The 117,936-nt window shown below is 42.6% G+C and overlaps 12 protein-coding genes across 15 annotated transcripts; 8 read left to right on the top strand and 4 right to left on the bottom strand.

Annotated features, from left to right (window-relative positions):
* Window positions 1–4,038: 4,038 nt before the first annotated feature.
* Window positions 4,039–4,782, bottom strand: LOC308135765 (transcription factor Sox-14-like; the record flags this gene model as incomplete). The annotated part of the gene is made up of 1 exon (XM_080503871.1): window positions 4,039–4,782. One exon carries the CDS (start codon window positions 4,780–4,782, stop codon window positions 4,039–4,041), a length of 744 nt encoding a protein of 247 aa, XP_080359997.1.
* A 7,704-nt stretch (window positions 4,783–12,486) lies between these two features.
* Window positions 12,487–20,486, top strand: septin2 (septin 2). 3 transcript variants are annotated; one of them, XM_080503766.1, is made up of 13 exons: window positions 12,487–12,590; window positions 13,760–13,799; window positions 14,438–14,552; window positions 15,802–15,888; window positions 15,975–16,098; window positions 16,272–16,406; window positions 16,552–16,669; window positions 16,990–17,091; window positions 17,256–17,401; window positions 17,518–17,601; window positions 18,650–18,710; window positions 19,062–19,159; window positions 19,331–20,486. In XM_080503766.1, exons 2-12 carry the CDS (start codon window positions 13,776–13,778, stop codon window positions 19,146–19,148), a joined length of 1,083 nt encoding a protein of 360 aa, XP_080359892.1. In that variant the 5' UTR covers window positions 12,487–12,590; window positions 13,760–13,775; the 3' UTR covers window positions 19,149–19,159; window positions 19,331–20,486. The 3 variants fall into 3 exon arrangements, with proteins under 3 accessions (XP_080359892.1, XP_080359890.1, XP_080359891.1); XM_080503764.1 differs by having other exon boundaries at window positions 18,647–18,710; XM_080503765.1 differs by having other exon boundaries at window positions 12,496–12,510; window positions 18,647–18,710.
* A 578-nt stretch (window positions 20,487–21,064) lies between these two features.
* Window positions 21,065–26,624, bottom strand: stk25b (serine/threonine kinase 25b). Its single transcript, XM_080504122.1, has 11 exons — window positions 26,229–26,624; window positions 25,332–25,562; window positions 25,117–25,173; window positions 24,861–24,969; window positions 23,570–23,727; window positions 23,241–23,426; window positions 22,828–22,973; window positions 22,510–22,615; window positions 22,334–22,405; window positions 21,486–21,622; window positions 21,065–21,396 (listed from the first exon to the last, which is right to left on the bottom strand). Exons 1-11 carry the CDS (start codon window positions 26,256–26,258, stop codon window positions 21,357–21,359), a joined length of 1,272 nt encoding a protein of 423 aa, XP_080360248.1. The 5' UTR covers window positions 26,259–26,624; the 3' UTR covers window positions 21,065–21,356.
* Window positions 26,625–28,248: 1,624 nt separating this feature from the next.
* On the top strand, window positions 28,249–34,998 carry mffb (mitochondrial fission factor b). The gene is made up of 7 exons (XM_080503976.1): window positions 28,249–28,382; window positions 29,595–29,816; window positions 29,962–30,140; window positions 31,520–31,611; window positions 31,737–31,907; window positions 33,298–33,373; window positions 33,491–34,998. The coding sequence occupies exons 2-7, from the start codon at window positions 29,600–29,602 to the stop codon at window positions 33,620–33,622; spliced, it is 867 nt and encodes a 288-aa protein (XP_080360102.1). The 5' UTR covers window positions 28,249–28,382; window positions 29,595–29,599; the 3' UTR covers window positions 33,623–34,998.
* Window positions 34,999–35,120: 122 nt separating this feature from the next.
* Window positions 35,121–40,547, top strand: LOC308135346 (putative flap endonuclease 1 homolog). The gene is made up of 11 exons (XM_080503273.1): window positions 35,121–35,364; window positions 36,145–36,211; window positions 36,419–36,521; window positions 36,890–36,944; window positions 37,053–37,114; window positions 37,190–37,326; window positions 38,063–38,123; window positions 38,746–38,877; window positions 38,970–39,118; window positions 39,214–39,358; window positions 39,591–40,547. Exons 1-11 carry the CDS (start codon window positions 35,283–35,285, stop codon window positions 39,645–39,647), a joined length of 1,050 nt encoding a protein of 349 aa, XP_080359399.1. The 5' UTR covers window positions 35,121–35,282; the 3' UTR covers window positions 39,648–40,547.
* A 926-nt stretch (window positions 40,548–41,473) lies between these two features.
* Window positions 41,474–48,405, top strand: agfg1b (ArfGAP with FG repeats 1b). Of its 2 annotated transcripts, XM_080504027.1 has the most exons (12): window positions 41,474–41,675; window positions 44,226–44,319; window positions 44,561–44,676; window positions 45,170–45,308; window positions 45,401–45,557; window positions 45,684–45,791; window positions 46,096–46,237; window positions 46,382–46,461; window positions 46,561–46,653; window positions 46,824–46,982; window positions 47,491–47,573; window positions 47,747–48,405. In XM_080504027.1, exons 1-12 carry the CDS (start codon window positions 41,509–41,511, stop codon window positions 47,807–47,809), a joined length of 1,401 nt encoding a protein of 466 aa, XP_080360153.1. In that variant the 5' UTR covers window positions 41,474–41,508; the 3' UTR covers window positions 47,810–48,405. The 2 variants fall into 2 exon arrangements, with proteins under 2 accessions (XP_080360153.1, XP_080360152.1); XM_080504026.1 differs by lacking the exon at window positions 47,491–47,573.
* A 1,256-nt stretch (window positions 48,406–49,661) lies between these two features.
* Window positions 49,662–52,281, top strand: fbxo36b (F-box protein 36b; the record flags this gene model as incomplete). The annotated part of the gene is made up of 4 exons (XM_080503051.1): window positions 49,662–49,757; window positions 51,345–51,453; window positions 51,700–51,872; window positions 52,081–52,281. The coding sequence occupies 4 exons, from the start codon at window positions 49,662–49,664 to the stop codon at window positions 52,279–52,281; spliced, it is 579 nt and encodes a 192-aa protein (XP_080359177.1).
* Window positions 52,282–57,138: 4,857 nt separating this feature from the next.
* Window positions 57,139–62,093, top strand: grk7a (G protein-coupled receptor kinase 7a; the record flags this gene model as incomplete). Its single annotated transcript, XM_080503773.1, has 4 exons — window positions 57,139–57,735; window positions 58,682–59,137; window positions 61,231–61,511; window positions 61,754–62,093. 4 exons carry the CDS (start codon window positions 57,139–57,141, stop codon window positions 62,091–62,093), a joined length of 1,674 nt encoding a protein of 557 aa, XP_080359899.1.
* Window positions 62,094–65,906: 3,813 nt separating this feature from the next.
* Window positions 65,907–70,952, bottom strand: atp1b3a (ATPase Na+/K+ transporting subunit beta 3a). Its single transcript, XM_080503856.1, has 7 exons — window positions 70,782–70,952; window positions 69,335–69,463; window positions 68,932–69,030; window positions 68,576–68,769; window positions 68,277–68,327; window positions 67,621–67,707; window positions 65,907–67,536 (listed from the first exon to the last, which is right to left on the bottom strand). Exons 1-7 carry the CDS (start codon window positions 70,894–70,896, stop codon window positions 67,369–67,371), a joined length of 843 nt encoding a protein of 280 aa, XP_080359982.1. The 5' UTR covers window positions 70,897–70,952; the 3' UTR covers window positions 65,907–67,368.
* A 2,800-nt stretch (window positions 70,953–73,752) lies between these two features.
* gk5 (glycerol kinase 5) lies at window positions 73,753–83,929 on the bottom strand. Its single transcript, XM_080503803.1, has 17 exons — window positions 83,832–83,929; window positions 83,272–83,524; window positions 83,042–83,135; window positions 81,470–81,545; window positions 81,258–81,351; window positions 81,033–81,164; window positions 80,534–80,609; window positions 80,238–80,299; window positions 80,059–80,132; window positions 79,523–79,583; window positions 79,035–79,161; window positions 78,851–78,955; window positions 78,210–78,304; window positions 77,383–77,486; window positions 76,990–77,049; window positions 76,530–76,663; window positions 73,753–75,830 (listed from the first exon to the last, which is right to left on the bottom strand). The coding sequence occupies exons 2-17, from the start codon at window positions 83,395–83,397 to the stop codon at window positions 75,658–75,660; spliced, it is 1,593 nt and encodes a 530-aa protein (XP_080359929.1). The 5' UTR covers window positions 83,398–83,524; window positions 83,832–83,929; the 3' UTR covers window positions 73,753–75,657.
* A 17-nt stretch (window positions 83,930–83,946) lies between these two features.
* On the top strand, window positions 83,947–90,791 carry LOC308135708 (uncharacterized protein). The gene is made up of 20 exons (XM_080503801.1): window positions 83,947–84,039; window positions 84,352–84,409; window positions 84,930–84,998; window positions 85,225–85,371; window positions 85,459–85,575; window positions 85,652–85,789; window positions 86,229–86,352; window positions 86,469–86,626; window positions 86,757–86,883; window positions 86,991–87,142; window positions 87,261–87,390; window positions 87,497–87,627; window positions 87,716–87,842; window positions 87,925–88,115; window positions 88,882–88,953; window positions 89,443–89,481; window positions 89,597–89,720; window positions 89,821–89,978; window positions 90,059–90,103; window positions 90,503–90,791. The coding sequence occupies exons 1-20, from the start codon at window positions 84,037–84,039 to the stop codon at window positions 90,562–90,564; spliced, it is 2,172 nt and encodes a 723-aa protein (XP_080359927.1). The 5' UTR covers window positions 83,947–84,036; the 3' UTR covers window positions 90,565–90,791.
* Window positions 90,792–92,138: 1,347 nt separating this feature from the next.
* Window positions 92,139–112,380, top strand: LOC308135318 (polyamine-transporting ATPase 13A3-like). The gene is made up of 34 exons (XM_080503231.1): window positions 92,139–92,331; window positions 95,144–95,261; window positions 95,603–95,672; window positions 97,124–97,297; window positions 97,396–97,566; window positions 97,728–97,798; window positions 97,969–98,052; window positions 98,406–98,475; window positions 98,569–98,703; window positions 98,882–98,954; window positions 99,061–99,192; window positions 100,640–100,807; window positions 100,923–101,080; window positions 101,158–101,346; window positions 102,355–102,416; window positions 102,813–102,963; window positions 103,095–103,217; window positions 103,324–103,341; window positions 103,498–103,648; window positions 103,775–103,895; window positions 104,306–104,430; window positions 104,523–104,686; window positions 105,358–105,456; window positions 105,595–105,674; window positions 105,781–105,823; window positions 106,251–106,360; window positions 106,808–106,904; window positions 107,503–107,575; window positions 107,697–107,874; window positions 108,632–108,813; window positions 109,711–109,799; window positions 109,920–110,000; window positions 110,198–110,296; window positions 110,798–112,380. The coding sequence occupies exons 2-34, from the start codon at window positions 95,236–95,238 to the stop codon at window positions 110,978–110,980; spliced, it is 3,750 nt and encodes a 1,249-aa protein (XP_080359357.1). The 5' UTR covers window positions 92,139–92,331; window positions 95,144–95,235; the 3' UTR covers window positions 110,981–112,380.
* The last annotated feature ends 5,556 nt before the right edge of the window (window positions 112,381–117,936 follow it).

Below are 117,936 nucleotides of genomic sequence, written 5' to 3'. Positions count from 1 at the left end.
GTTACTATGACACATGTGACGAGGTGGGATACATCAGGAAGTGGGAAGTCTAAGGTTCTTACAAAACACCCTTTTTTCTTTTTTATACCCCCCCCCCCCCCCCCCCCCCCGCCGACTCTCCAAAAGCCTGGGTGTTTGTGGATACATGTTATGGTATAAGGACAAACGTTTCATTCTTTGAGGAGCAGAGTCAGCAGTGGCACCGTCTGTGAGCATTGTTTGGACGGGGAAAGTGTCTTGGCGTTCCTGTGATCGTCACTTGGCACGTGACTTCTACTCAAACGGTATTTGCCGAATAAGCAGGCGCCTTGAGTTAATGGCAGTGGCGTCGTTCAGTGGGATAATGAGCTCTGCCGCCCTGTGGGAAATGCTCGCAAACATTTCAGGGTGTTGATTTTTACCTCCGAATCCCGAACAATCGCTGTCGGATTGAGGTGTGAGCAGGAAGTGCTGGAGAGATAAGAGGACCTGACATCTTTTTTTTTTTTTTTTTTAATGATTTAAAGGATGTAAAGCTGATGTCTGGGTAAATTTAGTGGACTCATAACTTCCTGACATCTGTACAGACCTCAGTATTGTTAATCGCTTTATCTACTTCCAATACAATGTGAAAAAATTATCTATATTTTGTTTTACCTCCAATTTTTTTTTCTTCATTGACCCTAATATGCTTCCGTAAGAAGCCAAATGTTACAAGTCATCAGTAAATAAATGAAGACGCCTTTGTTTTTTTCCAGTCAATAGGGCTTTATTTCCAAGCAAAAACATAAAATGATTCACTAAGGCTCAAGTCAAACTTGCACAATAGTGAGGTTCTTCCCAAACGCTTTCAAACCAATATGACCTGTATTAGAAAACCTAACATGTATTCTTATAATATATCCTGTTGGACAATATGAGACATAACTGATGACTGTGATCAGCTTAAAAAAAAAAAAATATATATATAGAATTTTTTGGGCACAACTTAAAATCTGATGAAACGAGACACAGCAGCAGCTCGTGATTGAACCGAGGTTTCAGCCACACATAATTCTGTCTCTCTTTCAAAATGAAATACGCTGTGATGTCAGGATGTGAATTCACTGTAGACATTCACCTTTAATATGAGGGGATTTACATCCCAGTCAGGAGAGAGGTGTAAATAAAACACTTCATAATGCAGGGAATTGTGTCAAAGCGTAGATATTTTCATTATATCATTATAATATATCTATTATTATTAGATTTATCCTAAATGGAAGTATGCTGAAAAAAAAAAAACAGACACAAGGAGAACATGAAAACTCCCCAGAGAAAGGCCTCCAAGCCCGGGAATCAAACCAGGGACTCTCCCACTGTGAGGCCAGACCATCAACCGTCACTAGGTGTGTGAATCATCATGTGTTTTCTATCATTTGTAGCTTTACGTAAAGGACAGCATCGCATATAAAGATAAAATGTAAGTGAATTAACCTCATTTATGTAAATTCTTACGTTCCATGTCAGAGCTCAGTCCTCCTCGATGCCAAAACATAGAATTTTGAAAAGTAATCTATTACCTTTGAGGAGACCCACCGTGGTTTTTCGTCCCTCGCCATTTCTCTGGCAGATCCCATGTGACCCGGGCGTCTCGTGGGATGTGGGATGTGAAAATACATACACATCACTCATATCGTACATGGGAACTCTTCCCTTCTTCACCTCCACATGCACAGACCGGACCTCAGTGATTTATTTTACATCACAGGGACATTTACATCTGCTAAGCGCAGATGTGAAAATGATATTTATCATATTTCCTAAATACCACACTGAATAATGCTTGGAACATGATAAAAGATGGACAAAAGCCCATTTAGACTATTTCTAAACATCCAATAGAGAAATATGTGTAATTTTTCATTGATTTTTCTCTTTAAAACAGTTGTTATGAATCATCCTTTTATACCACATCGGGCTTAAAATAATTCATTTAAACATATGTTGTCCTATAAAAGACGGATAATATTCACATACCAAAGTCGGAGCCTGTTTTGAAATGACCAGATTTCTTGCCATTGAAACTTCAGCAGCACGATCACTAAACTCGGAGGGTTTAATCCCTATTTATGTCGCTTTGATATAAACACATCCATTTCCAAAGTTCCTCGTCATGAGACGACCCAATCTAACTCCTCATCGTGTAAAACGTACGTTTAGGAGAGAGACTGGGTGGAGTCTGACATGTTTAAAATGGTGAAATCAGCTTTTCGTGTTTAACAGGACATTTCATGAATGTGCACCATGAAAGTGACATACGTGTATAGAGACTTTCCAAAGGCTCCTCACACACGTTATTTCATGCCTTATGCACTTTAAACAACTCAAGTTCATTGATTTTTTAACTTTTTTTTTTTACCACAACCAGTTAGTTTCTCTTGAATCTTCACCAGAAATTAAACTTTCATTGTTACTTGTTATTGAAAACGAATATTTTAAGATGGAACTCATTTAAATGTCTTTTTATTTTTGGAAATTGCAAAACCCAGAGTGTTTATTCACTAAATTCTCCTTAAAAAGCCCCAAATACAATGGAAACATGTTTAACGTCGCTTTGTAAGAAGTGAAAACTTCAGCTTTGATCCAAACAGTGAATAACATCTTAGATTCTTTGAGGATTGAAAGTGTCATCTTATTTAAGTACCCCGGGATGCTGCAGAGTGATCGACACTGTAAATCCAGAGGATGTCGCCTTTACAGTCCCCCCATAGACCTTCTGGAGGTGCAGAGAGGTCACCACCATCCCTTCTGGTGAGTGTTGCCAAAACAGAAAAAAAAAAGAACATCAGCCATTTACCACTGTGTAAGATGTGCAAATATATATAAAAAAGGTACATTACCACAGAAAAACAATCACAAATAAAAAACACCTAAGGTGTAGTACAGTCCAGAAGCGTTGCTGCTTTCCTGCGTTGTCAACCTAAACAATGCCAGTTGGGTGGTCAGAGTTCACAGGTTCAGACTGTTCAACAGGGGATTTTACGGCGACTGAAGCTTTTGTGTTTTCAGTGTGCAGTGAAAAACGTGAAAAAAACATAGTATCTCTGATGACCTCTTAGTATTTTACTTTTTGCATGTTCACTTTCTCAACAACTGCATAAGTATCTATTTTTGCTCTAATCGTCCACCGATACTTCACTGTTGTTTAAACCGTAAAACTCTGTTTTGTGCCAAAACATGACAAGACTTTAGACACTTATTCCAGTCGTCTTCCTCACTGGCTGTGATGCTCCTGTACTGTGTCAACAGCTTGTTTAAAGTAAGTATTCTCAGCTCATCAGGAAAATGGAGACATAATATTCTGGAGTTAGCTGATGTTTAACATAAAAAAAGATATTTATATCATCTTTACACACCTGAATAAGTTCACATTTTAGACAGCACCTGAACTTTTGCAAATATTTGTTTGAAAAAATGCATCCTCTCACAGACCAAACATGGGAAAAATAATACTTCTGGTAACATTTATTATTTCCACATTAATATATATATATAAAAAAAGAAGAAACAAGGCCACCGACGCACTGTAACATATATGTACAAGAATAAACAGGTCAGAATAAAATACTCGAATTTGAAAATTGCAGTTTACATTGTTTTGAACAACCTGTACATTTAAACTGTGAACAAAAGTCTTATTTTTTTAAACAGCCTAAAGGGTGCATTCATACAACCAACTAAATATACACTGGCAACTCACACCATTTTTTTTTTTTAATTATTAAGTTTATTGTTCTTGCAAACGAGTATCAAAATAACATCTTTGGATTAATCAACCAATTGTTGAACAATTACACCGGTAAACGGGATCTTGGTGTGTTTTTAAAGTAATTTGTTGCATTTATCAAGTGGGGGGAATGTTGTATTATTAGAAGCGAGCGGTTCTGCTGCTTATATTTGTCAACGGTAAACGACGTGACGGTAAAGTTTTTGTCTCTGCCTTTTGAATTACGCGTGGAGAGTCTGTGCGTAAACTTTGTCCACCCCGCGGAATGCGCCTCGAAAGTACCCAGACGGTCACACCGTGGATCCGGGGGAGGAGTAGGAGTCCAGGTCGGTCTTGGTCACCCCCCCGGGGAACAGGATATAGGCCACCTGAGGCTGTAAACCGGCCGCGGACCAGGCGCTACAGTTACACGGCACCAAGTAGCCCGGGCTGGAGGCTGACGGGTGGGCGTGGGTGTGCTGTCCCGGCCCGGGGCAACCAAGACCCCCAAACCCCCCAGTCTGGTACCCGAAGGTGTGCGCGCCGTACGGCGGCGCGCCCGCGGTCAACGCGTGCGGCTGCATCTCCGCCAGCCGCTGGACAGCTCCGGTGCTGAACTGCGCCACCGGCTCCAGGAGCGAGAACGAGGAAGAGGAGGAAGAGGAGGAGGAGGGAGCGAGCAGAGCTCTGGCTTTATCCCCGGGGACGAGGAAGGAGTCAATGGAGAATCCCTTCAAGTGGTCCGCCGCGTCCCCGAGGAACGACGGCAGCGGGAAGACGAAGCGGTCCCTCTTCAGGAGACTCTTGGCTTTGCGCCGGGGTCTGTACTTGTAGTCCGGGTGCTCCTTCATGTGCTGAGCCCGCAGCCGCTTGGCCTCGTCGATGTACGGACGCTTCTCGGAGTCCGGGAGCATCTTCCACTCCGCGCCGAGCCGCTTGCTGATTTCAGAGTTGTGCATTTTGGGGTTTTCCCGGGCCATTTTCCTCCTCTGTCCTCTGGACCAAACCATGAAGGCGTTCATGGGTCTCTTGATGTGATCTAAAGGTTTTGCCATTTTAAGAGCTGAATCATTAATGGGGGGAAAAAAAACAAACAAAACTCGTCAATTACACTTTAAAAACAAGTTATCCCTCTTTAAAAGGCATGCTCCTCTCGTGCGTAAAAGAGAAAAGGGGGGGAAAAAAACCTTTCTCCTTTTTGTTTTTTTTTTCACTTAGAAGATACCAGGATCCAAAATAGACTGAAACATCTGCACAAAGTGGCACTGAAAAGTACAAAAAGCCAAAGCTCCGGTGCATGAATGGGAGTCACAAGTCGGAAGCTTGTTATGGATGATGCTGGGCATGTCATCCACTCATCAGCACGCCGCTGTCACGGCGGGCCAGGCCAATGGGAACGAAAGAGCGCTGTAATCCCCACACACACACACACACACACACACACACACACACACACACACACACACACACACACACACACACACACACACACACACACACACACACACACACACACACACAAAAGTGACTGGAGGCCTTCCACATGTGTGAGGAACACCCCCTCTTCTTTCTCTCCAGCAGCGTTTAGTCTCACCGAATCTCCACTGAGACAAGTGCAGGCATGCGGGCAGGAAGCAAACAGAGGAAAAAGTAAACCCAAATACAAGCAGGACAATCGAAATTTAAATGTTTTTTTTGTTTTTGTTTTTTTATCAAAGTTGGGGACCTTTCCTGAACTAAAGCTGCCCATGACTATATGCATTGCGAATAGAGAGTTCAATCCAGGGAGATGAACTCGCTCTTCATTATTTTAAAGCTCTCTTTATTAGACAGAATGGTTTTAAAGTAAACGTTTAATATTCTGATGATGGCCCACAAAGACATTTGAATGGGATTTACTTCATACTTCTGGACTGAGAGAATATTTGTATGGGCAGTGTCTAAAGGGGCTTTTAAATCTAGGTATTTAGTTAAAAAAACAAAAAAACAAACTCTAAATTGATGTGTAGATGTTTGTGTGATAATTATATTTACTTCATTTGGCTGCTCAAACATATAGATCAAGTCAAACTGAGAGGACGAGACTCCAGGTCACAACTTCAGTCCTTGGGTTTTGCACTTTCAAAACAAATATGTCGTCAAACCATAATCATTAAATCACATTCCTGCGATGTGACGTTGGCTTATTACACTGTATATCTATATGTGTGCAAGTGGTTCACCTTTGCCTTCCTCCTCCTCCGCAGAATCAATATTAATCACAGTCATGCTTCACAGGCCGAGTGACTACATTGATTGCAACAGTTTTTTCAAAAATTACCACCGCTTATCTGATCAAATTCCTGCTTCGGCGGCCCTGTCTGTTATTGAAATGACATTGATGAGAAGTGAATGGTAACTTTTCCCAGCGTGAGTTTTTCCTTTTCAAGTTTTGAGAGGTCACCATTAAAAGGCGTAAACAGAGTGTAAAAAAACCAAAAACCCCACCATATATAGTTTGAAAACACCTGTTCAAAATCATTGTGAGCAAGAAGAAGAAAAAAAAAGGGACTTCTGGCATTCAAATAAAAAGGACTACTTGGCAGGAGAGTCGAGGAGGGTGGAGGTGCAGTGTGAGCTCTGTGGATGGGGGGGGGGGGGTGTCTCACTCTTTCCACAGTTTTAAAAACACCTCCTCTCTTGGGAAAATTCACTCAGGAAGTTAATTTTGTGAGGACTTTCATTCGGTCTTTGCAAGTGTCTACGTTGGAAGCTTCCAGGTCCTCCGCAAAAAAAACAACAACAAAAAAAACAACAAAACTGCTCCTGCTCAAGGGATTATTTCTATAAACAGAGGAGTGGTGGTGTTTGGCTGCAGACGGACCTGCAGCGGTGAGTTGAAGCTCGGGGGGGGGGGGGGGTGTTTCAGGTTCAGGTTGGAAAAAGATAAAGTCAGATATCATCCCAGCAGCACAGAGTGTGGCCTTTATTTCATTTACCTCCCAGAATGAAAGGCACAGCGGGCCGCCTCAGAGGCCAAATAAACGGGACATAAAAGATCCAGTGGCGCGCGGGTCGTCGTCGGCGGAGACGATAAGACGTTTCCGGGGAGTGTTTTTTTTTTTTTTTTTTTTTTTCCTTCGTGGTGCTCCGTCACAGCGGACGGAGGGCCGGAGGGATAAAGGTTTATTGGCGGCGGGGTTCAGACGGCGGCTTGGTGGATGTTGCCGTTATCTGCTACGCTGTGGGTCCAGGCCGGCCCTGCACACAGGAGGCACCTGCTGCCACCGCCGAGGCAATTACTGCCTCCGCGGAGGGGCCCGTGTTTTAGAGAGTTTTCCGCAGGAGGAGGAAATGTGAGGCAGACGACATGAAGGGAGGAAACAACATTTATTTATCCTGCACAAAGCTTCCAGTTGTTTTAGTTGAGGGGGGGGGGGGGGGGGGGGGGGGGCATGTGTTGGTGTTTTGTGTACTTGTCAGTGTTTGGAGTTACTTCTAAGAAAGGGCAGCATTTCAACTCTGAGGAGATGGGGTGGTGGGTTGGGGGGGGGGGGGGGGGGTTAGAAATGGGTAATAAGAAAAACTGCCAGCAGCACAAAATAGCTCTGGTAATCCGGTTATCCCCCCCCTCAGGCTCTAAAGATACTGGTCCTCTCCTTAGGAGTCTATCTTTTCTTCTTATGTCAAAACTGTCCTCTATGCACTCAGGTGGATTAGGGAGTCACACTGTAGAAAGAAATTGACAGGTACAGAAAGACCTGGGGGTGAAAAGGAAATGAAAGACGACACAGAGAGGCGGGCCAGGCACTCCAGGCCGGGGAGCGTGCCAACATCTGACAAGGAAGGGGATCTATCAAGTCGACTAAACGTTGGACGGAAAGAAAAGGACACTGTTTGCCAATTGATCGTACTGACGAACCCAACGCTTATTGGCAGAACTTGATTGCGGATCCTCATCCCCGTGAAAGCCTGACGGCGCTCCTCGTCAGACTCTTCTGGAGTGTCCAAAAGTAAAACTCAATTAGCATATTTAACATTTGACTTTGTTCAGAAAAATACCATTTTAAGCAGTGAAGTCAACACTGCAGATCCTTTGCCGGGTCTCCATCATTCAACCGTTGAATGAAAAAGGGTCTAATTTGGAGAATGAGTCATTGTCTCTCAGCTCTGCCAAATATGTTCTTCATATTCATTGGTAAGCAGATATTTCTGAACTGGGACAACTCTGATCATTTAACAAGTCGCTGTCCTCGTTTGACAGTGACCAATGTCAACTGGTTTGTGTCTCCTTGTGCCTTTAAAATGGTCACTTTTTGTCATTTGAAGTCACATCTGGCCATCTCCTTCACGTTGCTTTGTCTACGGCCACATCCGGATTCAATATTGATTTTTTTTTCTGACATTTCTTTTCTTTTTCTTTTCCATTATAAAGCCCAGTTTTCACATTTTATTGTCTTGATTTGGATGCTTTGTATACATTTCTAACATGAATATTTTTGTGATCAGACTGAAGCCTTTCATCACCTGGGCCTGCGGGTTATGAAGTTAAGCTCATCATATGTTTTAGTGAGAAATCAAAGAAACTATGAGAAAGGGTCACAAACGACTTTCTGGAAAATAAATTCTTCTTGGTCAAAGTCCTTCATCACTGTGTCGATTTCTTCAACGCGCTCAGCTAAGATCCAAAAAATAGTTCAGATTTGTGAATCAAAACAGTCAAGTCTTTCTGTCTGATTTCTTCATTTTAGAATATCTACAAGATAAGAGAGAATTGATGCAATATTGACAAAAACAAACCAAAATACAAGCGTACAAGCAGACCGTGATGAGACTCGATCTCTTTCACATTTTATGGAAATCGGACGTTTTTGTAAACGTTGGCCAGGTTCTTGTGTGTGAACCCACGATTATGTCTCTGTGCGAGGATGCATAAAGTTCAGATGCACAAACCGACTTCAAATTTTGTCCCTTCAGCTGCAAATAAATTCCTTGAAATCCCCCCCCAAAAAAAACATTTAAGGCGAACCAGAGCTTCTGACACTTCTGAGCGGTCCATTAGGAAACATTTCAGGGGGAAAATCCCCAAGATTTTCTCTGCTCTGGGAAGGATTTCACTAAATCTTGTGCTTATTCTCATGATACTTAGGAAAAGTAAAGCGGGTTTTAATAGCTTTCGCCCTGACACATTGATGGTGGAATATGCTTTGCTGTGTGGCTGATAGCTTCAATCCAAGGCTGTGTGTCTGCTCGGCTCTGCCCGCCAGAACACTTCGGCAAGGCCCCGTCTAAACTAAATTAATACACTCCCTCCGACATCTGAGGATAAACCTGGGGGCCACATTACGGCGGCAGCCCCTATCAGTCAGCTTGTAATACAACCGAGTCAGCAGTCAATGAGATACATTTGCAAAACCAGGCATTTGTCAGCTACTCAGTGCCACAGAGGCAAGAGATTTAAAATGTCCTGCATTAAATTAAGTGCCGCTTGAGAAGTGAAAGGTGCCGGCTAAGCAGGCAGACGCTTACTTTAAGTGACACTCTGGTTAACGGGGGTGATGAGAGTGTAGTGTGATGGTGGGAGGAGAGGAGGAGTGTTTCTTTCTCATTTGGCTTTCGCTGAACTTGACGCTCTTGAAGAAAGCCTGCGTGAAGGTCAGAATATGGCGGTTGTCTGTAAATGCTCAATTAGTTTTTCTAAAACCACAATATTTTCACAGTTGTTCTTTTTTTTGGAAATACTCAGGATCTTAAAGTTTGACCCGTGTCGTGGATTATCATGGCTCCATTCAATCTGATCGTCACGTTATGATATACAAATAGAAATGACCTATTTTAAGTCCTCACTTTAAAATGTGTTTCAAACCTGTAATCTTAAACCATCAGTGACATTCCTGGATATCAGGGTGACGTCGTGTTGCTGTTACACTGAAGAGCAGTGTGAACTTGGAATGTGATGTAATGTGGTGATGCTGAATATCCTGACAATAATAAATGATGAATTCTCTCATGGAGTTCCTCAAATCTCCTTTGTATCAAATTCCTTCAGATAATTGAATTCACCCTGATTCCATCCGCTGCCCAGCTGAACACTCTTCTGTGAACAGAACATGATGGAAAACATTGTTGGTTCTTAATGCTCATCTATGTCGCTGGCTTCTTTTCTACGACAAAGTGGATTACAGCGTCCCGTGTAAAACACAGGAATTACCACAGTCCCACTTTCATTTTGGGTATAACGAAAACCCTTGTAACACGTGTTATCAGGAACGGGGCACTTAAAATGTATAGAGAGTCACGTGTCTGGTGGTATGAAGCCACACTACCAATGACGGCACATGGCACCACTAAGAGGCTTATGAAAATAATGGAAATAGTGTAGCTCCTGTGGCGATGATATGGCTGGCTGTGACAGGAAAGGGGGAAGAAGCTGGTATTTACCGAGCTACATCTTGGACTCGGTTTAAGGAAAGCAGTGGCTGTCCAGAGTCAGAGAGGAGGCAGGGGGGGCAGAGATGCTGTCACCTCTGATAAGCTCCCACAGGGTGAAGACAAAAGGTATCAAATAGTCCTGGTTTGGTGGGCTAAATGACTGAAACATACTGCAAAGTAATTACAGCCATGTACTGTATTAATACAGCACAAATGGGGAGGGGGGAGGGAGAGGGGTTCCACAAGCTATTTTAAAACAAGATCAGATAATGAATTTCCTCTTTTACAGCTGATGCAGTCAAAGGAGGAAATGAAACAAGCCTGCAAACCACAGAGCTGCAACGCATGCACCAATTTTAATAACAAACTGAGAACATCTGAGCCACCAGTGTGTAGCGCTTGACACATTCTTGCAAGGCGACGGTGTCATTGCAAGACAAAGAGACAACTTATAAAAGCTCAACTGTGCTCCCAGCGGCGTCCACAAGAGGTCAGTATGTGACAAACCCTTTTCCTTTTTTTGTTTTTTGTTCACACAGTAAGCGTAAAGCAGTCAAGCAGTCACTATTTTAATTGTACTGTTTTCAAAATATTTGCTGTTAATTTAAGGTCTTTAAATTGAAAGCAAAAAAATAGATTGACATAAAAATATGAGGGCTCGTCCGGGATTTGAACCCGGGACCTCTCGCACCCAAAGCGAGAATCATACCCCTAGACCAACGAGCCACAGCCGTAAACCCACGCAGTAGGTTATTTATAGATACACCAGAATCCGGTTTCAGAATCCGGCATGGACATCTTTTCAAAGCGTCTTCCAAGGAACGAAACAACCACTGCTGGAGTCAGAGATAAGGATTTGGTTGAGAAGTTAGTTAAGAAGTAATTCCATATTCATGTAAAGCTTTTAAACATGACTCGCAAAATGGCTAAACAAACAACACCTACAAAATTTAGAAGCTTAAGGTCCAGCATCACGTTTCACCTGGAGCTACGACATCCGGTACACATATGTAACACCCCAAGCCGCACAAAAAGGTCAACAGATTCAAATCCAAAAAAACCCAACAGGAAATCGACTATTTTTAAAAATATGGAAGATTTTGGCTAATTTGTGCCCAAACGGACACAGTTTCAAGAGTAAATTCGTCCTGGAGGTAATTCCAGTTGACCTCAAATGTGTTTCTGTGGATGGAAAAGGGATTAGTGAGGGACTGGTTCTCAAAATCTCTTACAAAGGTCTGAGAGCATGGCCACAGCCACGCCACAAATTTTGACGGTTCACCGTAAAACAGGAAATGCGGTGTAAAAGGCCTTATCATGACCTGATCGGCCTCAAATTTGACACATTGCGTGTGATTCCGGTCCTCAACCATATGATGACTCTCACTGGCAGTGTAATTTGATAGCATGATGCTCGCCATGGAACAGGAAGTGCAATGAAAATAGCCTGAACACGGTCAGAATGGCCTCAAACTTGATGCATTGCGTCAGAGTTTTGTCCTCATCACAGTCACATCACAATGATGACAATCAGCCGTGGCGCCACCTGTTGGAAACAGGAAGTGGAGTGTAAATTACCTGAATATGCTCCGTTCTGCCTAAAACTTCGCAACGTTGAGTCAAAATCCGGTCCTCATCACACGACTTTTAGTCGTTGTTCCATTTGAGGGTGTGGACGTGGCCACGCCACAAACTTTAATATTCGCCATTAAACAGGAAGTGAACTTTAAATACTCTCAACGTGGTCCAATCCGACTCAACCTTTCGACATTGTATTGGAGTCCACATCTGATCACAGGCATGTGACTATAACAACCATTGGGTATAGAGCTACCTGCTGGAATCAGGGAGTGGGCTGTACATGTCCAGATTTAGCTCAAATTTTACATGTTGCATGAGAGTCCACATCTGATCACAGCCATTTTGGGGATTATTGCGTTACCTTATTGAACACTCATCGTCTTGAACCCGGAAATGTAGTATGAATAATATTATGTGCACTTTGTAGGTTAGGGTTAGGGTTAGGTGGCACGATTGAGGGATCTTTGCGCAAATAACAGATCCAATATAGATCCCCCCATGCATTATTATCATTATTATTATTATTATTATTATTCATATTTGACCATCGTAGCAGTGATTTTTACCTGTGATAGTCAAGAACAAACTTCAGCTCAAATTTTCCCAATTTTACAGTGAAGTATTTTGGAATGTCGTATTACTGTCTTTCCATGCAGTTTATTTAAAAAAAAGAAAGGCGCTATAATGCTCCAAGGCCTGTGAGTGCGCGCGCGCGTGCGTGCGTGCGCGAGATCTCCCCCGGTGCATTGTGGTCTGTCTGTCTTGCTGCACCGGAATCTGAAGAATTTGAGGTGTCCGTCCGCCAACTCTTCTGTTCATCTTCACATCCTCTCTCTCTCTCTCTCTTTCTCTCCGTGGACAAACCCGTACGGTAACGCGTCTTCCCGTTACTTCATTCACCAGGCTGTTGTCTTTATTTCAGCGGGCTTTGTTGTTATTGCGGGCGCCCGTTAGCCGTTTACCGTCCCGCAGGCGAAGCTACTCGGCTAGTTAAGAGGCGGTAACGCCGCCGAGATTTGCTAGTTTGCCGAGCCGCCGCTGTTAGCCTGGGGGAAACAAAACGGTGTGTTTTTGCACAGCTTTTTCGTGAAAATGGCGACAGAAGCGGCGGAGGTTAAATAACAAGCGGTTGGAGGTTTTGAGAGGTGGCTCGCGCTGTTCGTCGGTTAGCGGACGAACACCTCGCGATAATCTGCAGAGGTCGGTGGAGCTACTTAAAACTGCTCTAAATTAGCTCGTTAACTAACTTCAACACGTGTTTTTTTTTTTTTAAATCAGGACAGCCGGGAAACAGTCAGGTGTTTTTGTTTAAAGTACCATATACATAAAGATGCGGAGTGGTTTTCAGTCGGTGGGTGTGTTCAGGCTCTGTTCGAACACTCAACGTGGGCCTCCAATATGCCAAAAATACAGAAAAACGATCCCCTCAACTCCTCAGTTTAGTTTATTCTGTCTTTCAATGGATCGTGATTGCGTTTTGTCATCCCACATTATAGTTTTGAGCACAACGAGTACAACAGTTCTGATTGTAACGACATTCTCCAAAATGTATCTCTGTACTTTTGGTTTAAACATCTATACAGACGCCTGTATGACCTCCTCTTGATAGACTTTAATTTAGATTCACTTAAGTCTCCTCTCAAAAGTGTTTGGGCCACACCTCCCACATCCAAACCCTCTAATTTAGTGTTTGCTTGAAAAGCACCCTGTGTCACAAGGAAGTAAACAAATATGATCCACATCATAGAGACGCTGAGATTAACATCACAAGCCTATCCTAATCTCCTTTCCTCAAGTCGTAGTGTTATAGTGGGACACAGCTGAAATGCAGTCACTGAAGCAGGAAGCGCTTTTTTTTTTTTTTTTTTTTTTTTGTGGCGAGGACTCTCACAAGCCTTTGAGAGCACAAACCAGACTTCCTGTCTCTCACGTTGAGGCCTGTAACTGCAACGACATGAATTACAGGCCAGAACCGGAGTATAAATGAATGTGCTGCACTGTTTTGATATTTGCATTTCACTGATGATCTTATCTTTTCAGGTTGAACAAGAAAGAAATGTCTCAGGCGGACAAAATGAAGGTAAGACGGTTAAAAGATACCCGATCGGTACTAATATGGCATGTTGCTGTTCCAGATTCCTGCCTGTGCTGTTTGGATCTGTCCTCACTGCTGCATTACTGTAATAAGATGGTTTCACCTTGAAACGTTATCTTGTTTTGGTGCTGCTTCAGTTAATTCCACCAATATTGTGTGGCTGTTGAATTTAATTCAATTATCACTGCGCTGCTCATTATCCACCTCAATCATGCTTATCACACCAGACAGCGAATTTAGGCTTTATTTCTTCTTCTCCGGCAAACAACGTCAAGAATGTGCCGTTTCTTTGTCCAACACGGCCACCAGCTTGTAAACTACATTGCTCTGACTTGTCTTGTGTTGGAAAAGGATCGTAAACTCTTGAACTGATGCGAGTTTTTGCAAACAGATGGCCGTAACCTGCCTAAATACCCTCTTCGTTCCCAAACAGATGTCTCCCTCCCGTCGTAGCACTTGTAACTGGTTTTGACGTCCTTGCTGTAAAGACATAACTTCTACACTCTTCTAATCTCAGATGTGGTTTAAAACTTTTGTACCTAGTGTTGTTTAACTAAATCTAATCAAAGACGTGTTTCTCAGAGGTAATGACTCCTGTCCTTGTCTGTTTGATTGTCTTACAGCAGGGGCAGTTTACCAACCCCGAGACCCCGGGGTACGTTGGGTTTGCCAACTTGCCTAACCAGGTTCATCGCAAGTCTGTCAAAAAAGGGTTTGAGTTCACTCTCATGGTTGTAGGTAAGTGGCCTTTTGTCTACGGGGAATGTTTAGTTTGGGAAGCGATGCTGATAATCACTGATAATCACGTCTGTGAGTCTCAACATTTTGCGGAGTGTATTGAGACTTTTGTGGCGACGTCGTGCCTGAGTGGCTGAACATATTTTTTTCTGCTTGTCGGGATAACCGCTATATGTCGTCGTCGTACTGGCTTCTGCGTACGGAGCATGCGATGGCCGATTCGTCTTAAGCGTCATTTCCCTTCTTTAATGTGACTTCTGTGACTGTGCGAACCTTTTGTGCTGCTCGCGGAGGAGGGGGGAGGGTAGAAACTCCCCCGAAAACACTGCTCATCCTTCTGCTTTAAAATAAACCGGAGAGGAATGTTGCTCGCGAGCCTCGAGGGACCGATTCACACGGAGGCCTACTGGTTTCTCTCCTGGAGGAGAATTCATCGGGAGCTGATTTAACCCGCCGCTCGACCCCCGCTTGACCGTAATCTTGTTTTCCTTGGCTGAGAAAAAAAATCAAGTTAGAAAAAAGATTCAATCGCTATACCTCTCATTGAAAGCACGAGCTCATTTTATAGTATTTCTCTTGTTAAGACGCATCCAGAATTTGAGTTTAACGTTGTGTTGACTTTTAGTGGGAGTGCTCTGTTGGTCCGGCTCCTTGGTGGAAGTTAGAACAATGCCGCTCTCGGCTTGTGAAAATTCCACGACAGTAATGCTTGGAGTGCACTTGGCGCAGCAATGCAACACTGCGGAAGTTCTGTCATGTAATATGTCATGAATAGCATGTAGTAGCTTGCAGAACAATGGTGCGTTTGTCTTTTATATTCCTCTGTGGATTTAAGATCCTTTGTGCTTTTAAAGTTTTGTTGTTGTTTTTTTCCAGAGACATACAAATACGTTTCTTCGGAGTATTTGCATTTTTCCTTGCCTTCAATTTGGTATAAATTCATCCTCAAGCGGCAGATTGACTGGACAGCTTGTGTCCACCGTCTCCAGGAATGTATAATCAGTCACCTGATGGTTGTGATAGTCGACATCGGGTTTTTGTATCAGCTCGACATGTACTTCAGTCTGCAGTGAGGCCCGGCGAGCAGCACTGTGAGGAGTTCTTTGTTCCGTTTTGTTTGAACAGCCTGTAACCTGACTGGTCCTTAAGAGAGTTTGACTAATTATAGCCTTTTCTCAGTTAGAGCTGATCTTGTGTTGAGTTTCTCTGCATCATCATGATGATGATCATTATCCTCTGTAATTTGAAGGTGAGTCCGGACTTGGGAAATCTACCTTGATCAACAGCCTCTTCCTCACTGACCTTTACCCTGAGAGAGTAATCCCTGGAGCCGCAGGTAATCTACACACACAAGCCTCTTTTTTTTTTTTTTTTTTTAATTATCTACATATTATTTATGCCTTTGATGCTTTCCTCCAACAGAAAAGATAGAAAGGACCGTTCAGATTGAAGCGTCGACGGTAGAAATTGAGGAGCGTGGCGTTAAGCTCCGCCTCACGGTGGTCGACACGCCAGGATACGGAGACGCCATCAACAGTCAAGACTGGTACAACGTCCTTCGAGAAACGAGATCTTTTTAGACTCAAACTGCCTGATTTGTTGTGACCACGCACGGTAACACAACGGGGATTAGAACAGCGAGATAACGGGGGGAGGGAGTATCCAGTGTCCACCTGAGCTTTGAGAGAAGTGCCTGTTTGACTTTACTCTTTCCTCCAGTTTCAGCACCATCATCAGTTACATCGACGACCAGTTTGAGCGCTACCTCCACGATGAGAGCGGGCTGAACCGGAGACACATTGTTGACAATAGAGTTCACTGCTGCTTCTATTTCATCTCCCCACTGGGCCACGGGTAACGTTCTGCCTCGTGCTTTTTTCTTTTCTTTTCTTTTTTTTTTTTAACATAAAAACCACAAAGGTCTTTTTATATTCTACTAAACATTATCGAACACACCCTCGTAACACGAATCGTTTTGTCTACTTCCTGTCCCAACCAGCCTGAAACCTCTGGATGTTCAGTTCATGAAGGCCATTCACAATAAGGTCAACGTGGTTCCTGTCATCGCCAAGGCCGACACGCTCACCCTCAGGGAGAGGGAGAGGCTCAAGCGCAGGGTGAGGCCAACAGATCTACCCATTGTTCAGAGATTTCTCTCTCTCTCTTTTTTTTTTTTTTCTTTCTTTTCCCCCCAGTCATGAGCAGTATTTATAGCATCTGATGTTTGCTGCGGTGGCCAGTCTTCTCACAGCTGATTTCTCATTGCATTTTATAAAACGGCTTCACAAAAACGACACGTTTAATACTATGAAGTCTCAGTTTCATTTACAGAAGATGTAAGTTTGAACTCGATTGATGTTTCTCGGGAAGCGGCTGCGAGGTTGCTCGTCGTCCTCCTACTTAACAGACACTCACCAATGTTTGCTCTTCCTTTTAGATTCTCGATGAGATCGATGAGCACGGTATCAAGATTTATCACCTTCCCGACGCTGAGTCCGATGAAGATGAAGACTTCAAGGAGCAGACCAGAATCCTGAAGGTAACATGTCTGTTCTCCACTAATGAATTCGCACCTGAATTATTGTTGCACTCCAAAAGAAAAACTGAACATGGTGGGGGTTTTTTTGTTAGTTTTTTTATTGTGGAGATATTAAGAGTGATGATTATTTAAAAAAAAAAAAAAAAAACACCTCTCTTGTCCAGGCGAGCATCCCGTTTGCAGTCGTGGGCTCCAACCAGCAGATCGAAGCCAAAGGGAAGAAGGTGCGGGGCCGTCTGTATCCCTGGGGAGTGGTGGAGGTGGAGAACCCAGAGCACAACGATTTCCTCAAGCTGCGCACCATGCTGATGTGAGTGACGGATACGGAGAGCGAAAACACAACCTGCTGCTCTTAAAAAAAAAAATAAAAGAGTGGTTCGTCAAGTGGTTTTCGCTCATGCCTCCGACTTCTCTCCAACCTCACAGAACCCACATGCAGGACCTTCAGGAAGTCACCCAGGACCTGCACTACGAGAACTTCCGCTCGGACCGCCTCAAGCGGGGTGGCAGGTTGTCATCCCATGGTTACGTTCTGCCTCTGTCTCCTGCGTACGTACTTGTCTGTCAGCTTGCTTTTTCCCGCACCTCCCCCACCTCTCAAGCAGCAGCAGCCCCGTGATTAGAAATAAACAAGTCGTCATGTACATGAAGCATGTACACACACGCACACACACATGGCTGAGCTCAGCTGGAGCGTCCAGACGGCTTTATGTGGCGCGTTGGTTAAAGTCCAGCTACAGCCTTTCGCTTATTTTTAGTTATTTAGTTATTTAATGAAACGTGGAAGTAGAATCCGTTCTGTAGTCGAGTCACTCCCGACTTGTCATTTTCGCATATTAAACCGCCTCAACGTGGAGGTGCGGCAGTAAAGCTATTTTCATGTCGTGGGGTGTAGTTTGTTGTTGTTTTGACATGATCAGTTCAGCAATGCGTAGTTTACAGTCCGTACAGGTTGCAAACAAAGATGACTGCGTGTGTCTTTAACCCAGTGTGGGTATACCATCATTTAACCCCTTCATGTAGACCAAAGAGACTCTTAGACTGTCCCTCTAAAGCCAGCCCGGGACACGGGAGTGGTTTTACTGTCCTCACAGTGCCTCGCCATCAGCCCAGTGGTGGCGGTCTGGTTCTGATTTGTCCCATCCCATGAGTGGAGGTACCGTTTCAGTATTTTTTGTTTTTTTTGTTCTCCAATACGGGGTGGGAGGTCGTGCTGTTCCCCTGACTCCTGCACTCACTGCCTTTTTCTCTGGACTCTTCCTTGCTTTCATCTCTGTAGGTCAATGTTGTAGAGTTCCACTCTTCTCTGAACTAACCCCACTGAACCCAATTCTTTCACTCTCTCGGTGTGGCTTTCGCTGTTCGCTTAACGCTGCTTTAAAACTCTGGACGCGCAAGGCCGACGTGATCGTCGCCGCTTCATTAATATGTCTCACGAGTTAACAAACTTTTTGAAACGTTTGACTGTTTGGCACATGTTCTGCAGAAAAACAAATAGATATTTTTTTTAGCATCACGGTATCATGAAAAGTAAAGTTGAGCCGTGTGATTACAGCAGGAAGGGGCCGGAGCCAGAGGAAATGGACAAGGATATAATCCTGCAGGAGAAGGAGGCTGAGGTGAGATGCGTCGGACACTATCTTACGATTCCTCATTTACCTTTCATTTCTTTTTTATTGAAATGGATTAAAAAATACACAGCTTTGTTTCTGTATGCAAAAGTAAATGAATAACTTTATTTTCTCCGTGGAGAACCTTCAAATGTACATGAACTAAAAGCTGAAAGGAAACTAGTCTTTATGGTTGTTGTTGTTTTCTTTTTTAATGGGAGCAGCTGTTTCCAGTGGAGCATTTCTAATGCACACAGTTATTCTCAATAGTCGGCTTAACCAAGTGATCTCATAGACTCTAAACATAGCGGCCATGCATTCCACTATTCAAATCTCACTGATATCACTGTGTCGGTACAGTTGAGGCGAATGCAGGAGATGATCGCCAAGATGCAGGCCCAGATGCAGAAGCAAGGAGACGGAGAGGTGGACGGCCAACACGTGTGAACGAACGTACGGTCAGTGCAACTGTTCTGGGACTCGGGTTACTTTGTACCGGTCGCCCTACTTTGTTGTGCTGCATCTTTTTTAGAATGAATACAACTGAAGTCGCGCTCCATTTTAGTTCCACGTCATCACGTGTGGATCATCGTCTTCTCTCTCTCTCTCTCTCTCTCTCTCTCCTGCAGGTATTTGAGCCGCTGCTCGAGTTCGACCAGAGGAAGATGAGGAAAGTGCAAAAGCTGTCTGGTTATTGGCTCTGTCTGCTCACCACTAGCTTCGCCCCGGGTCCACATGGGATCTGGAGCCGTTTTGTTTTGTTTTTTTTGTTTAATACATACAGCAAAGTATATTCAAACAGTGTTACGATCATTTATTTACACTTCTTTTTTCTTTTTATCATGTTATTTGTATGAAACCGGCACAATCTGTTCAATTGAAGTCATGTGACACCGTCTTTTTAAAACAGTGGCATTTATTCTTACTGGGATTTTTCTGTTACCCTTCTTTCACATCTTTGATTTATTAATTCTGTGAACCAAAGTATGGCTTCTTCTGTTCTTTTGACATTTTGCGATTGAAGGATTCCGACGGGAGAGCCGACGATGGCAAAACTAGTAGCATAAATACCTAAAGCCTGTTATATTCCTTTTACACAGAGATGCCATTAATATTTCTCTGAACGGAGCGCTCAGAGCTGATCATGACCACACAAGCTTACTATCGAATAGTTTTTTTTCTTTCCCTACTTGGTGTTCTGCTCATATGCATGTCGCTCTCACCTTTTTGGGAGAAAAAAAACAAATGAAGGTGAATATTTTGCAGTGTCCAGGCCAGCCTCGTCTTTTTTAGCCCGTGTATATTCGTGCCGTTTTCACATCCGTGTCGCCACGTACAGCTGCCTTCGAGTGTGAATAGAAGAAAAGAAAGATTAAACTGTGACCTTTGACCTCTTCCAGTCTTCCTGTATGCCCAGTAAATGAAGGACTTGACTAATGAGGCGCGACGCCTCTTTGGTCCTCTCAATTAACCGAACACGTTCACTCCCCGTGTCCTCTCCTCTCTGTAGCGTGACGTCATGTGAGCGGAGCGGTGACGGTTTGGTGTGTTTTTCGTCGGTGCAGTGTGACGTAAGAGGCGCAGACTTGTACTTGTCCCAACCGCTGGCTACTTTGTGGTTTCCCCCCCGTGGCCATAAAAGAGCGTTAGGCGAGGTCGATGTGGCCAACATTCTCCTCACCAGCCAAGATGAGAGTTCTTCACATTCCTCTTTGTGCTGTTTCTACCCAACATTAAAGAACCAAATGTTATTAATGCATATATTGTAATAAAAGTTTTATTAAACTACAATGATCTCATTTGGTTTGTGTTCATCTCGGGGGGGCTGGTGTCAAATTACAAGCACTTCAAGAGAGCATAGACAATACATGTGGTTTCAAAAGAAAAGGGAGCTCCAAATTTTTTTTGTTGCACAATCAAGAAAAAGCTGAATTTGAGCATCTCATGTTCACTTCAGTTTCAATGTCATTAATATTGTCAACTTCCTGGTTAGATGTACAAATATGAACAAGTTAAGCCTCATGCTCTATTTCTGTGAGTTTCTTTATCCAAAACCCTGACTTTTATATTTAATACAAAGCCAAAATGAAATCACATCCACCTATTAAGACATGCATGCGGTTTGCGTGTTCTCCCCATGCATTGCAAGGGATTCCTCTCCGGTTTCCTCCCACAGTCCATAAAAGTTGTTGAAGGCTGAATGTTGACAGTAAGTATGGCCATAGGTGTGTGGAGTTTATCCGTTTGAATCCGGTGATGGTCCGGTGGCTTGTTCAGCATGAGGAAATATAAACACAAATCAATACACTTGAAGGCACCCAGACATTTTCCATAGACTTTATTATAGTTGTTTTCATCTCACTCTAACAGGTATACACAACGCTCTACATGTCATGGCTTTATTGTCTTAAATACTCTCCGATCTTTAAAGAAAAAACTGTAAAAATATTTAATTATAACTAGTTAAAAGATCTCTTCGGGGACAGCACTAAGAGGGGCACGACGGTATGAAGGGGCTGGAGGAGGAGGAGGAGGAGGGCGGGTTTGTTCATCTGTGGTCCTTGTCTGAGGAGCTGGGTGGGTCCGTGAGACAGGGAAAAAAAAAAAAAAAAAAGGACGACAGGGGACGGGATCAAGTTAAATCCAGCTGGGGTTTCACCGTGAAGACGGGGTGGTGTTACCGTTTAGAGAAAACCTGAAAGAAGGATGCGACAGACAGCAGGTTGGCCGAGTGTTGGACGAGAGCAGGTTCATTTGTTTGACGTGTCAGGGTGGTGCGATCACCTGCACACTCTCTCCATCATGTGCGTGACGAGGCGGTCGGAGATGCCTGGACACGACTCCTCGGCCAGGTTGAAGGCGTTTTCCAGCTCCTCGATCGCTCCCACGCCGCCGCCACTCGCCCGCCGCTTCTCCTTCAGCTGGTGGTGAAAGAGGAATCAAACCAGGGGAAGCGTGAAGCAACAGCGGCAACTTTGATGGGACATTTGCATTCGTCATTTTGATCATAAACCGATAAATTGAATCTATATTTGTTGTCATTTGCAGCGGGTTATCTGTTGGGTTTTGTTTCTCTCTCTATTCTCTGAATTCATGCCTCATTGATTCATGTAGTTTATATAGTATAGTCTATAATTGCTTCACTCCGAGCTACTTGCATTCAGTGAAAAGCCAGAAGACACCTTGGTGAGACGAGAAGTCCATCACAGTATATAGATTCATTTATGAAACTATCTATTTACAAAACAAGTAAAACCTATAACATCAGGTTAAACATAAGTCCAGATAAACATATCTGTACTTTTTTTTTTTTTTAAGATGCATTGTTTGTATTGACATAGTGAGTTGTAGTGCTATATTCAGATTGTTTAAAAAAAAAAAAAATGTAAAAAAAGTGTTTGGCCTACATGGGACTCTCGTGAGAACTGACCTACATATGAAAGACGGCGATGTCAAAGCTGTCTCCTGCAACATCTCGACAGACACAATCATAAAGGCCAACAAAGTCCAAATATTATAGCTTTGTTTACCAGATGATTCAAGTCTGCAGGTTTATAACCAGGCAGCAGACGTGTGTAAAGAAAGGCTAAATGAAGAGTGAGAGCAATGAAATACTAGTGTCGGAGACTCACCTCTCTGAAGATGGGCGTGACCAAAGCAGACAAACACTGAGACTTGGGTTGCCTTTTTACAGAGTCTCCCGTCTGTAAAGGAAGAAGAAGAAGAAAAAAAAAAAACCGTTTTCCAGAAGAGTAAAACCAAAAGATTTGACACGCTGACACTGTTGCATGCACGGAGCGAGTGTCACCTCGGAATCTGTGTGTGTGTAGCCCTTCTGTAATTTATGTATCGTGGTGGGTCTGACTGTGGGGAAGGTCCACATGGGGCACGTGTCCACGTCACCGTCAGCATCCCTGAAGGGGCAACGACGACAACAACAACGAAGTGAATTGGTAAAAAAGAATTCAAGAAAAAAAAGTTGTACCAGAAAGAAAACCCTGTTTCCGTGAGACAATAATTTAATCAGGTTGTCATTTCTACGAGATGTCTGGAAACCTGTGCAAATGAATAATAAAAACAAAAAACAAATGAAAATGAACCAAATCAAGGCGTTTCGGAGACTAACATATCTGAGTCATCAGAGCTGGACTCCTCTCCGTGTCCCTCCGACTTCCAGCGGCGGTAGCGATCGATCAGCTCCGTCAGATACGCCGTCTTCTTGGTGTAGCGCGTGATGAACTTGTGCTTGAGCAGCTCTTTGGCTGTCGGCCTCTGAAGCGGCGAGGGAGAACGGAAAAAAAATCGACAATCGGTTTGTGGTCTCAGACTTAGAGGTGAGAGAAGGGCAGTGGGTTTGTCAATAAATAATGAAGGGGAAAAACAAACGAATTATTATGAGAAGTGAACAAGCTAATCCAACCCCGAAACATTTGGTTGGATAAGTGCTCACATTTCACACTTCCGACTCTGCACGTGTGATTTAGATTTAGATTCTGCTACAATTCTTGCAGGAGGACGCTGTGACGGAGCTTTACTCACAAAACGAGGATCTTTATTAAGGCAGGCCTCCACAAACTCTTTAAAAGGTTTGCTGTACGAGCCTTCCAATGTCGGTGGGGTGTTTTTTGGAATAAGGAAGAGGACTCTCATTGGGTGGAGATCAGAGTTTGGGGGCTCCCCTTTGGCCAACTCTATGGCGGTGATTCCCAGGGACCAGATATCAGCCTGAGAGGGAGAAGAAAATATGTGGGAAATGAAGTTCACCTTTTATAGAGACAGACCTTTTTGTTGCCGTTGCTTCGGTAAAGAACCAAACTTTGAATCTGCTGCTAAGAAACATCGAAAAACACAAACATGTCTGGTCTCACCTTGAAGTCGTAGGCCGACTGCTTGATGACTTCTGGAGCCATCCAGAATGGCGTGCCGACAAATGTGTTTCTCTTAATCTGTGTGTCCGTCAGCTGTCCCGCCACCCCGAAATCTGCCAGCTTCACATCGCCCTGCTCTGACAAGAGCACATTGGCAGCTGGAAGGAGGAGAAGGAGAAGGAGGAGGTGGAGGAGGAGGAGAAGAAGATTTTCATGTGTGATCCACTTCTATTTGTGGGATAATAATAACCTGGAATTCATTGCAAGAGACAACGTCAACACGTAGGATACGGTCTGTGAGCGAGTCCACAGTCCGGTGCACTCAGTTACTTAGTGATCATATAGAGAAAAACAAGCCGACTCCTTGACTTTATAGCTCAAAAGGCTTTAAAACGCTGAAGACGCTCTATGGCAGGAAAAGCCAGAACTGGAGCATGAGAGCAAAGGCAACTGGAGTTAAAAAAAAAAAAAAAAGAAAAAGCAGCAGGTGATTCAGAAGATCTGCTGGGAAGACGAGGCTGAAGACACATTGGATAGTAAGCTGGATGTAAAGGTGTACGGGCCACGCCTGTATCCGCGTCCTGTTACCGGTATTTAAACACGACACATCGCAGGATGTATGCAGCCGATAACACACACAGCTTGAGAAAAAAAACAAACAAAAAAAAAACGAGCAGCATGTAGTTGAAGCTAATGCTAATTATTTAGAAATTACGCTGCGATCGTCGAGCTTTGTTCTCGAATTGGCAGTGATGTGTTTCATTGATCGCAGCGATAAAGTTTTCTTTGACATTGTTTTTACACTTTTATCATTGTAAGTATCATTATCGTTACATACGAGCACAGATCAGCTGTTTTGAGGGACCTCTGACCTGGACAACTGAGAAAATCAATCGACACCATCATCATTGTTTATAGCAGGAACGGCGGGAATATGTCAAAGTACATCAAATCAACATTGCCATGATGATGTGAGACTTCGCGCTCCCACATGGTGTCAATAAACAACATACACGGCTTGTTAGCGTGTCGCGGTGATAGTCTGCACAGCATCTGGTCTCTTTCATCATATTTGCGCCAAATTCAAAACACCACGCTACGGCTAAATAGTCTGAAAGTACAAGTATGCTCCTGTCTGAGTTTGTGTCAGAAAAACACATACGAGGTGATAAATGGTTTGATATAAGCTGCTTAGCCATAAAACAATCACTTGAAAAGCTAAAAAATGTGATCATGTCACATGGAGTAGCTCTCCGCTGTGTCATCAATGCTTTACGAAAGTGTTGATTACCTTTTATATCTCTGTGAATCTTCCTTTCAGAGTGCAGATATTCCAGCCCCTTCAGTATTTCCCTCAGTATAGTCGCAATGTAGGTCTCTTCTAGAGGCCCGGGGCGGAGCTGAAATGAGAAGAGTTCAGAGAAATATAGACAGGGAAATTAAGGAGACGCAAAGAGTATGTCAGTTTGCCTTCTTCATTGTAAACAAACGTCACGATAAAATATTTTTAAACTGTGTAAGCCGCGTAAAAATAGAAATCTTCTTACCAGATCGAGAGCAGATCCTCCGCCTAAATACTCCATGATAATCCAAAGCTTGGTCCCCTGAAGGCAAAAAATGTACTTGATGAAAGACAAATTAAAGCCCGACCGGCCTATAGAGCACTGCATTATGTGTTTGTGTCCTCAAGCGTGTGCGTGTTGGAAAGTGGAGTTGGGCAGTGTGTGTGTCGTACGCATGATATTTGTGGTTAATATCTCACCTTCAGGTATGATCCATAATACTTTGTGACGAAAGGACTGTCACATTGGCTCAACACTGTGATCTCCTGTTGAATATCTTCTATCTCGTCCTCGGCCTCCTCCAGGTCTATGATCTTAATCGCAACCACCTCTTTGGTGCGGTTGTTGATTCCTTTATAGACCTCACCAAAGGAACCTTTTCCAATCCGCTCCTGCTTGGTGAAGTACTCTTCAGGATCCAACCTGGTATTCTGGTTCAGCACCAACAAAGAGAAACACAGTAGCTGTAGCCGTGTAATTACTATGGCAGCACTAATAGTTTGCTTTGAATGTTTGGGCGGGTGTCTCTCGCTGTGTATGTGAACATCACAAAAGCTATGTGCTGATGACAAATCTGAGTTTCAAGGAAACGGATGCAGGGTTAATGAGACCTGGTAAGAATATTAGTTATAGGCTTTTTTTTTTTTTTTTGAATACGTCAACATACCAGATATAGGAAAATATGACGGATGATTAACCTTTCTTATCTGCCTCAGTGTTGATCTATTTTAGTCCCAGACCTAAATGACCTGAACAGTTTGTACGATGTAAATAGGACACGTCAAGCCCACTGCTTCTATTGACAAGAAAGGAAAAATGCATTGAAAGGAAAAGACACAATAAAACATTCTGTATGTCCATGTGGCGTCCATCTCCCTTCCAACGTGTAGCTGTACGATTCGGGAACATTTACCGATTGTTATCAAAACGTACTGAAGAAGATCTACCAAATAAGAAGAGACATAGATGAAACCATCTTTTGTCTATGTGGCTTCACCGCTGCCACTGACGGCTCAGACCACCACCCACCTATTCATAGAAAGCCTGACAGTCACGCTGGTGGGGGGCTCTCTCAGACGAAAAGAGGATTTGTGTACCTGGTTCTGCATGTCTCGAAGGTGTGCCATCCCCCCGGTGGATCGGACGGGACCGGGACAGCCACAGCACCGTCTCTTCCCGAAAGTTGTCAGACGATCCTCCGGGTTTCTCCCTCCCCTCGTAGCTGTCTAGGAAGCTAGCTAGGTGGCTAGCCAGCCAGATAAACACCCAGTCTGCGGCTGCTTTTAACGGGCTGTCACTCCGCGCAAACTGTTTTCGGCCTCCAAGTCCACCGGAGGACCGAACAGCCCGGCGACACGACCGGCTACAGGCCCGCGGGCTCCATGTGTGTCGGAGGTTGTAGGCAGGAAGGGGGAAAAATGCTCTCCCGGCGAATTAATATTTAATTCATTTCAAGGAGCGCTTAGCCTGTTGTTCATTTGAAGCTTGAGGGGGACAAAATAATGGCCCAGACCGACGGCGCATGCGCAGTGTACACCTAGTCGCTGAACCCGGTGGAATTCTGGGAATTGTATGCCTCATTCTGTCGCTTCACGATCTACATTCTTTTGAATAAAATAAAGCCTCACAATGGGAATAGTGGTGTAAAATTTTGGAAACTAAACACGCATAGCTATTTATGAGACACGCATGTACATAAAGTTCTCACTTGTTTTGTATTTTTGTTATTATCAACAATGATTACGCAATAATATTGAAAGGTCTCATGAAAACCCAATCGTATTCTATATTTACCACAAAAAGCACAAACACCCGAATCATTATCGAGTTCATGTGGAAGTGTAGCATTCAGTGCCTTTCTAATCCAATGTTTCTCAAAAATCAAGAAGAAGAAGAGGCACCTCATCAGATCGAAGGAGGTCAGCGTCATTTTTGTCTGACTTTATCTGCTAACAAATCAGCATATTTCAGAATTTTTCTGTGCTCTTATTACTTTTGTGTAGACGTGTGAAGGATTGTGAAATAGTCTAACCTCACAGTGGGGACGTCCCTGCTGCATTTTCAGGTTTTGTAACCTTTTTTTGTGTGGAGTTGGCAAGATCTATGCATGCATAGTTTGTCAAGTTTCCTCCTATTGTTCAAAGACGTGTACTAGATGATTCTTTGTCTCTAAAATGATCATAGGGGTTAGTAAGAGTGTGTGATTGTCTGTGCTGGCCTCTAATGGACTGGCAGCCTGTTTGTTGTGTATCCTGCCTTTCACCCACGGTCGGCTGGGGTCGAGGGCGCGACATTGGTCACACAGATCGAGTGATAGTGGCAAGAGTGTATGAATTAGAGTAAAGTGATGAAAGCATTTCTTAAAAAATAAAGTTATCAATCTATTTCTATAATTTGAGCCTGATCCTTGTGGGACAACTGGATTATGGTGTATACATTATAAATTGAGGAATCTTAGAAATCATAACAAATAATTCTTATAGTATAGCGAAGACCTACATACATCACCTTGTAGTTTAACCACAGACACTCCGGAGAAGTGAAGGACTCATTCGAAAAGCCCACAAACCAATCTGCACTGGCCCCAACACTTGTTATGTACCTTGTTGATGATGAAACCTGCAAGTTTCATGTTGCACTAGATATCAATATTTACATGATGAATACTTTTGAGCATGTAGATTCTTGCAAGTATGTGTAATTCTCTCTCTCTCTCTCTCTCTCTCTCTCTCTCTCTCTCACACACACACACACACGCACACACGCACACACACCCCCCCCCCACACACACACACACACACACACACACACACACACACACAGACACACACACACAGCGCGAGAGAGCGTGATAGATAGATAGATAGATAGATAGATAGATAGATAGATAGATAGATAGATAGATAGATAGATAGATAGATAGATAGATAGATAGATAGATATGATAATACAAATACTAATTGATTTTCTTTTTATATAACAGGCTGCTGTCGAGGGTGTGTACGCTCGTTTTATAACCCAGCAGCCACCTGCAGAGGCGGTTCGCGGATTTGTCGGTCTGCCTCTTAAGCTCCGCCCCAGCGGCCCCAACGGGCGGCTGTCGACGACTCCCCTCTCCCCGCTCGTACTGTGACTGGAGGCGGCGTGACTGTCGGTGCTGGCCGTTGTTGTCGGTCCCGGTTCAGGCTTTCTTTATCTCCGAACGAACAGCGCGTCATGTCATTCTAAACCTCGCTACTACACCCGTGACGGTAAGTGTCGCTTCAGCCCCGCTCAGCCTGTCTGTTTCTGCACATAACGAGGTGTAGCAGCGCTAAGCTAACGCGCTGCATGCAGATAACATCAAAGCGCGTGTCCGAGGTACACTAACACGAGCTGTGCACGAGCTCACTAACACACGGGCAGACATGGCGTCTTACATGGTTTTATTCAGTGACATTGAAGTGGTGTGTTAGCAACAGCTACACCTCATGTCAATGTTATGTAATGCCATGCAGGATAAGGCGAAGTGATATTGTGAATGCATTATTTATTATTAGCCTTTTCTCGTGCACGCGTCATGATGGTTCCTGTACCTGCCTTCTTCTTCTTCTTCTTTTTTTATACCCGTCCATGTTTCAGGCTGTGCTTTTTGCTGAGCGAGTTAACGAGGATCAAATGTAAATACAATATCCACCAGTACTGGGGGGATCATACATGCATGATTTTTGGAGCCGTTGCTCAGACAGATAATGGGGCACTCCCCACCTTATTTACCTAAAAACATCTTTACTTAATGTGGCACATCATGTCACTAAAACAAAACAATTCAAACATGTTAATTTGAACTGTTGATGCGATGTGTTTTGTACCAGTTGAGGGTGTAACTGCATCTACAATGCAAGGATACGAAACTGAAAAGGAACGTTTGATAGTAATAACCCCTGACTGATGCAGTGAATACGTTGCAGCCGATGTGTTTTTCAATCTCTCCCTAAAAGTAAATTCACATGTGAATTTGCTCTACTAATACTCAGTAAAACCTGAAAATGGTTCACTTTTCTTTTTTTTTAGTTCAATTTTTCTGTTTTTGTAGCTCAAAGCTTCATGCTGTAACATCATCTGGTCCAATGTGATAGTGCATTTGCGAAAGGTTTCTAATCAGTCACGTGAAGCAGTGAAAAATTGGCAGCGTTTTGAAAAAGTTACCTTTGTCTTTGTCCACGTAGGATTTTTCTGGAACAGCTGACAAGTGGTTTTAATGAATCCTGTGCCTCAAAAATCAGTCTGTAATCTTCTCAAATTTGATGCATTTGCATATTCTCGGAAAAGTAAATGATCGCTGTGCCTCTTTGAGATTTCCATTGAATTCTCAAATGCAGCACCACGACATACACGTACAGTTTCACCCTTTGTCTGTGAAGTCTTTTTGTGTCGTATTTATACGTTGTGTTCCGCTTCTGTCGGTTTTGATGCGCTTGCAGGCTGGATGAGTGGGCCAACGTTCGCCTCCCCTCCTGCAGAGGTGGCCGAGATAAACCGCATTCATTATGAGCTGGAATACACCGAGGGCATAAGCCAGCGCATGCGAATCCCCGAGACCCTCAAAGTGGCCCCGGAGAGAGACCAAGCCGCCATGCCACTGCAGGACCCCCTGCTTCGTCACACAACTCTGATGCACGTTCCTGAGCGGATCGTGGTTGCAGGTGAGGACAACATGGATGCTTGTCGGGGGGTCACATTTTCATGTTTAAGGCTTCACAAATCATCCCAAATTCAAAAAAAAAAAAGAAAAAAAGTTTGTGTGTCCTTTGTTCCCATTGTTGATTTCTTCCTCATATTTGTGTGCAGGTGAAGACGGGGACCCTCGCTTCACTCGTCCCAGAGACCTGGATTTAATCCAGTCCATTCCTCCCGTGGATCTCCTGGCCATGAAGGCCCCTCCACGGGTTCTCACCCTCACAGAGCAGCCCCTGGACTCCCTGGAAACGGAACAAACTGCCGACTCGCAAAGCAATCCCAGTCAAACGGTAGGTGAATTCAAGGGCTTGCTTCTTTTCTTTTCTGTTCTTCTTTTTTTTTATTGTAATTCTCCGACAGTTGGTGACCTGAGCTGCAAGGATTCTCGTAAATCCTTTAAACACTCCAGGCCAATGCTCCATGGGTATCGCGTTGCCTTGTGCTCCCTTCCTCTCTATTAAAGCTAATAAGTAAATGTACTTCTCAGTTCTTTACACTTTCGTGGACAATAGAGTTACGCAGTGGCTCATGCTTGCCTCACAATCGAATTCCTCTGTTCAGATATTGAAGTGGCTCCACTAGAGTTACAGGGATGAAGGCAGTATTTAGTTATATAAGCTGAGAACACCTCTTATTTTACACACAAAACGTTCTCCATCTTTATAGTTTACTGTGCAGTGTGCTACACAATGCTATCTTTGTACTGTACGTTTACTGTCTTTGTCCTAATTTTCTATTCCTCAATAGCATCTTATTCTGTATTTTACTTGATTTTATTGTCTTCAAGATCGGAGGAATCTTTCTTTCATGTTTGCATGATGACAATGACAATGGATCTGAATCTTAAGTGGTAATTTCAAGGTGAAACTTTTTTTCTTGGACTGTGGCTGCTGTAAGTCCATGGACAAGCGCTCAAATTATACAACTATTGAAGCTTTGTTTACAGATGTAAAATCCTAAATATCTAGAATGCTATTTTGACTTTTTATTGTTAAATTTAGATTTTTTTTGGGGGGGTGAAAACATTGATTTGTTATTGAACTTGTTGGAACGTATTAATCTGTGGGATTATAATCAACCTATTTAGGAACATTTAAGTATAACTCTCAACATTTTATTCCCTTTAAATTAGGTTCCAATAATATTTGTTGAAAATCGAAGATACTGACAGTGTCTGATGTTACACGAACAATCATAGTCATCGGAGTTTTGCTGATTCGATTAAAGTATTTGTTTCTGACCACGTCAGTGTTTCATGTAAATGGTACGACACATCACTTCCTGCCGTAGGGATCATACATTATGTAACGTTGCCATATGGTGCTTTACATGTGCAGTTTTGAGGAAAAAATGGCAGATGCAAAAGACGGCGCTGCTCTTAAGCACATTCCTGTCTGTTCTAATCACATCTGAACAAGGAGAATGTGTCTTTGGTGTCGCAGTTTTAATTGATTAGTCCAGCAGACAGACAGAAGGAATTCAGTCAGATTGACGTAAAATTGACGACATAATCTGGGGGTCATCACTGTCGACTTGTTTTTTATCTGGTTGGGAAAACTTCCAGTGACCGACTGATCTAATTCTAATGTGCCGTCAACTAACGGTGTGATAACCTTGAACATGTAAGTCATGTAGTCCTTTTTGTTTTGTTTTTGTCTCTTAATGACAGGGCAACTTTAACGTTCGGTCCCGGAGGGAACGCAGCGCCAGCGAGCACATTGCTGGACGTCACAGCAGTCAAATGACCAGAAGTGAAATAAGGTAAAACACTGCTTCATCTTCTTTTTTTTGATGATTTCACTCTTGTTAATGGCAAAACAAAACCCAAATGATTCCCTTTGCTAATAATTCCCCCCCCCCCCCCCCCCCCGCCATCTTTCCTCCAGTGTGAGTCCCTCCCCCTCTGTGCCTCCCGTCCGCCTGTGTCCCCCCCTCTGCTCCCCCGAGGACGCCAACATCAACCTGTACACAGCCGCTGGCTTCCTGTCTTACATCCAGGCCACGACTCGCCGCGCGTACCAGCAGGTCCTGGAAATGCTGGATGACAGCCACCGCAGGTGAATTGACTTGAGTTTGCGTGTGAATTCTCAAAAGTTCACAAATTCCTGTGTACTATGAAATTCCATCCTGGCAGTGTTGTCCATGAACCGGTAATAGATGCTATCAAAAAATCCGTGACGAGAATACGACTTGAAAATAGGAAAAGCCTAATGTTTGTGTTAATCTGTGAATTAAAAAAAAAACCCAAAACAGACCAGGACACTGTTTCATTCAGTTTCTGTGCCGATGACACCCAAATGAGTTTTTCTACCTCTCTGGGCTCAACAGTTCAACATGAACAAATAGAGGTTCACTTCGGGGATTTCACAAATCTCAACTCCTTTCACAATGAAAAGAGATTAAAGAAGTTTGCGCAGTGTATCGTTGACCTGTTTCATCATGACATAGTGAACACTGTAAAATATCCAAAGTACAAATCATATTAAAGCTGCGAGCAGGCTTGAACAGGAACTCGCTATTTGTGGGACTGAGACTGTCCATGTGTGGCAACGTGGTGAGAGTCTGATCAGAGCATGTACAGGTTATGTAGAACCAACTTTGTGTTTCCAGCAGGTGGCGCTATGGGCGACGTGAAGTGGTCCAGTGACTAATAGTCCACATAAGGCTGTGATGAAGGCCAGATTGCTTCTACAAATCAAAAACATAGGTTGCATTCATTAAGCGTCAAAGGTACAATTGAGACATAAAAATTTTTGCTCTTGTTGCCATTTTTAGGGATTTTCTTTTCCTATTTTCTCAATTTAGATATTTTGTGCATCTTTACTATTTTAGCCGCTTTTGCTATAACTATTTATCGCCACTGCATTTCCTCATGGTTAAAGCAGTTTTAGCTTCTTTTTCTTCTTTTTTCCTTTTTCCTGAAATCTATGTATTATCAATTTTTATTATTTTAGTTTAACCATTTTTACTGTATTTTTTGTTTTTTGGTAGTTTGAGCTATTTTATGCTCTTTTTGGCAATTCTAGCTTTAGCAGTTTTACTTTGTTAGCCAAGATCAAACTTTTTTTCTTCTTCTTCTGTGTGGTATGTCAATAACATACAGATGTAAGCAAATTCTTTACTTACAAATCCTTCTCTGAAAATGTCAGGGGGAGTGACTCCCGGGGGGCTGAAGAGCCATATGGGGCTCTAGAGCTGCAGCTTGTGGACCCCAGGTCTTCCTGTGCTTAACTGGGCAGGCGAACCACTGATACTGAACTGATTATAAGTGGGAATGTGCAACTAATTTGTCGGTTTCTTTGTTGGATGAGTGTCCTTTTACCTTTCACCTGAAGTCAACTGGAATAAGCTCAAGCATCCATGAAACTTTGAACGCACAAAAAGTACGATTTATTATCTGTTCCGGACGTCTCCCAAATGTGACTGAAGGTGGATTTACTTGCGCAGGACACATCTGGACCTGTCGCTGGATATGAGCATTGACGAGTGTGGATTAGTAGACGCCTCCTCACTGCGACGACAGGTAACGTGTTCATGTTCCACATTCAATAATACTTCTGGCCCCCATAGACACGCCCGTGTCGCGTGTTTACACGTTTACCTTTCGAAGCTGGACATTCACTCGCGTGTTGATTTTCAGATTGTGAAGCTGAACCGTCGCCTGCAGCTGCTGGAGGAAGAAAACAAAGAACGTGCCAAGCGAGAGATGCTCCTGTATTCTGCTACTGTGGCGTTCTGGCTGGTCAACACCTGGATCTGGTTTCGGCGCTAAATCGGACCACGACCGTGTTTCCCAAAACACTCGAACCTGAAGCGAGTCCTTGTTAAAAGGTGTAACCATGAATTATTTGGTTTTTTTTGACAAAACAAAGCATTTTGTTAAATATTTAGTCACAACCCTCCACTTTGTTTTTTCAAATTCAATGACGACACCCAGTTGAAGAATTTCATACTTAAGCTTGAGAGAAAACTTGTGACCACAGCTGCAGGTTAAGCCTGTATTATTATTTTCTTAAGAAAAATCTTGTGGGCTTCTCTCTGCTAAAAACCTTGCTGTTGCAGTTGTGGACAGATTGGGACAGTTCCTTTTTTATTAAAAATGATTTGTAATTTTCACACTCTGCAATGCCGGAGCTTGGCATGGATTAGACAGCTGAAAATTAATTATGTGGTTTGTTTTGTTACGTTAACAAGCTTATTGGATCAAAATAAGCCACAATATCGATCAAATATTTAGTTTGAATCGGTGTTAGAGGCCTGAGTTGTTTCTCTCTTTCAACTTTTCACAATATTGTCAATGCATTGCCTGGGTGGCTAAAACTATTAGCACTGACTCATAATGTTGGCATTTTGGTCAAAGAACTGGATACTACGCTACTGGTTACATCTTTTCAGTCTGAACAATTCTGATGTTACTGATGCTTTCCTTTATTGGTCGGGAATAGCTAAATGAAAAAGTTAATCTGATATTTAGGCGAACGAGATTCGTCTTCAGTGACTTATGTTTTGGGAATGCAGACCAAAGTAGGAGCGGTTTGGATGGGACCAAATCTCTGACGTGACGTACGTATGTCTGTTTGAAGTCGAGGCTCATCGGTCTGGTCAGAAACTATCGTTCTTAAGTGTCAAACTGAGAAAACTATAAATGCCATAACTTTGTCCCCTGGATGCTTTGTGTGCTCTCCTTTTACCCTAAACATTTGTTTCTTGAACTGGATTAACATGTGAAAACATTTTGTCCTTTATGGTATTTTTTTTTTTTTTTTTTGTACCTCTTGGAAGGGTCCATTGTTACGGGATTCTCCTCAAGGCATAATGACATGGTCACACAATTGTCCGGATAGGAAAGGTTATTTATTTGTGAAATGATGCCGTTTTATCCTGCTGTTCATACTCAAGAACTACCTACCAGATTACAAAGCATGGACTACACGTTTTCATACATCTTACTCTAAAGGCTTCAAGCCAATGTGTGTAATAGACGAAAAACCCCGTGTCATTATTTTTGAATAATGAATAATGCGTATGTATATCATGCAGTGGCTGTTTTCTGTTTGCCAGTGTACCGACGCGATCACTTAAAGCTGGAGTTTTAAGTCACTTTGTAATATATGAGTTCACCCATTGTAAATAAGTTTTGCTGTAATAAACTGCTCATTTCTCCGGAGCGCTTTGCTTTTTTTGTGCGCGTTGCTGACCCCTGCTGGTCAGTCGGGTCATCTGCACAGAGAGGATGCTTCCTGCTGGGCGGAGGTTAAGAATGGTGTGACTTTATTAAAATCCACTTCGTAGATTTCGGGTGTATTAGTTAAACGAAGAAACACAACTTATTGGGTGACCGTCAGCCACATATCACGTTTGCCTCGTCCTGCCCTGGACGTATACAAGGCAGAGAAGCAGCAGTTCAGGGAGGAGGGGGGGGTGGAGACACGATGGGGGTCACTAAACTGGCTGAATTGATCCGATCGGACGCCCCCGGAGCCGTTCAGCACAGAGACATCAGTGACTACGCAGGTAACTCACCTTGTCAACAAGTTTCACCCTCGACCCGTTTCTCTCGTCGTCACAATGAGCCGCTAACGTTAGCGTGGCTAAATGCTAAGCTACACATCAGCCCACATTTATAAGGGAATACAGATTTTATTATCCAGGACTGAGTGAATAAACCACTGAAGCAGTGATCACTTCATGGTGTTTGCTCCATGGTGACTTGTGGCATTTCTTTTGTGGGACTTTTAAACTTCCTGCTTTTGTGTCTTTCACTTTTGTTTAAAGAGCCTTGAGATTTTAGAGTAACAACATGAAGTGTAACAGGTTCCCACTGGAAACACAAGTACAGTCACGTGGTGGCATGTGAAGCATAGATGGATATAAAGGATGAAGATTTAATAACATCACAGTTTAAGGTGCAAAAACAAAGAGTGAAAGCTGACCCCTGAAATGATGCTTGATTCAAATAAGTGATATGTTGTAATATGTTTCCCTGAAGAAATGTGCAGTATTGTGGTTGTTTTATGTTTGCATCTTGTTGTAGACATCGTAAGACATCTGGCCTGTAGAAGTCAAAAAGAGCACCCATCCATCCATCCATGGGTAAAAGCAGGGTGCACCTTCGATCACACTGCAAACACAGAGATCATGGACACCCCAAAGCTCTGCCGAGTGTATTAACCACAGATTGCCTGAACATAATTGTCAGAGAAGTCGTTGATCATTTTGGAACCGTTGGTCAAACCCTCGCCACGACACCTCGCTCCTTTTGTTTGTGATGCTGCCACTGTTACGTCTCTACAGAAAAAACAATCGCACTGGACACCTCCATCGTCATGAACCAGTTCCGGGCTGCGGCGCCGCCTATGAGGTAAAAGACCCCTGGTGAACCACGTCTGTCTTGCTACGAACTTACATTTTTCCTCTTCTATGACTGAACAATGTTTTATTGTTTGACGCAAGAAGTCATGTCACATCTCGTGTACTAACCTACAAATGGTAAACTAATAAAAAAAGATTGATAATAGTGCGTCAGTGTCGCCATGAGCAATAAGGGCCTGTTTTTTTTTTCCTCCAGCCTCCTGATGGGATTCTTCTACCGCACGCTCACCTTCCTGGAACACGGCATAAAGCCAGTGTTTGTAATTGATGGAAGCCCCCCCGTGGAGAAGATGGCTGTCGTAAGAGGCCCTTTGTGACTGTTTCATCCTCTTCAAGCGGCAGCCTGCAGCTATGTAGCAGCTCCTCAGCCTCTCAGTTTGCTTCTTATCGCTTTCAGATAATTATCATGGAGTTATGTGTATTTAATATAATTTGCTGCATTGAAGAAAGGTTATTGCATTGAAGAAGGTTATTCAAAATAACCCCTGTTAATATATTACCGTGCGAGATGACAAAATAGACTCTTCGTAAAGAAATGTTTCATTATTTCATTGCCAAAAATATGTTACATTTGACTATTTTGCCGTTTTTATCAACACAAAGTAGCAAATAAACGGTTAAAACGCAAGCAATTGAGCTAATCGAAGCACCTTTTCTGTCTCTGCAGCTTGAGAGGCGAGCTGAGGTGGCCGGCTGGACGTCCCCCAACCGGACTGGTGCAGGTACACTCACAGTTTTAGTATTGAGTTGATTTCAGGTTCATTATACTCCACAGCTCATATTGTCTTTGGTTTCAAACTGAATCTGAGTGTTCCTTGTCTTCATTGCAGCATCATCCCAGATGAAGAGTTGCCTTCAGCTCCTGAGTCACATGGGTGTTCCCGTAATCCAGGTCCATCCTTGAATATTTCTATACGACTGTTTGACTTCTTGATTTCGATGATTGTCTTTGATTTCTGTCCAACAGGCTCCAGGGGACGCTGAGGCGCTGTGCGCCCGGCTTGTGAAGGACGGGACCGTGGACGCAGTGGCGTCGGAGGACATGGACACGCTGCCGTTTGGCGCCAATGTTCTTCTTCGTGGGCTCAATGCCAGTAGAGACAGGTGAGATCTGTGCACTTTCAGTCATTTTCAGACCATTGTTGCACTTTGTTCCATTTATATCTGTTAAAAAACGGGAATATTATTGTATGTAATTTTTTTTTTTTAACTCGTAACATTCAAAGAAAAAGTTACAAATTTCAATTGGAAACATCATGACAATAAATACCTGATCTTGTGAATTAAGACATAAAGTGAATTATTTTCAGATATTGTATTTTTGGTGGGTTTTTTTTATAAATCATAAAACGCAACACATTTAAAGTTGAAATATTTCAGCTTCCATGTAATAAATGGAAATTATATGGAAGTTTTACTGTTTGAATGCAGTTATGAAAACAAAAAACCCCCAAAAAACACCTTTGCCACTCATATTTTATCAGATCTACCAAAGAAACAGTGTCTCCAATTATGCTGACGAGATTCCTGCGGGTGCCTCAGATATTTGTGAAAGTGCTTTTGCATTGTGGTGCAGAGACAGAACTGTGAAGTGTTTTTTATTTTATTTTATCAGTATCAGATCATAGTAAAGAACCTGTCAGTAAGAAATTGGGGAAGCGCGTTGTCCATTAGTGGATAAGAGCGTGTCTAATGGATGACTCACAACGGGAGGCTGGCGTCCACTGTGTCTTGTCACACAAATACGACTATGTGGAGAATAAAGACACAATCTCAGTGGTGCTGATGGATCTCTAACTGTGTCAAGATTTTTTTTTTTACTTTGTTTGTATTTCCACAGTGAAGTGACTGAGTACTCCTTAACCAAACTGTTAGAACAACTTCAACTCAGCCATGAGGAGGTAAGACCCGTTTCTCTTTTTTTCAATCTATCTCACATACAACAATAAGTCAGTAACTGTTATTTTAACGTTGTTAAGTGCATCTCTCTGACCGTTTTCCAAGTAACCTCCAGTTTAATACTCGGCATGAGGTTCTTTTTATTGGATGTTGTACTTTTGATTTCCTCTGTGTCTACAGCAGACGCCATAATGATGACATCTCCGATAAGCTTACAACAGGTTTGCGCAAACTGGGTCCAATCTGAAGGTTTCTCCACCCAGGGGGTTAATTATTACATGTTGTTGACCTCATTATAGGACCCTTCACCCATGTGTAGTAGGAACTTCCAGCACTGTAAGGTCATTTATGCGACTTTGAATATTTTAATAACAAATATTCAAATAACTTTGAATAACACGACTGTTTATGGTCGCTTATCAGTTATTGTTATCTTGCTATTGTTTTATACATTTCAATATTCATTGCATCGTTGTCAGTTATTGTAAACCTGACTCGTCTGAGTGGTGAACTTCCTTCAGCCTTGAGTTACGATATAATGCACTTTAAATCTGACTCTGTGTGATATTACTACACGCAGACAAAATGGTATGTTTCCATTCTCTCTTTCCCCTTTCCTGTTAGCTCATTGACCTGTGCATCTTGCTGGGTTGCGACTATTGTGACAAGATACCCGGTTTGGGTCCAAAGAAAGCTCTGAGCCTGATCCAGAAGCACCGCTCCATTGAAAACGTGGTTTTGCACATCAACAGACAGGTATTATGACGTGGGGCTTTTCTGTCTTTACGCTCTTATTACTCGACGTCGTACGCTTCTACTTCTGCCACTGATATTTGTTGTCCTTTCAGACTCACCCTGTACCGCACTTCTGGAAATACAAAGAAGCAAGGAGGATTTTTTCAGACGTTTCACAAATCCCGGCTCCAGAGCTCGCCTGGACCGAGCCGGATGAAGAAGCCCTGGTGGACTTCCTCTGTCGCAGCAAACACAGCTCCAGGCACGCAGTGGCCATATAGCTGCATCTCTACTCGTGGTTCTGTTGAACTCTGAGGAACGAATATAAACCGCCGGCTTGTTTTTTTTTTTTTAAAGGGTGGAGAGGATTCGCGGGCGAATGCAGAAGTACCGCGAGATGCGGAAGAAGAGGCAAGAAGAGAGGGACAAGGACAGAGCAGCAGGACGCACCAGACAAACTCGAATGGAGGACTTCTGGAGGGTTACCAGAAAGAGAGCGCAGGTGAACACCGCCGCCAATCGTCTACCGTCCATGATTGATTTTCAAACTTGATTATTTGTTGAAAAAATGGAATTCAACTAAATAGCTTTAAAGTGACATCTTGGTCATAAAGTAAATGTAGCGATCGCCGTCCATTAAGAACCTCAGTAGGTCGCATGATGCTGAGCCCTCAATTTATAATATGGATGTTGTCGATGTGTTTGAATATTTCTTTTTTTTGTTTTTATTCCAGCCTGGAGCAGCTGCAAACTCTTCCAACAGCAATGACAAGAGACCAAAGTTGACATAAGCCTGCCACCTTCAAGAAACAAAGAATTTATTTTATTTTAACCCCCCCCCCATTTTTCTCTGAATATCATGAACCACTGTGACAGTCAATTTGTCAAATCAGTCATTTTGAATCTTGAATTTGTGCCATCATTTACACTATTTCTTCTAATGTCACTCCTACATAGTGAAGCTTTTATAAAGGCTCGCATTTTTTTTTTTTATTCTGTTAACCGTATACTCAGAATGATATTTTCTATGAGTTCGAAAATCTCACAGTTTTGGAGGTGCATGAATGTCCAATCATGGTTTTAGAGTTTCAGTAGAATGAGCTCGTCCCTCTTGGTTCTCAGCTCATTTCAAATCAATCCTACAAGATAATGACTTGACGTCTTTGTCCGTCCACGGGGGCCACTGCTCCCTCTGACAGTGGAATAATTTGAATTTGTCCAAACAGCGGCGTTCCCTGACAATGTAATTCACTGAGCAGTTTCATTTGGCCTCCAGCAGTTTCCTGTAAGCCTCGGAGTTACGAGAGCAGGAGGTGGACGTCTATGAAAGGGAACAGTGTGATCACTGTCAGAGAGGCCTCTCCCCAAGCCAAAACTGGAGACAGGGGACGTCTCATCACTCCATATTCAATGAGCACCTGTTGTGTAGAGGGTGCCAAGGCAGAGCCAACAGACTTGAATGTTAAAACCGGAACTAAAATGGTGTCATTTCTTTTTAAGAGATAGCGTGATGTTCAAATCCACATATTAAAATGTACCGTAAATGAAAAAAGTGTCAATGCAGCATTCTTTCTCTAATAAGTCTATTCATTTGCAATTGAAATCATGCTGAACTATATTTGACTGTTGTATGTTTATGTAAATGTAAATAGCTATTTTCCTATCCATACATAAATATTACTTTTACATGCTTTTTTTTTTTTTTGCTTTATTATAACCACTACACCAAAAAATAAATAAATTGCTGAATCAATTAGTGAATGCCAGCAAAGTGCTGTTTACTAATCATGAGTGAGTGTGCACACAATTATGATTCACTCATTGACTTGTCTTTTAAAGGACGTGAATTTTAAGGCAAAATATGTTCAAAACCACAACTTTAATATACTATTTAACATACCTTTGCCAAAGCCACATTTGTTTGTGGAAACCGAGTTAGCATCACTGGCATGGTAGCTCATTTCAATGCGAACTCGGTAGGTCAGATAGCAACATCACTACAATAAATAAATACATGCAGATGAGGGACATAACATTCTCGCCGACTTTGGTGGTTGCCCCGACTTTCGTTGGTAAATTCAGTAAAATCAAGCACAGTGAGATTTTATGACCTCTGCATGACAACTGCCATACAGTTATTGTTATTAGATGATTGTGCTATTTAATGAAAGGAAAATGCACAAATGTCTCAAATGTGACGGGCAGATTTCATCAAGCAAAGCTAAATCATTGTAACTCTTATGCCATAAACAAATTTTATTTTGTGAAATTGGTGGGAAGTTCCACTAAACTGCTCAAAATCGAGCAACATTTTACTGATTGTTGAGGGCGAAAACACAAAAAAATGAGCCAAAGAGATGAAGCATGATGAAAAGCACAAGAGGTATTTCCACACCGACAGGTGGCGCTACGACTGCCGGAGCTGGAGCGGGTCCCATTTTGCACCCGTAGAAGAAGTTAGTCAGTCGCCAGTCTCCCCGCTAGAATTCCCAGCAAGGTGTCTCTCCCGGACCACCGCCGTCCTCCGCGGCTCCCCCCCCCCCCCCCAGGCACCCACCCTGCCCCCGGGTCCCCCCCCCCCCCCCTCTCTCTCTCCCTCTCAGCCTTCATTCTCTCCCCTCTGCCGGTAACGGCGGCAGCGGTTTTCGGGCCATGGCGACGACCGCGAAGCGAAAGCAGGAGGAGACTCACCTAAAGATGCTCCGGGAAATGACTAGCCTGTCCGCGAATAGGAAATGCTTCGACTGCGACCAGCGCGGCCCGACCTATGTCAACATGACAGTCGGCTCCTTCGTCTGCACCACCTGCTCCGGTATCCTGTGAGTATTTCTTGTGGGGGGAGAGGAGGGGGAAAGTGCTGTTTTACCGGAGTTTTCACTCGGTACTGTTAGCTCGCGGTTCGGACCGGAACAGGTAACGTTATAGCGCGACCGTCGGTTCGAGGCCGAGGCCGCCGGGCCGGGCCGCGGTTCGGTTTTTTTCGGCTGCTGCCTGGCAGCTGGTTTTTGTTTTACCGGCGTTTTCCCGGTGTCACAAACAAATACCGTCCCGCAGAAAACATGTCGGATGAACACGGGAGAGAGTGGAAAGTTAGCACGTCCAGTCCGGGTTCACCACGGCGGCTAACCACCAAATATCCATCCACCTGGTTGGAAAGCAGCGTTTTACGGGGAAATAGTCCTCCCAGTTGAACTTTAGCTCGAACCCCCGAGTTCAGCAAACAGAAAGACACACTGTCCCGTCCAGATAAGCAGCAGCAGCAGAGTCGGACCACTCACTTGGGCAGTAGTTCAGTGACATTGAGGGCCAGTGGGGTCCTCAATGGAACCATTTGTTCTTCCCTGGAACTCTACAAAAAACCACGAAGTCATCATATACTGTGCAATAGATGGGTGTATCCTGATTAGTCATTTGGACTGGTGCAATCAACAGTACAGCATGCATCATGTCAGATTTCTTGAAAGTCATCAAAAAAAAAAAATCCAGTTAATTTAGCTTTTAAACTTGATATTTTCTATCTTGTGATTTCATTGACTGGGTTGGATTTGAGGCTATGGCTGTCGAAATGTAAAAATAATGTGCAATACCTGAATGCTTTTATTGCAAATGTGTGACATGCAGTGGAGTCTTCTTTGCGATTAAATGGTCTTATCTGCAGAAGTCCTTGTCGGAACTGTGTTGCCGAGTATGTGGGGATAAGACATTTTCTTCTTTCTAGTTTTTTTCTTTTTTTTACGTCTAAATATAATCAGTCTTGGAGTTTATGAGGGCTGATTAGCTTGGTGAAGCTATTGTTGCTCACAGTGACTATAGATAACGCTACGTAAAGATATTTTTTTGTCACCCAAATGAACTGAAGTGAGTCTATGTGGAGGAACTTGACCCCCTACATTGTAGCCAGTCATGGTGTCACATTTTTTTCCTCTGAGAATGTATTTTTCTTTATCTCATACAGGTTTAACTTGCATGTTTCCATTGCACTGTGATTTTTAAGCAAAGATAATGATTTCTGGAAGTGTCCCTGAGTCCTGGCGCTGCTTTAAGGAAAGACTACTGCTTGTTTGCGACGCTACGGTGCCAAAGTACCCAGAAATCATGTGTATCGCCATTGGGTCTTGTCGCTAGCACACAGAACCTTCTCTGGATTTCCTGAATTCATTTGAGGATAATACACAGTCGATTGTTTGGAGCTTCGATCTCTTCGCAAGGGCTGAGGCTTTAAAAACATTTTTCTAAGATTGTTCCTCTTTGAAGAATCAATGGCGATTTCCTCTCGTCTGCGCTGTCTCTCTTTCATGGTATGACTATTAATCACTGCATTCGGGTTTTATTCTTTTCTTGTGTACGACGTTCAACCTTTTCGGAAATGGGGTTGTAATGTGTAATATAACACCTGCTATAAAGCTGGACTGCATTATGTTAAGATGTATTTTGATTTTACCAATTCACATGACAGGGGCTACTATGTATTAGGAGCACATACTCTTTGGGAGTCCATGAAGATTTTCTGTGTTGAACTACAGTCAAGATTCAGTTAAACCTTAAAAAAAAATTCTGCCACAGATTTGTCTTTGTCTGGATTCCCAACATTAACAATATGGTTTTTAGCCGACTGCCTAGAATACCTTTTCACCGAGCCAAATTTGTGTTGCACTGTTAACCTGGATCACTACGTTTTCCTCGGGCCTCGTTTCACTTTTGCTCCTTTCACACAAAGACACTCTTAAGATGTTAAGATATGAGCTGATATGACCTTTTCAAATGAGTTAACTTTGCTGTACATTTGTAAGGTTGTATAATGAGACATACTCCCTCTGCATTAACCTTTTTGGTGTCACTGCCCTTTTCTAGACATTTCAGTTCTGTTTTCATGTTTTTAACAAAGCTATTTGTGTTAAAATTCAAAATTCCTTCATCAGAATGCGAGTTGTTGTTGTTGTTTTTTTTTTTTAAATGAAAAAATCCATTTGGACATGTTTTTTTTAAATCTCCATAATTACCTGTAAATACTCACTCTGGCCACTTCAATAGTCTCATTCATACACAGTTGTTTTTCCTGCATCCGGCCAAAATCAATTTGATACACGGTTCAAACTACTGGAATTTAACGTGGCCGAAAATGCTTCATCGGCAGTAAAACCTCTCTCCCCTCGTGTTTTTTCCTGCTCTGTTTGCCGGAGACGTCCCTCAGATGTCTGACAGTTGCTCCCCTGCGCGGTTTCGCTCCAAAGCCCTCCTGGAGGAGGAACGCCCGTCGGTCCGCGGGTCGGGCTTTTTGGGTTTGCTTGTTTTGTGTAACATGAACGGCGCCGGGCGGCGCGTCTGCCTCTCTTGTTCCTTCGGCTAACGTACACCTCCTCCACCCACAGGCGAGGACTCAACCCCCCACACCGAGTGAAGTCCATCTCCATGACCACGTTCACGCAGCAGGAAATCGAGTTTCTACAGAAACACAGCAACGAGGTTGGAGCCTCAGCACATGCCGCTCACGTCGTTACTTATTTTCCCGTCCTCGCTTTGTGGCTTGAATTCTGCCGAGTCAACTTATTGGCATTCTTTCCTCCTGCTTCCCGCCGTCCCCCCCACCCCCCCACCCCCTTTTTTCCTTTACTTTCCCTCACCTCTCGCCTGCCCATACGACCACCTCCCCACCCCCATCGCTCTCCCAACCTCCCACTCCTCTCATTCCTGTGCCCCCCTGTAGGTCTGTAAACACATCTGGTTGGGCCTCTATGACGACAGGACATCAGTTGTTCCAGATTTCCGAGAACCGCAGAAAGTAAAAGAGTTCCTTCAGGAAAAATATGAAAAGAAAAGATGGTAAAATTTTTTTTTAATTATTATTAATATTCTTATTGAGGTTAAAACATCTCGTATTGGTGTTTTACTGGATAGATATAAAAGTGTACACAGGTTAAGGTCGTCACAAAGCTGTAGGGGTCACCTGGAAATGCAGCCATGCTTTGGTCAGCCGTGTTACAACACATACAGTGTTGTCTAGGAGTTGTTGCTTTTGTAGTTGTGGCTCCGTTTAACCACATGATCCAGTTTGTGAGCTTGCTCTTTAAGTGTCTTCCTGCTTGTCATCCGAATTTCTGAAAACAAAGATCAAAACTCATGCATTACTGTGGAACAAGATCAAATGGAATCAATTACAGATATTTGCTCAAATTCTAGATAAGTTCATATCGTATACATAACAGACAGTCAGAACGGTCGCTTGCCGACGCCTGGTATTATCCGCTGTGCTTTACTTTTCCCCCACTAAATGCCTCTTCAGCTTGGTTTCTGTGTTTTCTCCCTGAACGTTCAGGTACGTTCCTCCAGACCAGGCGAGGGCAGTAGTGAGCGTCCAGGCCTCGGTGTCTGGTTCCTCAGCAAGCAGCACTGGCAGCACCCCGGAGGTCCAACCGCTTAAAACCCTGCAGCTCAACAAGACTCCTCTGCGCCAGGTGAGACCCGACAGCCTCCGGGCCTCGTTCCGACGGTAAAAGTGGCAAATATCCGGGCAACATTATTTAAAATCCGACTTGGTCCACTCCAGTCTCCAGGGCTGAGCCGTTCCCAGGCGCACAGAGCGGCTCAGGAGAAGAAGTTCGACTTGCTCTCCGACCTGGGGGCAGACATCTTCGCCGCTCCGCCCTCTCAGGCCGCCAGCTCCACCAACTTTGCCAACTTTGCACATTTTCCAAGCCAGTCGGGTAACGTCTCAAAACCTCGTCGTTCCCGCTCCTTGACCTGTCACGTCCCCACACATCCCCCCCCCCCCTTGCCATTGTTTTTTATTTCTACATTCACACTGTCCATTTCTCTGTGTATGGCTGCAGCACCTCAGGGCCATTCAAACACCAACTTTGCCAACTTTGAGGCGTTCGGAAACACTGCAATTCCATCCCATTTGAACACATCACCTCCTTCCAGGTCCTTTTCGTCAGGTACCACCCTCCCCCACCATCGTCTTCCCCTTCACCCGTTCCACACATCCCATCCTAAACTCACTCTTTGGTTTCTTTTTTTACCCCTACATCCTCTCGGTGCTCTTTCCGCTTCCAGTGGTCTTTTCTCCATACTTGACAGAGATGGGAACATAAAAGCATCTTTTTAATTTGAGAGGGATTATCAAGAGAGGGTCTTGGACGCCAAGCAGACATTTGCCCTTTTTTGAGTGTGGCTGTTTGTGTACAATATTGACGCTGGATGTCTGACGACGCTTTTTGACTTTCCCAAACATCTCGAAAGGAGGGGTGCCCATACCGTCGATGTCGAGTGCTGTCGCTGCCCACTCCCACGCCGGGAGCTGCTCGGAGGATCGCTACGCCGCCCTGGCCGAGCTGGACAACGAGCTCAGCTCCTCCGTCTCCTCGGCCAGCAGCGTACAGGGGTGAGAAGCTCACACACTCCCTATACGCAAAGGTTTGAATATACGGTTGAGATTAAAAAAAAAAAAAAAAAAAAAAGGCTCTTTGTAACAATTTAACGTCATGCAGGAATAAACACATTTTTCTCCCCTGGTTTGCTTTCGCAGGAACTTATTTGGACCGGTTCTCGGTTCGTCGCCGGCCCAGAATGCACCGGTGTTACCCAGCATGCAGCCTGGCTTTGGAGGTGACGACCGCAAGTTGAACACAGAATCGGAGGACGCTGATGTAATGTGGTGACATCCTGAGCTCCAAGACTCACCTTGTGAATTTGTCCTTCATCCAGCCGTGCCGTCCACCAATCCTTTCGTGGCGGCGGCCGTCCCCCCAGAGATGGCCACCAACCCTTTCCAAACCAACGGCAGAGCTCCACCTGCAGGTAATGAAATGAACTGGACATTGTGTGGACGTATTCGTGTGGCTGTGATGTAACTCCCTGTTACATTGCCATGTGGCTTTGTGATTTAGAATTGAATCCTCCTTGTGTGTGTGTTGTTGGTATGTGTGTACATTCACTGTCCACACATGCTGTGTGTGTGTGTCTCATAGCCTCGTTCGGCACTGGCTCCATGAGCATGCCCGCCGGCTTTGGGAATGCGTCTTCCTTCTGCCTCCCGACCAGTTTCAGCGGAAACTTCCAGCAGCAATTCCCCGGCCAGGCCCCAATCCCTTACTCTCAGCCGGGGGCCTATCACCCTCAGTCTAATGGTTAGTGGCCTCCCGCGCCCCTTTGTCCTCTTTTATCCTGTTGCACTTGTGCAGTACCTGCCAGGGATTTAGGGTATCTGTTTTGTTGGGTTTTTTTAGAATCTGGGCTCTTTGTACATCCTTGTCTACTTCTTCTAGCTGCCTGCAATAAAACTACAGTTAAATTCTTGCGGTTACAAAAGAAAAGCTCCTCAGTGGCAGCTACTGCACAGTAATGAAGGTTGCATTTAGGGTTAAAAGATGTTCTGGTCAAGAAACGGTAACGAAGACTGTTGACAGCTAAATGCAACCTGAGTTCACTGTCTCATGTTCATTTCTCCCCCCTTCTTCTTATAGTTGACATGCAGTTTAACAAAAAAGAAGAAAAAAAAGAAAAGGCTGTTGTTTCTTTGTCTCTTTCTGGCCTTATCTGTTCACTTTGTCAAAATAAAAAAAACTTCCGATTTCTAACTGCATGTACGAGCAATCTGAACCAGTTTTAAATCCCCTTCTCTTTGACCACACCCAGGCCCTGCATTCCCAGTGTACGGTCAGAACAAGCCTTCCATCACTCCCTTTGGGCCGCCCGGCATGTCCAATAACCCCTTCATGGTGAGCGCGCGGCGTCTTCGGGTTCGCCCATCAAATCATATCGGGAGGATGTTAACAACCCCAGATGGATGTCGCGACATTACCCGGCTGATCTCGTTGAAAGCGTCTTCATTTCAGGACATGCTTGAGGTGCTGCTATCTGTTGTTGATCGCCTGCGACTCTTTGTTTTCAGGCCGGAGCTCCCGCCGCCGGGTCGTTCCCTGCAGGGGGTTCATCCACCAACCCCTTCCTGTAGCACAGCTCCCGGTCCTCACCACCAGAGGGCAGCATGCAGCACATATTCAACGCACCTGTTATGGCAGTACATTTCTAAAAAAAACAACAACTAAAAAGACCTTTTTTTAAAAATCTTTTAAAACGTTTACAACGCTATGAAGGAGTACAAAGAACTATACTGAAGACGAAGGGACTGTTATGGGGGAAATGTACTGTTTGGACTATATACAATACACTATATGCTCTTTTTTTTTTTTTTTGTTAATGACTTAAAGCTTTGTGCATATCATCATTTGTTCTTATATACACACTAAATGAACACAAAGGGTGAGTATACACACGCCTTGAGAAAAACGAACCACTGAAAGCCGAGCTAAGGTTATCTACATTTAACATTATTAACAAGGTTTTATCCAAGTATGCCATTTGTGGCAACACAACCACGAAAATCCAGGTTTGGAACTTTAAAAGTTTTTTTTGTTTCCTTTTCTGTTTGGTATTTTATTTTAGCTTCTTGCTACTGAACCAACACCTAAGAATTAGTTTCATTAATCTGCCGTTGCATAGTGCTTTTTCTAGGAGACAGACATTGTGTGTGAACCAAAGCAACCAAAACCCATATATTTTTTACTTCAGAGGAGCATTGGCATATGAAGAAGTGAGGAAAGGTTTGAGCTGTTGGTTTTATACCAGTTACAATGTGTTTGTCTATTATGAGACCAGCAGATACCTCAGATGATTTTAGCCCTTTGTGTCGAGGCGCACATGCCTGCTTGAGCACAAATGGAAGGAATAAGTAGAAGTAAGATGGTTGACATTATAATTCTTTTATTTTCTTTCCCCTATATAAAAAGAACTTTGGTTAAAACTGTAAAGTCTTCTCTTGTAACCTCACATTTGTTGGTTGTAGGTGTCAGGCAAGCATATTTAAGATGATCACTATATTTTATGTACATGTTAAAGACAAAATGAGACTGTTAATGAATATTTACCTTTTTTAGGTTGGGTTACCTGAAATTCTACACAGTTCTCAGCATGGCTGTACGTCTCCTTTCGACATGAAATCGAGGCCCTGCAACAGCGAAAAGCATTTTAAAATCTGAACACTATAGGAGCTGTTAGTTTTGTTGTATTTACTGTACGACCACTGACATCGGTTCTCTTCCTTGCCTTGTTATTGAAAAGCTTTTAAATATCGATCCGATTTGCTTTAAAGTAAGGCAAAGGCATAAGGACATGCTTTCTGGGATTATTACATTGACTAATCCCCCCCAGGTTTCTATTGTATCGCCCAAGACTAACCATGAAATTGGCTATATGTTTCTTGTATTTACAAGAATAGGTAAGTAAATGTGTATATACGTATATAAATATATAAATATATATAAATAAATTAAAAGATTTTTAACTACAACTTTGCGTTTGTGCAACCATCTGTTCTTCTTCATTCCAGGTGACGACACAGTACGGTCCGCCGCGCAATAAATAACTTCCTTTCAGAGATGTGGCGTTTTTGTGATTTGTAACAATAATGGGAGATATAGCGTGGATGGTGAGAGGAGCAAATAAACAAATACAAATAAAGATAAAGTGTTCAGATTTATGCTATTGAATTAAGGTTTATTGTTCTTGTAAAGTGAAGAAAAGATTCACGATGAGCTCAAAGGTGGATTAAAACCAAACGTGTGGACCCTGGGTTATTTTTTTTATTGTAATTTTTTTAACCTTTTGTGTTTTACTGTTGAGAAAAGAACATTTGAATTAGTGTAGATGGCAGATTAAATAAAAAAAACCCACGAAGAATGGTTGTTGTAAAAGCGTCCTTTTCTCAGCAGTGGCGGAGGTGTTGCCATGACAACAGAAGAGTCAACATGGCGTCACTGCTAACAGAGCCGCTGTTTAAAATCTCGGGACAGGCTCCTCCGCCCAGTAAAAACTTTTACTTTTTCTCTGTCACCAAAACAGAAGTAAGTCAATAACGTATTTTTTCTTTTTCCTTTTTCTTTCTTCATCTCGACCGACCGCTTGCACTATTTAACACGTTCTCTCGGAAAGTCTTTTCTGACTTTGACTATAAAGACTCTTTAACACCAGCAACGTCCGGACAATCTTGGTTTTTCCCTCGGATCAATTGCTCTTGTGTGAATTTGACAGTCTTGTTGACACGGACAGATGATTGATTGAGTTCTCGCCATTGTTGAGGGGGACCACGGGTGTTTTGACACTCGCACAAGATTTTGGGATCTCGTCCAAGTAAACAATAATGCAATAATGAAACACCATATTTTCTTTTCAATAATGCATTGCTTTTTTTTCTTTTTTTTTTAAGGTATACATATAAACAAAGTCATATCCCAATGACCAAAGCAAAATCCAAACATTACTTGATTTACAGCAAAAAATAAACCAATGTTAAACCCCCAGTTCTGATATTTGCTTGCCCAGATCCTTAAATTTTCCATGTGGACATATGTAATATGTGTTTTTGGATGCATTGGTTATAAGTCTTCTTTTTCAATATTTCCTCTCTGTATAATACGTTGAAATAGGTTGCCAAGCTCTACGCTTTGTAAAGGAATTTCATGCATAAAGCATGGGACAATGTGAAAAAATTACTTTTTAATGTACTTTGTCTTAGGGTTGTATTTCCTCCCCATCTTTCTCTTATTATTTTTGAAAAAATGTCTTTTTACATGCTTCAAATAAGCAGCATGGGTGTCGCAGGGACCCCATAAAGGAGATTCCTGATGTTTGGTCGCAATGAAAAGGGGATTTGAAGTTGTACTGAACGTCATCAGTCTCTTGGGGGCCCCCTTCTGGCCACTGAACAGCATCTTACAAACGGCGTCTACCGTTTAGTGTTTGTACACTCTCTGGAGCCCCAGGCATGAGGGGTCTCTAACACTTTCTTGCCCTGACAGATAGATAGATGCGCTAGATTTTCCAACACGTTTCACAGCAGAAGAATCAGGCTGGCTCCTTAGAGGGAGTCTCAACATGTTCTTGTTATTGCAGACAGTGTCTAAGGGATTCTTAAAAGGTTGTTATTGACCTGGATCAATGTCGGCTCTTCCTAAGGGTTCTTGCACTGTAATATTTACTGCCAATGTTAGACACGGGGAATCTATTTGTCTCCAGCGACAATGAAAGACCAGAACTATGGCATAAGCGTTCGACTAAATCAGCTTTGCATGTGCCGATAGGTGTAAATACACAACTTTAAATAGCTCAAGTTGCTCGCTAGTCATGGAAACCAGAAAAAGTATTAGAATTCACGAAGTAGTGAACTCGCAAATTTAGCATGTTCAATGACTCAAACTGCCCAGAACTTGAAGATAATAAAGTTTCCAAGAGTAAAAAAGTACAAGTCAATATTATTACAATATTAATAATATTATTACATTGTTATTACTACCCACTTTTATATATGTATGTCTTAGCTTGACAGACTTGTTTTGTTAATGGGGCGTATATCTATCTATCTATAGGAATCTCCAGGGAAGTCCAAATATTTTATGAATACCTAATATGACTCTGTGATTTACCATCCTCAGGTGATATGGAGGTGGTGGAAGATCTCCATGAGAGCTGTGGACCGCTTCTCTAAACCTGGACAAGTGAAGGAGCCTCTTGAGGATTTCTTGGATGACGCAAAACTGCAGAGTAAGAGCTGTTTCCATATTCACATCTGTGCGTGTGGAATAACGATTACATAAAAAAAAAAAGAAGAAGATCTTTTTCACTTGTCAATACGACATGTCTCATCTAGGAATATTTGTACGATTACTGCCTAGTGTCATAGAGTGGCTGCATATCCTCTCATGTGTAAAATATTTGAAGCTCTGTTGTTTATATCCTCTAAAAAAAAGTATTTTTGCCTTGAATACAAATCAATTTCCTTCTCCTCAGGTGAAGTCGCTATGGTTTTTGGACACCACATCTTGGAGTACTCCAAAGCTTTGTGCCAAGGTCATTATAATTACCTGGAGCTCCTTTCTGACTCTTTAATTCTGCGGGTAATAAGTTACCTGGAGCTCGAGGACGTGTGCCGTCTCGGTCAAACCTCACTCAGGTTCAGGAAGGTGAGTTCCAGAGACGCAGGAAGAAGTTTTACAAAGATGTGCGATTCTGTGTGTTTCACCTTTTGCACATGTTGTCTTGGACCGGTGTATATCAACTATCTGTCAGGAAATGCTCCTTTCTCTGTTTTGATTGGACGTTTTGGAACGATATCGGTACAACGACTCCGTGTGTTTTGGTGGTGAATCCATTTCTCGTTCGCTCCTCCAGCTCTGTGAGTCCGAGGAGTTTTGGGAGCAGGCGGTGCGACGGCGCTGCTTCACCATATCAGCTGAGGCGGCCTCTCTGTCGTCGGAGGTGGGCTGGCGCAGCATCTTCTTCACCGGCAAATTGCAGCTGCAGAAGCTGATCAGCCGCAGGAGGTTGAAGACGGAGACGCCCGATGGCGATTCCTTACAATCCTGTGCCTGACAATTTCCTGGAGCACGCAAAGTACCGTGAAGAAGAAGTACAGAGGAGTACGTGTAGCAGGGCTAGGGCAAACTATAAGTTCAATTAAGCCTAAAATTCTATGTTTGCCTTAATGAGTCAGTAAATAAATATGTAATGATTACAGCAGGGTTTTTTTCATTGTGATATTTATATCCAAGTTTTTTGTATATTTACAGATAAGTCAATAAAATAACAATTTTGGTGCATAGCTTGTATTTATTAAAGCGTTCAGAGTACCAGTGCAGTCTGGCAACTTCAGATGAAGATGAAGGCAAATAATGATAAATCATGCTTGGTAGTACTTTGATACGTCTGACTGATGAAGGAAGTACTAATGGCTAATTACCTTTTGTCCCACTTTATCAGTAATACCAGAGTTTGGATCGACAATTCAGATACCAATGTTGTCAGTGTGCAGATTCACACATTATGAGGAGACGGTGATTGGTTTGTTCTGAAACACGAGCTTCCAGTAATCATCTTACATGGAAAATGATGAACTGATTGAGAGAGATTCAGGAACTGCAGGTTTAAAAGGAGCAGCCTTAGTGGAGAGGTGGCGCTATGAAACGAGCCATTTCTATTCATTCCCCATTGCTTTGGGCCCACTGCATTACAGTAGGGAAGCGCTGTGGTCGTCACATGTTTTTTCCCCTGTTCCATTTCACACTCTTATTTGTATACCCTGAGTAATTAATCAGGTAGAACATTCAGAGCACAAACTTCCCATTAAAAGAAAAAAAAAAAGATTTACTGTAACCCACAAAGTCCGCAGGGGGAGGGAAAATGAAAATGTAAAAATGAAGAAAATTATTTAAAACATGTTTGTTTTTTTACCCCCACACAAATTTCGACTTCAAAACGGAAACAGTGAAAATATTTGACATACATTGTAGGCTGACAAGGCCCGGGCACTGTTACACCGAAATGTAAAGGGATCAACACTTTGCTCATGCTGCTTTCTGACATGAGGGTTAAAGGTCACATCCTCTTTCCGGATTCCTAGAAGACGCGGATAATGTCCTTGGCGTTTTGATGGGATTATGAGTGTAGTGGGTCGTCCTCTAGGGGGCACAAGCTGCCACTGCAGATCATCTCTGCTGTGGTAAACCCATGCTGTCATCCTCTGTGCTCCTGCCTTCATGACTGCCTTTCTCTGGGATTATGATCTTCTGGGGGGGGTGGTGAAAAATATACATTTTGTGCACTTGGTTCGATGGTTGATTAAACAGAAGTGAGTGGCAGCCAACTGTGCTACTGGCCTGCTCCTTGTTTGTTTAAAGGGACATTTCACCACAACTTCCAACTGTAAGAGGTTTTGCGCTGCATTACACTCCCGACTTTTTTTCCTCATTCTGCTTCTCAGCCGATGGAAAACATTTCAGCAAGAGCATTTTTCAACTATGCGATGCCTTGGAGTGTTTACACATACATATTGTTACGATAACGATGTTCTGTTAATTCCAATTCTTTTGTGTGCTACTTGAACACAAAAAAGTACAAGTTAGAGGAAGTCGGCATGTGATTGGCTCAGACGGGGGGGGGGGGTGTGCATGGGTGAGGAGACTGCCTCTTTGTGTGTGTATGTGTGTAAGTGTGTGTGTGTGTCCGGGTGGAGGAGAAGCGATGAAGGAGCAGACGGTTAGTCTGTGCCGTTCTATTAGGTGATAAAGCGGCTTTACAGGCAAGATACTCGTCTTCCTTTCCACCGTCCTGCGGGATGCTACAATAGTAATGCACAGTGACTTTGGATAAGTGACTTTAACCCCTTTGGACCGTCAGTAAATCAATCAGTTTCTGTGAAATCACCAGGTGGACCAGCGGAGGCACCTGATCTAACTAAACCTGAGCAAACACATATAGAGAAACAAGCACACGTGTTCACAGTTAGCGTCAGCTTGCAGACATGGGGAGAACATGCAAACTCCACACAGAAAGGCCCCAGGTCAGACTTGAACCCGTGATCTTCTCGCTGTGAGGCCAGAGCGCTAACCACTGCTGTATACAGACTCCGGAAAAAAATGCAGTCATGTACACAAAAAAAAGTGAACATAGAACTGCTGATTGAAGATTCTAATCAACACAAGAGTAAAAAAAGATAGGAGTGCATTTAAAGGTCCTCATATAATATCTTCATCAGTGATCACATAGACTGTTAATCTGACGGCCTCGTATCTACAAGGCCAATTAATTTCCGCTTTCTCCATAAATGACATACAAACACGCCCCTTCATACACACGTCGTACACTTTCATTCAACGCAGCCTGAGATCAATCTTTGTCGACTGTTAAGACGTCTTCCATTCACTTCTCACTCCTCTTGGGAATGCCTTCAGTTCACCGTTTCTTTTTTCTGAAACGCGGGAGGAGACCATAAGAGGATTGAGTGGAACCACGTAGAAACGACATGATGGACGAGATGAGAATATGTTGTCCATCTTAAACCGTCCTGTCTTCTCAGGCCCGGTTAATCATCCGAAGGTGAAAGAAGCACGTTGGGTAAAGATTGAGCCTCTGAATTAAATTGTGATGAAATGTTTTTCTATGATTGCATAATTCTGTCTCAGAAGGGGTTTTAGTCTTTCTTTGGTGCTCTGGTGTGACTTCATCCCGTATATGTTCGTTTTGGGCAACAGTATGGTTAATGGTGCTGTGATTAAACACTTTGTTTTACAAATTCCCAGACTGGTTCCTGCATGGCTGTTATGTGGATCAGCAGGGATCTTCCGTAGATTAAACCTATAGTGACGTGCAACCTCTCAGCTTACCTGGCTCTCTGCTTTCCCTGACCCCGTAAAAGATGAAACCCACGCCCACCTGTCATCCACTCAGGAGGCTTAACAGCTTCAGTGACACTATGATCCATCTATAACATGGTTGACTTTTGGACGTGCTTGATATTTATGGCACTTGTCTAATTGGCAAAGATGCCCCGTCAAGTAATTCTGTGATATAATGACAGTTTGGTTGAAATATATTGCGAATATAAATTAAATTACGGTTCTTGGCTACTCCTTGCATTGTGTTTTTGCCTTCCTCATTATAACTGCATTTGTTGTGAGGCAGGCAGTCAAAATCCCTCTCATTGATGGTGTTGTAAGACCGGACTCTTCATTGTCGGGTAGCCTTCTCAGCCTTGTGCAGGTCAAAAGTTCTGCGGCCAGAGCTCTACGCTGGCCAGTAAAGCCCTTGATCTTCTGGAGGGCACCGGCAGCTTGAGACCATTTGAGAAAAGATGAGCTAATATTATCCAAGGTTTATCGTACTGAATTAGCCTCCATTATCATGGCCGCAATGCGACGGTACAAGCGAACTGCAATGAAAAAAATAAGAAACGCCTGTTTTATCTTGATTAACAGAGGGGGAAATAACAGTTGAGCTCAGTGACAGAAACGTTAACTTGATAAATATTGTGCGTGAAGTATATATTTCATGTATTCTACTGACTGAATTCTCACAAGACAATATCACAGATTAATAATAGCAACACCGTCGGGCAATTGAAAAGAAATGCCAGTGCTTTTGCAACATCTTTTGGCTTGTCCTCCCTGGTGTGTAGTATCACTATCAGGTATCAGCTCCGTCAGTCGTAGGTTTAACCTCAGTCTGTCACATGATTGAGGTCACTCTCCTCAGGCTTTTTATAAATGGGCCACTAGAAAGAAGCTCTGGCGTGTCGTTGATCTGATCTTGACTCTTTACTTTTGACTGAAAAGAAGGGAGCATATATTTCTGATGGTCAGTGACTGAAAGAAGAAGAATATGTGGTCTCAAGACCTTATCAAGTTTTGCATTTACTAATGAATGGAATATGCACTATATCGTTTTTTTTTCTTTCCTTTTACGTAGAAAGTAGTACGTTTGCAGGTTTCCAAAGCGGAGTGCAGATATCCACTTACATTGATATATTTGAAATCCAAATACGTGAAGTTCACATGCATTAATAGCGCCAACCTAATGAGAGGACTGAGATCCTGCAATATTCTGGATTATTGCCTTCTGTGTGCCTTGGAATTAATATTTATTACTGCTTCATGTTGTACTGATCTGTAGATTTTAATATTTTGTGTTAAGGATCACGGTTGGAATTTCAGTCAGGATTTATTCAAGCAGCTGTTTTAAACAGTGTTTCATATTGAGGATAAATTGCAGGACTGATAACTTGAGGACAGAAAAAGAAGCTGATGGGATCCAGTGTGAGCTCACTATGGTACCCACTCTGTTGATAACGGAAGGAGGAAAGAAAATAGCAGTAGGGCGCAGTCGGTTGCCTGACTGAAGATATTCTATTAGTATAACACATACTAAAATTAATACAATCTTGCTGTTGATGCTAAGATATTATTATATTCTTTTTTCTTTTTCTTTTTAAATCCTTGGTATATTTTCATTAAACTACAAACTGCTAATTCATATTTTACTTTTGCCAAAAGACGTCTTGCTGATTTATTTGTGACTCCATGCTAAGTGCATAGTCAACAGAAAGCACTGGATCACTGTTAGACTGAACATCATGAACAAACATGGAGGGCCACAAAGCTTCTTATGGCAGAGCCCGCTTACGATTCCCTTTCTGTGCACAGCATCCTTGAATAGACCACACAAAGATCCTTAAGCTAAAATCCCTCCCTGGTATTTAATTCTAAATGAGTAATTACTGGGTGTGTCAGTGTGTCTTAGGTTTTCAGGAAGGCTGGGTGAAGGAGCTTATTTGCAAGCTGGCTGTAGAGCAAATACCATTCTCACAGAGACGTACGCGTCGTGGAAGGAAGAGCCATCGGCAGCCGGTGAAGAACCCAGTCACTTAGGGGGGAAAGACCACATACAGCCGCCAAGATGTGCGACATGGGGGGATTGGATAACCTGGTGGCCAACACGGCCTACCTGAAAGCCCAGGGTGGTGACGACAAGGAGATGAAAAAGCGCCGTCGAAGCTTGTCTCTCCCCAAACCCGATCAGTGTGTTACGGTACGATCTGCCATCGAAAAGGACTTTTCAATGATATGTGAAAGACAACCTATTGGAAAAAAATTCTTCCGTGAGTTCCTGGCAAGTAACCATGAATTCAAGAATGCGGCTGACTTCCTGGATGACATGTATGACTGGGACCTGGCGGAAGGTGCAAACAAAGACAAGGCGCGCAAAGCCATCATGACCAAGTACTGCAAGGCTGACTCCAAGAATTTCCTGACCTTCCTCACCGGAGAGTCTGCCGAAAAGTGCAAGACTGTCACGGATGCCAATTTTGAAGATGTGATGAAAAACAAGGTCCAGGAGGGTGTGAGAGAATTTCTGAAAAACAAACCCTTTTCAGACTTCCAAGCCAGTCCTTTCTTTGATAAATTCCTGCAGTGGAAAGAATACGAGAAGCAACCTATCAGCGACAAATACTTTTATGAATTCCGAACTCTGGGAAAAGGAGGCTTTGGTGAGGTAAGCATGCAAATGTCTCGAGATAAAAGTGTTTCGGAAACATACACTATAAACTTTCAACACTGGGATAATACTCAATTTTTCCTCAATGTTCAGTGAAATTCCGTCATATCACTTAAATATTAACTGAGGTAATGAAACAAGTTAAGAGCCACAAAAGATAAAGATATTATCAATAAAAAAAAAGTAAAACTACATAATTTGTATAAGAAAGTGTGTTAATTATATTGGCTACAAGAATATATAATAAGAGCATGTTCTTATAGACCAGAAAACATGGTTGACAGTTTTAAAAGATGATTTATCTATCTATCTATCTATCTATCTATCTATCTATCTATCTATCTATCTATCTATCTATCTATCTATCTATCTATCTATCTATCAGTAGAAAAGGAGTGATAATGACAGTAAATGTTTAGTTAAAGACGTGAGTGAGACGGATGGCAGAGTGGGTGCCAAGACACAGCTGGCAAAGATCAAGTGAAGGTGACATCTTGAACCAAATGTCTTGCCTTAATCTCTTCCACTGACTGCAAATCAGACTCGGGGTTTAAGAGAAATCTATCAAACTGAGTCAAAACAAATCTCCCTTCAAGAGGACGGATATTGTCGTCGATTGTATGAATCGTGAAATCGTGGCATTTATGAAGCAACAGATTTAAGAGTCAGAGTGGTAAGCATATCGATTCTATTGGATATATAGCGACTATACTGAAGTAAACACCTGATTGTCTTTTTTTTTTTTTAAATCTATATCTTTCAGAGGGTTTTCTTGGCGGTGACATATTTTCTGTTAGATTGTAATGTTTAGTGCAGCTCGGGGGTGAGCGCTGCCCACAGATGTGTTTGTCAGCCTGCTTACTCAAAGGCCAAACGTAACACATGAACCACCTGTAACAACTAATCCCATTTTCAAATAAATAATTGACTCGTCTGTGTCCAGGTATGTGCTGTTCAGGTCAAGAACACGGGCCAGATGTATGCCTGCAAGAAGCTCTGTAAAAGGCGGCTGAAGAAGAAGGGAGGCGAGAAGATGGCCCTGCTGGAAAAGAAAATCTTGGAGAAGGTCAACAGCTTGTTTCTGGTCAACTTGGGCTACGCGTACGACACCAAGACCCACCTGTGCCTTGTCATGACCCTGATGAATGGAGGAGACCTCAAGTATCACATTTACAACATTGGTTATGATGGCAAAGGTGTGGACAAGGGCATCGAGATGAAGCGCATCATCCACTACACGGCGCAGATCACCACTGGCATTCTGCATCTGCATGACATGGATATTATCTACCGTGACATGAAGCCGGAGAACGTATTGCTGGACAGCCAAGGCCAGTGTCGACTCTCAGATTTGGGTCTGGCCATCGAACTTGTTAAAGAGAAGACTGTCACCCAGATGGTAAGTAAATGTACACACAACAGTGTCGAGCTGGTTGCAGAGACAAACCATGTTCTACACGTTTCATGCAATTGAATTCACCTCACGCTAGAGGATCTAGCTAAGTGATGTCTGCACTGACAGATTTGATATTATATACATATAAAAAAAAAAAAGACTATTCCTGAGGTGTAAAATACGCCAAAACGCTTTATTTCTTAATACTTTATTCAGGTGATCATCTTCATAGTATAAATACATGTACTAAAAAGCACCAATAAACAGAGTCCATCACTTGTCAAGTGCCCCGTTATCTTCCTCTCTTCCCTGTCTGTGTCCTCTATTTGTATATGAGGTAGGAGCTAAAAACTGATCCCAGGTTCTGGACAGACTGTCAATCTTAGCAGGGTTTTCACTTTAAATCCGGACAGGGATTACGGGATCGCCGAAAAGATCTGTGCAATGTGAATCCATTATATAACTCATTTGATCCTTTAGCAGTCAGATTATTGCTTGGCCATTTATAGGACACCGTTTTGCTCAAAGGCCTCAGACCTTAGACAGGTTATAATTGACAAACACAGACACTGTGTTGTCAAATAGCTCCTGATATTACACTACTATGGGAGCTACCTGAATGTAAATGTCCCAGAATAAACTATTATTGCAATTTTCTAGAGGGATGTGGGACTCGCCGCGTGTTGTCACGCTTCCTTTAATATTGTACAATACTCAAGGTATATTACAAAAAGAGCTGAAGCAGTTTGTACGAGGGTTTCTTTGGGCTTACTTGCAGGAGCAAAGAGTAAGCCCCCAGCTCTATGAAAGTCCAATAAGCTCATTATCCAGCACACTGATGCTCCTCTGCCGGCCAGAATGACTGGGCCAACCTCAAGCAAGCAGGGCTGGCTTTGCCCCCGTAATCCTCTTAGTGGGCATTACACAAGTCTGTCTCTGATTAGATTGACAGATCCAGGTAAAAGTTACACTGGATATGTTTAGACATTTGAGTTTACAAACAGATTGATATGCTCCGGCTTATTTAAAATCTGTCAAATATCAACGCTCACATGGGAAACAACACTTTGTGCAGCTGAAGGCGACGGTGCCGTTGTTCGGTTGATTGAATTGCCTTGTAGTAAATATCAAAATTAAAAGAAGCTTGGCATTTACGGTCATTTTTAATAGAGACTCATACATGGACCATGTAATCACTAATTACATCATACAACCCGATGTCCTGAGTCTGGTGTGACTCTTGTGAAAGCAAAGATCAAGAAGCCACCAGTCGTGCTGAGTGGTCACATCTTCACATACAGACTGTAACGTCACTATTCAGGTCACTTTAAGGGTCGACCAAAAATAAAACATGCCAACTACACACTCTGACCATTTTGATCATTTTAATCGTGTAAAGTATTAACTGAAAAACCCTTGAGCGCATGTCTCCTTCGGTGCTGCTACATTCAAACGATGTAACGACAGTGCATTAGCACTCATGACGATTTGCTTGTCGTGACAAACAGCGAGTGACCTGTTAATGGCGCGTGTTCATTTTTGAACACAGTTGTTATATTTGGGCGCATTTCTCAGAGTGGCATAAGCATCCAGAAACGGCCGGCCTTTATATAAGAGGCTGGACAACTCTGTCGGTGTGTAGACACATACAACTCTTGACAGGTCGTAGGCTTAGCATTAGGATTAAGCTCCTGCGCCGAGGCCACAGGTGAGGTCATATAGAGGAGGGAGGTGACCTCGGGGTGAGGCAGAAGGGCAGGGAGAAAGTCCAGTTACAGTGGGAAAGGAACCATAGGCACCGGAGTGGGAAAAAAAAAGAGTAGTGGAAAGCCTTGATTAGGATGTTTGGATCTGTATTTTCTATAAAGGGTTTGGAAAACATCTAAAGCATAAAACACATTGTCTAAATTTGCATTTGTTTGTTGATATATCATGTAAAACATATAACTGGTGTGAATAAATAATGATCTCTGTACGTGCTTTGAGTCAGCTTTATAAATCCAAGGTATTATTATTATTACTATTATTACTATTATAGGTGAATCACATACATATCGTTGATTTCATCCTGCTCCTACCTCCTCTCTCTCGATCAGGCCGGTACCGGGGCCTACATGGCTCCTGAGCTCCTGTCGAAAACTCCATACAGGACATCAGTGGACTGGTGGGCCCTGGGCTGCAGTATCTATGAGATGGTTGCCGGCTACACCCCCTTTAAAGGCCCGGAGAGCAAGAAGGAGAAGGTGGAGAAGGAGGAGGTGCAGCGGCGCATCCTTAATGAGGAGCCAAAGTGGGAGCACAAGTGCTTTGATGCCACTACCAAAGAAATCATCCAGCTCTTCCTCAAGAAGAAAATTGAGGAGCGCCTGGGCATGAGGTAACAAGTGCTTCTATTCTGTTCAGGTATAAAGAGGCTCTGACCGATTTCACAGTTGATCCATATATAATGCTGGATCCAAAAAGGTTATGACATTACAGAGTAAGAAATGTATTGGCTTCCTGATACAAAGGACTTGACAAAACTACTGGTGACCATTGTACACATATCTACAACACAGCAGCATAGTTTTAAAATAGGATGGTAAAGCTGTTTTTTCCCCTCCTTTATTTTTCTTATAGGAACAACATGGAAGATCCCAGGAAGCACCAGTGGTTCAAGACCATCAACTTTCCTCGGCTGGAAGCAGGGCTGGTGCCTCCTCCGTGGGTCCCGAAGCCCAACGTCGTCTATGCTAAGGACACTGGCGACATTGCAGAGTTCTCTGAGATCAAGGGCATTGAGTTTGATGCCAAGGACGACAAATTCTTTAAGGAGTTCAGCACCGGTGCCGTGCCCATCCAGTGGCAGCAGGAGATGATTGAAAGTGGACTCTTTGATGAGCTCAATGATCCAAACAGGAAAGAGGGCGCAGGAGGTTTTGATGATGAGAAGAAATCCGGCACATGTATAGTGCTGTGAGCAGCTACATTAGATATCAATTACCAGTAATAACGCTCAATCATTTATCTTCTCAATAACAAATAAGATGTAAAAAAAAAAAAAAAGAGAGATCATATATTGGAGAGGTGAGAGTCTTTGCTGAGAAAGGTGCACCGTCCCGCTCTTACAGGGGCGCTCAGGGTTCAGCGGTCATCTGCTCTTGCGCCACAGTTCAACAAAATATGAAGGATGGAAGGATGTTTTTCAACTTCCTCTCCTTGGTTGTCTCCAAGGTGTGTGTATGTAACATTGTAGACTTGCCACATGCTGCGTGAATGACTGTAGGAATACGTTTGATAAAGTTTCTTCATTGGGACTATATCTTAGGAGTACTTGAAAGTTCCGGGTCCTAGAAATACTCTATTACTGTGAAATTCTCTAAATTCCATAACCAGTTTGTTACACTAAATATGATACTCAAATTGGTGAAACACAAAGCCACTGAATGGCGTTTTATGCATGAATGGCTCTTTATTAATTCCTCATTTAATTTACATGGGAGTGAATATCCCACTACCCAGCACTGTAGTTTTGTACATGAAAATAATAATAAAGAGATTGTATGTATTGTATATATAAAGTACAAAGTATGTATATTATAAATATATGCACAGAGAGAAAAGAAAATATAAATATTTAGAATTGTTTTAAAGAAAATGAAGAATACCAGTCATCTATTCCCTGAGTCTCTCTATCATTGGTGCTAAAAGGCTCAAAATAGTGAGAATTGAAGATTCTAGCCCTGGAACGTTAGGAGGAAACATGAGAGAAGCAGGTCAATGCTGCTTATGAAGGAGAAACATTTAGAGGAGTTGGGCATTAAATTCCTGCACCAGGAATGGGAAAGTTTTCATTGTCCTTGGCCCCAAAACACTGTGATGATTCAGGGCTTCAATTGTATCTTGGGATGAGTATGAATAATTCAACATAGCCTGATTAAGAAGAAAAGATCCCACTCAGTGATTCCTGATTCTAGTTTAAAAAACTTGGTTAGTTTAAAAAACAAAAAAAAACAAAACTCTTAAGATACTTATTTTTAAAAGTCCAGCTCTTGGGCAGGGTTGAGTTTCTACAGGTAACGTATGTTCTAAATATGTTGGATATGTATTTGTAAATAAAAACAGGAGAGGACCTGGTACAGGTAGAAATATCAAAACATAAAGCAGATTGTTCCTTGAAACTTGTATCATGTGAATAAAATAAGCTATATGTCTTTTAAAATGTGTTGTTCCTCTGATAATTAACATTCATATATTGTCATTTGTTGTCGCTACGACGCTTAATCCCATGCTACCTCCAGGAACCAGTCCAAATAGTTAAGTCTGACGCATGTACTCGGGGCTATATATAACCATGGAGAAAGCGCCGCAGAGGACTCTGGAGTAAAAAAACCTAAAAATGTCAGCTACATTAATCTTGCTCAGGATGCTGACTACAGCCGGGCTGTTCTTGAGGCTGCCGCAAATTGGCAAGTTCAACTCTTAGCTGATAAGGCGATAACCAGTGTTATCCTTGCGCCTCCTTTGCTTAAATCAGCTTCAAATCCCATCAGGTTCTGTAGTATTTCAATGCTATTGCCAACTGAAGGGTCCAGGCAGACATCGGCAGCTGACCTGGAAAACCTCCTTGAACAAGGTTTCGGGAGTAAAAATGTCTTTGTGAGGTGTGGCTGATGTTTGAAGGCAATGCGACAAATTGGTCAATTTACCTGCAAGTCCTGGGATTGACAGCTGAAGGCAGGGAACTCACCGGTGCAAAACAATGGCACATCAAGCGAAGACAATCGTTTTTCTACAGCTCTTGCGAAGTTTTGCAGCATCTTGCAATAATGTGAGAGAAGTGAAAGAGTGACAAATATCTGATTGGTACGTTAATTTTATCTCCGGCAGCGCTTGTTTACAGCGGGCTACTTCAAGGACGGTAAGAGCTTAGGAGACATTAGGGTGGATTCCTTCTTCAGCTAAACCCCAGGAGATTATCTCACATATAGCAGGACCTGGGAACAGACTGCCGTTGACAGTGACGGCCTGAGGAGCACTGCGAGAGCTGGACAGGTGGTGGTGCTGTGAAATCAAAACAGACACGTGGGACAACGACTTTCTTTACATTTTTATCCTGATATGAGGGAGTGCAGTTACAGGCCCAAGCTTCTATTTGTGTCACTTCCTTCCAAGACTCAATATGACAGAAAATATCAATGACGTCATCGCGAGTGACACTTATACTGTCATTAGTAAAAATATATATTGATTGAATATTTAGATTATTTGAGCAACATCAAACAATTTTAATGCCTTTTGGGAACATCATGTGGGCCGAGTTCAAGCTCAGCTGTGAACTGTAACCTTGAACTACCCCCCTTTGCAATTATCCAAATATACCACACCTTCTTCTGCCTTAAAATACGTCTGCACTATCTGTAATTCAAGGCCCTAAATTTATGTCCCTCCGGTAACGTCTGCCCCCACAGGTCAGTGTACGTTTTCTCTCTCTCGAAATTACTTCTCTCAATGTAACCCATCCGATGCGTAGTTTGCCTGAACTGTACATGCCTGGAACAGTGGCTGCCATGGTGGCGTGCCCGGGGTCCAGCAGGGTGTAGCAGGGTGCAGCGGGGTGCAGTGGGGTGCAGCAGAGAAAGTCCGTTGTGAGTTTATTATAACAACACAAACTTTGAAACTATGAACAACACACACCCAAAAAAAAATATCACATTCTTGTACCAGAAACATTTCAGTCTGACCAACATTGTTGGGTCACATATGTTGATTTATATGATATATCATAGATACAATATAGAATGATGAGGTTAAGATGACAGACAAAGTCAAATCTCCTCATAATGTCTGACACGGTGGAAACCACTGCCGTTTGTAATTGTATTGATTAGAATAATTCAGCATCCCTCACTTACCACCTCAGCCTTCCTGCAGTCACCTGTGCCCTCTGACAGCACCAGCCCAGGGATGCTTTCACTCACAGCTTGCTCCGCCAGACTTACTTGTGGCTCCCTCCTGTGGCTGCAGGTTTAGGCTGCTCTCACCAAGAGAGAACTTCTGCACTGGATGAGAAAGAGGCGCCAAACATACCTCGACAGATGTAAATCTCTGGTTTTCATGGCACAGAAACCTTTGATGGTTGCCGCTGTTCTACAAATGATATAACAATAAAAAAAACTGTTCATAGAATGTATCCATCAATCTGTTATACCGCTTTATTAAGCTCAGGGTTGCAGGGCGCTGGAGCCGCTCGCACCTTCAGGCACAAATAACCCTCAAAATACACATTTCTGGATTGTGGGAGGAAATGGTGGAGAACATGCAAACAACTTGATCCCCAATGAAACCAAGTGAAGTAAGAATGTTAAATCTGACTGCTCCAACAACGTCTTGAGAAAGATCCTGTTTTGAAACATTGACATTTTGAAGTCCTTCTTAGGAAAAATGGGTTATATATGGATTAATTTACAGATACAAAGCAAGTAATTCATGTAAATGTATCCATTCATGTGGCAGTTGAATCTTCCTTGGACACATCAGTTTTTTTCTGAATACAAGAATGATTGAAATGATCCACATCCAGGACCTGGGTTCAAACCCTGGCTGTGGCAGGAAAAACATCTGGTGTAAAAACCAGTGAAGTCCATGGTACAGCTTAATGAGACTCACTGTGATTGGATACAATTTTTATATATATATATATATATATATATATATATCTTACCATGAGTTAAGACAGAAGAAGAGAAGAAAAGGTTGTTGTTTTTTTCTTCAAAATCACTTTTATTCCACAATTTATTTCATCAGGTCTTAAGGCACCCTGAAGAGATGTTACAAGTTGTTCTTTCAAATGCGGGTTCCTTTTAAGACTGTGTAAACATAGCTTTGAATAAGATAATTTCCTGTAAATCTTTGCTTAAATTATTTCTTTACAGTACACAGACATTGTGTTTTGTGACAAAAATACAGTGTGAATTAAGTAAATATGGTAGATAGTGTTTATATATATACATTGAAGAGTAATAGATTGGCAGACAATCAGATCAACAGGCTGAAGAAGAGAGAAAACTAACAAACAATCTTTGAGACCCAGATAGATATACAGATCACGTAGAGATATACAGTACATAGTTACAGTGAACTCTTTATTTTCGTAATGCTTTCCCCAGTTCCTCTTCGTCCTGAAAGCAATTTTTACACTGTGTTTGTCGCCTCTATCCACAATCAACTCGCAGCACCCCGCGAGGTGGAGCGGGACAACTTCACCGAGTCCTGCCTGGCTCACCCACATGTTGGCTATTGCAAGTGGAGAGGTGAGGAAACAGGAAGACGGGCAGACAGACAGACGGACATGCAGACAGACAGACGGACAGACAGCACAAGACCGGGTTGTGGCCATGCAGACCACAACACATAAATCTATCTATAGTTCCCTAAATATGGTAAGGTTCACAATGTATTTATAGTAGAAAGGGACTTTGTAGTTGGCATTTCATATACAGGGATACAGTGGCTATACTTGATTATCAAGGTACGTTCCTATGAAGTCTTTGTGATGTGCAATGAGTAATGTCAATACTCTGGCGACGTGTTGGATGATGTTCTACTTTCTCAATTATACTACACAGCAAGATAAAAATCCTCTCAACACCAGTGATAATACTGTCCTTCATACAGTTTAAGAGATGAAAACAACACACTCTTCCTGGCTGCAGGAAGCTCTAAAATAATCATAAAAATCTTGTCTCAGCAATTACACAACAGCTCCGAATGTCTTGGTTGCAATGGCTATAAGTTATCTAATCACATCAATTCTAAAAACCCAAAACAAAAAAAACAAGAAAAAAAATAACGCGCGAGGAGGATGAGCAGTGCAACAAGTGAATGCGGGGATGGATGGATGGATGGAAAGACGGAAGGATGGAAGTATGAATGGATAGGGTCAGGCACAGAGCCTTGTTCTTGGAATCTTTGAGGAGGTCAGCAAGGAGTCACGAAGGAAAGAAGAGCCAAAAAAAACCCGTCAACAAAGCAGCATTTGTGATCACTGTACGACTGGCTGTCCTACAGGGAGCCAAACTCGTCTGAGAAAGACGTGGTTTTTTTTTTTGTTTTTTTTCAACATCTCAAAGGGCCGCCTTTATGACTTCATTTGGCACTTCCCTCCTTTCTTAAAAAGATTTTTTCCAAACATGAATCCTTAGCAAACACGGGCAGCCTCAACTGGTTTCATTTCTAAAGGGCCGTCTCGGTCATTACTCCACAACCTTGATCCTGAAGGTGACGCGGCCCAGGAACTTGTCCCTCTCGTCATTGTTGCGTAGGTTTGAGCCGTCTACCCTGCACTCCACAGACAGCTCCTTGTTGTAATCCTCCTTGGTGAGCAGCAGCTTCACGGCCACCAGGGGCTGCACGTAATTCTCCTGCATGGTGGAAGAGACATCGGTCAGTCAATAACACATGAAGGTGAGCTACTGGACAGCATCTGACCCATCATAAATACTCACGTGGGCTTTCTTGCCATAGTATGGGAAATACATCTTATCAATCCTCCCCTCACTGGGGAAATACTGCATTTGGACGGGGTTTTCTTTCTGCAAAAACAAATGTATATTATTACAATTTTACATAGAATAATTGTAGCTAATGGAAGTTTAATAGAGGACGGTACAATTAGCCCGAGACCACGTGAGAGTGGACATGAAAATGGAAAAGCAAAGACCTTCTGCTGTCAGGGAAGAGATTTAAAGGAAGCAAAAAAAAAAACAAAAAAAAAAACCATGCTCTGGTGAATCACAAAAAGGTGACATTTCAGACTAAAATAATTACACAGATTATACTTGAATTAACTCTAAAAATGGAAAGATGATGGTTTAGAGGAACCTGCGTAATGACCTGTTACATAACAAAATAAAAAAATGTGTTAACACTCACTACTGGCCTTATCCTAAGAATTTACATATTCATCTTACCCTAAAGCCATCAGTGACAGCATGCAGAAAGACACAAGACACAAAAACATACAAAAAGAAGGAAAAAATAAACACAAGATCGACAGAAAGAAAATTGTATGGTAATCCGTGTTTTTTTTAATGGAAGGAGCAAAAAGGAAAAAAATAAATACACATATAAGAATGCATAACATGTCGAATGAAGACTTTACTTTTACTGTGCAGTTGATATAAGGATCCCCAAGTGGCTTCAGACCAATGATCTATGAAGAGAAACGAAGGAGATAAACATGTGAGCCTTTTGCAGGCGAGATCCGAAATTAGAAGGTAATCAAAACATTTATTTTGGGAACTGTCAGCCAGTGGCTGAATGACTGGAAAATGAAAGTGGCCTGGAGAGGAAGAAAGTGATTGAGAACACTTGTTTTCATGATCTATTAATATGTAAAGTGATTTTTTTTTTTTTTTTTTAACTTTCAAAAGCCAGTGTGAATCCATAAGTAGGTTTTACCCTGTTCATTTTCAGAAGCACGCAGGGTTTTCCTTCATGATAGCCGAAGTTGGTGTCGGAGAGGCCGGAGCACACGCTCAGGCTGGCCCTCTGGAAGCGGCAAGCTTTCTTTGTCATGTCGCTGCTGTCATCCTGCAGGAAGTACTCTCCTGCCATGCACTCCTCGTTCCTCTCCTGCTGTGAATCATTGTACCCTGACGGACAGACGGACATGGACGTATAAAGATATACAGCAATTTTGTCAATGACCAAAAAAAACCAAAACCATCTTGGAGAGGCGGAGTGGTTTTCAAGTTGTTACAGCTGACTTTCAACCTTTTTCTTATATCAACATGTTAAGAGAGAAGGGCTCTTACTTTGCAGGAAGGTCTCCAGGTGCTCCACATACTGTGCATATTTTAATGGGTCGGATTTGTTGAAAGTGATATCCAATGAATTGGGACGAATCACCAGCCCTGGAACAGACAAACAAAGGTTATTTCAACTCGGAGCAAAAAAAAAAAAGAAGCCGACGCACTGGACGAACGTCTCAAAAACGAAAAACATCCAGCCGACGATCCCCGGTGCTGATATCGGCACAGGAAGAACCCTGAAAACAGATCGATGCAAAAAGCAGCTGTATAATGTAGCACATTATTGTGACAGCGTCTCGTTGGGGCGAGGATGAATAATGGATGCCTGGAAAAGAAATGCTGCCGGTTTACAGTAACTCCAAAACCGCCCTCTCCTCCTGGGTGGTGCGTGTTCGGAGGCACTCACCTGGGTTGGGGACGCGGTCTCTGTACCTCGGCACGTAGTCATCCAGCGTGAGCAGCAACACCCACATGGTGAGGGCGAACATACCAGCCAGGAAACAGTAGAACACCAGGTAGAACAAGAGGATGAGGGCTGGAGGAAGTCAGAGGAATGAACATGGAACAGAAAAAGAGAGGAGATTTAATGAGGAGGGGGGGGGGGCAGTAGGAATGGGCTTCATGTATTAATAATTACAGTTTTTAACTGCACTCAAACCTTTGCCTATTGATTTGCCACATCTTCAGGTTGGAGGATCTTGCATTTTTACTGCACTCCCTCTCTCATAGAAACCATTTTGAATCAAGGAGGCAATGCTACCTTCTGCTAACAAACGTGATGTCATTTTGTTTCACCGGAGACCCCCACTTTTTTTCTCCAAACCAGACAAGATTCGGGGATTATGCTGCAGTGCTTGGAGCGTGTGCTTGCCTCGTTTCGCCAACGCAGGGAGGGGGGGGGGGGTGAGCAGCATTTATGGAGACATCTGACTCAAAATGGTTCACCACCATCCAGCACTTGCACAGCATGGATGCCCTCTAAGTTGACCACAAAAAAAAAAGGGATGGACCCCTCAGCCTCCTGCTGTACACCCCCCCTTTCCCTCATTCCTCCCCAACAGTATCCCACAATGCACCTGCCTGGTGCGTGAAAGAGAAACAGGAGAGAGGGAATCCCATTTGACCTTGACAGGCATGCTAATGTGGGCGGCCATGCAACTGCAATGGAGCATCCCACTGCACAGCAGCACAGGGGCCCAGGCAGCCTGACAATCTGAGCGAGCCTATAGGAGCTGGCTGCTGGAGGGAGGGTGGCCTGTTACTACCTCACTCTGGAAGTAACCGGGGGAATCATTACATAAAATGTATGGCCTGATCAGCTATAGATCCAGCACTGGAATGCTGTAGCACTGTCTCCAGCTATGATTAGGTAATGAGCTGCTTTTATCAGCTTGGGTCTGCACTGCAAATGCAGTTCCAACGATAGCCCTTGTTAATGCAGATGATACACATCAATTGAGAGAGAGAGAGAGAAAAAAATCTCGGATGACTGATCCATCACCTGCTTTGGTCACTTTCTCATGCAGCAAAGAGAGACCAGCTCACACCTTTGATAGCGCCTTTTTTTTTTTTTTTCTTTCTATCTCAGTGAAACAGGCTTCTCCTTTAACACCTTCATGCAGGCCTGCGATGGCTCGTCAGCGATCACATCCACACGGGAGTCATTTCAGCCTCATCTATACAAAGACATGCAGGGCAAGCGCATACAGGCAAGGAGGGCACGTGTCCGTCAATGCTCGGATAATAAGACACGAAGAGGATGTCGGATGAGACACAAGCTCAAGCGAACGCGATGAGACAAGATCCTGAGTGACTCTCCTGTCTAACAAGGGGGGGGGGGGGGGGATCCTTACCCCAGCTGCTGGCCGTGCGCCCCAGCACCTCCCCGGTCCTCGGGTTGTAGAACGAGTCCTTCCAGCTGGACGCGTTCTCCTTGCTGGCCGCTTTATTATCGTCGGTGCTCGCCATGCTGATGTCTGTTGATTTCTTCTTTTTTTCTTTCCAACCCACTTTATGATTTTCAAATGTTTATCCCCCCCCCCTTTTTTTTAATTTTTAATTTTAGGTCCAAACGGTTGCAGTTTATCCTCCCTTTAAAAAAAAAAAAAATGCAGAAAAGCGCAGCGGACGATGTAATGAGGCGAAGAAGCCGGCGAGGCGGCGGTGAGTGGTCGGATCAATGGTTGGGAAGGAGTGGGCGGTGTAGAAAGAGGGAGAGCAGAAGGAGAGAGAAGCTCTGGTGGAACAAAAAAAAAAAAAGCGAGAAGGGGAAGGGGAAGGTGAGGGAGGAGAGAGAGAGAGAGAGAGAGAGAGAGAGAGAGAGAGAGAGAGAGAGAGAGAGAGAGAGAGAGAGAGAGAGAGAGAAAATCAGTGACGTCCACACAAGCCTTGTCGTGGCAGCTGATGCAGTGCGACCAGATGGATGTACATTGGTTAATGACGGAGAGACGCACAGAGACGCACCGTTACGCGCACAAATTATAAATAGAGCGCACACTGTCTTTCTTATCATTAATTATATTGTAATGGCTGTGCACCTTTGGGAAGAGGCTGGGATCTCCATTTAAAAAAAATATATATATATATAAGTATCTGCAGGCTTTGGGATCCTTCAGCACTGACGAGAGAAAAACCCTTCCTCCAAAACAAAACCCCCCCTCCAAAAAAAAACAACAACCAAAAAACAAAATCCTCGCCAATAACGCGCATTTCTCGAGGATTACAGGGACGCAGAGTGATCCTATAGGTTCTACTACAGGTATTTGCTGTCTTATATGGTATTATATTATATAATCCCGATGTGTTTGGAGATTAACTGCGGCTCTGCTGAACACACGTCGGAGGCGTTGAGTCACCAAACCAAAAACCAATCCTTTAAACTGGGGCGCATTTGGACAGCGAAGGACGCACCTCTGATCACTGTACAGAAAGAAAGAGTGCGCACTATGACACACACACACACACACACACACACACACACACACACACACACACACACACACACACACACACACACACACACACACACACACACACACACACACACACACACACACACACACACACAGATAGTATAAGAACACAGACGCCAGTGATCAGCATATTTGCAGCCGATGAGGATTCTATTTGTGACGACTGGTTGAGCATAGATATTTGGGGCATTTGCCAATCCTTGTTGCTATGGCAATTGAGCACTACTGAAACTAGTGCGTGCGTGTGTGTGTGTGTGAGAGAGAGAGAGAGAGAGAGAGCGAGAGAGAGAGTACATGATTGCAAACAGATGTGTCATAGTTAACAGATAACACTTCACTTAGGGTGAATAAGTACAAAGCCTGTTCCTGCATTGTATCAGCTCTACATCCCAATGTGAGCCTCACACGTGATCATTGATGAGCCAGGTCCCACTTAGTTTTGTCAGATATGACCCCGCTTTGGTGAATATGACTGGAAATAAATGAACCGAAAGACTACAGGGCTGGGTTAAATACTAGAAATGGAAAAATGCTCAAGGGCTTAACCTTCAACCCCCTGACACCCCACAGAACATTCCCAGTGTGTCAGGGAGAGAGGAAGAGAGGGGGAGAGCGAGAGAGAGAGAGGGAGAGAGAGAGAGAGCGAGAGAGTGTTATATAATGACCCTTGATTCAGGGTTCAGCTTGCATGGGGGAAGGGGACCGGAGTAGTGGTCGCTCTGCATCCAGTTCCTGCTGTCAGTTTGAATTTGTTGCAAGGCAGGGTCCATCACAACTCATACAATGCAGCACCAGGCACAATACTAGCGCGCGCGCGCGCGCGCGCACACACACACACACACACACACACACACACACACACACACACACACACACACACACACACACACACACACACACACACACACACACACACACACACACACACACACACACACACACACACACACACACACACACACACACACACACACACACACACACACACACACACACACACACTTCACTGATTAGTGTGAGAGCCGCCAGCACTGATTCATGGGCTAGTCCTGTCTGTCTCACACACACACACACACACACACACACACACACACACACACACACACACACACACACACACACACACACACACACACACACACACACACACACACACACACACACACACACACACATACACATACACATACACACACACACACACACACACTCTCCAGCACATTTTTCTCTGTGGAGGCATTCCACTGCAAGCCCAGCACACGCTGGCAAAATGAAATAAAATTGAACTGAATGAAGAGAAAACAAACACAAAAAAACCCCCCAACTGGCCCACGTTTGAGAAAGAAGGCTTGGATTGACATCCTCACCACAAGCAGCCGGGTGGGTGCGGGGGGTTCTGCGGCGAGGATGGATGGATAGACTGTATGGATCTGTGTGATGTACACAACGCTCACTTCTGCTCCCCGTCTGACTGAAGCAGACACACAATCCTCCCATTGTTTGGGAGAAACCCCCTTTCGTGCACTCAATTAGCGCCCTCTTCACCATACCAGCACCATGAGCGGGAATACACACCCCATTTGTTCTCAGTCACTCCATCCGCAAGCTACCATAGCAACCCTCACAGAGAGGTTGGTAACATCAATGGGACTCAATCCTGAGACCCAATCGAGCAGCCTGTGCCTTCTGACGATCCCCCCCCAGGCACGAGGCGACGGCGTCTCCCCCCCCCCCGGCGTCCATGTGGAAGTAAACACCGTGGACGGCATCTTCTCCCTCTCGTCGTGACCTGCGACACCTGCACAGCTGCCGCAGGGTCTGCGAGACGCACTGAATCACACACAGCCTTCCGACAGATGCATCGTGTTTTTAATACTTGCCCATTGACAAACGACAAAGATAGTTTCGCGCACGGATGCATGAAAATGTCTTATCACGTTGGTTCCCAGCAGCTGGGGATGACATGTGCCATTCAAAAATTGAATGAAGTACAAGTGCTTTAAGAGATCTCGCATATTTAGACCCTGGTTTCAAGTGTCAAAAAAAAATCGTCATCAATGCACATAGTGGTCACTTTGCATAACAAAGTTTAGTAAGCATACTCGCAACAGTCGTAAAGTGTCGAGATGGCGGGCAAGAACAAACAATTCTGAACGATGCCGACCACAATCCGGATTTCTTGATCAAACTCTCACATTAATGCAGGCACATTCAATCACAACACCATTAGTTTTCTCGAACAAACGTCATCAGTGTTCATAAGGCTGCACACGACACTTGAATCAATACAATTTCATAGGACATTGTGGATGTGATCAACCACGCGGGAACAGAGATGACACATCCTTACTTGGAGTTCTGCTCCTTTCAATGAACATTTACATCCTGAATCACATACGAGCAACATGTAATGACATAACATCTGTGCAAGTTAGCAGAACAGCCACTGTTGCCATGTTTCCTCATAGCCAGTGGAGAGAACGCATGTATGGAAACATCACACAGCCACAGATGATCCTTTCGCTCTTAAATGGCACATTTGATTTGAATAACTAAAATCCAGTGGTGACGCCTCAGTCATGAAGAAAACATACAGGTTGTTCCAGTCTCGGTTAAATTACATCATTTCACGGTGAATACCTCGCATTAGTTTGACAGTAAACAGACAGGGTTTCAAAAATAAAGATTTTGACAGTATAGCACTGTAAAAACAAAACCGCTACAGAAATAATACGAAACTTTGGAAGCAGGCTGTGTAACCAGGTCATATGTGGTGCGGAGGCTCCTGAGTCTTCAGCTGTGGTTAACAGAAGTATCTTTTCTTCTCCTCCTATCCCCTCTTTATTTTCTCACTGATGATCATGTGTGAATCTGATATTAATGAGTTTAGTTGGCAGTTCTTGATTAACATTTGCCATGTGGTTGCTATGGTGAGCTCATGAATTAAAAAGGTGTAAAAAAAAAAAAAAAAAAACCCAGCCACCAGCGCCCCCATGTGGTAAAGTGTAAAACAGTATTCCTACTGGAAACCCCCTAAAATAACCCAAACATAAAGAAGCCACAGTGACTTATTTGTGGACTAAATGGAATGCGCATCTTATCTATAGAGGAGGAAAAAAAAAAAAAAAAGAGGTAGCAATTATATGTGGAAAATAATTCCATGCTGTAACAGTGTACGGTGACGTCTTAACTTTGTGCTAATGTGGGTTGGTTTCCTGCTTTCAACCGCTATTATTTGTACTGGATCAGCATGTCAATACACGCCATGGGCTATTTTTAATGTGAGAGGAAAAAAACAAACAAACAACTGTCTCTGAGAGATAGAATAAAATAGCTCTAGATGATGATTAGGAAGCACACAAAGGCACTATAGCTGAAAGTGGACCAGAATTCAAGTTTGGATACGAGGATCAATGTGCAAGGAACTGTTGTGATTGCGCTGTTGTAGGTTGAGCTCTGCAGATTGACCACAAAGGGGTTTTTTTGTGTGTTTTTTCCCCTAAGTATATTCTGGGACACCGTTGGTTCTCCTTATTACATTAAATTTGAGGGTGGAGTAAATATTCTGCAGCCTCACGGTGAAATGTCACACAAAAAAAATCATACATGCTAGTTCTCTGAAATCCTTGGCCACTGATAATTTTTTTGTTATTTGTTGAAACTGTTAACTTTAATAGTCACTATCTACGCGCTTATCTTCTCACTCGGTTTGAACTCCAGGTCCCCCCCCCCCCCCCACCGTGGGTTCGTCCAATTGCTATGGCTTGTTGTACCAATTCATAGAGCGCATCAGCGCGCTCTCCCAGCTCTGGAGGACATGGACATACTCTCGGTCTGGCAAAACAGTGTCTTCCTTCGCCGCGCCTCTGGGCAGGAACACTTTGTCGGTGCCCTGCAGCTTCTTCAGTTCCTCACGGTTCCTCCAAAAACCTGCACATGACAGTCAAAGACAGAACGGAAATGTTATTGATGATATACAGTCCAGCAAATGCATGATTTGACAACGTGCACCCCACACTAGTGACCAACAACTGAAAATGGCCTAAGAATGGTCTAATTAGCTATGCAATTGTCCACTGATTGACTGAAAACACATGATTCACCATGTAAATCAGTCCTCAGCGCCACCTGTTTCTGACCTGTTATAAAACAACAGCTCTCGCTTTACTGTGCCACTGGATGAAGCACTGACTAATGTATAACAGCCTAATTACACAACATGAATAATTGGAGAAAAAAAAAACAGGTTACATAACAAATAGCAGCAGTTCATTTTGCTTCTTCTGCCAGAGTCAGCAAGAATAAAAATAGGACTTTCTTGATCAAGAGTTTTCAAATAAAACTCTGTCACGGCTTTAATGTTGTAATATTTTTAGAGAACGGGGGTGAGCACGAGGTGAAACGCTGAAGCGTCTGACTGTTCGCCCGAGCTGCTTGTCTTCCCGTCTTTGCTTTATTCTATTTGTAGTGAGGGTGCCTCAAGAAATCCTGGCTTCACTCACACGAGGGTCACAAAACCGGTTCATTTACAGAAAGTACAATATGGAGTAACTTACTTTACCAAGCCAGAAAGGAATATTTGTATTTGTGTGTGTGTGTGTGTGTGTTAGGACTGATGCGTTTGCATACCCACTTCCAGTCCGGCCACAAAAGCAGCTCCCAGACACGACATCTCGTGGTGCTGGGGCCGAGCTACCTTTTTGTTGAACAGATCTGCAGTCAGCTGCATGATGAAGTCGTTGGAGGAAACACCGCCGTCCGCCCTGAGGTGGAAGAGAGCACTCAATTATGTCTCAACTCACTTCACTTGTAGAAGTATGAGAGAAACATAGACCCACAATGCATTGCCTATAAAGAAAAAAACAACAAAAAAAACTGAACTGCATTAGTCAAAGTAGGGTGCACAACACGGAGTCTGCTGTGGCTCGCGAACTGGATGGAATCCAAATTCGGCAATAAGATATTGCCCTGTAAGCCAAGACGGCTGCCCCTGGTCAGATGTAAGTTAAATGCTTATCCAGAGATTTTCTTTTTACATTACGTTAATAAGACACCCAGAGACCAGCTAAGTGGATGAGAGAAACTGCACCTGATCTTTGTGATGGGAATACGAGTCTCCTGCAGCATCGTCTCGTACAGTTGTTTATTTCTAGAGCAAAAGAGAATATCAATTACCATGAACAGGGGAAAACAGTGGGAGTTGCACAAACGAGAAGATCAGTCAAGGGCCTTGCAGCCTTTTGTGGTTGGATTGGACGGTGTTTCGTTTCTTCCCGCGGTCCAGAAACACGCATTTGAGGGTTTAAATTGTCCGTAGCTATGAACGAGAGCGCGTGTGAGCGACTACCAAGCTGCATTTGCCCTGCGTTCAAACTGGAATCAGCACTGGCTACAAGCAACCCTGTGTTGGATTTAACAGTAAAGGAGGACAAATGGAGAAAACGGCTATTCATATGGAAACTTCTTTTTCAGAGAGACTCACCTGAAGGCGAGAGACTCGAGGATGGCTCGGACCAGATGGCTTTTAGTGGTGGAGGGTTTCAGGCCCATGAGGGAAGCACAAGCTTTGGGATCATTCAGAGGAGCCTTTAATAAAACATTGACAAAAAGATGTCAAATGTTTACAGAATTTAAATCAACCTCATGGTCCTGAAGCAAGAAAATCTAAATACTATGAGGATCTGTTTGTTTTTTTGAAATGAGGACACATATAACATGTTCATGTTTCATCCTTTGAGAAGAAATGACTTATGCACCCAGCAATACAGCGAGGCTGGTGTCAAATTACAGGCCTTTGGGAAGGAGGCCAATTGAACAGAGGCTAAAATCACTCGTTTCAGATCAAGGAAGTACTGAGAGGCGGCAAAGGACAAAAACGTTATCGCTACTGGTAATTTTTTTTACTGTGACTCATTTGAATCGACTTTAAATTAAAGATCACAATGTGAAACATGAAAAACTGTGAATTGAAGCATCATAGAGCCAATTTTAAGTTATGTGGTCATCAAGGGTGCAATTACTGTACACGACTGCATGCAGGTGTTGTACTGAGTCGATCATAAAACAACCAGAAGAAAACATTATCTTCATACATAAAATTAGAAGCATTCAAGGCAAACACTTACAAAGGCCAGTTCACAATGGAGGGCAGAAAAAAAAAAGAGACAACAATGTTACGAAGAGACAAAATAAAAAAAAATTAAACAGATAGAATTACATGCTTGTACCGACTATAGAAAATACACATTGTTGCATTCTGGGTGAAAGTTTGACCAACTTTGCATAGAAATAAAACCGAACTGTATTGACCTGCAAGCCACTGAAGGAAGGGACGAAACACACGCCGCCTGAGTCGGCCACACTGTAAGCCATGGCCGAGGTGTCCTGGACGTCAGAGAAAAGTTCTACAACAACACAGGAAAGCATCACATGCAACCTCTGAAGCAGTCAGTCAGTTTACAGACCTGACCAATTGTGTCACGTTCTTGGGGAAAAATGCTTTAAACGACAGCGGGTGTCTTCCAGATTTGACTGAAATCCTCAATGTGTTTCAGTTTAAGCTTTTTCTCTGAAGCCGCTGTACTTGGTGAACTCCCTACGGTGCAGGGTGAGTCACCGGAGATTTGACGTGGATTTACGGGAAGAGATGAGAGGTTAAAGTCAGAAATACAAAAATAATATAGTTGGCATAGATTCAGGAGTCACAAGAGCAACAATCCAATATACACGTGATCAAAACTGGAGAAATGTCTATTTTATTTGAAAGAAGATTGCAGGGGATCCAATATGTATTCTTCGAATTGAGGAAATATTTGAAACAACACAGCAATGAGGCACAAAAAAAAAGTGAGTTCTTCCCAAAACTCTCAAAGTCATAATGTTTCACCAGTGTTATTACAAGGCTAACGAAACCAATTAAGAACAACGGTCTCACGCATGCCGCCACTCACCCAACTCCTGCGCCCATTTAATGGCGGTGCCCGTGTCGGCTGCGTTGCCCTCCGCCAGGTAAACGACCTCGGAGCCGATCTTCCAGCCCACCACGGGGTACAGACCTGCCGTGAGGGAGAGCGTGACGAGTCTGTACTGGACACGATGTGGACGCGCGTGCGGACGGCGGCGTGCGTCGCTCACCCGCCACGGACGTGTGCGGCTTGCTGCCCGTGTTTATGTCCATGAAGGTGCCTGTTCCCATGGTGATCTTTACATCCCCCACATTAAAGCAGCACTCTCCAAACATGGCCGCCTGCTGGTCTGCCATCTACAGGAGAGACAAAGGAGCTCCTTCATCTCTCATAATCCACTATGTTCAAGTAGCACAAAGTGTGTTTTCAATATAGAACAGTCACAAGTTGTGTCAGCTTGTGAAAGTATGTCATTTTTAATTAAAGGCATTTACAGCAAAGAGGAGAGTGCAAATTCTAATGATAATTAAAAAAACAAACAAACACATTACCTATTGTTCATTAACTCAATAACCAACTAAAATCTCTCTTTTTTTTTTTACAACATAATGGCTCTGACACGCTGGCGTCGACAAGTCAAAGGGTTGAAATGAATGGTTAATTTATTTCAACCACACAGATAACGGATTGAGTCAGACCTCCACCCCGATAACTCACCACACATCTGATGGGAATCGGCATGCCAAAGATGGATGGGTCCGTGGAGCCAAAGTCATGGCTGTTATGGCGCGAGGGAGAAACCACAGAAGCATCATAAAACACTCTTACTTAGTGGTCTACCGTATATCCATACTGACACCATCCCTGGATCTTGATTACAAACTCTGAGTGCACGAGAGGTTTACTGTCAGGAGGCCGTCATCTTAAGTGAGCGGCTGTAAAAAGTCAGAAAAGCTTTTCTTTGTCGTCTAATAAAACTATGTTCCAATACCTTATTGTCATTATTAATATGATTCATAGGTGGTTTCTATAGAATGGAAATCTTGTAATAGCTTCAATAAGGATAAAAACATGCATACTTTCGAAAACCCAATATTCGTCTGTGCATATGAGCTCATGTGAGCAAAGAAAGGACTTTCTCTAGTAACAGCAATAAGACTAATCGCAACACATCCATGACATTTTAGGCAAAAATCTACGAGGACAGACATGATTCATAATGTGTTGTAATTTGTGGGAAACACTTGACTCACCCCGTGTTTTCTACTTCGGGGAAAATGGAGAGCGGCAGAGACACCAGGGAGCAGAGAAAGCCACTCCAACACATCTGTGACACAGTCACCATTACAGGGACGTGAAAAAACACAAGACAGATGCAACAAAACTGAAACCAAAACAAGGAGGAATAGACAAACAATAATATACACCACACCTGATAGGAGTCGAATATTCCAGTTGAACTGGCATTGGAGTAATCTGTGGCGTGGACTTGTCCTGCAACAATTATAAGACAAATGATTGGTTAAAAAAACAAAACAACCAAAAAAAAAAGCAGTTGAGACTTTTTTCCAGCCGGCCCTCCCACTTTGAAAACTTCTCAGATGGCGCAATAGGATCGGACAGACGAAGAAGTTTCTGTCTTAAAATCCTGTGACACGCTATATGAAATGCAACTCATGCAACAAAGCACACATTACTGCACAGAGGAAGGGCGAAACCTAAACGCACCTTTTGTTAGCTTAAACAGCAGCCAGGTGTCAATTGTTCCAAAGCAGCAGTTCCTCTCATCTATGGCTTCACGAACCTAGGAAAAAAAAAAAAAGCAGAAACATGAACCAGCCTCTTCCTGCTGGAATCAAGTATCAATACGACACGATTAAAGACTCGTCAAACGAATGATTCTGTTTAGGATTAAAAAGTGAAGGTGACACAATTTGCAATATTTAGTCTCAAATGTAAATGTCTCAAAATCACCTGGAAATTTAAACACTTGTTTTTACCACTTCATCAAGGTGGGACGGTAAATGAGGAGGTGGTGACGATAATTTGTGGAACATGAAACTGTAAAAGTAAACTGCATAAATTCTGCCTTGGTTGTTCTCGGCGCCGACGTCACTCATGTAGCGGCGCCGGCGGCGTTAAACACGCCAAACGCCGTCCTGTCTGTTTATCAAGCAGGTCAAATTCCATCATGGCCGCCGTCAGGATGGGGTTCCCATCCACACACCTGCTTGTAGTGTGCCAGGGCCCAGGCGAGGCGGAACGTCACGTGTTGGGTGGAGAAGATGATGAGGCTTGCGGCGAGGGATCGCTTCTGCCGCGTCAGGAAGTAGGCAGCCTTCATCGCGCCGTGAATTGCCTGAGATGCACATAAAACACAACATCAACATACACAAAGTCTCATGAATTAAAAAAAACCCAAACCAAACAGTATGAAAGAGTGCAGCCTGACCTTCATGGTGCAGGATCTGTTCCAGGATTTCACCAAGTCTGCAGCCCTCTGGTCCTGCCAGGTGATGAAATTATGAAAAGGAACTCCAGTTCTCCTACCAGAGACAAAAAAACAACAACAAAAAACCCTCTCAACAACAATACAACATGGTTTTGTTTAATAATGCAGTAGTTTTCAGATCAGAGGAAGAAAGATGAATGGTTATCGTCTACCTGTCCCACGTTGTGAAGGTGCTGCGTTGGGTGGAGATGCCGAGGGCTTCAATCTGCCGCATCTGTACTCCGGCATCTACGATACAAGATCATTGTCGACATAAATTATAGTTGAAAGACGGAGAGGAATTAGAATTACATTGTTAAACGTGACGAATTCCAATCAAACTCTTGTGACTTTAACAGTTTCAGGCAATCCAATTATAATTTATGATCAGAAGTATAGAATTGTTGGTTTTACTTTGTTTTGGAACGAGATAATTACTTTGTCAATTGCAGGTAAAAAGAAGAAACCGTGCATTATGATGGTATATAATGGCAATGCAATACACGACTGCTGGTGTCTGTGCCTGGTTAGTTCACGTTCATTTTTGTAAATTAACACCGACATTGTCCCTCATACATGTAATCTGTCTAAAGATTAAAGAGGTATTTGAACAAATTTTAAACATTTACAAATGATTTATGATGTCATAAAAAAGTGGAGTAAAAGGGAGATAATACAGAAAACTGCTGATAATTGTTTACACAAGTAAATCACAATGTTATGATTTCTATAATAATGCAATAGTACATAAATGTAATAGTATGATTAATACAAAATAATAATGTAATTGTTGCACATTAATCAGTTTGTGGCTCGTGTGCCATCAGATGAGTATCAATTAGGATGAAACAATTTATTAAAATAAATAATTGCGCTGTAAAAATAAAATGTTTTATAATTTGTTTTGACAAATTAAGAACTGATAACTGTACTTTGATTAACAGCAGGATATACCTTTATAAAAAAAAAAGAATCATGACAAAAAAATGGGTGAATCAAAGAAAACAGTTTTGTATTTCGTGGTTTTTTTTTTTTTTTTTTTAATACTAGAAACATAAATAGTGTCTAATGTACCGTGAACAATACATGTAACCAGTCATCCGTCATCTATGCTGCTTCCCCCCCTGGAAGAGCGGCCAGCCCATCACAGGACAAACACAATCAGAGTGACAAATACACACACTCACAAGTACGCTACATTTATTTATTTTTTTAACAGTAATCGATTATCCTCTGATGCATGTTTTAAGTCGGAATTAACTGGAAAACCCAATGAGAAGAACATGAGCACTCCTCAGAGAAAGACCCCCCCCCCCCCCCCAAAACCAAACTCAAACCAGGGCTTTCCTCACAGTGCTGCTGACCACTTCAACAAAACAACATCCAAACAGTATTACTGTGCGTAAAGCACCGCCTGCATGAGATACGCCTTCGAACTGAACTCGCAGCTGCATTTATACTTTTAAAACAATAAATAAAATATGAGCGTGAAGTGCCACTTAAGGAAGTGACTTATTGGAAAGCCGCTGGATAGAAATGATCACTATTGTAAGTGGAGTACAGCTTAAGAACAGGCCGCTCATTGTTTATTCTTTGCTGAAAACAAAACCATGAAGTCACTCAGATCACCTGCATTGGGGTGAACACTGTCCCCGCTATAGGTTTCGAACACACATTGTATAGAATAGTAAAAGCACAGTGAAATGCATAGAGGGAACAGTGTGGCGTGAGAAGGCAGGATGTACCTTGCACTGCTCCCTTGACCACAGAGACAAAACCTCTCCACAGTGCGTCTGGGTCAATCTCCACATGTCCTACCTCTGGATACAACGGGAAGATCTGAGGACAAGCATCAATACAAGTCGTTCCATACATCAAACAAACAAACAAACAGACACCCCCCCCCCCCCCCCCCCACTGAGTGTTGGACCGGCACTGACGTGTTCACTGAACCAAACCCGAGGGACACCAGTACCTTGCACGTGCACGATCCTCGGACTTTCGCCTCCTTGTCGTAGACGTGACCTCTGATCGACGACGTCCCGACGTCCACTGACAGAATGAAGCTTTCTCGGTTGTAACCATTGCGCTGGCTCCCCATCGTGGCGGTATCGGTGTTCTTGAACCTAACATCAGCCCCAGACAGGCAGTGGTCAGCTCATGTTGGGCTTGTTTACCGCCTGCGTGTGTGGACGTTGGACCTTTGGATCGTCCAGTTGCACTTCACCCTGTGGGTTTAACACGTTATAAGATACCAGGTCAATGTAACGAAGCTCAGCACGTCTTGGAGAACGGATACAGAGTGTTTATTTCTTTTTTTCTTTTTTCTTTTATTTTACTTTCGATATTTGAAGAGCTGAAATAAGGCGGCTCAAACAAAATGTGACCAACTCAAGAGTTAAGTTGAGCTAATTGTAATTGGCTACAAAGCTAGCTGTAAAAAAAACAACAACCTGTACGATTAATTCGTGGTCGAAATGTATACACCCAAAAACGTTTTGTGTAAAACACAGTGAAATGTAAGTTAGTAATTACCCCGATGTGCGTCCATGGAATTACACGGAAGATCTGAGAAGTGAGTGGAAAGCTGACGTCTTCGAATCACATAATACACACCTGAAGCTTTTTGCTCCCCATGGGCTTCCGTAGTCCAAGACGCGCATGGGCAGTACCGACCCAGTGGCATGTGCGTGTGGTTGCCTGAAAACACGTTTTATCCGGAGATTGTTTCACCCTAAACATGGTAAATACAGACGCGACAACAACTTTAAACGACATCTTTATCAGTCCGGGTGACACGCGTTTCAAGAGTTTTGTCTGAGGATTTTCTTCATTTGTTCGTACTTACTGTAAAACCATTAAGCTAACTGTTTGTTAGCTGCTGAGCGTTTACTTCTGCTCAAAGGTCCTAAAACATGTCGGCTTTACCTTATTATGAACGTTATTGCACATGGTGTCCAGGGTTTGGCTTATATTTTCCTCGCAGGACCAAGGCAAGCTTAATTTTTATTGATAAGCAGGCTCTTGTCATATTTTCTCACTGTTTTCCTTCCAGGCTCCAAGATTGAGAAAAAGGCAAATTAAAGTGACCGAGGAGCCCGACGTAAACCCTGGCAAGTGTTTTCCTCTTAACAGCTGGTTATTTAGAATGAACAGGGCTCTGTCACTCCCATTATTATAGTAACGACACTGAATCAGTTAAGCGCTTTACACATGATGAAACATAATGTCTGTTATTTCCATGTGGGCTGTTATATTTCATCTCTTATCTACCTCAGAATTGATCAATTTGAAGTATTTGTGAGTAAGTAAACTGATCGGTAAGTTTATTGAAAGACACGAGTAAGGACTATCAAAGATGATCTGTAAGTACACTGGAAATGAAGGATCATTTATTAGCAATGGCTGAGATAAGTAAAGGTAAACTAACAGCTCCATATGCAATATTTCTTTTACTCTAAAGTTCATCTAACTGATTCAGCATCTTTATTTGTCCTCAGATTCGCAATCAACCGGTTTAACTTGCAGCATAACCTGCTGATGTTGGTTGTGCTCTTTGGTGCATTGTCTAGTAATGTGTGATCACATTAAAGGCTCATCCTGGCACTTTAATTGAACCAATTCTTGTTTCAGATGATCAGGCTGAGACTGTCTCCTCAAGTGAAGAAACAGGAGTGACGGAAAAGGACCAAAATGAACAAGGTGCAGAAAACACATACTATATTCTCCACCCATCTTCTGTACCACATCATCCAAATGAGTCGTTTACAGCTGAACAGTTTGCCAGTCCATCACCAGACAGACACACACTCACACCTATGAGCAATTAACAAACAAACAACCCCCCCCCCCCCCCCCCCCCCCCCCCCCAGTTAACCTTTAACAGAAGCTCCAAAACCATGTAGTTACTGTAAGCATTTGTCTGTAGATCTTCAGATGGACGTTGAAGTAAAAGGAAATGCTCCAACTGTAACAATGTCCTGGGAGAAGAACGGTGTTGACGGAGCAGACGTTCACACAGAAGAGAAGATCCATTCCGGCGATGGGGTGGCTGCAGCGGAGACCGCGGAAAGTGGTATGGATGTTCACGTTTGTTAAATAAAATGGTGGTTCACAGTATTTCTCATAAACGGTACCTTTGAATATTGTTTATTACATACAGACAAACAGCCTGAGACCACCTCTTCAGGTACGGCAGATGAGTCGACAGAAGAAGCTCTCACTCATCCTGAAGAAACAGAAGTGCAGCAAGAGGCGGCGGAGCGTGGAGCTAAACAAGGTAATACAAAAATAACAATTTCCTATGTGCATCAGTATAATCCCGAATGGTGCCCATAATGACTTTTCCCTTTTAGGATCTCAGGTGGATGTTGTTGTTGACGGCAATCAAAGTGCTCCCAGAGTGACTGTAACCCGCCAAAGTAAAAACAAGCAAAAAAAGAGTAAAGATACTGAAAAGGAAAGTGACCAGATGACTCCCACGGAGACGGCAGGTAAGCATGTGTGAAAGAGTAAATACTCCGAAGGTTATTGAAGAAAACATGTTGAAAGCGAGATGTTTGCCGGATCAAATTCCAAAGACGGTCCCCAGAGGCTCATGTTGCTTCAGGAAGGGTGTCTGACATCAAACTGCCAAAGTCGATCACATACGTCTGGAAAGGGAAGATATTAAGTCTTACTTTTCTGGTTTGAACTGGATTGTCTTTCTCAATATTTTTCCAGTGTCTCTTTCGTTATTGTTACTGTATTTGTTTTTATTGAAACTATAAACTACTTATCTGGAATACATAAAAACAATTTTAATTTGAAGATGTCGATACTACATCAAAAACAGCCAAAGTATCAATGATGGTAGGAATTTCTACTATAATACACAGGTAAATACTCTGTCTTGTCGTGTTGTTTTCAATCGTTATGTGTTTGCTGTTTAAGGTTTTCGTGTCTTCATCGGCAACCTGAACAACTCCAAAACATCTGAAGAAGTCAAAAGCTCACTCGAAAATTACCTGATGAGCCAAAGCCTTGTGTTTCAGGACGTCCAGTTAAACCGGTACAAGTGAGTGTTTATCCGGTTCAGTTCTCTGACTTTATCTATGGCGTTTGGAAGTCATGCTGTTGCTGCGCAAAACAACTAAAGAGTGATTTTTTTTTTTCTTTTTTCTGCTGTTGTAGAAAATTTGCTTTTGTAGATTTTGCCTCAGAAATGGACCTGACTAAAGCTCTGGCGTTAGATGGAGCAGTGATTCTTGACAGGCCGATGAAGATCGCCAAAGCGGCAGGCAAAAGTGCAGCCAAAGTGAAGGCGAAGGTTCCTGCTGTGGGCAAAAACGGTAAAATAGGATTGCTTGATAATTGAGAGTTTAGATTTTACTTAATGCAGTTTACAATTATTTTGTTCTCACAAATTGGAAAAGTGTTATCGTACAACAAAAAGGTAATGGGTTTCTGTGACTTTTGCAGCCAGAGATGGCAGATGTTTGTTTCTGAAAAACGTCCCGTACAACGCAACAAAAAAGAGAATCCTGAAACTTTTCCCCAAGGCCGTCGACGTCCGTTTCCCTGGTGGAGCAGAAAGTCCGAGTCAGGGGTGAGAACTTCCAACAACCCGGCGTCAAAACAAAACGCGTCTTATTTACTGTATATGTAACGGGCCTTTTGAATGTGGAGTAAAGTCAATTTTCTTCTATTTGACAGAATTGCTTTCCTGGAATTTGAAAATAAATCTGTTGCTAAGAAAGTCCTGGAGAGGAAACAAGGAGTGAAGATCAACGGCCGGCTGCTGATCGTGGACACTGTGGGAGAATCAAAGATGCCGAAAGGCTCTAAAGAGAAGGTTGATGCCAAAGGTGAATCAGTTCGGTGATGGTTTTCTTTCGTTTCTTATTGGAAACTGAAAAGTAACCCAAGAGTTCTGTTTAAAAAAAAAAAGTAATACATTTTTTTTTTTAATTTCAATATTTACAGCTGGAGCCACGTCGACTAACACTTTACTTGTGAGCAATTTGACTGAGAAGGTGAAAGAAAAACACCTGAAGAAAGCGTTTCCGGGGGCCGTTAGTGTCCGGATACGTCAGAACAGACTCAGACCAGGAATGTAAGTACATCTTGCTCAATTGATCGCTCTTTTTTTTTTTTCCCCAGCAAATGAAGCCATGGATATTTAAAAAAAAAAAAAAAAAAATCCTTTTAATTCTCTACAGGTTTGCATTTGTTGAGTTTGCAGCAGTGGACGAAGCTGCGAAAGCCTTGAAGTCGTCAAAGAGCATTAGCGTCTGCCGAAACAAAGTCAAAGTGCAGTTCTGTGTGAAGCCCAAGCCAGAGGAACCAACCGGTATGAGCCCAACATAAGTTCAGTCAGCATTGAAGGTGTCCTCTAAATGTTTTTATGTTCAATGATTTGTTTCAATGTCGCTGCTTAGTGCTGACAAAAACCCTGATTGTGATGAACCTCGCCGAGAAGACGACTGCAGAGACGCTGCAAAGTGCGTTCGAGGGAGCCGTCGGTGCAAGAGTCACCACAGAACGAGAGACGGGGCTTTCAAAGAGGTTGGGAGCAGAAGGTTTTCACTTCACCCCTTTAAGACGGTTGTTTTCTGATGACACCCGGTCTCCGTTTTGTTCTCATCAGGTTCGGTTTTGTTGAGTTTGAGAGCGAAGAAACTTGCAAAGCTGCCAAAGAAGCCATGGAGGACTGCGAGATCGACGGCAGCAAAGTGACTGTGGCATTGGCAAAAGCGAAGACAAAAAAGAGTTCTGCTGGACAGGCTGAGAGCCAGAGAGCGAGGAAAGGAAACTCTGGAGAGAAATGTTGTGAAGAAGGTAAAGGTTAACATTGGCTGGGAAAGGAATGTCATTATAGAGCTCAATATGGACTGAAATGTAAATAAAAGGAACATTTAAAGCAGCAATAACATGAGAGGATGTAGGTTGTGATGTTATGTAATCCCATATTGACAACTCTGATAATGGTGCTTATACATATTATAGATTAATGTCGACTCAACACACAGACTATATTCAAATTCAAAGACTATTTTTAGCTTTTCGTGAATGCTGCTTCTCTCCAAGATGAGCAAAATAATAAAAACATTAATTAACATCGAACACAAGTCTGGGTTTTGTTAGAGTGCAAGTCCACCACTTTGAGGATCTGAATATTTCTACAAACAAAGTCGTAAACTTGTTACATGAACAAAGTGGCAATAATATACTGTAATGCACGTGAGAGAAGCCAGGGAAAAAGAAAGGAGAAGTTAATATTTTACCTCCTAAGACTTTCTTCCAGCTTTAGCAGTTTGGTGGCTCCTGGTCAGCCAACATGGCAACCTGCTGTTATGCTGCACAATTACTTAAATTTAGCTTTACAAAGTAAAGTAAAAACAAAAAGATAACAAAACTGTTATTTACGTAAAAAATTTTTTTAAGGAGTCAAACATTTCAAATCAATTAAATTAACATGTTCATTTTCACAGCACTAATTATTATGATTTATTTTTGATACTGAAAAAACCCAACAGAATACAATAATATATGATAACGAGTTGTATCATATCAAATAACTTGCATATTTTTCTTTCTGTTTCAGTGACTGGAAAACGGAAAGCAGACTCTGCACTCCAGACTCCACCACCCAAAAAAACTAAAATCACCAAGAACGGTAGGAACTCGTATTCCAAGAGACGGATTTGGTTGAATAATTTTAGGAAAACTGAAAGTCCAGAAGTTGCCAGGGTTGGAACGTAAAGTGTCTCCGTTCTATTTCAGGCAGTACACACCTGATTTAGCTTGGAAAAATTCCGAAATAAAAGTGAGATTATTGCCGTTTTTGAAAAAGTATAAACATCACAAGTATAATGATACGAAGTTTTTTTTTACTATATAATAACATAATTTGGAAAAACTCAAACTGCTGTAATATAAAGGCGAAACATTCAGAAAAAGGGTTGCCTACTAAATCTTGCTTTATAAAGACAATAATTAGATTTTCTGAAATGGGAGACACAAATTCTAGGTTTTTCAATATCAACCTGCACACTGCAGCTGCAACTCACTGGTTTGACTGCGGGGAACGTCGACGTCGAGCTGCAGCTCCACGTGCATCAACGCCAGGAGACCCTGAACATGAAACGTTTTCTGTCTCTTGCAGTGAAGGGAGAACCGAGAGGAGCCTCCCCATTAAAGACAGGTGACGTGGTCAATAATGATGTGGACTCGTCTTACATCAGGCTGCTGAATGAATCCGCCCGGTGAAATATCCGCTGTCGTCTTCATTCATTTATCTTCTGTGGTTTTTCAAACAGATTTATCTCTCTTCGTTGGCAACCTCAACAACTCGAAAGAATTTGAAGAGATCAAAAACTCCCTAGCAACTTTCCTAATGAACCAGTCTCTCCTCTTTCAAGATATCCGATTAGACCGCTCCAAGTAAGTGTCTGTTCTTATTGGCTCAGTTCCAATCAACTCATGGATGTGTGAGCGCTGCCGTCGCGTACCACCACTAAAGAGTTACTTTCTGCTCTTACAGAAAACACGCTTATGTAGAATTTGCCTCCAATATGGACCTGACGAAAGCCCTGACGTTAAATGGAAAAGTGGTTCTCGACAAGCCAATGAGGATCGCCAAGGCAAATATCAAAAGTTTGGAGAAGGCGAAGGTGAAAACTCCGCCAGCGGAAAAGAAAAGTATGGGTCTGTTTAATAAGAGTTCCTGAATAACTCCAAAGTAGCTGCTGTGGGTTAACTCTCTTCTGGTCACTCTGCAGGTTCCAAGGTGAACGGAAGGAAACGTGGGAAAGCCAGAAAAAGAGGTAACGCTGGAACACTGGGAGGTTAAGAACAACTGAATTGTGAATAAAGTGGAAATAGTTGTGTGATCTGATCACAAAGAGGCACTCGGATAAATATTGCATTACAGCCTTTTCAACAACTGATTGTTTTCCTCCCGTCAGTCGTCTGCTACGTTAGGAGGAGCTGATGTTTTTTTGTCTTTTCCATCTTCACTTTAGAAAAGCATCTAAATAATAAAAAATAAAAAAAAACATCCTTTTTCTCTGCCACTTCATCCTGCTCACATTCAACACTCAAACACAGTTTCAGGTCACCGTTCATGTTAAATGCATGTTCTTGGACTTAAGAATCCTCCCAGCGAACATGAAAACTCCACACAGAATTGCTGCCCAATGAAGTAAATCATTTGTTTCTTTTAGGAAAAGGCAAAGCAGATGACTCGTCTCAAGTTGCAGCTGAAGAAGTGGAAACCAACAACTAATTGGACAATGTGTGTATAACTGTATACAAACCATATATCTGCTCATGCTGTTTAATTGTTGAAGTATTTGGGTTGGAACTAATACTATAATAATATTTCAACAGTGTCATAAGTCATGTAACTTTTAATTTGAGTGGATTGTGCACCTCCACTTCTCGTTTAGCAAATGTACAAATTATTTGTTTCCACTTTCAGTTTTGTCAAAAACTGAAGACACTGTTGTGAAAAGACACATTTTTCAAACACAAAGATAAATATTTTGTTGACCTCAAACCAGCTGTCTTCTAGTGTTTTGTTCCAACGTACTACGTGATCACGTTAACCCAGGAATACTTGTCATGCGTCTGTGAGTGACACTGGCTCACAAAAGTGTCCATACACATTGTCATTCTCCACATTTTGTCACATTACAACCACAAACCATCGTCTGAACAGCCATTTTCAAGTCCGGCCAGAGATGTTCATTTGGATGAACGTCTGGATTTTTACTTGTTCCTTCTAACACGCAGATGCGTTTTGATCTAAACCATCCCATAGTAGCTCTGGCTGTATGTTTTGAGTCGTCGTCCTGCAGGAAGGTGAACGTCTGTCCCAGTCTCAATCTGTCTCGCCAGCCTCGCTGATCCTCCCGAAGCAAAGCATCCCCACACCATCATGCTGCCACCACCATGTTTCCCAGGAGATTGTGTGTTGCACTGGATTTTATTTCGGGGTATCGGAGTAAAGGCTGTACTGTGACAAGATGTGGAAAAGCGTATCAGTATTTGTAAACCACCGTAAAACGATGGCAGTACCATCCCTCGGCATGCCTCTGACCAGCCTTTATCACCAAATGAGCCATGGTTGTAATTTTCTACCAAACCTATTTTATCTGGGGCCACTAAACATGGTTGACCTTCAAAATAAGGGTGACAGCTTATAAAGTATATTTTGTTTTGGTACAGAAAATGTCTTGTCACATTCATGAAATTTCAGTCACACCATTATGACTCTTTTTAAACAGTTTTTCATGTTTCCCCCCGTCATTTTAAAGCTTTTAAGTTTAATTCTTGGCATTTGAGTTTTTATTTTTTAAAGTGGATTTAGCTCATTTTAGTGTTTTAGACTTGGTTAAAGCCAAAGAGCCACGGGCTGCAGACCTCTGGACAAGGCTGCTGTGCATGATTTGCACTAATAGTGTGTGTGTGTGTGTGTGTGTGTGTGTGTGTGTGTGTGTGTGTGTGTACAGTATATCATCACATATAGTCGTACATCCTCTCCACTGTAATGTACCCAGAAGGCCTTCTGTCCAGAAGAATCCACAACAGTTGTTTTGCAGCCTTTATAGAATTGAGCGACTTCTATAGTTTTCTTTAAAAAAAAACAAAACAACTATTTATTAATATCTTTGAGTGAATTGCATGATGGTGCTGCAGAGGCAGCAGTCACGTGGAGCTCGCGCACATTGCTCGTGGGCTCAGACGTGTTGTAACTCGCAGACATTTGGGGCCCAAACACGATGTCCAGCGATGACCTCACATCCTGTTTTCTCCACTTCCTCGTGAATGGGCCGATCCGGGCTGGGTCTGAACTCGGGCACAGTCCGGTCTCAGTGTCCTGACCACTGCGCGCCGCGCGACTCGCTCCTCGCTCCTCGCGCCACCGGTCGCAAGCTGCTGCAGGGTCGTCGTCCGCGCGCACAGGCTGCAGAGGGCATCGACGTTCCAGCCTTCACGCCAGAACATGCGACGACTGACACGTTGATCACAGTCCGGAGAGGAGACGTCGGTGAGTCCCACGGTTGTCGACATGTGTGCGTGTGTTTACTGGCCGCGTCTGACGCGTTTCTCGAGAGTCGCAGCGCAACTTGTGGAACTGCTGAATAACTTTTTTTGTTTACTTGGTCAAAAGTTACAAAGTGCGACTGCAAACGCGAATCGAGTGAGCTGTGTACTTTCCTCTCGGCATCGAAGCTCCAACAATAGCGAATACCACTTTATTACTGTTATCCAGTGTACTTTGTGATTGTACTGTCGATTCTGGTGCAGGTTGAGTTTTAAAAGATTGTAACGTTGAAGCGCAACCTGTCAAGTCCACTTCTCCAGGCAGCATTGTTTTTGTTTTGTTTTTTAATTAAAAACAAATAGCTGCTTTTCGAATAGCTGCTTTTATTTCATTTAAAGCAGCTATTCGAAATATGAATCAGTGATCTTGTTGATATGAATTATAGCTGCGTCTTGGCCACATTCTAAGATTATTCTGTTTTTGAGTGTCACTCTGAAAGAAAAGTAAAGATTCCTCGTTTTTCACACTTCAAGCTTGTTGCCCCCTGGAGCAATGACACTGAAGTTGCTTTATTGTTTTGCATCTTGATTAATATGAGATGTGAACTGGAATTTGTTAATCTCGTATCTTATCAGTGCCCATGAAACTGCAAAGTCAATATGACTCATTTGGGAGTTGTTTGTATGTGAATGCTTGAGCTCATAAAGCTCATGGTTTTAGTTATATAATTGAAAGTTTTTTCTTTTAGTAAAGTATCATGTCTTTTATTGAGCCCAATTTGGGAAATCCTGGAATCAATGTGGTTCAATTATAAGATAAGATAAAGAAGTTTATACCGGTATTGTATGAAGATTAACTGCAACAAGGCAGACGGTAATTGTTGTAAATGTAGCCTGTAAAAATACAGAATGCACTAGGGTGTGGAAATAATTTGAACGATATACTGTTGACATGTATGACGTGAGTCCAGTGGATGCTGAAGTGAGACGATAACATAGTTCTCTTTGTGAGGAATATACTGTGATTACAGGTGGTCTGCAGGTGTAACGACTGGTGACCAGAGGTTCTCGGTCATAAACAATATTAAGTAGAAGTTGCAAGTGGAAGCACATTTTAATTGAGTTTTGGTCCGGTGTGGGGAAGTCACACACTCTCATGTTTGCAGATATGGGCAATTTAATGTGATTCACCTTAAAGTTTTTTTCTTTTTCTTCAACCTTGTGAGGCGACAGGGCCATGCAGATGGAGAACATGCAAACTCCACACAGACTGGACTTTAACCTGGGATAGTCCAGTTGTGTGGTGACCTTCCACAAATTGATTTATTTAAAGAGTTTGCGTGAAAGAAATTAGCTTCGTAGAAAAGGAGTCTGGGCACTACCTTAAACCAGGATTCTTATGCAACCATGTGCAGCAGTGTTGGTTGATCAGCTGGTTTTAATTCCTTTCTGTGCAGACCGGATGAAATCTGGATCGATTTGACCACTTCTTCACTTTCCACAGAGTTTCACATTTCTCTGATTTCACTTTCTCTTTGCTTCTTTAGTGTATCGTCTCCCTCCACGGGCCGCTAACCTTTGTTGTGCAGACCAATTGAGATGCTCATTGTGATTAAATATGATTTTAAGGGAGTCCACAGTTCTCATTGGGAATTTGGTTCTTAGGCTACGTTCACACTGCAGGTCTTGATAGTTCATTCCAATTTTTATTTTGCTTTTATCCAATTTCTTTGCATGATCATTCACATTACATCACATTTCACATGCGCAGTTGACAGACGTAAATACGAATGGCATGCAGGTCGGCACCAGTGTTGGCAAAAAAACTCACAGTTTTCAGCCCAAAACATAAAACCACACCTAAAAAAAAAAAAAATCTCAGCCTGTGTGGAAATTGTGTTAAAACCGTAAACCTATTATATGTGCTTTTTTGTAAACCCAGATATTTCACAGATGTTTGTGCTGGCCATGAAATACTCCTGCAATTACAGTCATGTGAAAAAATTAGGACACCTTATAAAAGTCTGTGTACTTTAAAAAAAACAAAAACATATTTGGACGTATTAATATTTGATGTCATTTTTAACAACACTGAAAAATTCTGGCAATATAGTCACCCAGGTCCTGTAGCTGCAAAACATACCCAAACCATAATGTTTCCACCTCCGTGCTTCACAGTTGGTATGAGGTTCTTTTGCTGGAATACTGCGTTTGGTTTACCCCAAAATTCAATTTTAGACTCGTCTGTCCAAAGAACATTTATTCCAGAAGTCCAGGTCTTTGTCTATGTCCTCTCTTTTTTCACACTTCCCATTCTAAATCCTCACATCTATATTTTTTATTTTTATTTACTTTAAATTCATATATTTTTTGTGTGTGTGTGTGTTGGTGTTGATTTGAATGAATGAACTATAAAGTTCGATTGCAAAGTTGGAAAACAACACGTCTTATCTGAGAACTGGTTGAGACTGTGTTTACAGTCCTGTTTATTGAGAGGTCATGACAGATAGTCTGGCATTACTGCAGGAAGTGCGACTATTTATTTAACATGTGTGCCGGGGCAAAGGTTTCCATGTATTGTGACATATTTGTGCGGAATGATTGCTTAACAATTAAAAGCCATTGTCAATTTTAGTTTGAAGCAGTGATCCTGTTGGTTTTAAATAAGCTCTGTCAACACATGCTGGGATTGTGCAGTTTATTGTGTTTTGAGGTTCAGGCTTCCTTGTATTTGCAACCTGTCAGGACCTTAATAGCTGCTTCACTCTATATGGTCGCATTTAATAAAAACTCAACCCTGCCTGTTGGTCACACAGTTTAGTTTTCTCTCGCGATCAGAGGACGAAGGGATCACATCTCATCTGATGGATACTGCGTCTGTCTGAAGCTTGAGCTCGATTCCTCTTCAATGGTGGAAATACTGTTGAACTCAAGGTAAATGCATTCTCAATTATCACCAGAAACAAAGATATTGGCGCTCAAAAACAGATAATTATTGACGGAGCGGCAGGGCATTAAATATAAAGCGATACGAATATATTTAAAGCTCTTTCTATTGAGGAAAATACAGTAAATGAGCGATTCAGTTTGGGCCTGGTATTGAAGAGGTCTGAAAACAGTGTTTATGTTCTTGACTGAGATTGAATTTGCATCATGTTTACTGTCCTGACAGATTGGCAAGTCCCAATTTAAATAAAAAAAAGAAAAAGAAAATGGCAAACAAGACTTAAATTTGGTGTTTCGTGAATAAAATGTTGTCTTTTATTTCTTCGCAGTTGTTGCATTTCAGACAGAATGAACATGGCAGAGGTGAAGATCATCAACGAGGGCCTGGAGGACGAGATGGTAAATTTCACTTGTTCGTCTTTCTCCGTTTCCTGATGTGGCGACGAACATTTTATCATTGTGCGCTCAAAGATTTTGCTTCGCCAGTTAAATGAGCAACAGCCCATTTGTGATTGGCTGTTTTCCAGGATGAATAATAACATTAAATGTGCAGCTCGTTCATTATAAATGGGCTGAGTCATGCTTATGTATATGCATGAGTGTGGAAAACTTGTCTCGTATTTCAGCATGAGAAATGAGCACTTTTGGTGTCGGGTTCAAATCCATTTTCAAAAGCCAATCAAAACAATAGTCTAAAATGTACAATCCAGTTAGACGCTGGACCGGCCCCCACCTAACGCCTAAAAGCTGCTTCACCACTGGTGTAAACAGAAAACAGTCAAAACACATTGAAACGCTGCTTAAAATATGGTCCAACAAATCACATAAAGGATTCAGGTTGTAATGATGTTCTTGTTTGCTGCTTTGTAGAAATGCAACTGAAATAAACTAAACTTAAAAAAAACAAAGTATTTATGACAGTAACAGTGCATATTAATGTCCATACACATGTAGACATTCACGATTGTAGCTACAGCTAATGCCCATCTTCAGTCTATTGTCAGGCCAATACGAGCAATACGTTATAGTACAGCAATAACAATTGCTGTATGAGACTGAGGTGCAAAATGCTTAAAGAAAACAAAATTCATAAGAAAACGATGCACAACAACACCACAGCGACCAAGATTGAAGATGTTAAAGTGCGTCATATAATTTGATAATGCAGGAATGGGCAGGCTTTTTGATGGTTTTAGACTATATTTTAGGGTTGTTGTACTTTTTCTTTTCCAGAATGCCTTTTTTTTTTTTTCTCTCACAACACGGTAGAGGAACTTATTTTCAATTTCAATGGGAACAGTTCTTTTTGGCTGTTCTCAGAACAGATCTGAGGCGTTGGTCCGTGACAGGCTTTGTTGATGCAGATGTTGATGTCGATGGAGCCAAACAGCAAACAGCAGCATCTTCTGCGTCGTACTCTGGAGGTTCGGAAACATGACTTCGTTAAGTGAAGCATTAAAGTCATTCAGTTGAAGTGAGCTTGAGCGTCTCCTTTTAAGACGGCGTCAGGTTGCAGGTCGATCAGTTCCTGGGTATTACAGGCACACGGCTCTTGATTGGACTTCAGTGAAAACATCTTTTGCTGTCCACTTCTCGTTAAGAACTTGGCACCGGCGGTCCACTGTTCTTTCCTTCGCTCGGCTCATTTTTAACCGAAGGGCTGAAAGGTTGAACGTGAAGAAGTGAAGTAGAGCGCAATGAACCACATCCCAAGAAAAGGGCAACATGTCTGGAGCGTTCCTCCTGTTGTGGAAACACAGGAATTGTTTGCAAAGACGAAAAAATGAAAGAGGTTCAAGACATGTGGGCCGCACTAATATGTCGTGTGTCGTCCGCCGCTGTGTGTGCAGGAGGTGTGGGGGTACCGGCCCTGTCTGTGGAAGAGGATCCTGGTGGGTGTCGGGGCGGTCTGCTCCGGCGGTCTCCTGCTGCTGCTGCTCTACTGGCTGCCCGAGTGGGGGGTCAAGGGGACCTGCACACTCACCTCTCTGAGGGAGGCGCAGACGCTGCTGCTCAGGTCCACGGTAGGAGGACGTCAGACCGGGCAGTTCATTCGTCACGCACTTGACTGGTTCTTGACTCGGTTCTTGACTCGGTTCTGTATTCTGTTTTTTCGTGACAGGATGAATTCAAGCAGTGGTTTCGAGCCAAAGCACATGTCATGTTGGCTCCAGGGAAGAAACCCTTCGATGATCTGGATCTTCTATCCAAAAGTCAGCTGTCAAATGGAGACGGGGACCTCGGCCTCAGTGCTGCACATGAGGAAAAATTTCCTCACAGGCAGCATGTTCAGGTACCTTCGTGACAAATTGCATGGACCTCTTTCTTTACATTTTCAACGTCTAAATATCGAAAATCACTTTTATCTCATACATGAAGTGAAGTTGAGGAATGAGTGTAGCTCAGTTGTGGGCTGATTTTGAAGCATGTCTCCATCTCCTCTCCCCCTCTTAGATCCACTACTTCACCCACCACAGCACTAAATACTACTGGAATGATGTGATACAGAACTTTGAATTGTATAAGTAAGAGTTTGCTGAAAAATCAATGTGCTTTCAGTAGTTTAGAGACATGTATGCACTCCAAATATAAACCATAGACTAGTCTGCACAGTATGAATCTTATACTTTGTGTGTGTGTGTGTGTGCTGCGGTGCTCACCTGCAGGGTAAATGATTGACTGCTGCTTTTTTCAGAGGCCTGGAGGATTTGAATATGAGCTGTGCAAGTGTGCATTCTGACCACAGCTCTGGGCTTTCAAAAGCTCTGCAGGACTTCAGGTACATGCTGAAGGCTGGGTTGCTTCAAAAAAAAAGAAAAAAAGAGAGAAAGTCAGATGAGAATGACAAAAAGTAGCCAGTTAAAATGATGATTTCATCACTTCATTGATACACATAGTCTTGGAATTACTCACAGTATGGAATAAAAACCACTACACAGCCATGTGACGCCATACATTGAATTTATTAGTTTTTAATTGGTCTGCTGGTGAAGTAGCTTTAATCACTATGAGGTAAGGCCAAATTAAATCACCAGGAGTGCGAGGGAACACTCTTGGAGGTTTTGTCCACACATTGCACCCTATTAGACATGCTTAATTGTGTCTGATTTTGTTTGGTTTTTTTTGGTTCAGGAGGATGTTTTTTGGGGAGAACGAGATCGAGGTACGAGTGCCATCTACGTTCAAGCTGCTCATAAAGGAAGTGAGTGACGAGCTCCCTCTCTTATCTTGGCACGGTTAAAATCAATAACGCTCTTCCTCACGCTCTCTGTCTCTTCTTTTCTCTCTTTGGCAGGTCTTGAACCCTTTTTACATCTTCCAGCTCTTCAGTGTCATCCTGTGGTCTGCTGAGGACTACTACTACTACGCCAGTGCCATAGTTTTCATGTCAGTCATTTCGATTGCTACCTCATTATACACCATTAAGAAGGTGAGTCATATTGGAGCTTCAGGAAAAAAAAAAAAACGTGTTAAGGGAGGTGGTCTTCGTCCATTTTCTGAGGATATAATTTATTTTAGTGTGTCATTGGTGCACCAGAGTGCCTTTGAGTGCCTCGTTGGCATTTAGTGGTGTGCTTCCAGAAACATGGCTCTGCTTTTTGCTTCAGCAATATGTCATGCTCCATGACATGGTGGCAGCTCACAGCGTGGTCCGTGTCACAGTGTGCAGAGGAAGCACAGGTAACAGTTTCTGACTGTAATCCAGAGCTGCAGTGATCACATCACCGCAAGCCGTGTTGGCGTGTGGTGTGGTGCGTCATGGAGTTGACTCTTTTTTTGATCTCAGATGTTCAAGAGGCCATGTCGACAGAGCTTGTGCCCGGTGATGTCATCACCATCCCGGCCAATGGGATGATTATGCCCTGCGACGCCATACTTGTCCAGGGGACCTGCATTGTAAACGAGAGCATGCTGACAGGTGAGACCATGTTTCCCACTTCCACACAGCTCCTCCACAGCGAAAAAGAAAGGTCCTAACCCGAACTTTTTTTAGACCTTTATTCAGAGAAAAGGAATCTGTTTTTGAGGTTTCAGCTTGACTTTCACCACAGTGATCCTTGGAGTTATGCTTGTTTGTTTCCTCATTAAGAAACTGGTGCCTTTAATGGCCTTTCATCTGAGGCCGTTATTTGCAAACGCATGAAAAGATGTTAAAAGCGATGTTAAATGCTCTATATTTAGCTGAAAATAGAAAGATTTGAAAACTGGGTTGACATTTTCAGCAGCCAATCATGCTGTTATATACAATACTGCCTCCACCACTGTTGGTTAAAAGGAGTCACCCTGAGAAGCTCATTTTCTCTACATTTTACCTGGACGCAGAATTAATGGCTCTAAAGTGCACCATGAGTCGTCAAAAATTTGACAGTTTTACAGGAAGAAGAGTGAGAGAATTTGATGTAGAAATACTTGGATGATAATTCTTTGACAACCATTTGGCACTGATGAAGAGATATAAAGTGAACAGTCAGTTTTTTTTCCCCTTTTTTCTTTCTTATGGCTTTTAAGACCCGTGACTGATGAAGGGCACTTGTGATTCACTGATATTTGTGGGAAAAGGGCAAAATCACATCACGTCCAGCTTTTAAGGGCAATAGAGACAAGTTGACGTTGTCCTTGAATAACAAGGCAACATAATTTGCCCAAAACCCTCTTAATGTTTTCAAATACCACACATTGAGAGTAGTAATAATTCATCTACAGTCCTAACATTCCACTCTGCTGATTAGGCTGCATAACTCTCGACATGTTTATATTATTCTACATAAACAGATGGAAAAATAAATCAGAATTTCTCTGTGATTAAGTATGGTTATTAAGATGTATTCAATAAAATGCTACTTAGGTTTTATAGTGTTAATTGAAACAAAAGTAGCTATTGGCAGATTATAGAAAACAACCCAACAATCTCACATTAGTAATTATAGGCAACACTGGAAGAAAAAAACTCTCTTTTATCAGGAAGAAGTCTTATTAGATCCAGACTCCGAGCAATGACTTAGAGTAAGGGAAGAGTCGAGATGTCAGTAAATGCAAGGAAGATAGTCTCCAAGCATGCTAAACAAATAGCAGCTTAACTCAGATAATGGGTTCGTGTGACCTGAGCCATCCTTGATGTCACAGTTCATCCAATAGAATATATTTTAACGGCTTTCTGAGATATGATCGGCCGGAGTTGTTAAGAGCACGGTACATCAAAGGAATACATTTAAATCTATTGTAGATTTCACAGGAACCCACTCATAAATCCACTCCAATAATTTGGTAACTACCAGACAGGCTGCACATTTCCTGCTACACAGAGTTTAATATTTCAAAATGTTCAGATTTGTAATGAAGGTTTGTTCATCCTCTTTCGTTTCCAGGCGAGAGTGTGCCAGTGACCAAAATCAGCCTGCCCTGTGTTGGCGAGGATGCAGCTGTGGAATATAACATGGAGGAGCACAAGAAACACACTCTGTTCTGCGGGACCAACGTCATCCAGACCCGCTTCTACGCCGGGGAAATGGTGAAGGCCGTTGTGGTTCGAACAGGTAAGAGGGGAATGAGGACCATCTAGTGGCTGATATGAGGATTCAGTTTTAACGGTACAATACGGACTGACGCAGTTCCTGCACTTCGCTAGAACTCACTTTTCACGTCTCACAGGATTTTGCACGGAGAAGGGCCAACTGGTGCGCTCCATACTTTACCCGAAACCCACCGACTTCAAACTGTACCGCGACGCCTACCTGTTCCTGTTGTGTCTGGTTGGCGTGGCGATGATTGGCTTCATCTACACCATCGTCCTCAGCGTCATGAACAAGGTGACGCCGCTCATGAAGGGCAGGTGGAAAAATGGTTGAATGTCACCAGCTGACGGTTGTTTCTTCAACTCGTCCAGGTTCCGGCTAAAACCATCGTTATTGAATCCCTGGACATCATCACAATCACCATCCCCCCCGCCTTACCGGCAGCTATGACAGCCGGGATCGTTTACGCACAGCGGCGTCTGAAGAATGTCGGCATCTTTTGCATCAGCCCTCAGAGGATCAACATGTGTGGCCAACTTAACCTAGTTTGTTTTGACAAGGTGAGCCAAGTGTGTTATGTCACACGTCTGGTAAATGTCACACTTCATGTAAGATGCATGTATTTAATCTTGTTTCTATAATCTTTTCTACAAAGTTTTTTTTTGTAAGACAGTCTTTCCTTTCACACATTCTGAAATTCCTAATCTACGTTTACTTACTTGACCAATACAGCACTGAGAAAAGGAACCATACTCTTTAGTGATCGTGGAAAAAATGTAAACTTCAAGCTATAAACGTTACATTTAATAAAATTGAAACAGTCAATCTGTAATATATACAAATATATTGATGATTAAACTGTTATTTACCAGTTTGATTCTTTTAGATTTTGTCATTGAATTAATAAAACACTAAAATGAATTATATTCATGATAACAAATATTTGATGGGTGGGAGACTTTATGAAAATATGGATTTGATATCTTGAATATCTAAAAAAAAAAAATACTTTAAATTGTCTCACATCATCATTATCCATTATCCATACATGGCTATAAAAATAATAGACAATTTCTTTCAATTTTCTGTATTAGAGGTTTTAAATCATTTTATTCATTGACTGTTTATTGATGTGAAAAAAAAAATATTATTATTTTTCATCTAACAAGTCCCTCTATGTCAGAGATGACCAGAAATATGGACTTTAACATATTATTATTTATATTCCAATGGCGTGTCTTGCTTCTAGTTACAGTGCAGGTTATGGTTAAACTTCTCCATGTGTTGATACGATCGTACTAATTCACTTGGAGAAGATATTATACCGTTGACAGTGGAAACAGAGATGTGCTTTAGGTAGTCCTAAAACATTCAGCGAAGCTGCTTGTTGCACGATTTGTGATGCTACATGTTTATCAAGTTGATGTTGATGATCTCACAAGTTTAAAAGTGAAGTTCTCAAGAGGTTACCACACTAATGACTGGAGACTGACCGTTCATATTTCTTGATTTGGCCTTGTGCTCGCTGGGATGTTCACTGCCATTACTTGGGCGTTTCTGTCCTTCAGACTGGGACTCTCACCGAGGACGGTATGGACCTCTGGGGGATCCAAAGGGCTGAAGATGGCAGGTGGGAGGTCGCAAATTTTTTCTTGATCATTTAGAAACTTCACAAGATCAGTTTCCTGACACCGACCACAAACGACACCAAAAGATCTGGAGGCAGTAGTTTTTTCTTTTCATTTCTAATACTCGAGGAATATATATATTTTTTAGCTTTCCTATTTATTTGTATTCCAGATGGTTTCTTTACTTGGAAGTTATAGATTATGTAAGATGTTCCAGTGTAAAGAGATGAGAGAAGTATGTACGATATAACGTATAGAGTTATCCTATGTAACCCCGAGTGTTTTCTTTGAAAAGTGTCGCAAGATACAATATAAAAAACACCTCATGCTTCATCGTTGAAATGTTTTTAGTGTCAAAATGTCAAGTGTTTGAGGCTGATCTTCCTTTTCTATTGCAGCTTTTCTCCACCCGAGTCTGAGGCAGCTAAACATAGTTTGGTGAGCACAACGTTTGTGGCCTGCATGGCAACCTGCCACTCGTTGACCAAGATAGAAGGAGAGATCGCTGGAGACCCTCTGGACCTCAAGATGTTCAGCGCTACAGGCTGGGTAGGCAAAGATCTCCAGCATCATGTTGGTGACACAGATACTTCACCAGAGGTGTACTTTTCGTGGAACTGGAAAGCTACCGGACGACTCAAAGAAATATTTACGAGCTGTTCTATGTTGTTATTGTTTAGAGCTTAGAGGAGCCCACAGAGGAAGAAACTGCACTCCACAACCCCATAATGCCCACAGTTGTACGGCCTCCAAAGCACGGCATACCTCAATCAACGCAAGACAACGCGCTACCTCAAAATGTGGTACTGTGACCTGCCACACCATCAGCTTCTGATTGCGATATAGTCTTTGCGCATTTGGCTTTCCGTGTCTCAGAACTATGATCTCATACAATTGTTTCCGTTGCAGGAGCTCTCTGAAGTATCAGTAAGTTGTTCTTTTGTATTAAAACGTGATTTCTAATGTTACAGGCGTACATTTGAAATGCAGCGATTATACAAGTACAGTTTGATTAGCTGGGTTTAAAGACTGGAAGCGGCTGCTAAACTCTCTCATCGTTTATTTGAAATATGTTTGCATCAGTCGTGTGAGATCGGCATCGTGCGACAGTTTCCCTTCTCGTCGGCGCTGCAGAGGATGAGTGTGGTGGTCCGGAGGTTGGGCAAGAAACACATGGATGCCTTCTTGAAGGGGGCACCAGAGGTTGTGGCCAGTCTCTGCAAGCAGCAAACAGGTGGGACACTTTTTCCTACACTTTCAAGGTTTTGGGAGGACATTTTGTAATTTTTTTTTTCTTATCCTTAAAATCTTGAGTTGATGTAAAAAGGCCAGATTGAGAAGCCTCTGTCCCCCTCTGCAGTGCCGCAGAGTTTCACAGAGACACTGGAGACGTACACCAGGCAGGGCTTCAGGGTCATTGCTCTGGCACACCGGCAGCTGGAGTCCAAGCTCTCCTGGCACAAAGTGCAAAACCTCAGCAGGTTGGTCTGGGCCCACAGATAAGACCACACAAGATGTATATCACTTAAAAACAAATAGCTTAAAATCAAGAGTTTTCTGATGTCTCTCATTGTTTTCCTGTAATGGAAGAAGGTTTAATCTGTGTGATTGCGAGTAAGAACCCAACATTGACGAGTAATTTGGTCGTCTTGTCCTAATTACAAGTTTTTTTAAAACCACATCTTCTTGTTTGTTTATGGATTTGTTGTCATTCTGATCAATTTAAGAAGTCGTTGACTATAGCAGATGTAGAGGAGGCAGAATGACCGTGTGACAGAAAATGTTTGAATTATTGTATCATAATTGTTCAGTGATGGTCAGAAGCCTGCGTTTTTGTTTTTTTTCAGCATTTAAGACAAATACTGAGAAATGTGTGTTTTCCGTCCTTTAGGGAGCTGATAGAAACCAACATGGAGTTTCTTGGATTGGTCATCATGCAAAACAAGATAAAAGAGGAGACTGCCGGCGTTTTATGTGAATTACGGCGAGCGAACATCCGCACGTTGATGGTTACAGGTAACCCGGCTCAGTGACTGTCTTTACTGACGTGCAGAACGTTATCCTTCTCTGTACACTCTTCTGGTTACCACAATTGTGTAATTGGCAAGGCGACAACATGCTGACGGCGATATCGGTGGCTCGTGACTGCGGGATGATCCGTCCGCATGAGAAGGTCATTATAGCCGACGCCGTGCCTCCCAAAGACTCCCAGCCTGCAAGTATCACCTGGCATTACACTGAAAATGCTGCACAGCCGGGCCAAGATGATCAGGTAACAGAGGAAAGAGTCAAGGTGTCGTAGTTGTAACCCGTAACACAGAGCTGTCAACAAGTTTCTGTTCAGATCACTGTGATTCTGACTGAGCCATACCAGTCAAATCGGTGTCTTATTATGCAACAGTTACACTTTCTAAAGGGAAATTCGTCCAATTACAATATGTAGTGGTTGGCACTCCTGGTTTATTACTACTATTAACACTCTTATTTAATACTAATACATAGTATTGTTACTGGATAATACCCACCTTTCACTGCTGCATCTTACTTCAGTTTGAGTCTCCTGTGAATCTAAATGATTACTTTTACTTGCATATTTTGGTAATCTTTTACTTTTTGCTTTTAATTTTGACACCTCAGCATAGTCATCTGCATTTCTTGACCTTAGGAAGCGTAAACTGAGCCATTATCATATGGGAACCTCAGAGTGGGATTTAGTGAAGCTCCAGAAAATGACATGTCGGAATGATGCTCCCAAATACTGTCAGACGACTCAGCTTAGTTTAATGACGTGTGCCTGTTCAAGCACATCTGAAGATGTTTGTGCCTCATCTTCATAGAGACAACAGCAGTTTGTTTAATGCGTGAATCAGTAAGGCGAATCAATGCCGTTACGTAAGTCACGTATAATAGTTATTTTGTTACCGCGCATTTCTTTTCTCGCAGGCTGTGGAGATAAACGTGGAGGACGGGCTATATCACTTTGCTGTGAATGGTAAAGCCTTTGCGGTTATCGCCGAGCACTTTCCTCTCCTGATCCAAAAGGTACAGGCCAACACCTTCAACGTTTTGTTAGACCTCACATCCGCCAGTTGATTTGGCTTAATTAACAAGCTTCTGCAACTGATGGCTTTGTGTTCCACTGCTGCAATTCCTTGCCCCACCCGCATGGGGGCGCCACAGCTCGCGCTTACAGCCTCCGTGTTTGCTCGCATGGCTCCTGACCAGAAGACTCAGCTGGTGGAAGTCCTGCAGAGCATCGAGTCAGTCTCCCTTTTTATTTTCTCCATCTGTTGCAGTTCAATTATAGCGTCATTATCGGCGACATCCATGCACATAAAAGACTCACATGTTTTTCTTACCCTCCAGTTACACTGTTGGGATGTGTGGTGATGGTGCTAATGACTGTGGAGTAAGTATGTGTTGCACATATCCTAACCCCTCATATGTCATGCTTTTGTCAGGTTTCAGATTGTCAGTTTCAGTCATTTGTAAACACTGGCCTCTGTGGTCACTAAAAAGTGTTCCTGTATTTGTTTTTCTTAATGCAAATAACCTTAAAAGTGGCTTTAAAGTGCCAGCAGTGGTAGTGAAAAGGACTCAAGCACTTAAACGGTCAAACACTTGAGGAGGTAAACAAGCAGAGCAAAATGATCCTGTCATTTGGAAAGAAACATGTTTTTATACTTGTTAAAGCCCTGACTTGTGAGTAAAAGCTCAAATGCATCTTGTTTTGCATGTGTAAGTTTTAAAAGTCAACCTCTATAGATTTAACAATACATCTGTTTCGTCTAGAAATAGATCACTGAGGCAGAGGTGCTCCTTTTCTCCTCTTTCAGGCTCTGAAGCGAGCTCACAGTGGGATTTCTCTGTCTGAGCTGGAGGCCTCGGTCGCCTCACCCTTCACCTCCACAACCTCAAACATCTCGTGTGTCCCCAACCTCATCAGGTAGAAAAGACACCCGATCCTCTTTCAAGTCGGGCGCTTACAAAAAAAACCCCCAACTCATTTTAGTCCAGGGGCCACATACGGAACAATTTTGATCTCAGTTCTGTCGGCGCACTAAAATAATAGAATAATAACTTATAAATAATGTTAAACCTCGAATGTTTTCCTTAGATTAAATTATGACTGAAGATTAATCCCATTTTGCATTCACAGATTCACAAACTCGCCCTCGCAGTATGACTTTGACGGTTCTTCTGTTTCTCCCGGAAAATGTAGATCATTTTCCCTGCAGTATGTCGATATAAGGAACAGTTTCATATCTGTGTTTAATGTCAGTAAAGCAGAGGCCCACAATAACTAAATGAGTAAAAGTACGCAGGCGGAATGAGATCATTTGAAGATGCACAACTTGAGCGAGAGCTTCAATCCTTCTCTCTCTTTCCAAAGGGAGGGACGAGCTGCACTCATCACGTCATTCTGCGTCTTTAAGTTCATGGCGCTCTACAGCATCATCCAGTACGTCTCCGTCACTCTGCTCTACTCGGTAAAGGCAAAGCTGCTGCTTTTTTTTCTCCTTTTTTTTTTCTTAACTCCTTTTGGTCCCCTGCTGAGTTTTGGGTGCCAGTGAGTAAAAGGAAGATCACATTAAATCAGAATGCACTCCTCACATACTGACGTAGTTATTGCCTTAGTCTCGCAAGTTCAAGAATGCCGATTGTGTGTTGGATTTGATTTTTTTGAGCTCATTCCCACTGGATGGACACATTTTGCAGTGAGGTTTCTAAAATCCATTCCTAAATTTGCTTGTGTAAAATAATTTACTTGCTTGTCGCAGATTTCTCAAATCTTCTCAATTTAGCTTCTGCGAATTAGCTGGGATGAGGAATTAGTTGTCAGTAGATCCGTTTGGTTTTCAAGACATTTGTCTCATACAGCCTCTGCCTTTCCTTTATGAACTTTGCTTTGATGCTCATTGAGAAAGGAAGTTGTGCGAGATAAGCAAAGTACCAATAGAGAGTAAATCTGTTTCCTATTTTAAACGTTGCATGGTTTTAGTTTTCTGTTCCAATCTAGTGGGTGTTATAGATGCATGATAATGTCGATCTGTGAATCCTCTGCTCCAACTTTTTCCGATCTTTTAGATTCTTAGCAACTTAGGAGACTTCCAGTTTCTCTTCATTGACATCGCCATCATTCTCATCATCGCCTTTACAAGTGAGTCTACTATTTTAAGGCGTGTTTGGAGTTTTTGGAATCGGGAGATGACCAATTTCAGATCTACAAAGACTGGGGGGCAGCTCATTAAAAAACATCATTGTTTTTTTTCTGTTTTCAGTGAGTCTGAATCCAGCGTGGAAGGAGCTGGTGTTGCGTCGCCCACCGTCCAGTTTGATCTCGGGGCCTCTGCTCTTCTCAGTTCTGACACAGATCCTCACCTGCCTCGTCTTCCAGGCCCTGGCCTTCTTCTTGGTGCGACAGCAAGGCTGGTACGAGATATGGACACCCCAGTCGGAGTGAGTCGAATCTAATTTCACACCATCGTCATGCAAAACTGATCAGCACATCAGTTCGAAAAGACTTTGTCATTATATGGGTAATAAAATGAAATCACGGGTGCTGCTCCTGTGAGGATCTGTAAAAGAAGTGCACACAATAACGCATAAAAATAGATGGAACATGCAATATAGAAATAACTCATAATATAGGCAGAGATGATTTTCAGAGTGGTGTTTGTGATATTCTTATGAATAGCAGACAACCCTGAATTCTTTTTGAAGTTTAAAAAAAATTGTTACAACTCTCCAGAGACGAAGATGAAAGGGGAGAAGTAACAAAGTAAAGTTGATTGTTTACATTTAAAATATTTTTAAATACATACAATTTTGAACTGGAGCACAGACGCAACAACACAAATGAACACAAACAGGCTCCAGTTCACCAGTTGAAAAGCCACAAATCTACTAGAAACACAAAAGCCAATACAGCAGTAACAGTAAGGCTTTATGGCGAATTTCAGCAAGAATATAGATGAAACACATTTACCGTTACAGTTTATAGACAGAAGACACAAATAAATGTTTTGAAACATTCTTAATTGTTGTCAAAAACTACGTTATTCATATAAGTTATTTCAATACATTTCCGAAGACTTTTTGAAAATGTAATCAGCAATGCTTACATGTCATTTACCAGATTTATTTGACGTATTCATTCTATTTTCTTTATGAAGGCTAATTTAGAGCAAAACTGTCCTTTTCTCTTTTCCTGCAGTGCCTGTAACGTTTCCAGGTCGAGTGGCTCTTACGCAGCAAACGTAACAACCAGCCACGACCACAAGAACATCAGGAACTACGAGAACACCACCCTCTTCTACGTATCGTCCTTCCAGTATCTGGTTGTGGCCATCATCTTCTCCAAAGGAAAACCCTTCAGGCAGCCCAGCTATAAGAACTGTGAGACGTCTTTAGTCCCGCTGACATGTTGTCAGTCACTCTTCATTTTGGCAAATAACAACTTTATCAAAAAAAAGTAGAAACTGAATTCCAGTGATTGTTATAGACTTTAGGCTTAAGACTTTTCCTAATTGTTTTCATGCACCTCTTTTCTTTTAGAAGTGATTAGCATATACAGTAGCTCAGGGGTGTCAAACATGCGGCCCGGGGGCCAGAACCGGCCCGCCAGAGGATCTAATCCGGCCCGCCATTTTTTTTTTTTTTAAAGTATAAATATGAAAACTGACAGAGGCTGATCTAAAAACACTAGATTGTCAAAAATGACATTCAAAACCACCCTTGGTCAGAATTTGACTCCCGACATTAATGCATCTGTGGAGGTCACATAACACCACACCTTTCACAATAAAACAATGAGTCCAACTTGTGTGAAATGATACTTTAGACACGTAAACTCAAAACAATTTCCAGATGATGACAAATTGTTTTAATCATGAATAAAAATACGATATCCAGATACAGATATTGTGGGGGGGGGGTTTGGTTTGTTTTTTTTTGTTGCAAATATAATAATATCTGATTTCCTTTAATATGTAAATTTCAGAATAGACTGGCAAACTCTTGCAGTTACAAAAGGATCAAAAGAAGGAAAGACTTTGCATTTGTCCATATCTGCAGTTTAACATGTTATGTTTGACTTGTTCGGCCCTCCAGAGGTCAGATTAGGGTGGATGTGGCCCCTCAACTGAAATCAGTTTGACACCCCTGCAGTAGATATTTCTTGTTTACACTTTCTGATCTCAATTTCCTGTCGCACTTTTACACCTGATCTTCTCACAGGCGAAATGAAGTTTCACGTTTAAAAGGTCAAATGTGTATTTTTTTTTGCTTCCTGAGGGCCGTTCATGGTGTCCTGCATCGCTCTGTACTCGTTCCTCCTCTTCATCCTGCTCTACCCTGTTCCCGCCATCGACAGCTTCCTGGAGGTAAACTCCCGTCGTTCAGATGCGCTTCATGTTACAGCGTCGCTGTTGGACGTGAATATTTCGAAAGCAAGTTGAAGCAGATGCGATGTTGAGTGTGGCGTTGTCGGCTCTTCCCTTCAGATCGTGTGCGTTCCCCACGACTGGCGCGTTACGCTGGTCATCATTGTCATTGGGAACGCGGCCGTGTCTCTCACGTTGGAGGTACGGCACACTGCATGCTTTCTATTGCTGATCTCTCTTCTTTTTTTTCTTTTTTTTCAATTTGTGAAATGATTTGCATAAATGAAAAAAAAAATTCCATATTGAATCCGAGCTCCCACTGAAGACAATCAATATCAAAAAATGTTTTGGTGAAACTTTCCACAATCTGTAACTCAATGTACATGATGTGCTGACAGATTTTGATCCTTGACAACATCTTGTGGAGGCTAGTTTTCAGAGGCAGGTTTCAAGGGGCAACTCGCCCCACTGAGTCCCCCTTTGCTGGTACACTGCAGGTTGGGAAGCTTTTGACTACGCTTTTGCTTTGTCTGCTCTCACTGTCTGGATATTGATGCATTTTTTCCTCTTAACGCCGAGTCTCCAGCTTCTTCGCATGTGTCCCGCAGATCTGTTTCTTGTGTCATAAGCTGTGAAAAACAAAGGAACTAACTTCTACTGACTTTTCCGGGCATGCTGTTTTCTCACACAATCAAATCCCTCAGTGTTGTATAAACGTCACTATACCTGCATGTTTTACATCTGTGTATTGCAAAGACAATAGAAGTGACTAAATAAGTGGCTTTTAAATAATATGTTACATTTAGTTTCAAGTATGGTTTCTCATTTGTCAAATAATAAAAAAAAAAAACCCAAATAAGTTGTCTTACTCACTTTCCATTAAAAAAAAGAAAAAAGAAACAAAGATACTCTCATTCTGAAAAAGTAAATTTCATAGTGAGAGTTGTTCCCGAACCACTTCTTTCTTCCTTTCATTTTCATACTTGATGTGTTTCCAGGAGGCCAATGACCGCTGGGCTGCGTCCTGCCTCTCTTGGGTGTTTTGTCGCAGAAACCGACCCCCACGGGTGCGCTACAGGCAGCTGGCTCTGAAGCTGCAGGAAGACGCCGACTGGCCCCCCAAACCCTCCACCACCACCTACGCCACTGAACCACAGACCTGCGTGTCGGACGCGCTCTGACAAGTCCCCACGAACAAAGGGTTTATTGCAGGTTGATTACTGAAATGATGGAGGTTCAGAGGACGCATTTACAGCTTAAAAGTCCCCCCGGACTCCGGTAAAGCGGAGGACTTTCCACTGTACCGATTCCCTTCACAACAACGAATAAATGCACTTCAATTACATTGAATTTTGTGACTACTCTTGCATCACGCAGGAGTAGTACGTACCAGAAAAAAGTTTGCATTTTCATTCTATTTTTGTTTTTTTAACCTGTTAAGTTAGCGTTATCCAAGGACCGAACGTGTGCATATGATTACGAATACCTCTATTTCATTGCCTTGCTGCCTCATGATCCTGATCCAGAATAGATGTGTCTTACTAATAAGTTGCTTCGCATTGATCTACAGATTTGAGGTGAATCCATTTTATTATCTTTTTTTTAACATACAACTAGTAGAAAAATTAGGAATATAATGTGTCAAAAAAACAAAACAACCAGTATTACAGAATATACAAGATGCACACAAACTCACCATCGTGGGGTTCAGGACCCTCTTCTTCATCAAACTAAGCCATTATAAAAACATTTTCTGGAAAATGTGTCTGCAAGCATTTGGCATCACTATAATATTTTGTGCGAATCAGATCACAGATGGGGTCCACGGTGTTTCTTCAAGGTGCCTGGGTGACCTACAGGGAATAAAGAAAACCACTGCACTACAGTATGATTCCCTTCAAATCAGACTCCCCAGTGGTTTAAGTGTTTGAGGTTACTGATTGAAGCGAGACTATATCATATGTGGAATGAATTCAAAGAAATGTGTGTGGTCAAATTTACCGCGCTCACCTCATACTGTTAGGTCTGACAAAACATTTTTACTGCTGCATTTGTTTGTGTTTGTGGAGTAGCTTTGAAGACAATTTCTTCCTGTGGAAGACAGAGGTAGAAATGAGCCTGTCCCATTGTTTTAGTACGTCTGTATTTGTGTGAGAGGAAACCAAAATGATTAAGTTCAGTGTCCCCTGAATGCATCCGAAAATATATGTGCCCTGTTTTCAAATTCCAAGTGTTCTCTAGAAATGGCATTAATGATATAATTCAACATCACATCAGGTACGTTGCAAAACTGACAAATTAACCGATCAATGTCAATCATTGACACTTTTTACTGTGAAAAAAGTCGATTAAAATGTCAGATTTTTATATTTTGTATGTAGATCATAGACATATTTTTCTAGTCGATTTTATAAAATTGAATTTCTAATAAATGACGGTTACTGTAATTTCTTAAGTGAAAATGTAATAATCTTAGTAACTTTTATTGCTTCAATGTCGGGGGAGGGGGGAAAAAATGTGGAAAATACTTTTTCTGTTTGCTCAGCAAAAGTTCCATTACATTTCCTAATAAATTTGTATATTAAGCCACTCTTGCGTGCTTCGTGGGGGGCTGACCCTGGTCACACTCTTTCAGCCAAGACTTACTGATCAATTATGGGCTTTCCCAGCCTCCTCGCTGCCTGGCATATGGGTGCTTAAAGGCGCGAGAGTGGAGGAGAAAGAGGGGTATCATTTCATGTGGAGATCAGGGCCCATAGGCAGTGAATGGGTGGATTTAGGGGGGACTGTGAATGAGGGGAATGGGGTCTTTGCTTGTACCAGAGAGAAAAGAATCTCCCACAGATCAGGGAAGAGCCTTTTTGGGAATATTCATGATGAGGATGAGGAGGCGTCATGAATTCATGTGTGTCTCCGTGACTTGTACGGATCATCTTTTTAGTAAACACCGATGTGTACAGAGCCGGGGATGTCTTGCTTTCGACCGGTGTTTGCGATGCAGTTTGGTGGATAGTGTTGCCTCTCCACAAAGCAATATGGGTTTTTGTGTACTCTCCGCTGTATTCCTTTTGTATCGGCAGAGGAACAGATGGAGAGTGGTGGAAAGACATAAAGAAGCTAAAACACACAGTCTTTCTTCCTCACAGCTAGCTACTCGCTCAAAAAGATTTTCTCAAGCTTGCTCTCAGGCGTGTGCTATTTCAAGCATTTTAGTCGTTTTCTCCTCTCTCTTTTATCTGCATGTTTTTTTGTCTGAGTTGTGTACTTTCAAGATTTGGTCCTATACACACAGCCAGTTTACTGTTTCATTGCTTGACATGGCTGGCCCGCTCAGGACATTTTGAATAGTGACATTGTGAGGCTTTTTTTTTTTTTTTTTTCCCACCATTAGCTGTCCTTTTTTTGCACATTTGAGCATTTTCTTGGTTAGTTGTAAACCGCTACGCCTGCTTTCTGTATCTACAAAAGGTTTTGGACACTCATAAAGACCTCGTCTTGATAAATATACGGGACACAAGGCCAACCTGATGCTCACTTACGGCCGGCCTCATTTTACAGACGACACAAAGCCAACCACGTCTGGTAAAAGGTCTGTGACCCACCAGACGGTCACAAAGCCTTCTCTTCCCTCCTGTCCCCTAAGCATGGTCTCCTTCTCCGGGCCTTCGTGGCATCCTGGCCCCCCCCCTTCCTTTATCAGACCGTCCAGGCCTGAATGGGCTCTGTGGTTGGTCAATAAATTCAGTGATTCAGGGGGTGGACAGTTGCAGCCGTGTTAACGTTTGTTCACAGGCTTGTCGGAGGGACGGACCCCGCCCCATGGCTCTTTGTCTCTTGTGGACCCTCATCAGGTTAGAAGTCAATGGAGGGCCTTGTGCAGAGGTGGCAGGGGCATGGATGGAGCCGCCTCTCACATGGCGTTCACACAGGGGGAGGACCGGTTCGGATCACTGCGACACTTGTTAGTGTGGGGCCACACAACATTTCCAGATTGCCTCTATCACGGTCCCCTGAGGCCCCGTGTGATACCCGGCGCTTTAAACTAACGAAAGGTTGCTGCTGCGGGGCTGCACGGGAGTAAGATGATCCGCACTCAGAACCCTGCAGTGACCAAACTGAAAAGGAGTGCACAAGTGTATCTTACAATCTCGGTTTACAGATCAGACTCACAATAAAATGAGGTCAGGCCTTCAATTACAGAGATGGTCAATCCAGAAGTCTCTAAGTAAGGACTTGAATAGTGTGGATGCGCTTCCATAGCCGCCCGAAGATGCCGCACTGTTGCAGAGGTGTAGCTGGCTTCTCAAGCTCAGCTGAACCAACGCATGGGAACACCCAAAAGAGGAGAAAAGTGGGGCACAGAGCCATCGATACAACAACACACGAACAGTGGAGGGCTTTGGGACACAGAAAACAGTGGCCAGAAAAAGACGCATGGCGACTGAGGAGGGACTTAGAGCTATGACTGAAGCCTAACTGTCATGAGAAGATGAGAGTTGCCATGGTCACCCAGGAGCCACCCAGCAAGCATGTGAGGAGGGGAGGCTCGGGGGCCAGGGCCCTGGGCCCGGGCTGGTGGATCACATGCACTAACCAGGGATTATGTGCATAAGTGATGAGCGCTAAGCCGGCAGGTGAAGGAGGGAGGCCCTGGGACGAGGAGCGCGCCATCCCTCAGGACAGCTCCCTCTGTAAAGAGCAGAGACTTTTTCCCAAGTGAGGCTGATCTGCTGTGTGAAGGGGACTCAGCCAGAGGTCCTCGAGTGCTGAAAGGGCATCCCCCAGGCTGCTTTCACAGCATAAGTGGCCAAAATGCTGGTCTTGTGAGTCATCTTGAGTGGCAAGAATGGGGCATCTTCACATTCATAAATCCCAACACAAACACTCTCGTGGATATGGACCCCGGCTTGGATGAGGATACGCGTCACAACAGCTGTGCATCAGTCTGAAGGAGGCTTTTATTTGTGAATATAGGTGATCTGCCAGTGGGGGGGAAAAAAACTGTATAGTTTAACCTCTCGCTAAGTTAACTTTACAGCATATTTATTGACAAGAATGTCTTTTCCAGCCAGGAGCAGCAGGTTCAGAGGTTGTTTTGCTGCAGGGAATCAATGCTCATAATATCCATGGCCTTACAGGAATGTGTTTGAACCTTGATGGCACAAAGAAATCACATTCCCGTGGTGCAAAGAGAGAAAATACACAGTTCACCAAACTACCCCCCCATACCTTTTCAAGACGATAGTATCCCTGAACATATTAACATGTAAATACACTTAGATACTTTGACAATGCACTGAAATGCATATAATCTACATGCTAACTAGTGCTTTAAAGAGTTTTCACTGCTGAATGTGGTTTAAGGAACACTTTCATGTCTGGGTTTTAAAAATTAAATGTGAGGCCTCCCTCAGCATCTCTAAAAGCGTTTTTCATTTTGATGAGGGATAAGGCGATGACTGGGTTTCCTTTTCAAAGGAGGAGACCCAGAGTTCAATAAGACTTCAATCTCATTGCCTTTGCCTCCGAGATGAAGATCTAAATGGAGGGTATTTTTTAAGACGGAACCCGCTAGGTTCGGTGACAGATGGCAGGTTGTTATTCTGAAATACCAGTTGCTATGGTGCCCCCTTTTCCTCCGCAGCCTCACTTGCCATAGCTGAGCATCAACTTTGAGGCTGGTGTACTGACTTGGAATAAGCTGACTTGAAACTGCTCAGGTTGTTGTTGACAAACATGAGCCCAGATGAGTCCACTAATCTCCGGCTCCTTTATCCGCTCTTTATTGCCGTATAAACAGGACTCAATGCACTCAAATAACTAAACCTCTGTTTTCAGCCTTCTCTTATCTCATGCAGGGTTTAATCTAATGGCCTCTACCCTTTTTACATCTCTGCCTCTGCTAAATTCGACCATATTTTTGATTCAGCACGTCACCATGACAACCAGTTATTTCCCCATCCTTGAGCCACCAGCTCCTCTTCTCCATTGATACTGCTGCCTCCCCCTACCCCTTCTTTTTTTTTGTCCAAATAAAACAAAGCACGGAGTGAATGTGCTCTGAGGTAGGTAAATGTATTCAGTGACATCAGCCAGGACGAGTCTATTCTGCAGGATTCCTGTACCACTTGTTTCCAGCCTTGTCTGGGGGCCGGACACTCTGTTGGACCCATTGTCCCACGTGTATTCCACACAGGCCTGCAATTAATGGAGGCCTTGTCTAAGGCTTCTGGAGCAGAAACTGCTGTTTGGGAGGGGGACAAAAGGCGGGCAGAGCCGGGGGCTGGGAGTTGCTAAGGGAGGGCCCCCCTTCCCTCTTTAAGGGGGTGATTCAAAGGGAGGAGGGACGGGGAACGAGCGGAGCGCTGGATGAGATGTTTAAGTGATCCCTTCTGTCTGTGCCCTCCCCTCCTGGCCTGAGATGTTTTCATACCAGCAGTTGAAAGGGAATCTTTGCAGTATTTGATGATGAGGATGGTCACTTTGCTGCCTGCACGGTGGTGACGGAGGAAGAAGAGAACTGCAGCTTTCAGTTCAGGTGAAGGTTTGGGCTGAATGAGGCTGTTCCTTCCTGATGGCTCATAATGTGTGGAAAATTAATACCAGAGACCACTTTAAAACAACATTCTCAATGCAGGTTTTTTTTTTTTGCTTTTTAACTTTATTCCCAGCCTTACGTTATATATTTACTATTTCTAATAGTTTACTCTTCACAGCAAGTTGTTTTCAGTAAATATTATTTCAGGAATATCATTTACTTACAATATATATCATTATTAATGACTTAATATTAATAAACACTGATGATTCAACCCAGCTGTACAAAAATGAATATTCCCACTTGAATAAGACTCCAATTTATCTTTTTGAATATTTGGGCTGTAAAAGGATTCTGGCATGTGCATTCAAATAGTTTTTATCTTCCATAACTTCAAAAGCAAAGATTGTGACTTTATTCTTCGTATTAATAAACATTTATGTTTCAAATAAAGGACATGCTGCATGGGCTGGTGAAGAGAAACGGATCGACTATTTTCCTGGACACTGTTATTTTTGACATAAACAGATTGATTCATATTCCATATTGATTATTTTTCCCATATGTATGTTTTTTTTTATTGCATTTGCAAAATAAATAATTTCTCATTTATTTGTTATTATTATTTGTTTGTGTAAGGATTTCTATATTTGTTGAAAGCATTAATGTTTACCTTCATTTTCAAGTTAAATACTCCTGTTACCCAGGTAAAGGATGTTTTCCTTCTAGATATATTATATATAGAGACCTTATTCTGTATTTGTTTTTACAATCTAATCTTAGTATTAATAATGTAATAATATATTGCCACTAAAATCCACTTTTTTCATGTGAGGTTCATTTGAGGTTTTCCGCTAACCTGGCTTTTTTTCATGAGTACCGGTACATTTCTTAAAATCTATTGCTGCTTGATAAAGATATAGTTTGAATAATAAAATGAGATATGTCTGATAAACTCAACCCGACGTCACAAAAAGAAACAAATGATCTCTTATAGAAAAAAGGTCTATAAGGACTGCATTTGGTATCTGTTTCAAATAATCATTCAGAGTGTATGGACCTTCAATATGTTGCACTGCGTAAACAGGGATGAATGAGCATTTCAAGGCAGCCAAGTCATAAATCAGTTGTCACGTCGTGACGCGTCTCCCTCAACTCGTCGTTACTTCTCACATGTTGAATTCTGGTAGTTTTCTAACTGTTTCTGTGATTTCTACAACGCCCCATCCCAGGTTTCCCACACTGATACGGATCAGGACTGCGCTATAAACCTCATGTCTGCACCAACATTTGCACAATAAAGGGCTGTTTGTGGCGGAGCAGCAGGCTCACTGAAAACAGAACTGATAGGACGTAATTTATCATCGCACGACGGCCTCTCCTCCAGAAACCCTCTCATCCGCTGCGTGCAGAACCGCAGGCCCATTTAGGTGGCATCTCGTAAAAGCATCTAGTTGGACAATTAACAGAGCGCTTAATGTGATCCCAGCAGAGCGGTCGATGAGTCTTCGATGGGTACTGTGACTTAAATACATTCAGTGGCAACAAAAGGCTTGTTTCTTCAGAGCATTCAGGCTGCAACGTCTGTGTGGATTTCAA

This window comes from Blennius ocellaris (genome assembly GCF_963422515.1).
Source record: "Blennius ocellaris genome assembly, chromosome: 10".
NCBI lineage: Eukaryota > Metazoa > Chordata > Actinopteri > Blenniiformes > Blenniidae > Blennius > Blennius ocellaris.
Note: the sequence above shows the minus strand (reverse complement) of the source record. Positions and strands in the feature narration are given on the sequence as shown.

Coding starts and splice junctions, on each gene's coding strand:
- septin2 (XM_080503764.1), top strand. CDS start 13,776: ATGTCTCAGGCGGACAAAATGAAG. Junction 13,800..14,437: donor CTCAGGCGGACAAAATGAAG/GTAAGACGGTTA, acceptor ATTGTCTTACAG/CAGGGGCAGTTTACCAACCC. Junction 17,602..18,646: donor CGCCTCAAGCGGGGTGGCAG/GTTGTCATCCCA, acceptor GTGTGATTACAG/CAGGAAGGGGCCGGAGCCAG.
- stk25b (XM_080504122.1), bottom strand. CDS start 26,258: ATGGCACACCTTCGAGACATGCAGAACCAG. Junction 24,970..25,116: donor GAGGATCTGCTCTCGATCTG/GTAAGAAGATTT, acceptor TTCTCATTTCAG/CTCCGCCCCGGGCCTCTAGA. Junction 23,427..23,569: donor AGTCGGCCTACGACTTCAAG/GTGAGACCAGAC, acceptor TCTCCCTCTCAG/GCTGATATCTGGTCCCTGGG.
- mffb (XM_080503976.1), top strand. CDS start 29,600: ATGAGTGGGCCAACGTTCGCCTCCCCTCCTGCAGAGGTGGCCGAGATA. Junction 30,141..31,519: donor AAAGCAATCCCAGTCAAACG/GTAGGTGAATTC, acceptor TCTTAATGACAG/GGCAACTTTAACGTTCGGTC. Junction 31,612..31,736: donor ATGACCAGAAGTGAAATAAG/GTAAAACACTGC, acceptor TCTTTCCTCCAG/TGTGAGTCCCTCCCCCTCTG.
- LOC308135346 (XM_080503273.1), top strand. CDS start 35,283: ATGGGGGTCACTAAACTGGCTGAATTGATCCGATCGGACGCCCCCGGA. Junction 36,522..36,889: donor CCGTGGAGAAGATGGCTGTC/GTAAGAGGCCCT, acceptor CTGTCTCTGCAG/CTTGAGAGGCGAGCTGAGGT. Junction 38,124..38,745: donor TTCAACTCAGCCATGAGGAG/GTAAGACCCGTT, acceptor CTTTCCTGTTAG/CTCATTGACCTGTGCATCTT.
- agfg1b (XM_080504026.1), top strand. CDS start 41,509: ATGGCGACGACCGCGAAGCGAAAGCAGGAGGAGACTCACCTAAAGATG. Junction 44,677..45,169: donor AAATATGAAAAGAAAAGATG/GTAAAATTTTTT, acceptor CTGAACGTTCAG/GTACGTTCCTCCAGACCAGG. Junction 46,654..46,823: donor CGGCAGAGCTCCACCTGCAG/GTAATGAAATGA, acceptor TGTGTCTCATAG/CCTCGTTCGGCACTGGCTCC.
- atp1b3a (XM_080503856.1), bottom strand. CDS start 70,896: ATGGCGAGCACCGACGATAATAAAGCGGCCAGCAAGGAGAACGCGTCC. Junction 68,770..68,931: donor CCTGGAGACCTTCCTGCAAA/GTAAGAGCCCTT, acceptor TCTGTCCGTCAG/GGTACAATGATTCACAGCAG. Junction 67,537..67,620: donor ACTATGGCAAGAAAGCCCAC/GTGAGTATTTAT, acceptor TCCACCATGCAG/GAGAATTACGTGCAGCCCCT.
- gk5 (XM_080503803.1), bottom strand. CDS start 83,397: ATGGGGAGCCAGCGCAATGGTTACAACCGAGAAAGCTTCATTCTGTCA. Junction 80,300..80,533: donor GCTGTTTAAGCTAACAAAAG/GTGCGTTTAGGT, acceptor TAATTGTTGCAG/GACAAGTCCACGCCACAGAT. Junction 78,305..78,850: donor TAAATGGGCGCAGGAGTTGG/GTGAGTGGCGGC, acceptor GTGTTGTTGTAG/AACTTTTCTCTGACGTCCAG.
- LOC308135708 (XM_080503801.1), top strand. Junction 86,353..86,468: donor GTCCAGTTAAACCGGTACAA/GTGAGTGTTTAT, acceptor CTGCTGTTGTAG/AAAATTTGCTTTTGTAGATT. Junction 90,104..90,502: donor TGGGAAAGCCAGAAAAAGAG/GTAACGCTGGAA, acceptor TGTTTCTTTTAG/GAAAAGGCAAAGCAGATGAC.
- LOC308135318 (XM_080503231.1), top strand. CDS start 95,236: ATGGTGGAAATACTGTTGAACTCAAG. Junction 98,476..98,568: donor TCAAGCTGCTCATAAAGGAA/GTGAGTGACGAG, acceptor TCTCTTTGGCAG/GTCTTGAACCCTTTTTACAT. Junction 103,896..104,305: donor AAAGTGCAAAACCTCAGCAG/GTTGGTCTGGGC, acceptor TCCGTCCTTTAG/GGAGCTGATAGAAACCAACA.